At 50.6% G+C, this 130,916-nt stretch overlaps 5 protein-coding genes and 1 long non-coding RNA gene across 9 annotated transcripts; 4 read left to right on the plus strand and 2 right to left on the minus strand.

Moving 5' to 3' along the window:
- The first annotated feature begins 1,251 nt into the window (after positions 1 to 1,251).
- On the plus strand, positions 1,252 to 43,802 carry Galnt6 (polypeptide N-acetylgalactosaminyltransferase 6). Of its 2 annotated transcripts, XM_052160827.1 has the most exons (13): positions 1,252 to 1,744; positions 2,285 to 2,546; positions 11,719 to 11,946; positions 15,848 to 16,434; positions 18,124 to 18,296; positions 29,070 to 29,219; positions 30,555 to 30,789; positions 35,925 to 36,042; positions 37,216 to 37,416; positions 37,907 to 38,038; positions 38,506 to 38,607; positions 40,890 to 41,042; positions 42,277 to 43,802. In XM_052160827.1, exons 4-13 carry the CDS (start codon positions 15,944 to 15,946, stop codon positions 42,388 to 42,390), a joined length of 1,869 nt encoding a protein of 622 aa, XP_052016787.1. In that variant the 5' UTR covers positions 1,252 to 1,744; positions 2,285 to 2,546; positions 11,719 to 11,946; positions 15,848 to 15,943; the 3' UTR covers positions 42,391 to 43,802. The 2 variants fall into 2 exon arrangements, with proteins under 2 accessions (XP_052016787.1, XP_052016786.1); XM_052160826.1 differs by lacking the exon at positions 2,285 to 2,546.
- A 4,228-nt stretch (positions 43,803 to 48,030) lies between these two features.
- Positions 48,031 to 60,662, plus strand: Cela1 (chymotrypsin like elastase 1). Its single transcript, XM_052161363.1, has 8 exons — positions 48,031 to 48,138; positions 48,762 to 48,844; positions 50,794 to 50,894; positions 51,310 to 51,435; positions 52,917 to 53,053; positions 54,600 to 54,745; positions 59,403 to 59,552; positions 60,330 to 60,662. The coding sequence occupies exons 1-8, from the start codon at positions 48,099 to 48,101 to the stop codon at positions 60,345 to 60,347; spliced, it is 801 nt and encodes a 266-aa protein (XP_052017323.1). The 5' UTR covers positions 48,031 to 48,098; the 3' UTR covers positions 60,348 to 60,662.
- Positions 59,494 to 60,336, minus strand: LOC127667951 (uncharacterized). The gene is made up of 2 exons (XR_007973962.1): positions 60,036 to 60,336; positions 59,494 to 59,929 (listed from the first exon to the last, which is right to left on the minus strand). It is a non-coding gene; the product is annotated as an uncharacterized LOC127667951 (long non-coding RNA).
- Positions 60,663 to 66,163: 5,501 nt separating the features above from the next.
- On the plus strand, positions 66,164 to 94,308 carry Bin2 (bridging integrator 2). Its single transcript, XM_052161362.1, has 11 exons — positions 66,164 to 66,296; positions 72,737 to 72,817; positions 80,231 to 80,285; positions 80,488 to 80,582; positions 81,066 to 81,161; positions 84,097 to 84,204; positions 84,480 to 84,565; positions 86,272 to 86,347; positions 86,941 to 87,023; positions 88,788 to 89,475; positions 93,907 to 94,308. The coding sequence occupies exons 1-11, from the start codon at positions 66,216 to 66,218 to the stop codon at positions 93,934 to 93,936; spliced, it is 1,479 nt and encodes a 492-aa protein (XP_052017322.1). The 5' UTR covers positions 66,164 to 66,215; the 3' UTR covers positions 93,937 to 94,308.
- A 3,811-nt stretch (positions 94,309 to 98,119) lies between these two features.
- Smagp (small cell adhesion glycoprotein) lies at positions 98,120 to 110,207 on the plus strand. Of its 2 annotated transcripts, none has more exons than XM_052160738.1 (4): positions 98,120 to 98,681; positions 99,165 to 99,233; positions 108,865 to 108,945; positions 109,545 to 110,207. In XM_052160738.1, exons 1-4 carry the CDS (start codon positions 98,204 to 98,206, stop codon positions 109,721 to 109,723), a joined length of 807 nt encoding a protein of 268 aa, XP_052016698.1. In that variant the 5' UTR covers positions 98,120 to 98,203; the 3' UTR covers positions 109,724 to 110,207. The 2 variants fall into 2 exon arrangements, with proteins under 2 accessions (XP_052016698.1, XP_052016699.1); XM_052160739.1 differs by lacking the exon at positions 98,120 to 98,681 and adding an exon at positions 98,714 to 98,870.
- A 646-nt stretch (positions 110,208 to 110,853) lies between these two features.
- Positions 110,854 to 115,942, minus strand: Dazap2 (DAZ associated protein 2). Of its 2 annotated transcripts, none has more exons than XM_052160742.1 (4): positions 115,711 to 115,942; positions 114,435 to 114,553; positions 113,565 to 113,733; positions 110,854 to 112,248 (listed from the first exon to the last, which is right to left on the minus strand). In XM_052160742.1, exons 1-4 carry the CDS (start codon positions 115,721 to 115,723, stop codon positions 111,926 to 111,928), a joined length of 624 nt encoding a protein of 207 aa, XP_052016702.1. In that variant the 5' UTR covers positions 115,724 to 115,942; the 3' UTR covers positions 110,854 to 111,925. The 2 variants fall into 2 exon arrangements, with proteins under 2 accessions (XP_052016702.1, XP_052016700.1); XM_052160740.1 differs by having other exon boundaries at positions 112,038 to 112,248; positions 113,488 to 113,733; positions 115,711 to 115,934.
- Positions 115,943 to 130,916: the final 14,974 nt, after the last annotated feature.

A 130,916-nucleotide genomic window follows, 5' to 3' on the forward strand; every position in this document is an offset into this window, starting at 1 on the left:
TTCTACACCCTTCACCTAAGTGAAAGAGCTGGGAAAGCTCCCACTGTGGTCGCTGGCCTTCCCAGAATGCCTCTGGTCCCCTCTGAGCACTCAACTCAACCATGAGGTGTTGGGTCCTGTCCTCTGAGCCTTCGAGACTCAAAAATGCAAAGCCATTTTAACATCAACCAAAACAGAAAGATCATCAGCATTCCATGTTTTTCCATTGTTTGGAGGCAGATTATCAATATTCAGCCCAAGTTGCCTTTCACTGTGTTGTCTGCAACTCCAGGTCCTCCTGCATTAGCTTCCCAAATGCTGGGATCATAGGCACCAATGTCTACCAGAAGCAAAAAAATGTATCCGAAGTCGGGTATCATGATATATCACTTCTGTAATCTCAGAACTGCAGAGGCAAGGCCAGAGGATATATATATATATATAAATTCCATAACTTGCCCCAAGAAACCTGACGTCCCTAATCATCAGGAAGTAGCTTACACCCCCTCTCTCCTCTGGCTTTTTCTCTCCAACCTACTGTTGGGGTTTGTAATAAAAGTTGGGATGTAGAAGTATAAGAACCCAATAAAGTAATAAAAAAATGGAAAAAAAGGCCAAAACCCAACTATACTATTATAACATGTAGGGAGTTTCAAGACTACCTTTGTCCACTGAGACTCTTTCTCAGAAAACACACGAGGGCTGGAGAATTGGTTTGTCAGTGAGGAACACTTGCTGCTCACTGCTGTATGGACCGGGATTCAGATCCCATCACCCTGTAAAAGCTGGGCATCTGCCTCTAACTTCAGCTCTGAGAGATTATATGCCTTCTGACTGTGTGCTTAGAGGGTCACATACATATAAATGAATAAATACAATCTGTCTTTTAAAATCACCAAGTATTTGGAGACTCCTGTTTTACTAGAATAAGGACCCAGAAAATTACATCAGGGTGGTAGGCTCAGAACCCATGAGCAGTCACTGTCCTGGTGACAGGACCATTCAGAATCAGACATGGGTTTAAGTAATATTTATTTATTTATTTATTTAAGATGCGATCTCCTAGATAGCTCAGGTTGGCCTGGAACTAAAGATCTCCCTGCCTCAACCTTCTGGAGCGAGGATTTTAGGAGTGTGCCAAGCTACCTGTCTCGGAATCTGCATTTCTAACCACCTCGAAGGTGTTCTGCACTTCCGGACCTCATTTCTGAAACTGACTCTGCAGCGGTTGTCAGCCCCTCCCATCGACCATCCGGTAGCAGGAGTACCGGGACTGGGGTTGGGTTGGGTGAGGCCCGGCACTTGCCAGTTGGCAGCTGGATGTGTGGGGAAGTGATCTGTTCTCAACCTCAGACGCCTGGGACCAAGCCTCGGGACTCGCCGCCGCCCAGCAGGTCCCGCGCTGCTGGCCTCGGGCTCTGGGCTCCGCAGCCCCTCGGCCTCCGAGCCCGCACGTTGCACACCGTGGCTCGCTGCCCTCCCGCTGCGGTGCCGATAGCATGAGATGGAGATAGCCTAGGATAGCGGTGGCTTGGGTTGGCGGTTGCCTGGGGTGGAGCTGCCCGGCGATGCGGTCTGGCCTCCAACCCTGCACCCAATGTTAGCAGAGGCGCACGCAGAAGCGCGAGCTGAGTCCCAGCACTTGCCCGAGAGGGGCGGGGCGTCATCCTCGACAGGACCCGCCCCGGACCCGCCCTCCCGGCCGCCCCGTCGGGAAACCCACGAGCAGCTCGGCGGCAGCGGCGGCTCTGCCTCGGCGCGATAGGTAAGCAACAATTGGGCGCGACCCCGAGGTGCCCTCGGACCTGGCAGCCCCCTGCTCCTCGGGGACTCCCCGCCGTCCTCCTCCCCAGCCCCCCTACAGTGAGACGAAGGGGCAGAGCCAGACTCATCCCCCCCCCCCGCCTTCGCTCTAAGCCCCGCGTGGTGAAATCTAGCGTCTTCCACGGTGGGACCCCTTCACCTCTGCGGTTGAGAAGCTGAGGGGCGAACGGCGAGCTCCGGATTCCCTCTTTCCCTCGCGCTCGCCCTGGTACCTACCGTGCGCCTCCCCAGATTTGACCACCTCCTGTGATCGAGAGGTGGGACTCCTTCCAGCCATATCGCCCCCCCCCCAGCAGAGGGGGACAAATCAGGAGAAGCGTCATTGGTGGGGGCCCCTCAGAGTCCTCGCATGATTGATCTCCCCTTGGATGCTTGGTGCGTTGGAGGAGTGGGGAACGACGGAGTTCTGTGGTATTGTGTAGAGTGTATGACTGTGACAGTCACCACCAACTTCCTGATTCTCCCTCCCTCGTGATGACAGAAAGGAGAATCCTCCTGCCACTTGCCCAAAGGCCAGTCATCCAGAGACTCCAGACCACTGCAGAGAGGACTCACATTCTTGTGTGGACACTGCTGGCGATTGCTTGCCTCAAAACTCAAAAAGGAACCCAGTCCTGAGCAGTACTCACCACAGTGGTCCGAGGGAGAGCTGTAAGGCTGCACTCTGAGCTCACCCCTCCAATGGCTGAGGTTAACGACAGACACACCAAAGAGCCTCCAGGGCTACCTTCGCTTCACGGCAGGTGTGTGTGTGTGTGTGTGTGTGTGTGTGTGTGTGTGTTACATAGGTCGCACTTTCCAGACAGGACGGCTGGTTCCCTGCTCGTCAGAGAAAAGCTAAGAAGGATGAGATAGGCAAATCATCATACGATGACTACTAGATCGAGGTTTTGAAATACGCTTTATTCAGATTGTGTAAGGGCAGCCTGTGTCATCGCAGGCGTACCTCAGCTCCGTTTCCTCACTGATGTCCTGTGCTTTATGGAACCCAGAGGTGGGGAGAGCAGGACCCCACAGCAAGTGAAACTCTGCTGCTGAATAATTACTGCCCACAGCTGGCACATGCCCAGCGAAAGGGAGGCCCCGTGGGTGCCAGGTGCCCTCTGAGATCAGAATTATCTTTGTCCACGTTCAACTGGGAGAAACCCGGACATGAGATCTACCCATAGGCTGAGTCCTGTTTGCATTGCCTAGAACAGAAGTCCTCGGGTTTGGGAGGGGCCGGTCCTCAGCTGAGAGCGGTTCAAGGGAAAGCTGTGGTGTATAATGAAGGCTGCAGGTGGCTGACTCAGCTCCGCCACTAATGTAGCTGCAGAACCTTGGCCACATCACGTAAGCATTCCAGGGCGGGGAGCAACTGAGAAGGGTGCAGGGCTTCAGGGCCAACTGAACGTAAGATGTGTCATCGTGTCGTGTCGTGGCTTTGGACGGCGAGCCTGGGTATGAGGTCAGCCTTTGGTCTTGCCTAGCTGTGTGCACATGGTGGAGCCGGCCTCCCCAAACCTTGGTTTCTGGAGCTGCGTGTGTAACTCAGTTGGCAGAGTGTGCCTAGTGTACATAAGGCTCTGGGTCCAGTCTCCGGCATTGGCTAAACTGGGCACGGTGGCGCGTGCCTGTAATGCCAGCCCTTGGGAGGTAGAGGCAGGAGACCCCAAAGTTCAAAGTCGTCCTTGGCTGTATGGAGAGTTTGAGGCCAGCCTGGGCTATATGAGACTGTCTCAGTGCAGAAGTGAAGACCAAACAAAACAGAAAATATAACTTGGGTGAGGCTTTTGTTTGTTGGTTGGTTTTATTCCATCTTTGTGTTTTGAGACAAGGTCTCTCTTCATAACCCAGGCTGGCCTAGAACTCACTCTGCAGAGCAGGCTGGCCTGGAACTCACTGTGTAGACTAGGCTGAGTTCCTGCTCACAGAGATCAGCCTGCTTCTGCCCCCCAAGTGCTGAGACTCAAGAAGTATGTCACTGTTATAGCCCAGCTGTTCAGGAGGGTAAAGCAGGGTTGCTTGAGCACAGGTGTCTAAGGTGAGCCTGTGTGACAGTGCGGCGATCATAGTCTGAGTCCTCAGAGCCAATGCCTTTTTTTTCTTGAAAAACCAAATGAAAGACAGTATTGCTCTAAACATCTCCCCAGTCTGGTGGACATATCCCATCATCTCCAGCTCTGGAAGTGAGGCTGAGTGCCCCAGGAAGTGTTCAGTACCAGAGGAACCCTGTAATGGCTGGGCCAGAGCTTAGGTGAACTTGGTTCCTCTGATAGCCTCAGCCTCTCTTTTGGAAAGGCCCAAAATGTCCATCCCCAGTGGACGGGGTGTGTGAGAATTTGAATCAGCAAGAGGTCGAGTGCAGGGCAGTGCCTGTCTCTGTGTGTATCTCAATGCTGTAATTGTGCTGGGAAAAGGCTCTTGTGGTAAACAAGGATGGGTTCAACCCAGGGAGAAAAGGGCTTTGAGAAGGATTCTGTGGGCACCTGAGAGCTCTGTGGCGTCAGGTTATTCTGCAGTATCTGGCCCAGACTGGTCCTGAGTCCTAGGGAGAGATGTGTGAGAAGAAACTCCATCCTTACCCTAACTAAGTTCTGCATCTAATGGCAAACAAGGGAACAGATAGGGAAGGAAGTGAGTACACACACACACACACACATACACACATACCACATGTACACACACATAAATACATATAATACACACACACTACATACACATGCACACACATACATACACATAATACACACATACCACACATGCACACACACATATGTACACATACATATACACACACTCCACACACACTCTACACTCATACACACATGTTCACACACATGTGCATGTGCCACACAAATATTCATGTGCAGTACACACAGGCACACACAGACACACCACACATGCACACATACTGCCCACACTCACACACACACACATGTTCACATATATGCATGCACACATCACACAATACTGTCCTTCATCTGGTTTTTCAAGAAAAAGAAGGCATTGGCTCCGAGGACTACACTACACACACCACATACACACATGCACACCACACATACACATCATACATGTGCATATACCACACATACATGCATGCATACTACCATGTACACCATCACACACACCACAAACACACTGCACCACACATACATACTACCCTCCCCACACACACATATTACCCACATATACATACTATACACGCACACATACTACACACATACACATACCACCAACACACATACCACACATACTATCCATGCACATACCTACTACACACACACACTACCCCTCCACATACTATCCCCCCACATACTACCCCCCACACATACATACTACTCGGCACATACTACCCACACACATGCACACCTCACACCTCTGTGCAGAGGAATATATACCTTGTGGGTGGGAGGCTGGCCAAACAGTCAGAACAAGAATTCTGGATGCAGACGCTTGGGAAACAGGACTTAAGGGTGGAGAAAGAAAGCAGGATCTCTATGTCTGGGCTTGTTCTCCATGAACCTAGTGGGAAAGTCCCACATGGAGCAAGCAAGTGTGGGGAGCCATCAGCTTTTGGAAGAAAGCTGCACACCCACCCCCGGGGGCAGCAGCACACCTTAGTGCAGAAAACTGTCTTTTCTTTGGTTTTTAGAGACAGGGTTCCCTTGAGCTTAGAGTTGCTCAAATTCTCCATGTAACTGAAGGTGACCTTGAACTCTGTAATTGTCTTTTTCTTTTTTTTTAATTAAAGATTTATTTATTTATTTATTTATTATATGTAAATACACTGTAGCTGTCTTGAGACACACCAGAAGAGGGCATCAGATCCCATTACAGATGGTTGTGATCCACCATGTGGTTGCTGGGATTTGAACTCAGGACCTCTGGAAGAGCAGTCAATGCTCTTAACTGCTGAGCCATCTCTCCAGCCCCCTCTAATTTTCTTCTTTAGATCCATTTATTTTTCTCTTATGTATGTGGATGTTCTTGCCTGCGCTCATGTATGCGTACCCTGTGCATGCCTGGTGCCCACCGAGGTCAGGAGAGGGCATTGGATCCTTGGGACTGGGTCTACAGGAGCAGCAGATGCTCTTAAGCACTGAGCCACCTCTCCAGCCCCTGACCTTGAACTCCAAATCCTCCATGTATACATTCCAAGAGTTGAGGATACAGGTGTAGGCTACCATGTCCTGCTATGAAGACTTTATTTTTTTAATTGAATTTTAAGTGTGTGTGTGTGTGTGTGTGTGTGTGTGTGTGTGGTCAGATCCCCCTGCAGCTCAGTTCACACTCAGGTGAGCTATCAGATGCAGGAGCTGGGAACTGAAGTTGGTTCTCTGCGAGAGCAGTGAGCACCCCTAACAGCGGAGCCATCTATCTCTTCAGCCCCAGAAGACTTATTGCAAAAAAGGACAAGTAACAATTTAGATGACTGTCAGTTTTGTTTTGCTTTGTTGAGACTTTAAGAAGGGAAAGGCAGCTGTGCCGAGCATCTGGCTAGGCTGGAAGGTAAGTTCCGACAGGACGCTGACTACTGGCTGATTTGCCACCATTAAATAGCCTTAGTCTAAAGGAACATAACCAGACCTTTGCTGATCACGAAGTAGAGACGCCCAATGCAAAGAGGCAATACATCGCACCCTCCAGGGCTCAGTAAAGCAGGGGCCGTTGGATAGCAGTTTTGAGTGGAGAGGAAGGGCACACGGAACATGGGGACAAACACAGATACCACACACAGACACACACAGATACACACACAGATACATAGACACAGAGACACACAGACACACATACACAGATATATGAACACACAGACACACAGAGACAGACACACAGACATCACACAGAGATATATACACACAGAGACACAGATACACACAGATACATAGATATGCAGACACACAGAGACAGTCACACAGACACCACGCACACACACACACACACACACAGATACATACACAGATATACTCAGACACACACACACAGATACATAGACAGACACACAGACACACATACAGATATATGGACACACAGACACACACAGATACATAGACACACAAACACAGACAGACACACAGACACCACACACAGATATACGCACACAGACACAGACACACACAGACACAAACACACACACACATACATAGCCACACAGACACATACACAGATACACACACACAGAGATATGGACACACAGACACACGCAGATACATAGACACACAGACAGCACACACAGATATACACACCCACAGACACAGATACACACAGATACATAGACATGCAGACACACAGAGACAGTCACACAGATACCACACACAGACACAAACACACATAGATTCATAGACACACAGACACATACACAGATTCACATAGACACAAAGATACACACACACAGATATATGGGCACACAGATACATATAAATACATAGACACACAGACACACAGACACCACACACAGATCCATAGACACAGCACACACCAACACACACAGATACATAGATATACAGAGACACACAGACACACACAGATACATGCACACAGATATATACACACAGATACATAGATACGTAGACACACAGATCCATAGACACACATACACACACCACATGCACACGACACTACCAACCCAGGAGGCAAGGCATAATCAGCAGGGTGTGGGAATGGGAGGGATGGACCATAGCAGATGTTGAAACGGACCGGGAATTAGGGGCTCTTGGCGAATTCCAGCGCTGCTGGAAGCTGTGGGCAACTGCTCAGATTAGCAGGCTCGGCTGGCAGCGTGTAGGCCTGAGGGCTACGGAGGGGAAGTTTCTGGCCATACTGGATGTCGAAGCTCAGTTCCCATCCTCTGGAGATAGCCTCAGCCATTGGGACCATCTGTCTTATGACCCCCAGCTTGTCTCTTCCTGCCCACCAGCCAGTGGTGACCAAGCTCAGTTCAGATTCCCTTTGTCCCTTCCTTCAAGCCCTTCAAGGTTGCAGAGGCCTTCCCTGGAGTCCTGGGCATAAAAAAAGATACCCAGGGCACCTGACCCAGCAGAGTCCCTGCAGACAAAACTCCTCTCTAGCTGCCTGTCATCTTGTTTTTGTGTGTGTGTGTCTTTTGCTTGGGGGTAAAACAACAAAGGAGTAAGAAACACCTTTGCATGCCAAACACGGATCCAGTTACACGGCACGGCGGTAAGGAAATCCTGTTAGGTTTTCAGTAGAAAATGTTTGGATAACTGTAGTTCCGTAAACTTAAAATGAACCTGGGTGTGCTGGCGGTGAGGGCGTTTTCTGATGGACTGGTTACTGAAATAGCTTTAATCTCATTCTTCTGGAGAATAAGCCACATGACTGTAGAGACAGTCCATGAAGTGTAAGTCATTGGTCAGGGGGTGGGAGCCTCTACCACCCTGTGGTCACACAAGGATCCCAGGATCTCAGGAGCAGGGGTGCTTCGGAGATTATTCAGTGGTCTTTTGATGCTATGACTACAGGAGAGGTCAGGTTGCTGGGCCAGATGACGAGAAAGTGTCATTGAAGAAGGAGGAAGAGGAGGAGGAAAAGGAGGAGAAGGAGGAGGAAGAGGAGGAGAAGGAGGAAGAGAAGGGAGAAGAGGAAGAAGAGGGGAAGGAAGGGGAGGAAGAAGGGAGGAGGAAGAAGAAGAAGAAAAGGAGGAGAAGGAGGAGGGAGAAGGGGAAGAGGAAGAAGAGGAGGAGAAAGAGGAAAAAGAGGTGGGAGAAAGAAGAGGAGGGAGGAGGAGGAAGGGGGCCAGACATTTAGCCAGACTGCGGCACCCTTCCCTCCAGGACCTTGCAAGCAGCCTGCTCCCTGTCCACCAGGATGTCTACCTCCGTACACCTATGCATTGGCCACAGGCCTCCGCCCATAGCTATTGAAGAGATCTGTAACTGAAACTGAGCCAGTTATCTTGAGCAAATATCCTGTATGGATGCCGTGGTGGCAGCTCCCTTCCCGGAGGCCACCTCTACTCTCTTCCTGAGGTATGCAGTTCATTCAATAAACAGGAAGAAACTTACCAAGAGGCCACCTGGCCAGGGCGTGTTGGAGTGGCTGACCCTGGCTTTCACTGGAGCCTGGACCTCTCTCCAGTCTTCCCAGGTTCAGCATCTTTAAGCATTTGATCCCTGAGAGAGATCAGAGAGAAGGGGGTGGCAGGGAGGGGGTTAGGAGTGGGAGGGGGGCCAGAAGAACCTAGTCCCTCTGTATACCTCCACGGTGGGGGGGGGGGGGGGGGGGTAAGAGTCCCAGGGACATAACAATGATCTGAGAACTGAATACAGGACCTGCTCCTGGGAGCTACTAGCTGTGTGTCACCAGTGAGGTCATCAAACCAAAGCCACACCCACAAAACAGGCTGCTGGGCACCCTGATGGGAGTCGGGCAGCAAGCTAAGAGTAACAGCCACCTAACCCAAATCCTTTCGGGAAGTGCACCCTGCGTCACTACAAAACCAGTGTTGAATGTTTAACCCCTCTAACCTGTTCCACTGATAAGAGGCTCAGTCACAGACTGCATACAACCGGTACTTCAGACCTAGCCAGTGATAGAACGTGAGATACGGCCGGGCCTTTGGAGTCCAGGAGTCCAGGTCCCTGGCAGCGAAGAGAAACAGGCAGGCTGTGATGAGAAGAAAAAACAAGCAGAGACAGGAGGCCAGGCGAGACTTACAGGTTCCTGGTGAAAAGCCCTTGCCTAGCCCTGTACGAAGCCCTGGGTTTGCGCCTCAGAACTGAGAACAGAGCTCCAAAGAGAGGTAGATAGAGGGAATCCATTAACTTTATTTTTCTTCTTCTTCTTCTTTTTTTTTTTTTTTTTTGAATTTGGTTTTTTTTGAGACAGGGTTTCTCTGTATAGCCCTGGCTGTCCTGGAACTCACTCTGTAGACCAGGCTAGCCTGGAACTCAGAAATCTGCCTGCCTCTGCCTCCCAAGTGCTGGGATTACAGGCGTGCGCCACCACTGCCCAGGCACTAACTTTATTATATTTATGAATTTTGTATAATCAGTTTTTCATATTCCTCCGCCAAAGATGATGTGACATCAGAGACCACATCCCACAAGGCATGTCGCCAGATGCAGCTTATGTATGTGTGGACAACTTAAAAGCCCCACGGTAGTTTTACACTTATACTAACATCAGAAGTTTAAAGCACGTGAGGTAACAAGAAGTACTGGACATGTGATCACTTAAACTTCAGTTAGCCTTCATTTAGAAATATAAATTCTAAAGGTCCTCGTGTCGCCCAGGCTGGTCATGAACTCTGTATAGCCAATATACCTGAACTTCTGAGCCCCCTGTCGCCACCTCCTGAGTGCTGAGGTTATGAGGGTCGCTGTGTCCAATTTGTGCAGCGCTGGGAACAGAGCCAAGGTGTGTTCTCAGTAAGCCCTTGACCCACCGAGCTAGGTCCCTAGCCCGTGTTCTAATTTTATATCAAGTAATGTTCATCATCTTCAATAGGATGAAATAATATTAAAAATCTGATTATTCGAAATTTATGAACTAAAAAGCAAAAAATAAAGTTTGCCAAGCACTCTTGTTAGAGCTGCAGCATTTATACCTCTGAGATCATTGAAGCTGAGAGCTGCCCTGAGACTTCAGCACATGCTGTCCCCATAAGAAATAGCCAAGAGGAGAGTTTAATACAGTAATGCAGCGTAGCTTGGGGGTTTGTTGTTTGTCTTTATAGAGCTAAGGAAGGCCTGCACTGGGCAAGTGCTCTACCACTGCGCTATGTCCCCAACACACCTGTTTTTAGACAGGGCCTTGCTTGCTATCTAACCCAGGCTTAGAACTTACTGTGTAGACCAGGCTAGACTTGGTCTTAGAGATCCACCTGGCTTTGTCTCATGAATGCTGAGATTAAAGATAGGCACCACCAGAGCTGTCTTTTTGTATTCTGGCCATTTTTAGGCCTAACTTTTATGTGTATGACTTCTTTGCCTGCATATGTGTCTGTGTACCACATGCATGTCTGGTGTCCTTGAAGACTGGAAGAGGGTGTTAGATCCCCTGGAACTGGAGTTGCGAGCTGTCGTGAGCCACCATATGGGTGCTGGGAACACAGCCTATGTCTTCTTCTTTTTTTGGTTTTTTTTTTTTTTGAGACAGGGTTTCTCTGTATAGCCCTGGCCGTCCTGGAACTCACACTGTAGACCAGGCTGCCCTTGAACTCAGAAATCTGCCTGCCTCTGCCTCCCAAGTGCTGGGAGTACAGGCGTGCGCCACCACTGCCCAGCAGCCTGTGTCTTCTGCAAGAACAGCCCGTGCTTTTAGCCGCTGTACCATCTCTCCAGCCTTCCTACTCCCATATTCTGACCATTTAAAGCCTTCTCGTGACGGTTTCCACACCCGGGCTACTTTACAGTGGCGGGTTGGAATCAGAATCTGAGTAGGCCCTGGGCTCTGCTCGAGGAAGCAGTGAGAACGGCTGGGGCCGCCCGTTCTGCTTGTTCCGTCTGGGAAGGCTTCCTCAACTAGGTTTGGGGCATCTTGGCTCTGACAGGCTGATGAGCGACAGACCCAAGGGAGGAAAAAGATCCAGGAGTGGAAGCTCTCTCACAGCAGGTAGGGCTGTGAGCACACGGGTGGCCCTGAGGGCCAGGCTGCATGGCCAGGACAGTAGGGCCATGCGCATGCGTATGCGCAGGACTTGGAAGGTGGATCCCACCGAGCCCAGAACTTAAGCAAGTTCTACATTAGAGGTTCTTCCTTTTCCAGAGCTGGTGGGGCTCACCCTCCTGGTTCTTGCTAAGCCCGATTCTAGGCATTCCATCCCACACCGATGGCCCCCAAAGCCCTACTCCATCTGTGCAACTGTGTTTTTTGAGGGGTGTCGGCCTGTTGCCGGCTTGCTGAGCCAACACTGTAGAGAGCAAGTCCCTTCCTGCCAAGTCTAATCACAGGTGTCTCGTTTCATTTCAGGATGTGGTTAGAACCTTGAGGAACTGCAGGTTCCAGAGAGAACACTTTAGACAGCCAGATTGGATCCAGAGAGCAGATGCTCAAGAGGACTTCAGTTTAATCCTACGTCTCCCTCTCCCCGGGGAAAATAAAAAGGACAAAGGTGTCCACCTCTACAAAGGACCACAGGCAGTGCCTGGATGAGGGTTCTGGAGTGACGAGTGACTCCAGGAGGCCTTCCTGGAGGAGGTGAGTCCTAGCCTGCCTCTCATGGCAGTGTTACTGAGCCTGTGTCTCTAGTTGTGCCCATGTTTATGGGAAGTAGACAGAAAGGTGGATGACATACAGGCTGCAGGGTGGCTCAAGGGACCTGCCTTATCCTTGGGAGCTCTGTCTGCACAGGCTCTAGGCTGAGGTCCACAGCTCAAGCAAAGCCTCTAGAGCTGGCCCCTAGCATAGCTCAGCCCCTGGGACAGAGCCTCCGCACACAGTCCTGATTCCCTTGAAGCCTTCATGACACCTGTAGGGAATCCTGCCTTTCTTGACTGACTGTGCTGCCTGTTGTCTGCCCATTAACTTGAAGAGGAGTATGGGAAGGCTCAAAGGGCCAGACAGCCTTGGCTGCTCCCTCCTCCCTGGGTAGGAACTTCTGGACCGTTTAATTTTCTCTTCTTTTTTTAAGTTTATGTGTATGAATGTTTTGCCGGCATGTACGCCTGTGTACCCCTTGGGCGTCCGGTGCCTGTGAGGCTGGAACACAGCATCAGATCTCTTAAGCTGGAGTTAGAGTAGTAGAGACCTGTCACGTGGGTGCCGGGAATCAAACCGGGGTCCTCAGAGCAGCCATTGGTGTTAACTGCTGGGTTGTCTCCCCGGGACCTCCCATTTCTTCTTCTTCTCTCAGGAGTCTTACATCCCTCGGGGATAAGGGTTGAGTCACACACCCCAGGGTGTGCCTGTGTCCCACTTAAGATCCAAGCAAGGCTTGGGGTGCCACCTCTGCCTTCAACGTGGTGGCTCTCTGGGTCAGATCTCCATCTTACCCGATGGTCAGGGTGCTGAGCTGGTCCATGCTCACCTCAGCAGCTCCCAGCCGTGTGCTCTTCTTCCTGGGAAATCCTGTGCTGTTCCTCATTTCTCAGCAAGTGGCATGAAGGCAGTTCTGGGCTTCAGCCCCACCTGCAGGCGACCTCTGATTCTCTTGGACTTCCTGTCCCCTGGACAGCTTGGAGAGTGCTTGGCTTGTCCCGGCAAGCCCACCTGAACTCAGGCGCCTGGCCCAAGCTTTTCCCAGCGTGGCATTCTGGCCTTCCTCCTCCATTTGCCATTTCTACGACTCCTCCTTCCATCCAAAGACCCCCCCCTTACACTCTTGCTGCACAATCTGGAAGCTCACTTCCCCAACTAACTGTGCCCCCCCCCAAGGGGACCCCTGTCCCATCCCTGCCTTTCCCTAGTCCTAGAGTCTCAGGCACACAGCAGGCCTTCCACACATATCAGCAGATTCAATACGTGCCTCGCAGTTCATGCTACAAAACAGGAGGGTTTTTTAGAGTTATTTTGTGGGTGTGGGTGTTTTGGTTGCACGTTTGAATGTATGCCACATGTATGCATGCCCTTGGGGACCAGAAGAGGGTGCCGGATCCACAGTTACAGCCGGGTGCCAGCTGTCATGTTTGTTTTGGGAACTGAACCCAGAACCTCTGCAAGAACAGTTAGTGCTCCTAACCGCTGAGCATCTTTCCAAACTCAAAACAAGAATTCCTTTCATTTTGATAACACTATGAAAGAAACTATCTGTCTCCCCAGCTCTGAGTGAGACTGTTGGCCATTGAGTCTATACTGACCATGGGGTTGCCCTCCATGGGCAAGGGCCTCCCAACACCAGGCAGGCACTGTAGTGTTAAATAACAGCCCTTATTTTTTCTTCAGTGCAGACACAGGATCAGGGTGGGGCAGTGGTCACTATCTCAGTAACCAGGCTGGTTACTACTACAGCCCAGCCCAGAGTCATTTTTGGTTTTTGTTTTGTTTATAAGGACTCACATATTTATTATATGTGAGTATATTTATTATATGTGAGTACTGTTGTTGCCTTCAGACAACAGAAGAGGGCATCAGATCTCTTTACGGATGGTTGTGAGCCACCATGTGGGTGCTGGGATTTGAACTCATGATCTTTGGAAGAGCAGTCGGTGTTCTAACTTGCTGAGCCATCTCTCCAGCCTCCCAGAGTCACTTTTAAGAAAAACACCCAAGGTGTGATGACAAGGCTCTGGCTAAGGCACACGTTCCTGAGGGTAATTTCTGGGAAAGTGCACAGGGATTTATTGATTATAAGAGCAGAAATACCTGAGGGCTTAGACGATGTCAGGATTTCTGCTGTGGGTTTTGCATGCATCACCTGACTTAATCCCCAACACAGCCAACCTGTTGGTTGTTAGTGACCCAGTTTGAGGAAATCAAGGCTTAGAGGGATAAATCGCCCAAGGGTCACACAGGCTAATGATGAAATAACGATTTTGAAAACATAGCTGTGCATGGAGATAAGACTGTCCAACTTCTGAAAGATGTTTTCTGTTCTCTCTCAATCCTGTACCGACTCTAGCAGGAGGTGCTCCTCTGAATGGGGGGGAACAGCCTGTGGCTGCGTCTCTGGCCACCAGCATGCATCAGCTAGTGATCATCATACTAGCTAAGCTCTCCGGGTACTTACTTCTGAGCTCTTTGGCCTGGGGTGCTAGCTGATGGGCACCCCTCGGCCTAGTTCTACCTGGAAGGTGTTGTCATAGAACCTTAGATTTAAAACAATTTAAAAATTATCTGAGCTAGAATTAGTGGCTTATGATTTCGGCTTGTGGGAATGGAGACAGGAGAATCACTAGGCGCTACTAGGAGCTACATCGTGAGATCCTGTCAAGAAATAAATAATTGCTTCTGAAGGCAGAGGTAGGCAGGTCTCTCTGAGTTCAAGGCCAGCCTGGTCTACAGAGTGAGTTCTAGGACAGCCAGGACTACACAGAGAAACCCTTTCTTGAAAAAACAAACAACAGAACACACACACATATGTGTGTATATGTGTGTATATATATGTATGTATGTATATATGTGTGTATATGTGTATGTGTATATTTATATGTATATGTGTATATGCATATATGCATGTATTTGTATGTATATATGTCTGTATGTGCATATATGCATGTATGTGTGTATATATATGTATATATGTATATATGCATGTGTATTTATGTGAATGTATATGTGTATATGTGTATATATGCATATGTATGTGTGTATATATGTACATATACATGTATATTTATGTGTGTATATGTATGTATATATGTGTATGTATGTGTGTGTATGTATGTATGTACGTATGTATGGTAAGTGAGTAAACACAGGTGAGTCCATTGACCTGGCTAATTCATACATTTTTGTCTTCAGAAACTGGCTTCATTCTCTGCCTCTTCGCGGCTTCCCCACACACTATATTCACAAACATCATCTTTAACGTGGGCATATTTTTATAACTTTGGCAGTAGCAGCACACCGCATCTCTCTGTGGCTTGCCCGTTCACCCCACTGCTCTGGTAGCTGTTGTTTCATGGCGAGGCAGTCTGTTCCTTCTGCTGCTGCAGAAGCTTCCCAAGCCGCCCTTCCCATCAACACTGCTTTGGGCGTTCTTGCCTGGGCCTCCAGGGTCACACAAACCAGTTTATCTGACTCTCCCAGTGAGCCAGGCATGGTGGTATATGCCTCTCATCCCAGTACACAGGAGGTTGAAGGCCAGCCTGGGCTAATTTAGCAAAACCCTGTCTCAAAGTCCAAAACAACCTAGGGATGAAAGCATAGGTGTTCACAGAGTTCCTGCCTCGGTCGGACCCTCTGAGCCATGTTGACCAATGTGTTTCAGCTGAACTTTATTTTAATGCCAAGCTGTTTCCCAAAGCAGTTTCTTCCAGGTAAGAGAGACCCAGACCTGGTTTTCTCAGTTTACAGCAAAAGGAAATTTAGGCACCAGGATGCTGTGAGTGCGCAAAGGTGATACCACTGTTCTCCACTGAGCCACGCCCAGGCCCCGAGTCCCTAGCCCCCTGCCCATCTCTGCAATGGCTAATTTTTCTTGTATTCCCTCTTTTCTCAGGCTGAGCCCCAGGAGTGGCTACCCTGGGGAATCAAGCTACTTCCAAAGTGAGGTGTAAGACTTGGAGCCAACCGTGCCGAGGTCCTGGTTGGGAAGATGAGGATCCTCCGAAGGCGCCACATGCCCCTGCGCCTCGCCATGCTGGGCAGTGTCTTCATGCTTTTCCTCTTCGTCCGACAGAAGGATGTAAGCAACCGGGAGCAGGCCGTGGAGAAGCCGTGGCTGAAGTCCCTGGCAGGTCAGAAGGACCATGTCCTGGACCTCATGTTAGGTGCCGTCAACAACATTAGAGACGTCGTGCCCAAGCTGCAGATCAGGGCTCCAGAACCCCCACGAACCCTGGTCTCCACGAACCACTCCTGCCTTCCGGGGTTCTATACCCCTGCTGAGCTGAAACCCTTCTGGGACCGGCCACCTCAAGATCCCAACAGCCCTGGGGCAGATGGGAAAGCATTCCAGAAGAGAGAATGGACCGATCTAGAGACCCAGGAAAGGGAAGAAGGTTACAAGAAACACTGCTTTAATGCCTTTGCCAGCGACCGCATCTCCTTGCAGAGGTCCCTAGGGCCAGACACCCGGCCTCCTGAGTAAGTATTGCACTCGTAGAATTCTCCAAGACCAGAGCCTTCTCAGAAGTGTGGCCAGGAGGGCTGTGGTCATTGGCCAGTTGTCAGGAAGAAAGCTGAAGGGGGGTTGAAAATAGCCAGGGATTTCCCTTAAGACATCTTTTCTTTCGCTGGCAAATTGCTGTGATTCCAGGGGCTGGAGTTCAAGATTATTATGGTATGGCAGAGACCCATAGGGACCCATGAGACTGAAACACAGTCATGGAGGGACACGGAACACAGAAGAAGGGAGCTGGGGCTGCAGAACAGGATCTGGCACAGGGCACCGGGAGGTGCTGGGACTGAGCTGTGGTTTCTGCAGCCCTGCCCTCAGGATGTTGAGCCCACCATCAGGGCCTCTGGTGAGAGAGAGAGACATCTCCTGACCGCTGCTGTGTTGGTCTGGAAGGTCCCCACCCCTGGGTCCCCCACGACACAGGCCCACCAAGAGTCAGTCCAACTTAAAGCTCTTTACATTATTGGCTTTAGAAAGGGAGATGCACGTTTGGATCTTAGAGCTGTCCCCACCCTGATATGTCACCCTGCCCCCCCCCCACTACACTCTCACTGTGTCCCGATGAAAGATGTTTTTGTCTTCCACACTTAGCCACTGACCTTTTCAACTAAAGAGTTAGTTGGAAAAGAAACAAATCCAGGAACCTGGGGTTCCTCAGGCTTGAACGGTGTATTATATAAGACCCTACAAATTGCAGCTTGAGGTATTAGGAACTTGTCAGCAAAGGACATTGTCATAGGGGCAGCCAGGGCAGGCAGCTGAGGAAGCCCCATGGCTTCTGACTGTGGTACAATAGCTTTCTGACAAGGACTGAATCAGGGTGTCACAAGTCCATAATCCCAGTACTTCAGAGGCTGAGGCATGAGGACTGCAAATGTGAGAGCACTGGTTTTCAGTGGGAGACCCCACCACCCACCCCCACCGACCCCTACCCACCCCCATCCACCCCCACCTCTCCCACCCATCCCCGTACTCCCCCCCCCACCATTGTCTCCACAAAACAAATAGGGATTTCAGCTGTGTGGTCCTTGAAACTCAGGATCGGAGTCCTTACAGAGTCTAGATGGCAGGATAGCCAGGTGTAGCACAATGGTTGCTGGAGATGGTTGGGGAAGGTCCCGGAAGTTGCCAGTGTTGGTAGAGTCAGATCACAAGGATTCAGAGAGGGCTTAGAAGTGTGGATCAGAAGGACCTTTTCCTCACACTGAATGGTGATGGCAGATTGTCCTCAACTAAACATTTGCCATTAATGGCTCGGCCCTCTGGGATCTGTGGACCAGATCGCATCCTCTGCAGTGCCCAAGGTGCACGGTGAGTCAGTCACAGGAATACTGGGCCTGAGAGCAAAGTGCGAAACTTGGGGATGGGAAGTAGGGTACCTGAGCTAGTCCAGGGGGTGGTTTGGAGGGGGCTGGTTAGTTACTTGCAGAGTGTAGGAGGATGTAGCCACAGGAGATGAGCAGCTGTTCCCAAGCACATGGGGGGGGGGCTGGAGATTGGTGATTGGGCATGCGCGCGCATGCGCGCTTGTGCTCTGGGGTAAGGGGGTCGGGGGAAATGGTTGGAGAGCTTTAGACAGATCTTCATTTCCCCTTGTGGAACGCCACCCCACCCCCGGCACTTAGAGAGCTGTGTCCATCCTTCCATCTGTTCAGGTGTGTTGACCAGAAGTTCCGGCGCTGCCCGCCATTGCCCACCACCAGTGTAATCATTGTGTTCCACAATGAAGCCTGGTCGACTCTGCTGCGCACAGTATACAGCGTCCTGCACACCAGCCCTGCCATCTTGCTGAAGGAAATCATCCTGGTGGATGACGCCAGCACAGATGGTAAGACTAGTGGGTCTGAGGAGGAGTGGGGCTGGCTGGTCCGAAGAGGGGTGGGGCTGGCAGGTCTGAGGAGGGGTGGGGCTGGCTGGTCCGAGGAGGGGTGGGGCTGGCAGGTCTGAGGAGGGGTGGGGCTGGCTGGTCTGAGGAGCGGTGGGTCCTGAGGCTTATGAATTGCCCGTGTCGTAAAGACAGCAGAAGGTGGGATAGAGCATAGAGACCACGGTCCTAGAGCCTGGAACTCAGCCACACCACTCAAAGCAGCAGGGGCCTCCAAGCTCCCTGTTGGAAGTCACATGCATGCCTAACTCCATGTGAGAGGACAGCAGAGTGACTTACACAGCAACTGCACTTGCTGCTGAGCCTGGTGAACTGAATTTGAACCCGAGCCCCCCAGGCTACCAGCTCTCCCTGAGGGCTGTGAGTGTACAAACAGGCACATACTGCTAAATAGGGAAAGAAAGGGTGGGGAGGGAAGGGGCGGAATGGAGGAGGGGAGAGGGCAGCTGGCTGGGAGTTCGGGCCTTCCTGGTTTCCAAATCTCTCTGCTAGGCCTGAAGGCTTCCCCTGGGAAGCCCTTTCTGCCCTAATTGTTAACAGGGAAGATTTCTCAGCGAGTTTCACCTTCCCATCAATTCCATAGTATTCAGTACCCGGCTCTGACCTAGACATACATAAGAGGAAAAAAGAAAGGCCCCCTGAGGAGGCTAATGAAGGTTCAGAGCACTGGGGAGAAGGGCGGGAGCACTCCTTTAACCAATCTGAAATGACATGGACGTGAGAGTCCAACCGTGGGAAATCAACTCCATCTCTGACTCTGCTCCGGGCCTCCCTCAACTCCACTTTCTTTTCCTGCAAATGGGCACACTTGACTCCTTCCTATGGTAGGCGAGGGGCATAAAACCAGTGATAGGACGGGGAGCCGCAGGACCGGCATCTCCCGGGAGCTCTGTCTGTATGCGGTGCTTTACTCAGAGCATAGGAAGAGTGCATTGTGGGAGTGTGTGGCCAGGAGATGTCATGTCTGCCTGGCATGGCTGTGACTGCTTCGTAATGGGGGCTGGAGCTGGGCCTTAAGGCTGAGTGTCCAAGGAAGGAACTTCAGGTGGAGGGTGTTCCTGGAAGATTGTGAGCCGAGTCCTAGAGACAGGAGATGTTCGTTGGGGAGACTGGGAGTGGCTGGAGTTTAGGTTCATCAGAGGAAGTAAGATTGGAAAAATCCAGGCTGGAGAGATGGCTCAGCGGTTAAGAGCACTGACTGCTCTTCCACAGGTCCTGAGTTCAGTTCCCAGCAACCACATGGTGGCTCACAACCATCTGTAATGGGATCCAATGCCCTTTTCTGGTGTGTCTGAAAAGAGCAACAGTGTACTCACATACATAAAATAAATAAGTCCTTTAAAAGGATTCAAGGGGTAGGTGAAGGGGATGGGAAATAAGGGAGGGAGGTGGAGAGTAGGGGGTGGTTGAGATGCTGGAATCGAACCCAGGACTTTGCATAGTAAACAGGTTCTCTTCCTGTTGCTGTCATAAAGCACCCTGAGACTGGAAAGATGGTTCAGCTGTCAAGAGCACTGGCCTCACCTTCGGAGGTCCCAGGTTCAATTTTCAGCACCCACATGATAGCTCACAACTATCTGTAACTCCAGTTCTATGGGATCTGATGTGGGTGTGTACATGGGGCACAGGCATGCAAGCAGGCAAAACACCCAGGTACACAGGGGAAAAAAAGAAAACACTCAGGAAAAAAAAAAAGCAATTCAAGAGAGAAAGGGTTAATTTAACTTTGAGTTCAAGGTTATGGTTCACTGTGGCAGAGGACTGTGGTCCAAAGTCTGTCCTTCATCCTCCCAAAACCCCATTCCTGGTACCAGTATCTGTCATAGTTGGGATTTCTAGTGTTGTGATAAAACACCATGACAAAAAGCATGTTGTTTTTTTTTTTGTTTGTTTTGTTTTGTTTTTGCTTGTTTGTTTCAAGAAACCAAATAAACCCAAAAGAAAGGGTTCGTTTCAGATTCTAATTGTTGTCTGCCATGAAGGGAAGTCGGGGCAAGAACCGAAGGCTTTCAGACCCAGAGGAAGGAACTGCAGCGGAGGGTGTAGGGATACTACTTAAGGGTTTCCTTGCACAGCTTGCTCAGCCTGCTTTTATAACCCAGGACCACCTGACCAGCGGTGGCCCCACCCACAGTGATCTGGGCCCTCCCACATCCATCACTACGGAACTGTCCCACAGGCTTTGGTCTACAGGCCAGCCTCATGGAGGCTTTTTCTTATTTGTGGATCCTTCTCCAATATCTCTAGTTTGTGTCAAGTTGATAAAAGGGAGAGAAAGACCAACCAGGACAGTAGCTTTTCATAGCAGTCAAACACCCTTTGTTCTTAAATACAGTGTGTGTGTGTGTGTGTGTGTGTGTGTGTGTGTGTGTCTGTCTGTCTGTGTGTGTGTGTCTGTCTGTCTGTCTGTCTGCCTGCCTGCCTGTCTGTCTGGTTTTTAATTATGTGTATTATACATACATGTGTGACTGGGTGAGGGTATGGACATGTGAGTGAGGGTGTCCTAGGAAGCCAGAGGATCCCCTGGAGATGGAGTTACAGGTGGTTCTGAGCAGCATCTCATGTGGGTGTTCAGATCCACACTGAGGTCCCCTCTTCAAGAGCAGAACATGCTCTTACCATGAAGCCATCTCCAGATTCCAGACCTGTGTTCTCTCTGGTCACCTCCTGTGTTTGCCTGTGGCTCCTCCTCCTCCTCTTCCTCCTCCTCCTCCTCCTCCTCCTCCTCCTCCTCCTCTTCCTTCTCTTCCTTCTCCTCCTTCTCTTCCTTCTCCTCCTTCTCTTCCTTCTCCTCCTTCTCTTCCTTCTCCTCCTTCTTTTCCTCCTCTTCCTCCTCCTTCTCCTTTTCTTCCTCTTCCTCATCCCCTTCTTCCTCTTCTTCCTCCTTCTCTTCCTTTTCCTCTTCCTCTTCCCCCTCTTCCTCCCCTTCTTCCTTCTTCTCTTCTTCCTCCTCTTCCTCCTCCTCTTTCTCCTCCTCCTTTCTCTTCTTTTCCTCCTCTTCCTCCTCCTTCCTCTTCTCCTCTTCCTCATTTTCCTTCTGTGTATGTGTCTTGCCTGCATGTATGTCTATGAGCTGTGAGTGCACCTGGCACCCTTAGAGGTCAGAAGATTCCCTGGAGTTACAGATGATTGAGAGTCTCCTTGAGGATGCTGGGAATCAGACTTGCATCCTCTGTAAGAGCATCCAGAATTCCTAACCACGGTGCCATCTCTCCAGCCCCACCCCTTGCTCTTAAGGCCACTTCTATCCTCTCTAGATTCTCACCTGAGAACTCTAGCTGGTCCCTCTCATTTTCTGGGTCCCGCTTTGAGAATGTGTGCTATTTCCCTGACTGAATGTCCTTGCCCACAGTGACAGTCACTGCCACAATGTCTGCATGTGATCCTAGGGGCTGTTCACACTATCCGAAATGCCCTTCCCCAGGCCTGACTCTGGTGCTGTTCGCTGGGAACAGAAAACCAACCTTTGCACGTCTATCCACACAGGATAAAATTGCCCTCCCATTTGACTGTTTGATCAGATTAATTGGCTCTCGTTACACACACAAAAGAGCTGTGTCTCTGAGGGACAGTGTTCCTGCTTTCTGTCCTCCTACCCAGGTGCCCCACAGCAGCCCTGGAACCATGAATATGAATATTTGATACTTGGGGGAGGAGACCGTGTGCCAGGCTGAGGGTTTTTTATTCCTTGGCACAAGTTAGAACCAGAGCCCAGACTTCACTTTTTACTACCCTGTCTTCTTGGAGCTTAATTTTTTTTTAGTTGAAAAGACAGAAAATTATATTTTATATGTTTAAATTTTTCATGTGTGTGAGTGTCTTGCTTGCATGTATGTCAGTATACCACATACATACCTGGTACCCATGAAGGCCAGAAGAGGGCACTGTGTCCCCTGAGCTGGAGTTAAGGATGATTGGGCACCACCCTGTTGGGACTGGGAAACAAGCCCAGTCCTCTGCAAGAACAGGAAGTACTCTTAGTTGCAGGGCATCTAATAGCTTTTTTTATAGAATGTTTTTAAAATTTATTTATTTATTATATGTAAGTACACTGTAGCTGTCTTCAGAAACACCCGAAGAGGGCGTCTGATCTCATTACATATGGCTGTGAGCCACCATGCAGTTGCCGGAATTTGAACTCAGGACCTCTGAAAGAGCAGCCAGTGCTCTTAACTGCTGAACCATCTCTCCAGCCCAAGGATTTTTTTTTTTATGTATACGTGAATATGTCTACGTGTGGATAGGTGCATGAGTGTAGCCCCCACGGAGACAAGAAGATGGTTGGAGGTAGTCGTGAGCTGCCTGAAGTGGGTCTGGGAACCACATTTAAGTCCCTGCCAGAACAGTGAGGACTCTTACCCACTGCCCGGCCTCTCCAGCTGCCAGACACACATAACAAACACCTCTGCTCTCTAAGTCAACTCCCTGGCACCTGTAAGACATTGTTAGTAGAGGTACCTCATTGCAACAGGCTAAGGCAGGAGAACTCTGAGCCTGAGTCCAGCCTGGACCACGTGGTGACACCATGTCTTTAAAAAAGATAAAAGCCAAGCTCACAAAGAAATTATCTGATTGACAGTTTTAAGTGATAACTCTGAGGCCCAGGGGTGAGGAGTGAGGAGCTAGGGGAGAGGGGGAGAGGGGGAAACCAAGAATAAAATTCAGTCAGTACAGTGCTTGCTTAGCATGCATAAGACCCTGGTTCAACCCACAGTGTGGCATTAACCAAGCATGACAGCACATGACCGGGTGCCAGTGTGCCAGAGGTGGATCTGGGAAGGTCAGACATGTTGCAACAGATTCCCTCAGTAGTGTATGGGGGTCCCTGGGTTGAGGGTCCTCGAAGTCTATGTGGGTAAGGATTCAGCGGTGACAAACAAATACAGAGGCGGTTTGAATCTGAATGCATTTTGCAGCTCTCAAGCAGGGATTTTTTTTTCGATATATTTTTTATTTACATTTCGGGATTTTTTTTACATTAAAGAAAACAAATATTACAACTCCTAGAAAATGTATTCGGTGAAGCAATCATAAATACCATCATTATCATTTGGCACAGTAAAGCACAAAGATCAAGCAAACATTACAACTCTGAAAAGATGTACTCAGTGGATCACAAACAGAACAGGTAACATCATGATTAGTAGAAATCATCCAAGTGCCGGGCGGTGGTAGCGCACACCTGTAATCCCAGCACTCTGGGAGGCAGAGGCAGGCAGATTTCTGAGTTTGAGGCCAGCCTGGTCTATAGAGTGAGTTCCAGGACAGCCAGGGCTACTCAGAGAAACCCTGTCTCCAAAAAACCAAAAAACCAAAAACAAAAACAAAAAACAAAAAACAAAAAAAAACCAAAAAACAAAACAAAACAACAAAAAAAAAAAAACCCAAAAAATCATCCAAGTTTAACAACTCTGAAAGGATGCACTCAGGGGGGCGGTTGTCCAAGGCTAGTGGCATATTTCCAAGAGCAGGTTAATAAATCTTTATGGACAACTGTTGTTTAACATCTAATGCCTGATTTTTTTTATAAATCTTCAATGCATACATTTAAACTAGTTTAATTATTTCTATTTAAGGCTTTCTTTACCATATACCAAAAGCCCACCTCTGATAACACACGTGCAGCCATATGAAATTTTACTGTTGGGAAGGTTTTTAATCTATCAAAATACTATTATATAATTTTGTAAATGATTTATAAAGTGTTGGTTATCCCCACAGATAAGATCATGTTAGTGACCCCATCTCAAGGGATGGTTTCTTACCCATTATTCTTGCTTAAAATCTTGGCCTAGGCTACCAGGAACATGTAAATAAGAAAAGGAAGGAAAGAAAACAAAACATAAATTGCCATGAGAACTAGGGCTCAATATGTTTACTCCAGCCGAGAGCTCCACAGCCGGTTCCAGGAGACCTCCTTCTTTTGAAGTCTATTGCCTCGGTCTGTGGAACCTGTCACACAGATTCTACTGGGGTTGGTGTGGCAGTATGTGTAGGGTTTGAAACCAAGGGCAGGAGAGAGGCCAAGGGCTGAGAGAGAGATGACTCAACCCTCCTCTTTCCGAAGACCGAGGCTCCGTTCCCAGCAGCCACCTGGCTGGCCACAGCTGTCTGGAAGTCCCATTCTAGGGGATCCAGCGCCTTCTTTTGGCCTCCACGGATACAGAACATAGCATGATGCATGTACAACGTGATGCACAGATTTACATGCAAGCAAAAAGTCATACATGAATGAAGGGAAAATAAAGAGTTGGAGGCCATGCTGGACGAGAGACTCTGAAGAGAAAGTGGAGCGTTCTGGAGCTAGGACAATGCTCGGAGGGAGAGCACTCGCCTAGCATGCCTGGGGCTCTGAACTCTGGCTCCAGCACCATCAGACAGTCAAAAGAGATAGAGGAGTCAGTCTCAGGGGTGTTGGTTGGTTTGCATTGCTTTGGTTTGGTTTTGGTTTTTTCAAGACAGGGTTTCTCTGTATACCCCCTGGCTGTCTTGGAACTCACTCTGTAGACCAGGCTGGCCCCAAACTCAGAAATCTACCTGCCTCTGCCTCCCAGGCCATGAAACTGCAGTTTGAGGTTGCTTCCATATCTAGAACATTCTGGAAGACAATATGGAGTGGAGGCTGGAGGAGCAGTTCACTGGACAACCATAGGAACAGGTTAAGAACTAATCCAGTAGGGGAGGGGCAGGGAGAATTCAGTGTGGCTTCAGGGAAGATCCACTAAAGGGATGCTGGTGCTGGGGTCATGTGGGGAGACTGGGTAGGGACGTGGACTGAGGTGCAGAGTTTTGTTCAGGTTCAAGGTAGGTTAGCTTTCTGTCAGGCATCCAAGTGAGGACTGCAAAGCTAGGAGGGAAGTCCTGGGGCTGTCACTGACGGAGAGCAGTGTGAGTCGTGGGCTGTGCATGTGAGCCACGGGCTGTGCATGTGAGCCGTGGGCTGTGCAGTGTGAACCTAAGCTGCATAGTGTGAGCATTGAGCTGTGCATGTGAGCCATGGGCTGTGCATGTAAGTTGTGGGCTGTGCATGTTAGCCACGGGCTGTGCAGTGTGAGCCGTGGGCTGTGCATGTGAGTCATGGGCTGTATAGTATGAGCCATGGGCTGTGCAGTGTGAACCTAAGCTGCATAGTGTGAGCATTGAGCTGTGCATGTGAGCCATGGGCTGTGCATGTGAGCCATGGGCTGTGCATGTGAGCCATGGGCTGTGCAGTGTGAGCCGTGGGCTGTGCATGTGAGCCATGGGCTGTGCATGTGAGCCACGGGCTGTGCATGTGAGCCACGGGCTGTGCAGTGTGAGCCGTGGGCTGTGCATGTGAGTCATGGGCTGTATAGTGTGAGCCATGGGCTGTGCAGTGTGAACCTAAGCTGCATAGTATGAGCATTGAGCTGTGCATGTGAGCCATGGGCTATGCATGTGAGCCATGGGCTGTGCATGTGAGCCATGGGCTGTGCAGTGTGAGCCGTGGGCTGTGCATGTGAGTCATGGGCTGTATAGTGTGAGCTCTGGGCTGTGCAGTGTGAACCTAAGCTGCATAGTGTGAGCATTGAGCTGTGCATGTAAGTCATGGGCTGTGCATGTGAGCCATGGGCTGTGCATGTGAGCCACGGGCTGTGCAGTGTGAGCCATGGGCTGTGCATGTGAGTCATGGGCTGTATAGTGTGAGCTCTGGGCTGTGCAGTGTGAACCTAAGCTGCATAGTGTGAGCATTGAGCTGTACATGTGAGCCATGGGCTGTACATGTGAGCCGTGGGCTGTGCAGTGTGGGCCATGGGCGGTGTATGTGAGCTGTGGGCTGTGCATGTGAACTGTGAGCTGTGCAGGGTGAGCCACGGGCTGTGCATGTGAGCCACAGGCTGTGCATGTGAGCCGTGGGCTGTGCATGTGAGCCGTGGGCTGTGCATGTGAGCCACGGACTGAGCAGTGTGAGCTGTGGGCTGTGCATGTGAACCACGGGCTGTGCAGTGTGAGCCATGGGCTGTGCAGTGTTGAGTCATGGGCTGTGCAATGTGAGCCACGGGCTGTGCAATGTGAGCCTTGAGCTGTGCATGTGAGCCATGGGCTGTGCATGTGAGCCGTGGGCTGTGCATGTGAACTGTGGGCTGTATAGTGTGAGCTGTGGGCTGTGCAGTGTGAACCTAAGCTGCATAGTGTGAGCATTGAGCTGTGCATGTGAGCCATGGGCTGTGCATGTGAGCCGTGGGCTGTGCATGTGAACTGTGGGCTGTGCAGTGTGAGCCATGGGCTGTGCATGTAAGCCGTGGGCTGTGCATGTGAGCCGTGGGCATGGGCTGCTCAGTGTATAAGAGGGGACATTTACCTGTCTGTGGCATCTGAGGAGTGAGGTGAGGTGGCAGTGACAGACTATGGAACCTAAGTCCGAGGACTGTATGCTGGCCTGCCTATCTCTTTGCTCCGCTGTGCAATATTCTGGGTCTTTTTTACAGTAACTTTAGAGGTGGGACAAACAGCAGGTAGGACAGACAGACAGCAGACTGTTGCAGGGAGTTGTCTGGCTCTCCTGCAAGGACCTGAGGCCCAGAACCTGTAGCCACCAGCCTAGCCTCCTGAGACTAGAAGGAAGGCGTGGGAGAGCTGTAGAGCACAGGGCCCTGGAAGTCACAGCTCAGTGCTTCTCACTGTCTTACCACACAGCCCGCTTCCTGTGATGCTCGCCCGTGACTTATCTCTACCACAAGCTTCCGCTGGACGGAGCTAAGTGGGGTCTCCAGGAGGCTTCAGCCAAGATCCTCCCTTCCTGTCAGCAACACCAGGCTGTGGTCAGGTTGTGGCTCACAGATCCCACGATGGCAGGCCCTCTCTATGAAGCCCAGTGTCCAGCCTCTCCACAGTGCATTACAGACACGTGCTAAATCCCTGCAGTGTTGAAGCCACCATGTAAGGCTAAATTGGAGCAGCCAGGCCCTGGCACCGGACGTAAGAGGCTCCTTTTCTGGAGCAAGGCAAGTCCCCTTCTCAGGTGACTGCCTGAAGTGTTTCATTTGCCAGGGCAGTGGGTCAGGGACGCTTGCCTACCAGAGGGCTAGGGAGGACAAAGCAGAAGGAGCTCAAGTTTCAAATTATAGTTTCTTTCCCGGGGCTCTGCTCTCCTAGGCACTGACCACGGGAGCCTGACTGAGTAAGTCCCTTTCTCACCTCCTCCTTGGGCTCTCACACAAGGAGAGAAGCATTAAGACTGTGGATAACTTGGGAGGGGAGATACCCACAACCCAAGAAGCTCACACTTGTTAAGTCCCAGTGGGTTCCCTCTTGGCTCCTTCTCACAAAGGCTGGTTAGCATCCTGTTGCCACCGTGGTTACTAGGGTGGCCTAAGCTCCAAGTCTCGACGTTCTGTCTGTTACCCCTGAGATAGGTAGGTGCGCCCTATTCCAGTGTGAGCTTCACAGAGAGATGCAGAAATGAAGCCGGCATGAAAGCACCTGCTTTAGCGACTGGCACATAGTAGGTGTTCAAGTATGTGTGTGTGAGTGCAAGTGCGTGTGCGTGTGCGTGCGCGTGCGCGTGCGTGTGCGTGTGTGTGTGTGTGTGTGTGTGTGTGTGTGATATTCACGGACAACAATAGAGAGATACAGAAATGAAGCCAGCATGAAAGCACCTGCTTTAGCGACTGGCACATAGTAGGTGTTCAAGTATTTGTGTGTGCGTGTGCGTGTGCGTGTGCGTGTGTGTGTGTGTGTGTGATATTCATGGACAACAATACAGAGATACAGAAATGAAGCCGGCATGAAAGCACCTGCTTTAGCGACTGACACGTAGTAGGTGTTCAAGTATTTGTGTGTCTGTGTGTGTGTGTTTGATATTAGTGACAGCCCACTAAACTGTGTTTAGGACCTGTGATTTACAAAGCACTGTGTACAGAGGAAGGCCCAACTGTGAGCCCACGATCAGAAGGGGAAGGACACAGTTGTCAAAGCTGTTGACATGCGCCTGTTTTACACAGTTAAGAACAGGGAGGGCTAGAGGGACGGCCGGGGAGTTAAGAGCACACACTGGGTTTCCAGAGGACCCTAGACTGGCACACTGGGCACCAAACCTGCCTCTGACTCCAGCTCCAAGGGATCTGAGTTAAACTGCTGTTTGCTGGCCTGGGAGGCAGAGGCAGGTGGATCTCTGCATTTGAGGCCAGCCTGGTCTACAGAGTGAGTTCCAGGACAGCCAGGGCTACACAGAGAAACCCTGTCTTGGAAAAACCAAAAAGGTTTTTTTTTTATTTTTTTTAACTAAAAATAAAAATTGCTCAAGGTCAGCCTGGACTATTTTTGACCCTCTCTCTAAAACAGACATCTGTTCTCTCCCCACATGTTACAGCGCTGGAGAGGGATCCATGCTCGGCGGCGCCTACTGCTGAGCTTCACCCACAGCCGCTTTTAAATCTGCTTGACTTGTTCCTCTCTCCTTAAAGAGGCCCTTACACAGGGGTAAAGTCAAAGATTAGGCTTGTGCGGGCAGTGTGGCTTAGTGGTGGGGCACTTACCTGGCACTCACAAGGCCCTGGGTTTAATTCCCAGCACCTCAGGGAAGGGAAGATGGCCACAGACACAGGACAGTGCTGGCAGACCTGATCTCAAAGGGGCCTGGCCACAGGCAGTGTTTCCTGCCTGCCTGTCTTCCCATCTCTGCCCTCACCTTCTGTGGGCGTCATACCCACAGGGGATTAGTGAGGGCCTGGTAATGGTGGCCTGTGTCCCTTCCAGAGCACCTGAAGGAGAGGCTAGAGCGCTATGTTCAGCAGCTGCAGATCGTGCGCGTGGTCCGACAACAGGAGCGGAAGGGGCTCATCACAGCCCGGCTGCTGGGGGCCAGCGTGGCGCAGGCTGAGGTGCTCACTTTCCTGGATGCCCACTGTGAGTAGGACACACCCACCCGGTGCCAGGAGGCCTGGGTACCCGCGCTTCACCACCGCAGATGAGGAGGGGCTGGGACCACCCTGACCTTCTGTCTTGGGAGTAAAGAGGCTTGGGGCTCACCTACTTCTGCCCCTCCTCACGGGGGCTCCAGGCCTAGTTCCCCAGAGAGCACAACCGTGAGACTTGGTGGCTTAGACTAGCTGTCCCTGAACGGTGATCTCCATCACCCTGTGCGCCCTGAGGAGAAACCCCGTCCCACTGGAAACTTTTCAGTTAAAAGGGCCTCCCCCTCCCCTTGACTGAGACCAAGACACGCCCCTACAGGAAGTTTCCTGGGAGAACAATAGGAACCAGAACACACTAGTTCTCTTTTGACTTAGCCACTAATGGAGCCTCCGTCTCCTAACTCATTGATGAGACAGAGTAAAATTGGACTCAAAGGATGGGTCAGAGGTTAAAAACATTGGTCCTTGCAGAGAACCAGGGTTTGATTCCCAGCACCCACATAGTGGCTTGCAACCCTCCATAGCTCCAGTTCTAGGGGGTCCAGTGCCCTCCCCTGACCTCTGCAGGCACAAGGCACGCAGATCCACAAGCAGACAACAAGGTAGTAAACATAAAACAAAATAAATAGGGGCTGGAGAGATGGCTCAACAGTTAAGAGCACTGACTGCTCTTCCAAAAGTCCTGAGTTCAAATCCCGGCAACCCCATGGTGGCTCACAGCCATCTGTAATGAGACCTGATGCTCTCTTCTGGTGCACTTGAAGTCAGCTACAGTGTACTTAGATATAACAATAAATAAATCTTTTTTTAAAAAATGAAAAACCAAAATAAATAATCTGAAATAATAACGTCAGGTAGAACTTAAGTCCCGGAACAGTCAGGGCGTGTTGGCCTGTGCCTGCTGTCTCCACATTTGGCACAGTGTTCCACCAGCAGGAGGAACACTGCAAGTTTGAGGCCGCCCTGCTCCGAAAGAAAGACAAGAAAGGAAAAAGATCCCCAAAGGCTGAGTGTGAGGGGGAGAGGGTTGTTCTGCACTTCCAGCTGGGAGTTGTCATGCACAAGTCCTGGAGGAGGAAGAGCCACTCTGAAGCCTACACCCGGGAGGGGGCTGGAAACCCCGGAGGAAACCCCTCCAGGTCCGCGGCAAGTTGCACTGGTTTATGCTGACAAGTTGCTCTCCCAAAGTCTACCTACCCACCCTCCCAAAGCCACCTGCTCTGTGCCTCCTCCCTGTACCCCAGTTCCTCAGGCTCCTCTGAGGGTAGAGGGTTCCGCTGCGGCTAGCCGCCCCACCCCACCTTCACCTTCTTGCCGGGGTCTGCAGGTGAGTGCTTCCACGGCTGGCTGGAGCCCCTCCTGGCTCGAATTGCTGAGGACAAGACAGTGGTAGTGAGCCCAGACATCGTCACCATCGACCTTAATACCTTCCGGTTCTCCAAACCAGTACAGAGAGGCAAAGCCCACAGCCGCGGCAACTTCGACTGGAGCCTGACCTTCGGCTGGGAGATGCTCCCTGCCCACGAGAAGGAGAGGCGCAAGGACGAGACCTACCCCATCAAGTAAGGACTCACAGAATGCTGCTCATCCCCCACCCTGGCCTCCTCCCGCTCGGCTGCGGGGACAGGTACCATCCCACACCAGCATCTGCTAGGTACTTTGTCAAGCCACACTCCCTGTAAGGTGGGTCTGTTTCGGGAAATATTAAAAATGAATGCCCCGCCAACTGTCCCCAGCCACGCCGCTTCCACGATCTCCCAGCCTGACGATGGCGATCGGCAGACCTCACGCCCCAAAGGACCCTCGAACTCTCCTGTGAGCTCATCTCTCTTCCACACATCCCAATTACCAAATACCCGGTAGAAGCATGACTCTTAATGCTTAGTTAGCCAATTAGATTTATGTATATTATAATCACAATTTACAAGATGCCAATACAATAATTTAAGAGCCAATTAGTTCTGATTTTATACACACACACACACACACACACACACACACACACACACACGTTTTTCAAGATATGGTTTCTCTGTATAGCCTTGGCTGTCCTGGAGCTCTGTTGACCAGGCTGTCCTTGAACTAAAAAAATCCGCCTGCCCCTGCTTCCCAAGTGCTGGGATTAAAGGCGTGCACCACCAGCTCTCGGTCCAATATTTCTAACCTTATAAAAAAACAAAACTTAGCTATTTTGGCTAGTAGATGTCACACTGGTCCATAGCTATTTTGGCTAGTAGAAGCCATCTTGGTGCCTTTTTTTTTCTCCTGTGATTTCTGTCTGTCAACTCCTAGCTCCGCTTCCTCTTTCCTGTCTAATCACAGGCCTTCCACTGACCCAATGTGATTGGATAGGAAATACCCTGCATCTTGGGTCCTTTGGTTAGCCTGTTCTTACAAGCGAGACTAAGCAAGCCTGTGGCAGCAAGCAGGTTACGTCCGATCCTGCAGCTAGCACAGGGTAGGCAAGGACCCATCCCTGTGTGACCCAAAGCCTTAGAATGGGTGGAGCTCACACCTCACACATGACGGCTTGCTCCGGTTTGCCTGGCTGTCTGCCAGGCCTTCCAGGCATTACGTCTTCACATCTTTCCTTGACTTCTACACCTAGAAGACCCGGACCTCTGCTTACAGAGCAGGTGTGAGATGCTGGGGGAGGGCGGCGCTGAACAAGCATTGTAATTGGTGCGCGTGGGCTCCCGGAAAGTAGGCGCTGGGCCTGGTGGGGCATGCTTGTAATCTGTTTTAGGGTTTCTATGGCCATGATGAAACACCGTGGCCAAAAACAAGCTAGGGAGGAAAGGGTTTATTCAGCTTATACTTCCATATCGATGTTCATCCTTGAAGGAAGTCAGGACAGGAACTCACACAGGGCAAGAACCTGGAGGCAGGGGCTGATGCAGAACCCACAGAGGGCGCTGCTTGCTGGCTTGCTCCTCCCGGCCTGCTCAGCCTGCCTTCTTATAGAATCTCGGACCACCAGGCCAGGGATGGAGCCACTCCCACATTAATCACTAATTTAGAAAATGTCCTACAGGCTTTGTAGACAGCCTCATCATATGCCTTATCTTATGGAGGCATTTTCTTTTAAGATTTTATTTATTGTATATATGTGAGTATACTGTTGCTATCTTCAGACACACCAGAAGAGGGCACCAGATTCCATTACAGATGGTCGTGAGCCACCGTGTGGTTGCTAGGAATTGAACTCAGGACCTTTAGAAGAGCAGACAGTGCTTTTAACCACCGAGCCATCTCTGTAGTCCCTGGAGGCATTTTCTTCTTTTTTTAAACATTTATTTATTATATGTGAGTACACTGTAGCTGTCTTCAGACACACCAGAGGGGGGTGCCAGATCCCATTACGGATGGCTGTGAGCCACCGTGTGGTTGCTGGGAATTGAACTCAGGACCCTTGGAAGAGCAGTCAGTGCTTTAAACCGCTAAGCTCCAGCCCCTGGAGGCATTTTCTTGAGGCTCCCTCCTCTCAGATGACTTTAACTTGTGTCAAGTTAAAACTATCCAGCACGGGATCCCAGCTTTTGAGGAGGCTAAGACAAGAGGATCACACATTCAAGGACTGTCTGGGCTGCTGTGAGTTCAAGGCTCGCCTGGGAAGTTCAGTGAGACCATGTCTCAAAAGTAAAGTACTTAAGGTGCCTAGCAAGGGCAAAGCCCTAGGCTCAGTCTGGGGCAGGGGTGGGACAGGGAGGGGCAGGGACAGGGCAGGGTGAGGGAGAATGAACAAACACAGGTTGAAGCTTTTACAGTTGCCCTGAACTTTTCATTAAAGGGACACATCATAATAGTCCTTCCCAGCCACCTGCACATATAGTTTATTGGTGGGTTTTTCCTTTGGGGGGGGGGGGCTAGGTTTTGTGTTTTTAAATAATTGTTTCAAAATGTGAATACCAAACTGAGCCTGACAGTGCATGTCTGCAACCCCAACTTTGGGAGGGAAGATAATATCAGAAATTCAAGGTTATCCTTGGCCATCCAGCTCAAGGCCGCCTTGAGGGCCCCCACCCCCACCCATCCTCTGACTCCCGCCTCAAAAAACAAAAAACAAAAACAAAAAAAACATTCTTCACAGAGCAGTAGTACTGGCCTTCCCAATGCTGCAATCTTCAAGTGCAGTTCCTCATGTTGTAGGGACCCCAACCATAAAGTTATTTTGCTACTTCATAACTGTAATTTTGCCACTGTTGCGAATCGTAATGTAAATGTCTGACATGCAGGATGTCTGATGTGTGACACACACACACACACACACACACACACCGCAAAGAGTTGAGAACCTGTGCCATAGAGACTCTGAAAACAAGCAGCCAGGCTAGAGAGCAGAAAGCTAATGTGCTCCAGGCCCACGGAGGCTCCAGGCCCACGGAGGCTCCAGGCCCACGGAGGCTCCAGGCCCACGGAGGCTCCAGGCCCACGGAGGCTCCAGGCCCACGGAGGCTCCAGGCCCACGGAGGCTCGCCGCTCTTGTTCCCTGCCTGCCCAAACCCCACACATTGACTGATTGATTGGTTTTGGTTTTTTTGAGACAGGGTTTCTCTGTGTAGCCCTGGCTGTCCTGGAACTCACTCTGTAGACCAGGCTGGCCTCCATCTCACAATTCCGCCTGCCTCTGCCTCCCAAGTGCTGGGATTAAATGTGCCATCACTGCCCGACTTTTCTACTTTTCATGCGTGTGTCTGTCCGTCTGTCTGTCTGCACACGCACATATTTTTACTTGTATGTGGGCACATGTATAGGTGCTTCTGCCATGTGTGTCTCTACCCCAGGTCAATGTTGAGAGTCATTCTTGATTGGCCTCCTACCTTGTTCACTGAGGCAGCGACTCCCAGTTGAGCCCAGAACTCACAGCACAGCTGGGCTTGCTCTGGGGACCCTACCTCAGCCTCTGAGGCTTGAGTCCCAGGCAGGCTGCCACGCCCTCCTGGAGTTTATCTGAGGTTTCAGGATCGGAACTCAGGTCCTCACAGCCACACGTAGACCACGTTAGCTGCCGAGCCATCCCCCCAGCCCCCACAGTGCTATATTAAACCACCATCTCCAACTAAAGGGTTGGGGGTGACGTTATGGTTGCCCACCATTGTTCTGTCCTGATCATTACGGATTTTTAGGCCAGCCTGAGCCACCAATACAGAGTTCCAATACAGCCTGGACTATAGTTAGGCCCCCATCTTGAAAAACAAAAGGAAGACAGGAAAGAAGACGGAGAGGAGGAAGTCAGCGCTCCCTCCTGCTCTCTGCTCCTCTAGGAGCCCTTGTTTGGTTTGTATAGCAACAAACCCTGACCCCACCCAGTCTGGGGCCTAGCACACCTCAGTACGGTTAAGGGCGGGGCCCTGGCTCCCACCCATCACTAACGTGCTGGCCTCTGTGTGGACCGTCCAACTGGAAGACAAAGCTCCAGTGTTTGAGGATGAATGTGTCACTTGACCCAGGTGCCCCGGCAGCACATAATGCTTGCTAGAAACACTTGGTGAGGTGGTTCTTCAAGGGCACTGTTGGAGGACCCTCACGTGCTCGTTCTCAGAGCGGTGGACAGCTGAAGTGAGAGCTGAGAGACAGAGTCCCAGGGAGCAGCACAGGATAGGCAGGTGTTTCTCAGAGTCTACCCCACCTGTGGGGATGAGTCTACAGGGACCTTCCTGAGTGGCATTTATCCTCAGAGCTAATGTGTCAGTCTTGGGAAATCCTCTCAGACTCTCAAGAGCAGGCTAGCTCCAGGGTGTTCATCTGGAGTTCTAGGGTTCGCAGAGCCTTCCTGGTGCTGCTTGGGGCCCCTGGAGTGGTGACAGGAAAGCCAGCCCAAGCGTGAAGGTTTCCCAACTGAAATTCCTTCTAGAAAATGGCTATAGAAGCAACATCAGGAAGACAAGAGCAGGTTCATGAATCCCCATGGTGGGACCCCATGAGGTCACCTTCTTCACTGGCCCAGTCTTGACTTGGGTCTGTGCCTCCTTGCCTTTGTCTGAAAGCCAGAACCCTTAGGAGACTCCCCACAATCCCAACTGAATTCTCCCTCCCCTCCCCACAGTTACCAGGGGCGCCTTCACTCACCAGTGCCCCCTGTCCAAGACAACCAGCAGCTTCCCTTAGGAGTCTAACACACATTAGCAGGCTAGGCCCCAGCTGATCCTGTGGCCATGTAGTCCCTGAAGGGATGAGGGTCGGCCCAGCTGATAACACGCGTTCCTTCCTTCCTGTCTAAATCCTGCCCGTTTGTAGAATCTGTCTCAGGGGGCTTCCGAAGGTAGCAGACATGCTTTCTTTAGTCAAGCCAACACAGAAAATGAGAGACTGTACCCCCCCCAGGCTCTTCCCCCTCTCTAGGCTCCTCCTCTCTCTAGACTCCTGCCCCTCACTATAGACTGCTCCCCACCCAGACTGCTCCCCCAACTCCAAGTGCAACCATGCTCTCCAGGCTCAACCAGGTTCTGCTGGGTGGTGGTTCCTACATCCCCAGTTAAACAGATGAAGGAGTCCATTCAAGAGAGTTGCTGACTGCCTCTCTCCTGGGCCAGTTCTAGAAGGGGAGGCGGGCACAGTGGAAGTTAGCGGAGGGGCTGCATGACCCAGCAGGAGCAGGACATGACATGAAGTAGGAGGCCTCAGAGGGAAGCGGGCTACCAGTCCTCCCAGTCTGCCTCTATTGACGACACCCTGCTCTCTCACTCTGTCCCTCCAGGTCCCCCACGTTTGCCGGTGGCCTCTTCTCCATCTCCAAGGCCTACTTTGAGCACATCGGTACCTATGATAGCCAGATGGAGATCTGGGGAGGGGAGAATGTGGAAATGTCCTTCCGGGTAAGGATGAACAGGGAACCCCGCATCTCAGGGAAGCAGGCACTGTTGGGCAGTGATAGCTTCGGGGGACTTGCATCTGGGACTTTCTGACACGGCTCCGTTCTCCCTGCTGGGGCCAGCATGTCTCTGTCAACGAGACTGATGGCTCAAAATAAGCTCCAGGGCAGAGCCTCCAAGAGCACCTTGGGTAATGGAAGCCATAAGGGTCCAACTTAGTTTGCCAGGCTGTTTGTGCTACAATGGAACCAGGTCAAGAAGTTGGCGCCATCCTCCACATTGGAAAACTCAGGCCCCTCTTCCCAAGTCAGAGACGCCCTCACCAGGAGCCTTGGATTCCCCATGTGCTTCCAATGAGCTCTTCCTAACTGAGAGACAAGAGGTGGAACCCAATTCTGATGGAGGCAGAACTCGGAGGAATTCTGAGATCGAGGCAAATCAAGATAGGTCAGGAGGGGTTGCTTCTAAAAGCTACATGAATCCCCGGGCCGGTGGGCAAGTAATAGGAAAACGGACTCCTTAATGGAGTCATCGCTCGGGGTCTGGCATATATTAAGCACATGGTTGCCTTCTGATGTTACTGGAGATGACACTGTGGACTTCTGTTGCTGCCATGGCAACGTGAATAACAGGTACCTCACCCACGAGAGGCCAGCAGGACAGATGTCTTCAGCCAGCCCACTGGCATAGAGAGGGGCCATCTGCCAGTATCTGCTTCACACTGTGCAGTGACCCTCTGACCCCGACCTAGGATCTCTCCTCAAAAATTGGCTGCAGGACCAGTGAGCACAAGCCACTGACAGATGCTCTGATCTGGGGGAGGTCAGGCTTTCTGCGCCTCCCAGGTAAGCTGTGAGTCTCCAGTGACCAGAGCCAAGAGTGCATACGTAGCATAAAGCCAGCCAGCTGCCTGTCCTCTAAAGTGAACCCTGGTAACATCAGGACGCCATGCATCCACAGTCACCCAGAGTGAGCCAGCACAGGCAGAGAGTCTAGAAATGGGTGGCAGTTCCCTAGGGATACGCAGCAAGGTCCCTCTCTTCAGGGATGGAAAGGGTAACTAACATTGACTTACATCTAGGACCTGGGGCTGATGTCCTGGGAACTGCAGAGACCTGCTTGGGGAAGCTAGCCCATCGCCCTTCTGAAGGCCCCATCCTGTCTTCCCTGGGTCAGGTGTGGCAGTGTGGGGGCCAGCTGGAGATCATCCCCTGCTCCGTGGTCGGCCACGTGTTCCGTACCAAGAGTCCCCACACCTTCCCCAAGGGCACCAGTGTTATTGCACGCAATCAGGTGCGCCTGGCTGAGGTCTGGATGGACGACTACAAGAAGATTTTCTACAGGAGAAATCTGCAGGCTGCAAAGATGGTGGAGGAGGTAAGACACCAAGTGGTGCCCAGCTGACGAGAGGAGTGTGGGATTCCAGGTCCGCTCCCCAATGGCAGGGCAGTCCCATCTCTTCCTTCCTGCCTCCCCTCATCCCTCAGAGCTCTATAAGCTAGCCCTGTGAACACCACACTGGGCTCAGAGGAGGAGTCTCTGTTGCCCCTACCTAAGGCAGGGCGGGGCAGGCAGGGGGGAAGGGCGGTCTCAGGATTTCTTACAGGGAGAAAAGGAAGGAAAAGATAGGGAGGGGAACCCACCACCAGAGGAATGGCTGTGATGGGCTCAAATTGAGGGCTGACTGGGGAGTCATAGGGCATGAGGGAGTGTTGTGAGGTGGTGAGGTCCCCAGGCTGAGTCAGAGACTCCGTGGCAGCGAGGCTGAGCCAGTAGCCTGCACGCTGAGTAAGACTGAGCAGCGGAAGTTGCTGCCTCAGCCTGGACAGAAAGACACTGAGCCTTTGGGGGACTGACTCGTTGACAGAACAACTTCGGTGACATTTCGGAGAGACTGAGACTCAGGGAACAGCTGCACTGCCACAACTTTTCCTGGTACCTACACAATGTCTACCCAGAGATGTTTGTCCCCGACCTGAACCCTACCTTCTACGGAGCCGTAAGTTAACCTGCACATCGCCATGACATCCCAAAGAAGCCATGACCATGCAAGCCCAGGAACAGACAAGGCATGCCAGGAGGGTGGGGGAGGAAATTTAGAGGTTCCTCCAGTAGTTAAAGACCTGAAAAAGAGGGAAGTCTATGAGGAGTGGTTCTTGAGTGTGCAGCGCGTTAGAACCCCCATGGAGACATGTTAATATGCTTTATCGGGTAATACACTCACTCTTTCTCCACACCTCCGCCTCTGAACAAGTCTGGAGTGATGCTGATGGTCAGCTCCCAGCATCCTAAGGCGCTTTCACCACAGAAGGCACCCAGCCCCGCCCTGCCCATCCTCAGGGGCTCCTCAGCCTCACTTTGCTATCACTCCAGGCATCTGGGCTCAGGCACAGAACGGGGAAGCCATTCCAGTTGGGCCCGCCCCTGCTGAGCTGTATCCTGCTTCCCTGTGTTACCTTTGTGCAGATCAAGAACCTCGGCACCAATCAGTGTTTGGATGTGGGTGAGAACAACCGTGGAGGGAAGCCTCTCATCATGTACGTCTGCCACAACCTCGGCGGCAATCAGGTAGAGGAAATGTGCTCATTCCAGCAGGCCCAGAAGCGTATCTCTCAGCTGCCTCCTCTTCCTGTGAGCCTCCTCTCTTAAATAGCGCTTTCCTGAGACCCACAGTGAAGGAGATGGAGAAAGAGGTTCCACCCTGCTGTAGGAGCACACAGACGAGGTCCCCAGACTGAAGCAGGGACACAGAGCTGGCACAGTCGCCAGAGGAGACAGTCGCCAACAGGGAGGGCTGTGGGTGAAGCTAGCTGCTGGGCCTGTGGGGAATTCTTGAATGCTTTCTCTCTCACCCACACCTGCATATACTCAGCTTTTATCCTTAACCCCACCCACCCCACCTCTCGCCAGAACCTACCGTTCAGACGCTACCCCACCTCCAGTAGTGACCCCCTAAACAGCCACTGCTAACATCCTGGACACTTACCCATGCCCTACAGCGCGGGGCACTCCCTGAGGGGTGACTAATGCTCCCCTGTCTTAGTTATTAGCTTTCTACCGCTGTGATAAAACACTGTGACCACCAAGCAGTGGTGGTTCACGCCTGTAATCCTAGCACTTGGGAGGCAGAGGCAGGCGGATTTCTGAGTTCGAGGCCAGCCTGGTCTATAGAGTGAGTTCCAGGACAGCCAGGACAGAGAAACCCTGTCTCGAAACAAACAAGCAAACAAACAGAAACACTGTGACCAAAAGAGAAAAGGGTTTTAAACACAGGGTTTCTCTGTGTAGCCCTGGCTGTCCTGAAACTCACTCTGTAGACCAGGCTAGCCACAAACTCACAGAGACCAACCTGCCTCTACCTCCCGAATGCTGGGGTTAAAGGTGTGAGTCATCATACCTGGCAGGTCGATGTCACATTTCCATATCACAGTCTACCATGGAGGGGCGTCAGGGCAGGAGCCTGGAGCAGAGGCCTTAGAGATCCAGGGCTGCTGGCGCGCTCTCCAGGCGTGTATTCAGCTTGCTTCCTACCCTCCAGGAGCGCCACATCCAGCAGTGGGCTGGGCCCTCTCGAGTCAATCATTAATCTAGAAGTGCCCTACAAGGCTGGGCGATGGTGGTGCACGCCTTTAATCCCAACACTCTGGAGGCAGAGACAGGTGAATTTCTGAGTTTGAGGCCAGCCTGGTCTATAGAGTGAGTTCCAGAACAGCCAGGGCTACACAGAGAAAGAGAAAGGAAAAAAAAAGAAGTGCCCTACAGCCTGCCTACAGGCCAATCTAATGAGGGAGTTTTCTCAAGCCAATCTGATGGGGAGTTTTCTTTCTCCCCAATCTGATGGGGGAGCTTTCAATTAAGATTCTTCCTCCAGATGACCCTAGTTAGTATCAAGGTAATAAAAACTAACCAACACACTACCCATCTGCTGTCCCTTTTGATCTGATAAATAAGAGGGGTTTAAAAACCCGAACTGAAGCAAGATAAAGAGTAGCCTGGGGCACTGAATGGACCACCAAAGAGTAGCCTGGGGCACTGAATGGACCACCAAAGAGTAGCCTGGGGCACTGAATGGACCACCAAAGAGTAGCCTGGGGCACTGAATGGACCGCCAAATGGACCGCAGATGAAAACAGAGCCGGCCGAAAGCAGATTCGGGTACAACCAGCTTGTAAAATGGTTCTGGGCGATTCACTGACTGAAAATCTTCTATTTCGGTGGTAGTTTATTAGCAAACCAGAACCAGCTGGTGCTGTGATAGTCCAAGCCATGGGCGGATGGCACAAAGTTTTGGTAGTTGGAAGGCAGAGGCAGGAGGATCATGAGTTTGAGGCCAGCCTGGTGTACACGGCAGAAATCTAGATCAGCATGAACTACAAAAGAAGACTCCGTGTGAGGCGCCAAGACGCAGAGCTAGTGCTCCAGCGTGTGACTTCATTCCAGGGCTTGAGGAAAGGCTAAGGAGGGCTGGAGAGATGGCTTAGCGGTTAAGAGCACCGACTGCTCATCCAGAGGTCCTGAGTTCAAATCCCAGAAGCCACATGGTGGCTCCCAACCCTCCGTAATGGGATCTGATGCCCCCTTGTGGTGTGTCTGAAGAGCAACAGTAAATAAGATAAAGCTAAGGAAATCTTTAGTTCCCAGTTGAAGTTATATGCAGCATTGATCCAGTATAGCGTGATGTGGAAATAATCGGGACCATGATAAAAAGCACTAAGTCTCGGCACAGATTCCTCTCCTCCCCGTCCCTGCCCCCTGAAAGCCATCTTGTTGGCACCGTAGGGCAGTGGCTTCGGGAGGTAGTTGGCAAGATCCCCACCTGCTCCACAGAATGTCTTTGTCTTGACTTCCAGTACTTTGAGTACACATCGCAGAGGGACCTCCGCCACAACATTGGGAGGCAGCTGTGTCTACACGCCAGTGGAAGCACGCTGGGCCTTAGGAACTGTCAGTTCATTGGCAAAAATAGCAATGTGCCCAAGGACGAGGAATGGGAACTGACCCAGGTGAGTCTGAGGCCCAGAAAGCTCAGGACTGAGAGTCCAGAGCGCCACAGCTGACATCTGTCTCTCTCTGTGTGTCTCTCTCTCTTCCTCCTCCTCTTTTCCTCCTCTTCCTCTACCTACTCCTCCACTTCCTCCTCTCCCTCCTCATCTTGTTCCTCCTCTTCTTCCTTCTCGTCTCCCTTCTCTCCCTCCTCCTCTTCCTCCTCCTCTTCCTCTTCCTTCTTTCTCTTCTTCCTCTCCCTCTTCCTCTCCCTCCTCTTCCTTTTCTTCCTCTTCCACTACATCTTCTTCCTCTTCTACTACCTCATCTTCTTCCTCATCCTCCTCCTTTTCCTCCTCCCCTACCTCCTCTTCCTCTTCCCCCTCCTCTTCCTCTACCTCCTCCTCTTACTACTCTTCCTCCCCCTTCATTCTCTTCTTCAACATCGTCATCTTCTGCCTGAGCACCATGGGGTTAGCGCAGGGCAGACTGCGCAGTAGTTGTGCACTTGGTCAAGATGCGCCAATGCCTGGCTCTGGCTGATGAGAGGGCAGCAGTGACCCACGGCACGTCTGCCATGTGTGTTTAAGGCTGAGTCCAAATAGATGAAGGTGAAGAGTCACTGGGGACGCTCACGTGCCTCCATGTGCCAGGTGCAAAGCAACACACGGGCATGCTCTTGATCTCTAAGGGGCGTTGTCCCAGAGGACAGTATTCCCATTTCTACACAGCAGCCACATGACATCCAACAATCTTGTCTGGCTCAGGCCCCACCACTAGCAAATGGCAGGCTGGGATTCAGGCCTCCATACCTCTGACTGGAAGTGGGTGTTTTCCCCTGTGCCACACGGCTGTGAGGTAGGTGATGGTAATCGACATCACTAAGTCAGAGCTCTACCCTCTTTGGTCACCAGCTACAGAGAAGGACCTAACTGTAAGGCTACTAGAAAGGATACAGCCAAAGTTTAACCACAAGCAGAAAAGATGGGGCAGGCAGCTGTAGCCCCAAGTTTTTGAAGTTGAGCACCCAGAGAAAGGGAAGCCCTGAAAGGGTTTTTCTGTCAGCCATGGTCTTGCAGTTTTGGCCATCAGGCTAAAGCGGGTGTGTGTGTGCGTCTCCACGGTGTGCGCGTCTCCACGGTGTGTGCGTCTCAGGGGAAGCACCCTCTGTACCTTGCTCTACTTCCTTTGCCTTTTATGGGGAGCCCTTGTCTCCTCATCCTCAGTTTAACCCTTTCCTGTGTTGCCTTTTAGGATCAACTCATCAGAAACTCAGGATCTGGTACCTGCCTGACATCCCAGGACAAAAAGCCAGCCATGGCCCCCTGTAATCCCAGCGACCCCTACCAGCTCTGGCTGTTTGTCTAGGCATGGGGTCATCCCCAGGGCATACCCAATAAGCCCTCCAGGTAGTGGGGTCACCAGGTGTCTGGGAATCCTCTTCCCCAGACCCTCCGGAGGCTTGAGAGTTGGATTTTTAAACCCAGTGGCCACCAAGGCAGGACGCTCTTCTTGCAACAACACTGACTCCATTTCCTTTCCTCCAGGCCAGGGGAGAGACCAAGAGGTCACATGCTGCTTGACTTTCCTTCTCTTCTAGAGACAGGGGTCTCCAAAGTAGCTTGAAAGTGTGTCCTGCAGAGGGACTGGAAGGGCAGAGACCCTCTCCTGGTAGCTGACCCTGGCAGCAAACCGTCTCGACGTACAGAGTGCATTCATCCTATGTCATTTGCAGTTTTCGGTGGAGGAGACAGGAAGGAGCCGTCCATTGAGAAGGTTGAACACGGGCTGGAGTATAGTTCAGGGAAAGGCCCTGGGCTTGACCCCTTAGCACTACAGAAAGCAGAAAAGGACGGCAGGAGAGGAAGGCAGGCAGAGGGAGGCAGAGGGCTTTACACAGCTGGTAGCAGCCCAAGCTGCAGCTGCGTCTTGGTGCTGTACCAGGGTTCTTCCCAGCACACAAGAACACTAGACATGGCAGCCATGCCATTCATTCCTTGACCCTTCTCTGATCGTTCTGGCTGGCTGGCCTCCAGAAAGCCAGGTAGCGAGATGGGAGACCACACTGAGAATCCTGGGCTATTTGTTCGGAAAGAAGTTCGTGGGCTCGGACAGCTGGTGAGCCTCATGGTAAGCCCAAGGCCCCTTTGTTCTAAGCCATAGGTGAGGAGAGTAATAAGCAAAGCAGGATCTAGGCATGAAGGCACAGGTCTGTAGTCTCAGTACTCAGGGAAGTACTCAGTAAGGTCCTAAGTCCAAAGCCAGCCTGGACTTCAGAAATAGACCTTTTCTCAAAAGCAGCCCCTGAACTAAGGTAGCCCCCCTTTTTACATTTATTTCTCACCAGAAACTAGATAGGTGTTTTGTCCAAGGTCACCTGGCAATCTGTTTGGCAGCTCGGAGCTCAGACCTAAGATAAGGCTAATCTGAGTCCTGGCAGGTCTGAGGGGTCAGGGACAGTGTGCAGTTGGCTGGAGGGCCGATCCCTCTGCCCGCCTGAGTGCCCTGTGCAGACCAACCCGAGGATGCCGACCTTTCTACAATCAACTTGGACCCCACTATCACTCTGCCTGGAAGAAAATAGAAACGTCCAGGAAGGCTTTGGGGAACCACAGCATGGGACCACAGCTGCCTCCTGCTCCTCCATCGCCCCTGGGTGACAATCAGAGGCAGCCCAGCCAAAGGAAAGAGTCTGACTGAGTTGTGATCCAGGGTAGGAAAAGGGAAGAGAGGCTGATTGGGAACCTGGTGGAAATAAAGATTTTATGGTATCGGTAAAAGTGGTTGGATTTGAGTTCCTCTCTACCTGCTTTGGCCCATAACTGAAACAGATGGGACTGGCAAGGACCACATTGTTCCCCTGCAGCTACTGTCATGCCTGCAAACACCCTCCAGCCAATGTGTATCCGGTATGAATGTGTGCAAGTATGAGATGTAAGATGGGGCTCTTCCCCCGTGGAGCTCCTGCTTGAAAGACAGGCCCCAGAACACTGGAGGAAAGGAGTTAAAGGAGTCAGGAGAGGCCTGACCCTGTCAAAGGCCATGGTAGGAAGAACTCAAGCAGAGGTGTCCCACAAGCAGCTCTGCAGCATGAGCCAAACCACAGGCAAATATGGAAGCCTGGAAAATACAGTGCAACTAAGGGCTGATGGAGACCAAAGGGAGAAGCTGATGGTGGTGGGTCCTAAGGCAGAGGTGGACAAACATTGGTTTGAGGCCAGCCTGGTCTACATAGCAAGTTCCAGACCAGCCAGGGCTACAGAGCAAGATCCTGTCTCAAAAAGAGAAAGAAGGTGGGAGGGGAGGCTGGAGAGATGGCTCCGTAATTGGGAGCTCTTTTTGCTCTTCCAGAGGATCTGGGTTCAGTTTCTGGCAGCTACATGATGACTCACAATCATCTGCAACTTCAGTTCTGTTCTTCAGAAGATCATATCATCTTCTGGCCCCTAGGTACACCAGGCACATGAGTGGTACATAAACATATGTGCAGCAAAACACTTATACCTGTAAAATGTAAATAAATATTCTTAATTTGTTTGAAAAATGAAAAGCTGGGCAGAGTCAGTTGGTAGCATGGGCCTGACATGCACAAGGCTCGGGGGTTGATCCTTTAAGCCAAATACTCTAGGTTTGGTGGCCCAGGCTAGCCCAGACTAGTAATTCCAGCTGTTAGGAGGTAGAAGCAAGATGAGAAGTTCATATGAGCTAGACTAAGAGCGGGAGACCAACCTGGGCTACGATGATAATAAGTTCAGAACACATTGGCATGAAAATGACAGTATAGATTCTATTCATTTCTTCAGATCTTAAACTGAAACATTTTTTAGGCCCCTAAGTATATTATGGGCCCTAAGCACTGTTGCTACTGAATAGATCTACCCCTTAGGAGAATGGGTTGACTTCTAGGTGAGAAAGGCTCTGCGAACTGTGCTAATGAGTTAGTTATAGGGAGTCAAAATCTTGACCATTGGTTCCACTAAACATCTAAGTATCAGTTATAAACTATTTCCCATGTATTCCCAAATTTTGTATTACCTCCTCAGTCCAATTCTGTTATACCCAGCTAAGGTGTCCACTGTGGTGCTGATGGGCTTTTCCATGTATCCCAGAATTTTTATATTACTTCCTCAGTCTAATTCTATTATACCCAGCTAAGATGTCCACTGTGGTGCTGACAGGCTTCCTCAAACTCACCCCGGAACAGAGCTGCTCCTCTTTTCTTCCTCCCTTCTTCCTGGATAGGATCTTGAAGTGTAGCCCAAGCTGGCTTCCCTTGCTCCATGCTGGGGTCACAGCTTGCACTATTTCTCATTCTCATGAGTTGCTGTACCATTGCTTCAGGAATCTTTCTGGAATAAGTGCTTTGACACCATTGGGAGTGGAAGAGATGAGCTGTCACAGGTGGTCCGAAATCGGGACAGCTCCTGAAAGACCTCTGTCGTGAGTGCAGTTTGCATCCTCGTTTTTATATTCTAAAACCACAAGGTGGATCAGGCAGGCAAGCAAGGTTTTAACAAAGCCTCCCTGGCAGCCAACAGGTTGTTAGAGCAAAGACCCCATTCCATTCCATGTAGCAAGTGAGGCCCTGCTTGGCAAATAGACAATATAAGCAGTGTTTTAAATAAACCACTAAATAAAGCAACAAATCAATATCTAATAATTGTTCTTTTACTACCTTAATCTACTTCACCATTTGATCTAATGTATTCAAACTTCCTCTGTATCAGCTTCGGTTTTTCCAAACTTTGTGGGAAATTTTATGAGCAGAAATGAAGTTTTGTGGTAAATTGTACCAAAGCCTTGTGCCTTCCTTTGTGTGTTTGTTCAATTAAAAACGGTGTGTTCTAGGATTGGAATGGCTTACTTGAAGAAAAACCCCCAAAGCAATGTCTTGGCATTGAAGCCAACCAAGGCTTCAGTAGTCTATACCTAAACCTACAAATGATGAGAGAGAGTCTAAAGCAGCCGTGGTACAGTGGTGGGCACCTCCAGTCTCAGCAACTGGAGGCTGAGGCAGAAGAACCTGAGTTCAAGACCAGACCCTACATCAAGGAAAAGAGAAAGGTTGACCAAGGGGTTGAATGGACTCCTTGAGCTTGTTCCGTGGACGCCTCACTCCACCTTCTAAGCAGCGGAACTGCAGCTATGTACCGCCACCCCTGCCAGGAGTCTGGTTTTCTAGTGCATACAGACTGGGTTTCCCTGCACTAGAGCAGAGACAGCTATGAAGTTGGTCCTGTCCTTAAAGGAGTCTGTGATATCTAGTATACATGTCAAGAGGCTCTCAAGAGGCTCCTTTTTTAAAAATAAAGATGTATTTATTTTATGTATATGAGTACACTGTAGCTGTACTGATGGTTGTGGGATGTCATGTGGTTGCTGGAACTTTGAATTCAGGACCTCTGCTTGCTCCGGTCGGCCCCACTCGCTCTGGCCCTGCTTACTCCAACCCAAAGATTTATTTTTTTATTATATGTAAGTTCACTGTAGCTGTCTACAGTGGTAGACACACCAGAAGAGGGCGCCATATCTCCTTACGGATGATTGTGAGCTACTGTGTGGTTGCTGAGATTTGAACTCAGGACCTTCGGAAGAGCAGCCATTGCTCTTAACCACCGAGCCATCTCTCCAGCCCCTCAAGCTGCTCCTTGAACACTATATCCCGGACCAGCAACTGCCTGCCAGTCTCCAGAGAGGCAAGGAGGTGGGAGGAGGGGGACACTTGGTTTCCCCAGCCAGTTCATCCCTCTCCCTGAGATCACTTCTGTTTCTGGTTGGATGCTTGGAGGTGAGCTACAGAAGGAGCCCTTCCAGTTACCCGAGCATCAACTATCCTGAAGGCTTGGGACAGATTCCTCCTGCAAGCCCTTTGTCCAGCCTCTCCCAGCCCTGCAGCCCCAAAGCCTGGACTCAGGTTCGAAGGTAGTTAGGGCCCCGGGGAAGCCTGGCAGCTTCCGAGCTACTGCTCCCACAAGCCTCTGCTCTGAGGCCAGCGGTGACTGACGATCCTGTGCCCAGCTCATGGTCCTCTTTCCTCCCGGGGCACACCACCCCCTGACCTCCTTCCTCTATTGGTCCCTCCTGCTGTGCTCTCTGCCCGCCTGCCCACATGCTCTTGCCCTGGGAGCTCTGTAGCTTCCCTCTGGAGCCTTTCCAGACCCGTTTCCTCTCCATAGCATCACCCTCGCTCTGTTCCTGGGCTCCAGCCTACATCTATGTGCTGTGGACAAGCTCCATCTCCCCCTTTGAACATAGAGAAGGTGCTGTGCCTCACCTGCTCCCCAAACCCCAATCCCTACGTGCACAGGACAGGTCCCTGCACCTATAGTGCCACCATGGACAGTGGGACAGATGGGAGAGATTCAGACAACAAGGGGCACATAGTAAAAAAGTAATGCCCATTCTTCACTTTGAATTTTTTAAAAAAAAATATTTATTTTATGTATATGAGTACATTGTAGCTATCTTCAGACACACCAGAAGAGGGCATCCGATCCCATTACACATGGTTGTGAGCCACCATGTGGTTGCTGGGAATTTGAACTCAGGACCTCTAGAAGAGCAGTCAGTGCTCTTGACCTCTGAGCCATCTCTCCAGCCCCATCTTGAATTTTTTATTATTATGTTTACCTACCTATGCGTTCATGGTGTGTGTGTGTGTATGTGTGTGCGTGCGTGAGCACATGCGTGTGGCGATCAGGGGACAACTCACAGGACTCCATCTACTCTTTCTACCCTGTCAGCTCTAGGGATCGAATGAGGGTGGTCAGCTTTGCGGCAAACGGCTTCACCCCCCGCCATCACAAAGCGTTTGCTGGATGCATCTCAACTGAGGTCGACTCAATTGACTCGGGTTGACTGAGCGCCGACCTTGTTCTGTCTTTGAATAGCAGATAAATGAGTTGACTTGAAACTTTTTCATCTGTACTCTCATGTCGCCTCACCTGCGCTTTCCCCTGCCTTCTACCCACGGCCCTGCCCAGCTGGCAGGAGGAAGGTCGGCAGAGCTGCTGATAAGAGGCGTATAAAGAGGGTTCGGTTCCTGCAAGGGGGCAGTGGTCTGCTCTCTCCACAACATGCTGCGCTTCCTGGTGTTTGCTTCGCTGGTCCTGTATGGTAAGTGGATCACTTGGCCCACGTTCTGAGGGAGGGGGACTTGAGCAGGGGGGCTCAGAAAGTCTCTAACCCCGGGATAGCTCTCTATCTCAGAGGAAGGCAGAAAGCTGGGCCCGTCAGTCTAGCAAAAACCTTACTCTCCTCGAAGAAAAGGCAGGCATGAGGGGCACTGTCTGGGCATGCAGGCTCCGGCCAGGAGGGTGAGTCAAGAGGCAGAAAAGAAGACCCTTGGGGCTCCCCAGCGGCCCTCCTGGCTGCAAGATGCCCAGAAGCTGCTTGATTGGCTGTGCACTGCGAGCGTGGAGAATCCTACTGAAACCCCAGAGTTTCCTCAAGCTGAGCGGTGACCTTGAGCAGGGACAAATGCGACCCTAGCCTAGTGGTTGGGACTTTCACGGCAAGGCAGAGTGCTCAGACACCCCAGAGGAGAAGAAAGCGCTCTGAGGCGCTGTTTTCAAAAGAAGCAAAGGGAGCGGGTGCAGACAACTCAGAGCTGGGCCGCTCAGCGCGTTCTGGAGAGCGGTAAATCTGCAGACAAAGCTAACAGTCTTCCAGCCTAGCTGCCGCGCCCCACCCCGCCCTGCAGACCCAGGCTTAGTCATCGCTTTCTCTGCCCCACAAAGGACACAGCACCGAGGACTTTCCGGAAACTAATGCCCGCGTGGTCGGAGGGGCTGAAGCCCAGAGGAACTCTTGGCCGTCTCAGGTGGGTGTCGCTCCAGCCCAGGCTTTTACCCAAACAAGAGATGCTGTGCATCACCCCTGCCCTCAAAAATGTATTTTACATGTATATATGTTTTTACCAGCAGGCAGCTCACTTGCTGTCTAATTCTGGATTTTAACCATGTGTGGAAAATGACTGAGGTGGGACGGGGAAATGAATTTATACACCCATCTTCTGGTCATCTACTCAAATGTGTGTGTGTGAGTGAGAGAGAGAGAGACATGACAGAGAGAGACAGAGACAGAAAGAGACAGAGATAGAGACAGAGACAGTGAGACAGAGGCACAGAGACAGAAATAGAAAGAGACAGAAAGAGACTGAGATAGAGAGACAGAGAGACACAGACAGACAGACAAAGTGCCAGCCTGCCACAGCACAGAAGGCTGCTAACCTTCCACCATGTTTGTGGCGTGGCCTGCCATGTTTCTTCCACTGGGCAGCGTGCTGTATACTCTTAAGTTGGTGCCCAGCCCACACCCCCTCACTGAGCTCCCCAAGCTTCTGGGTCACCCTTCTGTCTGCACCTCCCACCTCACCAGAGAGTGCTGGGAACCGCAGATGCTCATCACCACATCCATGCTTTTGTTTGTTGTTTGCAACAGGGTCTCACTGCGCAGCCTTGGCTGGCCTGGAACTGGCTGTGTAGAGCAGGCTGCTGCTGCTGGACACACAGGCTCTGCTGCCCCTGCCTCCCAGGGGCTGAGAAGAGCACACCAGTTTTGTTTTGTTTTGTTTTGTTTTGTTTTGTTTTTACATGGGTCTTGAGAATTCAAACCCAGGAAGTCGGGTTTGCATAGCGAACGATTTCACCTGTGACTCAAACTTTGTCCTGTAGTCCAAGGACTTAAGCCCAGGATCCTGGTCCTGCCTGTAAAGTGCTTTTTCTCTGCGTGACATCCTCACCCCACAAACTGCTTTTGTTGTTTCTGTGATGGCTCCGTGCCAGGTGGATCCAAGAGGCCCACATACCCTAAAACATGCCTGTACCCGCTTGTCCATAGTGTGTGTCCCAGATGGCACAGACACACGTGGGCACCACATTTCCTTGGCATATGTTAGCACATCCTTATCGCGGCAGTTGGGCCCGGCTCTGCGCAGATATGTATGCATAAAGCAGGTACGCCAGCTGCTCAACAGCCACACTTCCAGAGGAATCTGTGCAATTACAGTTAAATTCAACTTACACCAGTTTGAGCCTCAATTTTCAGTAGTTCTATTGTATATAATATGAGAAAACACAAACTGATAAAAAATGAATTTTTCACAGTCATTTCCAAGTACTCCCTGAGGTATTTCTTGTGTGTTTTAAAGACAGGGTTTTTCTGTGTAGCCGTGGCTATTCTGGAACTCACTCTGTAGACCAGTCTGGCCTCGAATTTAGGGAGATCGCTCTGCCTCTGCCTCTGCCTCTTTGCCTCCGCCTCTCTGCCTCTCTGCCTCTCTGCCTCTGCCTCCTGAGTGCTGGGATTAAAGGTGTGTGCAGCCACTACCCAGCAAGGGTATTTCTTAAAGACTCTGAGGGGAGGACCCTGGAGCCCTAAGTTTGTAGGGCTTCAGTGATGGCGCAATGCCTTGGTTACCTTTGGAGGGGCGCTAATAAAAGATCATAAGTGAGTTCTACACGCAGGGCAACAACCCATTAGAAAGACGCCTAAGGTGCTGTGTGCGTCCTCACTTTCCCACAAGTGCAGCAAATATCCTCTAGCAGTGGAGACTCTTTCTAGCTGATCCCAGAAGCAGCTAGAAGCCTCCTCAGGGCAAACTGTGGACAGGGGGGCGGAGCAATCGGCAGAGGGGCGGAGCAATCGGCAAATGGGGGCCATTGATCCCTGGCGCAGAAAGTTAGAGAATGTTTTGAGTAGTGTCGGGAGGTTTAGACGGTGACGCCAACCCCTCCACCCCCCGCCCCCGTTTTCTTCCTTCTCGACTAGATTTCCCTCCAGTACCAGTCCGGAGGATTATGGTACCACACCTGTGGAGGGACTCTCATCCGACGCAACTGGGTGATGACCGCTGCTCACTGTGTGGACAGGTGAGGAAAACAGAGCCGGGTTCCTGAGCCCATGGGAGGAAGCGACTGAGTCTTCTGGAAGAATAAGTAGCTTGAGTTTCTCAGAGCAGTGGGTCACTGCTGAGCCTGTTTGTGTCTGGGTGACATTGACAGTATTAAAAAAGTACAAGTTGTGTGTATGCACGCGTGTGTAACCTTTAAGTTATCTCTGGTTAGCTTATTAATCTGAAAATGGACAACCGACTGTATATTTCCTGCTGCCTCAACTGGTAACTTCAGGGAATGAGGGCACCTGTCCTGCCCCCCCTTCAAACCCGTTTTGGTCTCTGTCTAAGCCCGGGAATCTCAGTGCCCACCGAAGGTTAAGCGGCTAGTCCATTCGTCCACTTTCCGCCAAGTGGGAAAGGCGGTTCCTCAGGCTTCCCTCTCTCTCCAGCCCGATGACTTTCCGAGTGGTCGTCGGAGATCACAACCTGAGCCAGAATGACGGCACCGAGCAGTATGTGAGTGTGCAGAAGATCGTGGTGCACCCCTACTGGAACTCGAACAACGTGGCTGCCGGGTAAGCTGGAGGCTAGGCTGGCTGAGGGCTGGGGCGGGGCTGCCTGGCCGCGGGGTCTCTGTCTCCTTCACTTGCTCTCCAGGGGATAGCGGGATTGCCTGAAACCTCATGTATAGCTTTTGTACCCTGGATTGTTGAGCCTGCAGAAGGATGTGTGCTGGATTCTCACCCAGGACCAGGAGCACACGACTGGGGAGGGCTTGAGAGCACTGGGAGAGCTCCGGGTTTGACTCACGTGGGTGTGTCTGCTCAACTGGATCCCATGAGGACTTTTCTCTGTTTTGATATCTCTTTTTCTGGGGATGGGAATTTTGGTTTAGTTTTGATTTTTTTGAGACAGGCTCTTGTGTAACTCAAGGTGGCCAAAAACTCACGGTATAGCGAAGGCCGCCAGCCAGCCTCCCAAGTTTTGGGATTCTAGGAATACACCATCACCTGACATCACTCAGAACATTCTGGAGCTTTCTGGGCTAGTGATAGCAAACAGTCATTAATCACTTTATGGAGTATACTTCATCTGGACAAAGGCATTTTGTTTGGCTTTGATTGTTGGAGAAGGAACCCTTGAACATACCAGGCAAGGGGTCTCCCTTGAGCCACACTCAACCCCCTGAGGAAATTCCTTAAAGTAGGTTGTAAAGTTTTAGAAAATCAATCATTAAAAGGTAATTATGGGGCTGTCCTTAATGTCTTGCAGGCCCAGCGCTTGAGAGGCTAAGGCAGGAAGATCAGGAGTTCAAAGTCATTATCAACTACATAGCTGGAATAAAAGATAGCCTGGGCTCAAAGAGACCCCATTTCAGAAATCCCTAACCCCCTGTCTGCCAAAAATGAATAAATAAGTAAGATAAAATAATAAGGCAAAAGCTAGGGACATAATTCAGTGGCAAAGTCCCCTGTGACAAGCTTACGGCTCTAGATCCCAAGCACTAGAAAAATGGCAGCCGGCGGAAGAGCTGGTGGCACAAGTTTGTAATCCCAATCCAACACTTGGCCAACATGTGTGAGACCCTAAGTTTGATGCTCCCACCACAAAAGAATAAAAAGGCAAAGGTGTCCTATTCTGTAGAGTGTGTATGGATGGATTCAATTAATTAGTATAATTCTGACAGATGTTTCAGAATCTTACCTGTTTGAGAACTCTAGCAGAGAGACCACCTGGTTTTTTATGGTTTTATGGTTCATCAAAAGCAGAGCCAGCCTGCAATTCCAGCATTCTACCAGAAGATGCTGCTGTTGCACATCTAATGTCCTGCAGCTCAACTGCTTCCAAGTTTGCCCCCTGTGTGTGTGTGTGTGTGTGTGTGTGTGTGTGTGTGTGCGCGTGTCTGTACATGTGTGTGTGTACACGTACACGCACAGGGCCAGAATAAATCATCATATTGCCTAGAGCTGGAGTCACGGGCACCTGATAGGGGCGCCTGGAACTGAAGTTGGGTCCAACTTTATCAGGTGAGTCAGCGCCATCTTTCCTCCTACAGCTATGACATTGCCCTGCTGCGACTGTCCCAGAGTGTGATACTCAATAACTACATCCAGCTGGCTGTTCTGCCCCAGGAGGGAACCATCCTGGCTAACAACTCTCCCTGCTACATCACAGGCTGGGGGAGAACCAGAAGTAAGTCATTCACGCTCCCACCACCCACCACAGAAGTTTGGTAAAACGGCTAGGTGTCTAGGGCATCTTTTTCTGTGGTTGTAGGCAGTATAGCCCGAGACCTACGACCTAGGGAACCACAGATCAAATCTCCGCTGCACTAAAGGAAGAAGACATGAGGCAGTTGAGTCAGAGGTCCCCGCCCTTGCTTTAGTGGTTGCTGCCCCTCCGCAGGCTGAATCAGAGTAAACACATCAGACAGTTGTAAATGCAGTTTCGGGCACAGGAGAGGTCTCTGTGGTCTTCACATGACCATGGGGTGGTTTCAGGCGGTGACATGCGAGGGTTGGGAACAGAGCAGGTCAGGAAGGTGGGAATGTAAGAATGACCGAGAAGTCCCAAGGCAGGGTTAGGGTTTCTAGAGCACAGTGTACGGCGAGAGCAGGCTCAGACAGACTTCCAATCCAGCTCTCGGCGCATGCAATGTCACTGTGGCTCTAGCAGGAACTGACTGTAACTAGATTCAGAAATGGCACCAGACACTGCTTTGGGGACTCCAAAAAGCCAGATAAAGTTTCCTTTATCCTGCACAAGCTCTTCATAAAAAATCGTTCATTTTTATCATTTTTAACTATGTGTACATGTGTTTGTCTTTGTGTGTGTGTGAAGTGCAAGGTCTGTGGGGTTTAGAAGGCAGTGTTTCCCCAGATGGGTGCTAGGAACCGAGTTCAGGTCCTCTCCAGGAGCAGTAAGCGCTCTTCATTGCTGAGCCCCTGAACTAAACTCTTGTGAAGCAGAATAAGCAGAATAAGATCACAGACCTCTGACCCCAGCACTCAGGGGATCAAAGCAGGCGGATCCCCGTGAGCTTAAGGCCAGTCTGTCCTATGTACTGAGTTCCAGGATAGCTACGGCTACATAGTGAGACCGTGTCTCAAGAAGAATAGGAGGAGAAGAGGGGAGGGGAGGAAGGGGAGGGGAGGGGAGGAAGGGGAGGGGAGGGGAGGGGAGGGGAGGGGAGGGGAGAGGAGAGGAGAGGAGAGGAGAGGAGAGGAGAGGAGAGGAGAGGAGAGGAGAGGAGAGGAGGAAGGAGAAGAGGGGAGGAAGAGGAAGAGAGGGAAATAAGATACTGCTGCTTGCGATGCTGGAATAGGGAGACTGGGAGTTTGAGGCCAGCCTGGGTATTATAATGAGGCCCCCCATCCAAAAAAAAAAAAAAAAAAAAAGGAAAGGAAGAGAGGGAGGAGGAAGGAGGGAGGAGGGAGGAGGGAGGGGGGAGAGAGGACTAGATGGCTGCAATGCCTCCTCAGCTCTGCAGTTTTGTGGGGCTTCTACTGTAAGCAGCACAGTAGGCAGAATTATTGTGGAGACAATGCTATGGGTGAAAACAAGCAAGACTGGAGGTTCCTGGAGTGCCTGGGAACCGGGAAGCTCTGGCTACCGCCTGCAGAGGAGAGAGGGGCACCCCGACCTGCAACAAGCTGAGAGAGCTGGTCCCATGCTTCGATCAGGAGATCTGGGGAAAGATTTTTCCCTGCACTGACTTCCGGTGTGATATCCGATTCAGCCAACGGACAGCTGTCCCAGACCCTGCAGCAGGCATACCTGCCCAGCGTGGACTATAGCATCTGCTCCAGCTCCTCCTACTGGGGCTCCACAGTGAAGACGACCATGGTGTGTGCTGGCGGAGATGGAGTCCGCTCCGGATGCCAGGTAGCTACACGCAGGGATGAGCCCCTCTGGCCTCCTCTGCACACCCCGCCTATTTTTTCTTAAAGATTTATTTATTTATTATATGTAAGTACACGGTAGCTGTCTTCAAACAAACACACCCGAAGAGGGCGTCATATCTCATTATGTATGGTCGTGAGCCACCGTGTGGTTGCTGGGATTTGAACTCAGGACCTTCGGAAGAGCAGTCAGTGCTCCTAACCGCTGCTGAGCCCCCACACCCTGCTTTTTTACACTCTCTCTGTTTCTCACCTGCTCTCGCACCGGTGGACAGACTCAGCTTCTTGCCCTATCACAGAACCTCAAAATGGGAGGGGATATGAGAATTCCTCGCTCAATATCGGTACTTCAAACACTGCTGTGTGGCCTAACAAGCCAGTGTTTACCTACGTGTGTATTCTTTAGAAGTTGCTTTTGTCTTAAATTCTTTTAATGGTAGCGTGGGGCTGGGCCTGTGGGGACGGTGGTAGTTAACTGTATGGCAGGTTGTCTTGGTCCCATCAGTCCCCTTTCTTACACTTTCCCTCCCGCTGTTGATCTTTACCCTGGTGTGCCCTGGCAGGAGTAGGTGCAGGTGGGAACTGCAAAGGAACCGCACTGAGCGATCTTACAATCTTTCTTACACAATGCACAGGCTTCTCTGTTTAGACAAGATCAAGCCAGCTAAACACTTTACAGGTTGCTCAGAGCAGTTTGGCCTATGCCCAGGGTGAGTCTCCCATGCCGGGAACTGTGGAGGGAGGGGTGCTGGGCTACAGAGCGAGCTTCGTTGTAACATTGTGGCTAAATGTTTTGATAAAGGCCGACTGGCATGGAGGCCCCACACCTCCCTCTGTGGGCAGCCAGGAAAGTTTACCTTCCCTGAGACAGGGGAACCTGCAGGGAGACCCAAAGTTTACAGAGAAATAAACCAGTGGAAAGGAGGGAAAGTCATTCAAAAGAAGGGAACAGGAGCGATGAAGGCACCAGCTGAGAACGCCGGCCCAGGGGCTGGTCTTTTGCTTCAGCTAGGACAGAGCTGAGATCAGAGGCTCACAAGCCATATCCAGCCTGCTGCCTGGTTCTGTATGGACTGTGAGCTACTGGCTAAGGTTATAACCTTCGGAAATGTTTTGTTTTTGTTTTCTTTTTTGGTTTTTTTGAGACAGGGTTTCTCTGTGTAGCCCTGATTGTTCTGGAACTTACCCTGTAGACCAGGCTGGCCTCAAAATCAGAAACCCACCTGCCTCTGCCCTCCAAGTGCTGGGATTAAAGGCCTGTGCTACCACTGCCCCCGAAAATGTTTTTTCTAAAAACTGAATCACAAGGAGTATTTTAGCCAGGAGGCGCTGTGGCATAGGCATAAAGCCCTGGGTTCTATCCATCGGTGTTCCACGGAATGGCGTTTCCCTGCGGGATGGAAGTGCATGCCTATAACTCCTGGGGAGACAGAGGATGGAGGGAGGCTCAGAACATCAAGGTTATCTTGGGCTACAAAGCCATTTCCAAGGCTAGCCTGGGATGCACAAGGTGCTATCTTGAAAACAGAAAAGGAAATAAAATCAAACAGAGTTTGGGAGAGAAAGCCAGGTGAGGTACCCTTGAGAACTAATATGATCCCTCACCAAGGAAAAGTTGCAGAATAATGAGAGAGGAGTGGGTTGTTGGGGAAGGCCCACAAGAACATAAATGCTTGGATTCTGCAGGGGTGGGGGGAAGATAGAAAACACACCCAGACCCAAGAAAGGGCGGTAACAGACAGTAAGGATCTGCAAAACCTGGGGATTCCACAGCCGGGTGTTTAAGTGGCTAATCTGGCAACGGTTTGTCATGGCGAGAATGTCTGTGGGGACAGACACACAACAGGTAGGTAAGGGTAAAAAGGCATTGGTCAGGGACCCTTGGATGGGGGAGAGGACAGGTACAATCTGGTGACATTAGAGACAGAAGTCACAGAAAGGTGGGTCTCTAATGGGGGAGAAAACAGAGTAATGATGGACAGAGAAGATTTCCTGGAGAGCAGAGTGAGGAGGGCAGACAATGGATGGACCATGATCCCAGTAAGGAAAGGACAGCTGGAAGCCAGAAGCCGGTAGACATGGCTTTAACTGGGGGTGTGTGGGGGGTGTTCCCCGATGGAGAACCGGTTGTGAGCTGGGGCAGCCGCAGGTTGGCCGGGTGTTCTATTTTATTGCTTCTGGTTACTCATGAACTAGGAAATCAACTTGACTGCAAAAAGTGAAAGTGCAAAGGTCGTGCAAGCCTAGGATAGCTGTGGTGAATGGGAAGGGGTCACCCTCTGAGAGGGCGAGCGCGGCATGCGCTTTGCTCCCATTTCCTAGGATAACCAGCGTGAACCGGATAGGGTTATCTTCTGAGACCTCGAGTTTGGCATACGCTTCACTCACTCACTCTTCCTAGGATAACTAACGAAACGTGAAGGGAAAGGGTTAAGTTATCCTTTCGAGACAGAGAACTTGGCATACACTTCTGCTCACTCTTCCTCCGCAGACCTGGTTAAAGGGGGTGGGTCAGTTCCAGGCTGGGTTTCTACTTCATTGGCCACAGCACAGGAATTCAGCTTAATTGCAAGGTCCCAGCTTTGTGGAAGAGGAAGAGAAGTTAACCGGAGGCTGGCACAGTGGTCACAGAAGAACAGGAGCAAAGGGGTTTTGTGAAACCAAAAAACTACAGGAAGTAAAGTAGCCACTGCTTTTGCAATTTTCCTTGTTAAAACTTAAGACTCTGTGATGCTGGGCGTGGTCATGCACGCCTTTAATCCCAGCACTTTGGAGGCAGAGGGAGGTGGACCTTAGGGTTCAAGGCCTGCCTGGTCTACTTAGTGAATTTCAGGCCAGCCAAGGGGCACAAGGCAAGACCCTGTCTCTAAATAACAATAATTAATAATAGTAATAATAATACCTTAAGAGAGAGACAGGCAGGCTAAGGCATAGTACAACCTTCTCTGGATGGTCAGCAGACAGCTACCCCCGTCACCCCTCAAGCCCAGCCTTCCTGACCATATTCACACATCTCTGCTTTAGAAAGGCCTTCTATTCTGATGAGAGACAGACAGACAGACAGAGATAGAGAGACAGAGAGAGATTTTATTTCTCCAAACTGATAAGTATTTGAAACAAATGTGTCTCCGAATCCTTTCATACCTTTATACTGGGATCCCCCCCCCCCCAAATAGTGGGCCTGAGGTCTTCAGAGTCCTAAGTGAGCCAGTTCTCCTCAGGCAGGATTCCACGGGTCTCAGTCTATACATCCACACTGGGGTCCAAGCGTCCCCTTCCGTCCTGACTCTTCGGCCACACCCTTCATCTCTCCCAGCTTCCCTCTCATGTCAGTTAGCGTAATGTGACCGTATCGTAGACGTAGACTCAGTTCTCTTCACTCCATTGGCTCTGAAATACTCTGAAAACCTTGGTGGTGGTGGAGGTGTGGGGGTGTGGGGATGTGGGGGTGTGGGGATGTGGGGGTGGGGGTGGGCTGTGGGGGTGTGGGGCTGTAGGGGTGTGGGGCTGTAGGGGTGTGGGGCTGTGGGGCTGTGGGGCTGTGGGGGTGCCGGGAGATGGCTTGTGTGGCAGCTCAACCTTCCCTAACTTTACTTCCAAAGGATCTGACACCCTCTTCTGACCTCTGTGGACACCAGCCACTCACAGAGTGCACAGATATACAAATAGGCAAAACATTCACGCACATAAAATAAATCTTAGTTTCCCCTCCCCCTTAGTTTGCTAGGATACGGGTAGGAGTGATTTAGGTTTCTGTGCTTGAAGACAATCATCTGAAGATGTTACCCTTTCCTAAGTAGTTGCGGTTATGATGAGCTCTTTAAATAATTAAGAATTCTCTGCAGTTGACCTTTTTGGTCACTTTCACTGGCTCTTGTTTTGTGTGTGTTTATAAGTGTCTGCAAGTGTGTGCGTCAGGTCTTACCATGTGGCCCTGGCTATCCTGGAACTCACTCTGTATAGCAGGCTAGCTTCCAACTCATAGATATCCGCATGCCTCTGCCTCCAGAGTTCTGGAACTAAGCATGTACGCCACCACGGACCAACTTCTAATGTCATTCTTCAGGTGTTGTCCACCTTTATTTTTGAGCCACGGTCTCTTACCATCCTGTAAGTCACAGACTAAGCTGGGTTCCAGGACCTGTCTGTCTCTGCCTCCCAGCACTGAGATTACAAGTGAACAATACTGTCCAGGGACTTTTACTTTAAAATCGGGATTCTGAGGGTCAATTCCAGGCTGCTGTGCTTGTTTTAACCTCACAAACTGTGCTGTCTCCCCAAACTCCTCTTCTTTTTAATTTTATTTAAGATTTATTTTATTTATACAAGACACACAGAAGAGGGCATCAGATCCCGTTACAGATGGTTGTGAGCCACCGTGTGGTCCCTGGGAATTGAACTCAGGACCTCTGGAAGAGCAGTCAGTGCTCCTAACCACTGAGCCATCTCTCTAGCTTCCCCCATCTCTCTCTCTCTCTCTCTCTCTCTCTCTCTCTCTCTCTCTCCTTCCTTCCTTCCTTCCTTCCTTCCTTCCTTCCTTCCTTCCTTCCTTCCTTCCTTTCTAGCGTGTCTGTGCCCAGGCGCACAAATGGGAAGGCAGTGAGCTTCATTTTTTGAATTCTGCTGTTCTTCCCCGGCAGGGAGATTCTGGGGGACCCCTCCACTGCTTGGTGAACGGCCAGTATTCCGTCCACGGAGTGACCAGCTTCGTGTCCAGTCTGGGCTGTAATGTCTCCCGGAAGCCCACAGTCTTCACCCGCGTCTCTGCTTATATTTCCTGGATGAATAACGTGAGTCCTTAAAAATGCTGGGCTGCCACTCTGGGAGGCAGAGGCAGGCAGATTTCTGAGTTGGAGGCCAGCCTGGTCTATAGAGTGAGCTCCAGGACAGCCAGGGCTACACAGAGAAACCCTGTCTCGGAAAAACAAAAAAACAAAATCAAAAAAAAAAAAAATGCTGGGCTGAAAGTCTCTGACTATCTAGGCACTGGTTGGGTTAAGCAGGAAGGTCCAGGCTGAGCATTCTTCCTGACTCCATTCTTCTCCTCCAGAGAGGCTCCTCTCTTACAGTACAGCCAGGCGGAAGTCCTGTCACAAGCGCCAAGCTCACACCTCACCGTGCAGCTTAGAGTTTACTCTGTCCAGAGCCGAGCACTCTCATTGCTCTCCTGAGACAAAACCAAGGCAGGCTTAGCTCCAGAAAGGCCTGCCCCATCGCCTGCCCACCTCTCCCTTAAGCTCTTGCCCATTTTTACTTGTGAAAAAATGTCTTACCGCCTTTTTTCCCCATGCGGCTGCCTGGCTGTTCTAGCAGTTGAGCCACAGGAGATGTCATAGCTGTCATAGCGCCTTCCAGCCAGCCATCAGACACATCCCGGGTGTCCTTGGTCCCTGAACCTTGGCTCACAGCTCTTCTAAGACCTGTCCTTGTTTGTCTTGGCGCACACCGAGGTGTCTTGTCGTATGAAACCTACTCTCTGCCACTGTCCCATAAACCCAGCGCGCTGCCACACCGAAGCAGAAGTCAGGGGACAAAGTTACTGACTTAACACACTGTCTTTTCTTCAGGTCATTGCCTCCAACTGAACGTTTCCTGAGTCCAGTGACCTCCCCGAGATGGTTTTTAGCTCTGCAATAAGACCTGAAGTAAGCGAGGAACTAGGGCTGGGGTTAGCGCTCAGAGGCAGAGCACTTGTGGAATTTGTGCAAAACCCTGGGCTCCATCCCTAATACCGCAACAGGGGTCGGGGAGTGCTGCTGGTGTCTGTCCAAGGCAGAGGGTTTCTCTAGCTTGAAGAAGCCCTGGGTTGGATCTCCAGTACCTGGGGCAAAGGTGGGAAAAACAATTCTGAGACTATTGACCCAGATACAGAAAGGCAAATAAAACTTAATGCGTTATTATACTGTGTGTTTGCATTTTATAATTAAGCCCCCTACAGGAAATACAGTTATGGAACTAAGAAGGGGTTCACCACATCCATGGTCTGGCTCTTCCTTTTTGCTCCGTATTTAGAACAAGGAGAACAAGTGCTACCTCCAAGATCCTGGATGACAGGATGCCCTAGAGATATCGGATTAGGTCAGACAAAGGCAGCAGCAACAATATAGGAAGGCCAGGGAGGAGAAAAGATACTAAGTAAAGAGAGGAAATGGTTGAGAGGAAGAAGGAGACCAGAAAGGAAGAGGCCACCGTTTGGGGCTAGAGTTAAGCATGAATCAGCATTTTATGGCTGGGACTGAAATAGGCAGCCGGATCCGGCTCAGTAAACCAAAAGTGACTGGGAAGCAGATAAGGCTGCTGTGCCCTGGCCAGGGCTCCCAGTGTCAAGAATGGCCCCTGAGAAACAAACGGGAACCGAAAGGAGAAGTTCTGGTGGATGAGAAGCAGCTTTTCCCAGCAATCACCAAAGGCCAGACTTGAGGGACTGGAGTAATAGACAACACAGGCTGGGTGATGTGGGGGGTGGAGGCTGGGAGGGGAGTGGCTGGAGGTGGCACGGGGGTGGGGGGGGTGGGGGGATGGCTGAGACAGATCCTTCTGCCAGCAGAGGGGAGATACACCATGTGTGGGCATGGTGTCTCAAGACAACCCCGCTTAGGTGTCCTCATAATGGCCAACTGCATATTTATATCATATATAATTATTATATATAATGATCGTATGACCTTTTAAAGATGTAACTTACAATAACGTTTATAAAGATTAAAGCTGGACTGGAGGGACCCTCAGCGTTAAGAGCACTCGCTGTTCTTCCAGAGTTCAGTTCCCAGCACCCACAGGCGGCTCACAACAACCTGCAGCTCAGCAACTCGGGATCCAGCAGCCTCTTCTGGTGCCACGCTCAAACAAACATCCATACAAAAAGAAAAAATAAAACAACTTAAAAACAAACACAATTTAAAAGTTAAAACATATGTGTGACTGATTCACTTATTTTTCTTATGTGAAAGGATTTCCTTTTTTAAGTTAAACTGTAAGGTGGTTTTATGAGGTTGAGGGATGAGAAACCCAACCAGTTAAACTCAGGGCCACAAAATGGTCCGAAATAAGCATCTGTTGTTAGTTAGCTACTTGTTCTCTCTCTCTCTCTCTCTCTCTCTCTCTCTCTCTCTCTCTCTCTCTCTCTCTCCCTCTCCCTCTCCCTCTCCCTCTCCCTCTCCCTCTCCCTCTCCCTCTCCCTTTCTCTGAGGTAAGGTTTCACTATGTAGCCCTGTCTAGCCTGCTAGACTCAAACTCACAGAAATTCACCTGCCTCTGCCTCCTGAGTGCTGGAATTACTACCTGCCTTACAGTTTGTTGTTTTTAACACCCCACTCTGGATTCATTTGTCTTTAAATCTGTGAATATTGGGGGTGGCTTATGCACATGACCACAGGTACTCTTAGGAGTCACATGACCACAGGTACTCTTAGGAGTCACATGACCACAGGTACTCTTAGGAGTCACATGACCACAGGTACTCTTAGGAGTCACATGACCACAGGTACTCTTGGGGGTCACATGACCACAGGTACTCTTGGGGGTCAGAGGCATCATAGCACTCTGGACCTGAGGTTCAGTGGTTCTGAGGCAACGGGGTGTTGGGAACTGGATTTAGGTCCTCTGCAAGAACAGTATGCTCTGAACCACTGAGCCATCGCTCCAGCCCTGATGATTTGATTTTGTAAGGTATGTTGATGTTTCTGACTTCCAGTCAGATCCTCAAGAGAGGGGCTTCCTTCCCTCCTCGTGACCCCTTCATTTTCTTTCTTTTCTGCTTCAATACTGTGTCGGTGAAGTTATACATCATGGCGTAGACTATATAGTATAACCTTGGCATCACAGTGTATACTATAACCTAGCATGGCAGTGTATACTATAACCTCTATCTCACTGTGTATACTATAACCTAATATCACAGTGTATACCATAATCTCTGTATCACAGTGTATACTATAACCTCAGCATCACAGTGTAAACTGTAACCTAGCATGACAGTGTATACTATAACCTAACATGACTGTGTATTCTATAACCTAACATCACAGTGTAGACTATAACTTCTGCATCACAGTGTATACTATAACTTCTGTATCACAGTGTATACTACAACCTCCGTATCACTGTGTATACTATAACCTAACATCACTATGTATACTATAACTTAATATCACACTGTATACTATAACCTCTGCCTCACTGTGTATACTATAATCTAACATCACTGTGTATATTATGACTTCTACATCACTATATATACTTTAATGTCCACATCACTGTGTATACTTTAAGAGGCTAGACCAGAGCTAAGATGTCTGAGTTCCTGCTCTAATTCCACAACTGAAGAGTAGGGGTAATCTAGGAATATTGTCAGTCTTTCCTGTTATGAGAAACAGCTTTTGTTGTGGTTTGGTTTGTTGTTTCTATCAAAGACAGCTTTAAAGCCCCCCCCCCCATGCCATCTTGTGACAGCCTTTTTGCTCAAGCCTTTTACATTCCCAGACTTGATCTTACTCTTCTCCTCAGCACCAATCACCACACTGTGAAGTCGAGCTTCTACCGATGGGGAGGGACACACAACACTAGGATAAAAGACCAGCCATCGCAGCCACGGACTGACTCATGGTGTAGCTTACTTTTAAGTGAGTCCAGTTGTGTGACACTCAAATTATTCTCTTCAAACACTGTGGCTTGGTCTCTCCACTTAGTGTATGTCAAGGGCTGTCCCTGCTCTGGCACTGCCTGACGGGGCATCAGTTTCCAGGGCACTTAAGAGTTTCTGAGTCAGGTATAGTAGTGCACACCTGTAATCTCAGTTCTTGGGAGGTGAGGTAGGATTGCCTGAGTTCCAGGCCAGCATGGGCTGCAGGTGAGGCCTCTCTCAAGCACACAGTAAGAAAGACAAGAGTGTCTTAGAAGGTTACAGTCAGGGCACTCTGCTGCAGTTCTGCTAAGTCCTGAGAGTGACAGGGGTTTCGGCCTTTGCCAAGGACACCAATGACACACTGGCTGCCTTATCTGTCTTCTTAGTGTCTCAGCAAGACCAATATTCTCTGGATTTCTCCACTGTCTTCTTTTTTTTTTAAGATTTATTTATTTATTTTATGTAAATACACTGTAGCTGTCTTCAGACACACCATAAGAAGGCATTGGATCTCATTACAGATGGTTGTGAGCCACCATGTGGGTGCTGGGATTTGAACTCAGGACCTTTGGAAGAGCAGTCAGTGCTTTTAACCGCTGAGCCATCTCTCTGGCCTGCTCCACTCTCTCCTATTCTATATGAAGTCCTTTCATTTTCTTAATCTGCCTCTCTCAGACCACCATCAAAGCCAACATCCATTTCCTAACCACCTACTGTTTGAAAAGCTTGTATCCATCTCTTTTTTTTCAAAGATTTTATTTATGTATATGAGTACACTATTGCTATCTTCAGACACACCAGAAGAGGGTATCAGATCCCATTACAGATGGTTGTGAGCCACCATGTGATTGCTGGGATTTGAACTCAGGAGCTCTGGGAGAGAAGTCAGGTTTTTATTTATTTATTTATTTAATATATGTGAGTACACTGTCACTGTCTTCAGACACACCAGATCTCATTACAGATGGTTGTGAGCCACCATGTGGTTGCTGGGATTTGAACTCAGGACCTCTAGAAGAGCAGTCAGTGCTCTTAACTGCTAAGTCCCAGTCTTTCCAACCCCTATCTCTATAAATTAATTACCTACATTACAGATCATGTGATTGCCAATCTACCTCCAAAGTAAGCACCTGGAGAGCAGAGTCCTGTTTCCTGCCTGGCTCCCTGGCGTATGCCTGGTACTGTGGTGCAGCGTGTTTCAAAGACAGAAACAGAAAACAATAGCTGGCAGTTTTGTGGTTGGTTTGTTTCTCCTACAGGAAGCCTATTATGACCTCTTTCTTTCCTTGAGGGAATTTTACCAGCTCTCTAAGATTCTGGAATAAATGTTTCCCCAAGCCTAGTATCCATACTTTCCGGCTATTCCTTCTCAGTGGTCAGGTATAACTTCATTGGAAGACGGATTTCCTAGAGAAACCAGAGTTGTAATCTCTATAGCCCCACCCCAGTTTGCATAACGTGATTAAATTCACACTGTGTCCATATAATGCACCATGCTTTGCCTAGAAAGGCTTGTTCTCCGCTGTCCAGTTCAGGCCTCTCCCCTCCTCTCCTCCTTAGCACATTATGAATGGCACCCCCTTTCCTGAGGACCCCATCTCTCCAGTCTTTCTCCCGCTCAAATCCAGATCTGGATTCTGCCACCTTCTGCTCTCTGTCCCGGCAATTCCCAGGCTTAGAGCCTGCTAAACTGCAGTCCAGGTTGAGACATGGCTACCCATCATCAATACCCTGCGGCTGGCAGGTGCTCTCTGCGCCATTAAAGCCCTCACTGGGTGGAACTCGGCCTTTTGTGTCTCCTCATTTTCTAGTGCCATTCATATTTTGGAACCAATGAGTCGCAGCCCACATTCAAACACCCTGTTTAAGGGGGCCTTTCTTTCTCTACTGTAGGGCAGCATTTCCAAGCTGGACTTGAGTGTGTGTCCACCAAAGTCCACTCTGAGCAACCGTCAACTCCGGAATGGCCTAGCTGCCCTCCGAGCCTCAGATACCTCTGTGGACCCCAGCCTTGTCTTCCCAGGGATATGGACAGTGGTGGATCCCAGTGGTCTTCCTGGGGAGATGGACAGTGGGGGGGGTCTCAGTGGTTCTTCTGGGGAGCTGGTCAGCAATGGGGCCCCAGTAGTCCTCCCAGGGATATGGACAGTGATGGGGCCCCAGTGCCCGCCCCCGGGGAGATGGTCAGAGGTAAACTGCAGTGGTCCCCTCAGGAAGCTGGGTAGTGATGAGGTTCCAGTGGTCCTCTCAGGGACATGGACAGTGATGGGGTTCCAGTGGTCTCCCCAGGGAGGTGGTCAGTGGTGGGATCTTAGTGGTCCTCTCAGGAAGCTGGGTAGTGATGGGGTCCCAGTGGTCTCCCCAGGGAGGTGGTCAGTGGTGGGATCTTAGTGGTCCTCTCGGGAAGCTGGATAGTGATGGGGTTCCAGTGGTCCTCTTGGGGACATGGACAGTGATGAGGTTCCAGTGGTCTCCCCAGGGAGGTGGTCAGTGGTGGGCGCAGTGGTCCCCTCGGGAAGCTGGGTAGTGATGGGGTCCCAGTGGTCTCCCCAGGGAGGTGGTCAGTGGTGGGATCTTAGTGGTCCTCTCGGGAAGCTGGATAGTGATGGGGTTCCAGTGGACCTCTCGGGGACATGGACAGTGATGGGGGTTCCAGTGGTCCTCGAGAGGTGGCACTGGGTGGTCCAGGGCCGACCACGCCCGGCAGGCAGCAGGCAGGGTGTGAAGGCCCCGCCCTCTGAGCCTCACGCAAAGCATGCTGGGAGGACGCACTTCCTCTCAGGGGCCTCTAGAAACCACAGGACCAGGCTGCGCCCCCGCAGCCGGCAGGATGGCAGAGGGCAAGGCGGGCGGAGCGGCTGGCCTCTTCGCCAAGCAGATGCAGAAGAAGTTCAGCAGGGCCCAGGAGAAGGTAGGCAGCCTGGCCTCACCAGGGGCCCGGGCCTGGGCCGAGGAGAAAGGGTCCTGCTGCGGGGACCCAGATCGGGCGGGGAGTGGGTGTCCGTGAACCCTGGCCGACGTGGGAGAGAAGGCAGCCGCTGAGGAGACAGCTGTTTCGCAGGAGCCTTCTGCAACCCTCAGCCTGACCCAGAAAAGGCGACCGGAAGGAACGAACGGTGGTGGTCACCTATGTCGCAGATTTTGTCCTAGCGATAAGGCCAGGGTGGCGGCTGAGTTGGTGATGGATGAGTTGGAGGATACTTGTCCCCAAAGTAAGAGACAGCGGCTGCGGTGGCAGTGAGTCGCCCCACTTGATTTGGGAATTCACTGAGGACCAGGACAATCTGCACAGTTCTCCACACTGAGTGTTGTTTAAACTGGATTAAACGAAGGCAGATGGATAGAAAACCTAAGGCATCCTAGGCTGTATACTGACTTTAAGACCAGCCTGAGCTACAAGATACTCTTATCTTGGGGCAAACCGGGAGCTCATGTGTCCAGTACCAGCCCCTGTTTCTTAGGTCTTTCCTTCTGCCTTGATGGTGATCCAAAGCCTGTGTGTTCTTCCTTGACTGCCACCTATTAAGCTGAGGCCTAATTTCCCAGTCTATTCAGATTATGGGCACACACCTTTAATCCCAGCACTCAGGAGGCAGAGGCAGGCGGATCTCTGTGAGCTCAAGATCTGCCTGGTTTACAAAGGACAGCCTAGACTACATAGGGAGACCCCCATCTCAAAAACTTAGAAAAAAAATCAATTATGGGGACACTCTTCACACAGTTTATTTTATTTGCCTGGTTGTTTTTTGGGGGGCAGGGACTTACCGTGTTGCCTGGGCTGGTCTTGAATTCAAGGTGATCCTCCAGCTGGGTTCATAGGTATGAACCCCCATTCTTATCACTTTTCACATGTTTTTGAGACAGTTTCTCGTATCCCCAAACTCATTATGACCTCGAACTTCAACGTCTGGTCTCCCTGCCTCCCTCTAGCTTCTGGGCTGCAAGCGTGTGCTGTCACATCTCTTAGATGCTGAAGGCTGAACCTACAGCATCTTGTGAGCAAGCCAAGCACACTGCCTACTGAGCACCGTCCCAGCCCTTTCCCTACACAGTTAAAAGGCATTTTAATGGTACCTATCCAGAGTATTATTTTGCCTAGCCACCATCTACACTCTGGTAGAACAGGCGGCATGGGAAGAGGCATGGACGGAAAGGAGAGGTTCATGATCTTTGAAGCAGTTAAATACATAGTGCATTTAACAATGGAAAGATTTGTATTCCCTTATAAAGGTGGTGCTGTAGCTGTTGGAGAAGATTAAGGGCGCCCAGCTCTCCCACAGGGGGCTGACGTTACTGATGGGGTACAGATATAGTCCTTGGTGTAAAAGGACCACAGCCGAAGGGAGGGGCCCCGTATACTTTCTGTCTTTTAAGGTCATGTGAAAGACAAGAGGAAAATAAAAGTCGTGTGGCCAGCCTTTGTTACCTCACATCTGAACTTTGTCTCTCTGGAGGCTAACTAGACATCTGATGGCTCTGAACGCAGTGCTTATGGGAAGGTCTGGCTATAAATAGGGGGACAGGGAACTCACCTAGAGAAAGCTAGACTGTGGCTGAAGAACACAAAAGACAAAAAATAGCAACCCGAAAATATTTGATGTATCAAGGGCTGGCAGGTGTGGCTCAGTGTTGGAGCGCGTACCTAGCACAGGCGACCCCGGGTACCGCAGAAGAGAGGCATTTTAAATGAAAGGCGAGGTGTATCAGTTGCTGTTTGCCTGTCTCCCTCGGGCCTGTTGTCAACACAAGGCCTTTGGAGTCAGAGTCATCTAACCTCTTTATCTCCTCTAAGCCCAGACTCTGAAACTTGTCATAAATAGTGTTCTGTTCTTGGCTTCCGGTCTCCCGTCTACAAAATGAGAGAATGCTGAACTTCAGAGCCAGGCATCTCCAGAGTAGAAACAGTCACACAGGTGGCAGCAAAATGCTCTTCCCATCCTGGACCCTCGCTCCGTCCTGGGAGAGAAGCGTGAACTCAAGTCTGCCCGAGAATCTGGGAGGTTAAAGCAGAAAGCATATAGGCTGCGCCTGAGACTGGGGGCCTGGGAGTTTGGGGCTGGCCCCGGGCACACACCCACTTACAGGGAAAATGGCCTGGGTTGAAGAGCTGGAGTCCTTGAGTCTTGGGAATTTACTGAGAGCAAGACAGAGTGTTCGAGTGAAGAAGAGTTTCTGGGCTGGTGAGCGGCACTTGCCCAAATTCCTGTTCTCCCCAGGCCACACTCCTGATGCTCCCACCCTCTGTGCGGGCCCGGTCCCCGCAGACCCTCTGTGCAGGAAGAGATTGAAGCGGAATCACTTCATACTTCATACCCGCCCATCCTCCTCCGAAGCTAAGCGGAGGTCTGCTGCACGGAAAGCAGAGGAATGACTCTCTGGTTCCGTCTTCCAGCGCCCACCAAGGGAGTGCGGCCTGAGCTGGATTTTACTATCCTCAGTCCATCTCAGGCTTGATCCCAGGCTTTCCGATCTGTGATTTCTCTCTTTCAAACTGCTCAGTTCTCCCCCAGCAAGGGCATGGTGGTTTGTTTGTTTGGTTTTTTTTTTTTTTAAATCACTCCTATGTTGTTCTCTCTGTGTTAACATTCCTTCAACTTACATCCCCGAGAGTTTAAATTTGTCAAATATTTGCAATAGATTCTTTTGTTCAGGGTGCTGAGCTAGTCCTAGAGGGAACTAGTGAATGAATAAGCTCTTGTCTGCCGGAAACCCAGAACCCACTGTTTGCCTAAGATACGCACATCTGTGGGAACGCTGGACAGAAAGATTGGGTGGAAGGTTTTCTAGCTCTGGCTGACTTTGAAATGGGAACTGTGTGTGGTCGGTATTCCCCACCCCCACCCCCCAAGCTCGATTGAGAGTGCCTTCCAGCTGAGGAAGGTTAGGGCAGGCATGGCCTGAGCCTGCGGTCACTTGACAAATGCAGCTGGAGCAAGAGGGTGAGAGAGGAGCCTGGAAGAGGTCTGGACACCTGTCAGGGAGAGCCTCCGTTTGCCATCGGTAGACTTCCTTCATAGCCACTTTAGGGTCATTACACAAAGACTTTAGACAGAGGTGCGCTAAACTAACTGCACACTATCTTTTAGTGTCTGGTTCCTGCTTAGGGTACCTCAGTTGACATCGGCCACTAAACGCAGCAGGGGGTAGGGAGCTTGTGGGGAGGGGCTGCACCCATCAAGTAAATAGGCTGTGAAGTGTTTTGGAGGTTTATCCCTCCCACTGGTGAGCTAGCTAACCTTGGAACCTCTTTCTGCAGTGTCACATTCATTTGCTGGCCCTTGATTTGACTCTCCAAGTGTCTGAATTCTAACTAGTCAGCTGCCAGGCCCGGCTGATTACGGCAGAATTCTCAGGCAGGATTGTGGGGACTGCGTCGTGAGCTTCCCCTGAGAATTGATCAAAAAGGAGAATTTAGCCAGGTGTAGTGTAATCACGGCTCTCGACAAGCTGAAACCAGAGGGTCACTGCAAGTTTGAAGCTAGCCTGGGTTACAAAGTGAAGCCTGTCTCAGACATATAAATGTATTCCTTCAGCAGACATCTGTTGGCATCTACACACATCTTGTTCCTTCCAGGGTCTAAGAACAAACACCTCCAGTGTGAAACATGACCTAACCCAGTCACCCGTTGCTATGACAAGTGATTTGGGGCCCAGAGAGAAGATAGATATTTCCAAGTTAGCTTTTTCCACCTTTCAGCCTAGGAAGAGTGGATGGTGGGCCTGTTGCTACGCCATCCTGACCTCGCCTGATCTTGTCTGATCCTGTAAGCTAATCAGGGTCGGTCCTGGAAGTACTTAGATAGGAGACGGCCTGGGAATACCAGGTGCTGTAGGCTTTATAAAGAAAAGGTTGATGGTGGGGAGAGTCTCAGCACAGCCTACCGACCCCAGGACACCCTGGAGCCCAGAGCCGTTAGACTCTAGGTGCCCTTAGAATTGACTCTAAATTGAGTTTCTCTCTTCCCAGCCCCCCACCTCAGAAAGTGGGCAAAGGAAGGGAGGAGTCGAGAAAAGGAAGTAAGGGCTGCCTACTGCAAACAAGGTGGTTTTGCAACTTTCTGGGGAAGAACCCTGTTTGTGGGGGGGGTGGGGGCGGGGAGGATGGGGCGAGGGTGAGGAGTGAGGTGAAGTTAGAGACCCACAAAGGCAGAGGGGAGAAGCCACACGTGTGATTTATAGATGAGGAAGCAAAGGCAAACCCAACCAAACAGCCACGTAGTGAGAGCCTGTCTCAAGACAGTCAGAAACGAGTTAGCTGCACGGTTGCAGCTAGAGAAAGAAGCTAACATACAGACAGAGTCTGATTCCTCAGCTTTAAGACAAGAATCTTTCAGTATGTATGTATGTAGTCCTGGGCAGAAAGGCCAAGGTTTGCGTTGATATGTGGTTACAGAAGCCTTGATCTTAATCTCAGAGAGAACTTGAGATGTGGCAGGCATCGCCCGGCTCCTCTCCCATGAGGCGGCAGACACTCCTGTCCACACAGAGTGGTCCCCTGCACAGGCCTCTGCACAGTCACACCATTCCGATTCCTTCATAATGAGATTCCCACAACACGCCCTGGAGCCACATCACACCCTGCCAGAAGGCTGCCCTGAGGCTACACACCCTGCCTCGCTCCCTGGGTGGTTGGCCAGGCCCAGCCCATGACCCCCTCCTTCCTGTTAACTAAGTGGCCTTTGCTGGAGTCTGAGCTTTAATGATGTATCCAAGGAGGAGACAGAGACTGATGAACACGAGAGGGAGACAATAGTGGGCAGTTGGGGGTGAGTGAACTCACATTCACAACGGTCACGATGAAGTAGCCGGAGTTTGAACTGGCGTGTGTTTGTTTACCTTCCTCTTACACTTGCACAGCAGACAAAGTAGAGAAGTCACTAGGATGTTTCAGAGAGGGAATGGAGTCTGTAGCAACTAAGCATGAGCCATAGAGGAGGAATGTAAGTCCTGTAGATTAAGGAAGAGTCGAAGCAGCAGGCCTGCGTCCTTGCTAGAGTGTCCAATGGGAATTCAGCGCGTACCCGATGGAGACTTATCTAGTGGGCACGTTGTGGGGTCTGTCTACTAAAGGGGACAGCAGATAAATAAAGAATTGTTAGAGACATTGAAGCAGTGTGGTCAAGACCTAAGGCAGCGAGGGAAGAAACAGCCAGGCCTGGGGCTGTGGCAATGAATTCAGAGAGAATGGGGTGGATCCCAGAGGGGACATGGTGGATTGGGCGAAGAAGGAGACTAAGAAATTGAAAGCAGCACTGATGATCCTGCCTTGGGCCTAGGGAATTGACAGTGCCTCCTTCCAAGTTGCATACACACTTGCCACATTACACATGTGCAGGATGCGTGCGTGAGCACGTGGAGGTCAGGGGTCAACTGGGAATCAGTTTTCCCCTTCCACCATGTGAGTTCCAAGCATCCACCTTCAGACTTGATGGCAAGGCCTTCACACACACACACACACACACACACACACACACACACGCACACACATACACACACACACACACACACACACACACACACACAGACTGGGACGCTAGTGAGCTCTCTGGTTTCTTAGCTTATGGAAACCAGACACAGGTGCCATTCATTTCCAGCTGGGCTGGAGAACGTTGGTTTTCCACAAGGGCTTCCATGACTAACAGAGGGGCTTGTCGAGTGAGCAGAGCGTCCTGGATCATGCTTTACCTGTAACCATGTCTCCATGCAATGCCCTCTTCTAGTCCCCTGGCCAGGACAGGAAGCAGAGGCAGGTGGATCTTTGTGAGTTTGAGGCCAGTCTGATCTATAGAGTGAGTTCCAGGATAGCCAAGACTACACACACACACACACACACACACACAAAACCCTACCTTAAACAAACAGCTGGGCAGTGGTGGCGCACATCTTTAATCCTAGCACTTGGGAGGCAGAGGTAGGCAAGATTTCTGAGTTCAAGGCCAGCCTGGTCTACAGAGTGAGTTCCAGGACAGACAGGGCTATACAGAGAAACCCTGTATGGAAAAACCAGCCAACCATCCAAACAAACAAAAGTCGCCTTACGACTGGAGGTGCAGCTGAGTGTTAGGTTGTGCAGGGCTCTGAGTTCAACCCTGCCCAAACCAAACACACAGCACATTCTTCAAGTAATGAGATTCAGAGTGAGGAGGAGTGAGGGGGGGAAGGGGAGGGACACTGAACGAGAAAGAAAAGATAATCCCCAGCTGTCCCAGTTTGAAAAGAATCTTGTTTTTGTTAGCAGCCTGCTACCTTCCTGACTGGGGAGCTGGTGGGAGCCCACCCAAGACCACCAGACCCCACCCAAGACCACCAGACACCAAGTCTTTGAATATAACATAATTTCTTTTTTCACAGGTTCTGCAGAAATTGGGGAAAACCGTAGAAACCAAAGATGAGCGATTTGAACAAAGTGCCAGCAACTTCTATCAACAGCAGGTGACCTGGAGAGTAGGGGAAGAGTATGGAGGGGACTGAATAGCAGAAGGTTCTAGAGAAGGCAGGCATTTTATCAGCTTGCCCTTTTCTCTGAGAAGCAGAGGACTTCCTAACCCTTCTTGTGACTGGGCCCTGTTCAGTCCACCATGTACTGTGACCGTGGTGGCTCAGTCAGTGTTACCTCAGCACGGGGACTGTGAGGGTCTTTATAATACAGTCTGTTAGCCGGGTGGTGGTGGTGGTGGTGGTGGTGGTGGTGGTGGCGGCGGCGGCAGCAGCAGCGCACGCCTGTAATCCCAGCACTCTGGGAGGCAGAGGCAGGCGGATTTCTGAGTTTGAGGCCAGCCTGGTCTACAGAGTGAGTTCCAGGACAGCCAGGGCTACACAGAGAAACCCTGTTTCTAAAAAACCAAATCCAAAAAACAAAACAAAATACAGTCTGTTTGTTCAGAGGAGTGTCTCATTGCAGTGCAGTTCCGGCATCACTGAGTCTCAGGCCAGGAACAAGAGATGCCCAGGCCCACCCCAGGCATGGCAGCCATCTTGCAGTTCCTGCCCCTTTATTTATTTCCCTGTAAAACAATTCCTCATGACTGCAGACCAGAAAGTATATCCAGAAAAAAATAAAAACAGGCATGGTCATTCATGCTTATAGTTTCAGCACTGGGGGCTGGAGCACGAAGGTCACAAGTTCAACAGCTGCCTGAGATACGAAACAAAAATAAGGCTGAATGGATGGGCAACAGGTAAAAGCACTTGCTGTCCAGCCTGGATGCAAACCCAGAGCCCAGGGCGTGCAGAGGCCGGAGGGGCAGAGGCAGAGGCAGAGGCAGAGAGAGAGAGGCAGGGAGGGGCAGAGGCAACAGATGACTGCTTCCTGTAGGTTATCCTTTGATCTCCGAGTGTTTTCCTTGGCTCTGACCTGCCCACATCTACATGTACACACACACACATATACACACAAACACATACACACATACATACACAAACACACACATATATACACAAACACATACATACATATACAAACACATACACATACAAACACATAAAATAAAAAGAAAAAAAGAAACAATTTTCATATATATCTGTAGGCTCTATACATCCTTGTTTCACACACACCCAACAATTGTGATAACTATGTGTTTGACACCTAAATATACCCATTGTAGCTGTGAAGCTTCTACAAAGATTATTTTAGGATTGTTTCTTCTTGTGGGGTTGGATTATGACAAAATCTTGGTTATTTGACCCCAGCGGCCTGGGGCTCTACTACACGCCCCAGGCTGGGTTCCACTGCTCCTAGTGCTGAACTGTCTTTCCAGCACCTCACTGGACCTTGTTTGCTGAGGACGTAGCTTGTCCACAGTCACCTATAGTTTACTCTTTGCTGGCCGTGTTGTTGTTGTTGCTGTTGTTGTTGTTTTGGGTTTTCGTTGTAGTTGTTTTTGTTTCATTTTGTTTTTTGAGACAAAGCCTCTCTCGATAGCCCTGGCTGTCCTGGAACTCACTCTGTAGACCAGGCTGGCCTCGAACTCCAGCGATCCTCCTACCTCAGCCTCCCTCATCTGTGTCCTTTGTAGATTTATCCAGGTGGAGAAGTTTGATGAGACTGAGGTTTTCGTTTTTGTTTGGTAGCTGTCTTAGTCAGGGTTTCTATTCCTGCATAAACATCATGACCAAGAAGCAAGTTGGGGAGGAAAGGGTTTATTCAGCTTACACGTCCACGTTGCAGTTCATCACCAAAGGAAGTCAGGACTGGAACTCAAGCAGGTCAGGAAGCAGGAGCTGATGCAGAGGCCATGGAGGGATGTTACCTACTGGCTTGCTTCCCCTGGCTTGCTCAGCCTGCTCTTCTATAGAACCCAAGAACACCAGCCCAGGGATGGCACCACCCACAAGAGGCCCTCCCCCCTTGATCACTAATTGAGAAAATGCCCCAGAGCCGGATCTCATGGAGGCACTTCCCCAACTGAAGCTCCTTTCTCTGTGATAACTCCAGCCTGTGTCAAGTTGACACACAAAGCTAGCCAGTACAGTAGCAATAATAATCATAGGTGTCACATCATGTCTGCTTGTCCCCTTTCACATGTGATGTGAATAGCCCTGAGCCATCACTGACAGAGAGAATCAGCTGTTTATTTCTCAACATTTAAAAATGTTGTTTGACAAATTGCCACATGTATGTAATGTGTCTGAATAATTGACAACTTTCCACATGTATGTAATGTGTTTGGATCTTTGCCAACTTCCCACACATATGTAGTGTGTGTGTATCTTCTTCACCCCGCTTCCCAGTCAGCTCCCCAGGAGCTGTCACTCCAGCCACCCAGCTGTTTAAGGCCTTGCCGCTTGTGTGGGCCCCTGAGTGGTCTCCATAGCTCTGCTGCAGAGACAGTATCTCCTGCCCAGGCTGCCCTGCGCTCCCTTTAGCTGAGGATAGCCTTGAAGGTCTGATCCTCTCGCTTCCACCTCCCAGATCCTGGAGTACAGGTGTGCGCAGCCACAGCCAGTTATCGAGGCTCTGGGCTCAAAGCCTGGGCTCAAAGCCTGGGCTCATGCACCGAGGCTGGCGCCGTGTGCCAGGCCCTCTCTAGGAATCATCCCGTGGGCTGTGAAGCGCTGCTTCCCCTGTCTGCCTCTCTTCATGACATAGGAGGTATTTTTCCTCACAGAGCACTTCATCCTTTCCCCCTGTAGCACTGACAGCACTTCCTCAGGGTTCCTTGTTCGCCTCCCACTGTTCTGCCCAGTCTCCTCGTACCCCAGTCTGTCGGACCGAGTTCTGCAGAGCTGACTGCTGTGGTCAAGCCTCACAGAGAATGGTTCACTGACGCCCGGTGGCAGCTGTATGCATAAGGGGCGGGAAGAACCAGCTCAGCTCTTTATGACAATGCCAAGGAATTGGCAGAGTTTCGGAGGGCAGGCGTGATGAGATCAGCAGATCCAGAGATAGAAGTGGCTCTGCACTGCAGACGAGGAACTGAAGCTGGAGGAGTGGACTAACCTGCTAGCTGAGAACAGAGCCAAGTGCCTGGCAACCAGACAGACAGACAGACCGACGCGAGAGCCTGGCCTTGGGAGTCTTGTCTGCCAGGGAAGGTGGTCTGGAATGACCTAGCCTAGGCACTTCAGGGAGGATGGACAGGTGTGAGAAATGAAAAGGTGCCCAGTACTATCCCCCGTCCTGAAGCCCACCCCACCCTCGCCACCTCCCTGTCCTCTTCAAAAGACAGAGCAGGGTATAAAGGAAGAAGGGCACATGAGGCTGCAGAGATGACTCAGTGGTTTAGAGTGTGTAAAACTCGGACTTGAGAGGTGGCTCAGTGGGGGCTGGAGAGATGCTCAGGGGTTAAGAGCACTGGCTGCTCTTCCAGAGGTCCTGAGTTCAATTCCCGGCAACCACATGTTGGCTCACAGCCCTCTGTAATGAGATCTGATGCCCTCTTCTGGTGTGTCTAAAGGCAGTGACAGTGTACTCACACACATTAAATAAATAAATCTTTTTAAAAAGGGGGAAAAAGCAGCTGGGCAGTGGTGGCACACGCCTGTAATCCCAGCACTCTGAGAGGCAGAGGCAGGTGGATTTCTGAGTTCGAGGCCAGCCTGGTCTACAGAGTGAGTTCCAGGACAGCCAGGGCTATACAGAGAAACCATCTCGAAAAAAACCAAAATCCAAAAAAAGGGGGTGGGGGGAGCATGTAAAACTCTTGCAGAACACCCAGGTTCTGTCGCCAGCACTCCCGCTGGGTGGCTCACTACAGGCTACAGCTAGACCTGCCACCTGTACATGAGTCCTGGGGAGGACAGACAGCTGTCGGATACTCTGGAGCTGGACGTACAGGAGGTTGTGAGCTGCTGCCCTGGGCTCTGTGACCTGAACTCCAGTCTTCTAAAGGTCGCATGCTCTTAACCCTGAGCCACGTCATCCTCTGCCCAGTCTCACAGCTCTCATCAGTCACAGCTCTGTTGAAACCAAGTCTTCATGATGAAGTGAGAAGTGAAGTCCATACTGTTGTCTTTCAAGAAAGAATGTTAAATCTTTATTTATTTTTTTAAAAGATTTGTTTTTATCTCTGTGTGTGTGTGTGTGTGTGTGTGTGTGTGTGTGTGTGTGTGTGTGTGAAGACACACAGGCACATGCAGGTACCCAGGGGAAGATGTTGGATTTCTGAAGCTGGAGTTAATGGTGGATGTGCTAGTTCTCTGCAAGAGGGGCAACTGGGCTTAAATGTTGAGCCATATCTCCAGCCCTTTTACTAATTTTTATACCTTCAAAAACTCTTTTAGCAAGGCAGTGGTGGCGCACGCCTTTAATCCTAGCACTTGGGAGGCAGAAGCAGGCAGATTTCTGAGTTCGAGGCCAGACTGGTCTACAGAGTGAGTTCCAGGAGAGCCAGGGCTACACAAAGAAACCCTGTCTCGGAACCCCCCCTCCCCCCCCCCAAAAAACCTCTTTCAATGCTCTTAGGATCTTGATTATGGGCTGGCAGGGTGCCTCTGTCGCTAAAATCCTGGCTGCTAAGCTCAGTGATGTAAATTCAAGCCCTAGAATCCACGTGGCCCCACGTGGCCGTGGCAGGGAGAGCCCAGGTCTACAGTTGTCCTCCGACCTCCCGTGTACACAGTTAGCAGATAGAATTCCTTCACCCTTTTATCTTTTAATTTAAAAGCTACTAGGCTTTCTAGTAATGGACGAGTCCACAGCAGGAATTTCCTGGTATACTGTGTAACAGCTTCTAGGTTTCAAATACTCTGTTCCTGAACTGGTCTGTCAACCCATGAGCTGACTGGCAGCATACCTTAGTCCCTCCCACACTCCTGAAGTCAGGCTCCAAAATGTCAACATCTGGCCTTTCACTTCCTCTCCACCATGATCCTAGAAACTGGAATTTACATAGAGGAGAAGGTTAGGGGTTAGGGGGACAGGTTATAACTAGTATACTGAGGAAGACAGCTTTGGTGACAGGAGTGGACGGTTTGCCCTGGAGTTGGTGTGGAAGAAAAGTTAGAGTCCTGGGCCAGCAAAGATGGTGACTGGGTGCTGACCAAGCAGGATTGACTCCCTGAGGTCAATGCTAGAACCCAGGTTTCAAAAAGCAATCTGGATGCAGTTCAATCCCAATGTCTCTCTCTCTGTGTCTGTCTTTCTTTGCTCCGCACGCGCGCGCACACACATGCAGACACACACACACACAGTCTATGATCCCAGCACTGCTAGGGTGAAGCGGAAGTGGGCTCAGGAGAGGCTGCTGGAAGCGGCCTGAGCATGCAGTGAGGCAGGACCAGCAGGATCGACCTCACCTCAGTGATTCTCTCAGGAAGGAGAGAGCCAGCTCCCTAAAGTTATTCTCTGACCTCCACATGGGCAGTATGTGCCATGCTGCCCACACTCACAGACACATCACACACCAATTCACACACATGATAGTATCAAGAACAGCAACACCTCCTGGGGCTGGAGAGGTGCTCGGCAGTGAAGAGCACTGGCTGCCCTTGCGGTGGACTGGGTTTGGTTCCCAGCACCCACATGGGCGGGCTCTCACACCATCTGTAACACCAGCACCAGCAGATCCAACACCAGCTTCAGGCCTCTTTTGGACATAAGCAGTACACATATATACAGACAGGCAAGCAAAACACTCATGCACATAAAAAGTATTTTTAAGATTTCCTATATAGTACTGGAGAGATGACTCAGCAGTTAAGAGCACTGGATGTTCTTCCAGAGGTCCTGAGTTCAATTCCCAGCAACCACATGGTGGCTTACAGCCATCTGTAATGGGATCTTATGCCCTCTTCTGGTGTGTCTGATGACAGCGACAGTGTACTCATATATATAAAGCAAATCCTTTTTAAGAAAAAAAGATGTCCCATACAGATACTGAAGGGCAGCCTTCTGACAGAGCTATTTGACGTAAAGAAACGCTGTCTGGGGCAGGGGATTAAATAACAGGATAGGGCTGGAGAGATGGCTCAATAGTTAAAGAGTGTACCACTCTTCCAAAGGACCCGCCTTCGATTCCAGCATTTAACTCTGACGGCTCACAACCTCCGGCAGCTCTAGCTGTAGGTCAGCCCAACTCCTCTGGTCTCTCTGGGTACCTGCACTCAAGCTTGTACACACAGATAGAGACAGACTATTAAAAAACAAAAATCTAAACTCTAAAAATCTTGGAACGAGGAAGAAGAGAATAGCTACAGGAGGCTGAGGCAGGAGCATTGCTGCAAGTTCAAGGCAGCCTGGACTAAGAGGAAAGACTTCATCATCAGACAATAGCAAAGTAGAGGCTAGAAACAGATGTCAGGATGGCAGCCCATTCCTCAGGCTGGGCTCTGGGTCAGTGTGAGCACAGAATTCCATGCCATGCAGAGAGGGCGGCCACCATCCCAACACACACCGTGCAGTGAGGGTGTCCACATCCCAACACACTGTGCAGAGAGGGCAACCACCATCCCAACACACACTGTGCAGAGAGGGCAACCACCATCCCAACACACACCATGCAGTGAGGGCATCCAACATCCCGACACACACCGTGCAGTGAGGGCGACCACCATCCCGACACACACCTGCAGAGAGGGCGACCACCATCCCAACACACACCATGCGGTGAGGGTGTCCACCATCCCAACACACACCTGCAGAGAGGGCAACCACCATCCCAACACACACCATGCGGTGAGGGCATCCACCATCCCAACACACACCTGCAGAGAGGGCGTCCACCATCCCAACACACACCATGCGGTGAGGGCGTCCACCATCCCAACACACACCTGCAGAGAGGGCGACCACCATCCCAACACACCATGCGGTGAGGGCGTCCACATCCCACCCATACAGAGGCTTTTTCTGGCTCCCTTTCTTTTTAAGAAAGACAGATATGGGCGGGATGGACAAGACACGAGCAGGGGTGGGCAGGGAGAAGGCAGATGGGCTGAGTGAACAGAGGAGGGAGATAGCTACAGAGCCTTGGAGAAGAAGGTGACAGGAGGGGGCAGAGCAGGGCAGGTGAGGGAAGGCCGCAAGGGAGGCATTGCATGTCTGTGTGGAGGTTTGGAGAAGAAAGGAGCCTGGTGTGCAGGTGGCAGGAAGGACCGACCGCACAGGGAGCTCATTCCAGGACTTGGGTACAGGCTCCTGTGCACAGGAAGCGACTGAGCAGAGGCAGAAGATCCGTCCGTGCAGCGGGGGCTTCCATGCCCTTGCACTGGAGCCTCTACTGTTGCAGCTTGAGCCCAAAGAGACAACCTGCAGCTTGTCTGAGAAAGGGCAGTTCTGGTCACTGGGAACACCTGAAGAAATTCTGGGCATGAGCTCTGCTTTTGGACTTCTTTCCAAAGCCAGCTCTGGAGCACGCACCTTCCAAAAAGATGTTGTTAGTTACCAAAGCTGCCTTTCCCTTCCAGGCAGAAGGCCACAAGCTGTACAAAGATCTGAAGAACTTCCTTAGCGCAGTCAGAGGTGGGTACTCGGCCTGGAAGGGCACACGGACACTCTTATACAGGGATTGGGCAGACTGAGGTACACAGAACAACCAGGCCCAGGGTTCTCACCCCCATGGGCCTCAGAGGGACTACCTTCCAGCCTGTCGCTCGGGTGCTCGGGTGAGCACAGCTGCAGCTTCCGAGGCCCTTGATGGTAGGACTGCGCTCTCTCTTTCCAGTGATGCATGAGAGCTCCAAGAGACTCTCCGAGACCCTGCAGGAGGTCTACAGCAGCGACTGGGACGGGCACGAGGACCTGAAGGCCATCGTGGGGGTAAGGGCAGGTTAGGCAAGACACAGCTGTGGGATGCACTCCCCTCTCCCCTCAGCTGAACTCTGTCCTGGAAACTGGGAACTGGGGAACCAGACCAAGGTCACTGCCTGTTTTCAGAGCCTCAGTCTCTAATCAATAGAAAGAAATTACAACTGCTCCTCCCTCCCTCCCTCTCTCCCTCCCTCCCTCCCTCCTTCCCTCCCTGTAAGATCACAGAAACATCTTGACGATGGGCTGGTTTTAAAAACTAGCCTCATGTAGTTAGCTGTTCCCTGGTTCTCGTGTATGCTACGCTCTGGGGCCAAGGGCCCTGTGCACCCCGAATGCAGGTCCTTGGAGTGGCGCCCATCTCTTTCCTTGAGACCAACATGATATTCTAAGTACAGTGCTTCAGAGGAGTTCTCTGCAGAGAGAGTTGGGGGTTCTCTGGTGCAGCCCTGTGGAGAAGTAGGACACTCACCACCCTCTGCCTGGATCCCACAGAACAATGATCTCCTTTGGGAAGACTATGAAGAAAAACTGGCTGACCAGGCTTTGAGGACCATGGAGAATTATGTGTCCCAGTTCAGCGAGGTTAAGGTAACTCATTCTGCAGAGTGGAGTAAGGTGCAGACAGTCCACACTAGCTAGGAAACTCAGTGGACAGTCCACACTAGCTAGGAAGCACAGCGGACAGTCCACACTAGCTAGGAAACTCAGTGGACAGTCCACACTAGTTAGGAAGCACAGTGGACAGTCCACACTAGCTAGGAAGCACAGTGGACAGTCCACACTAGCTAGGAAACTTGGTGGACAGTCCACACTAGCTAGGAAGCACAGTGGACAGTCCACACTAGCTAGGAAACTCGGTGGACAGTCCACACTAGCTAGGAAGCATAATGGACAGTCCACACTAGCTAGGAAGCACGGTGGACAGTCCACACTAGCTAGGAAGCACGGTGGACAGTCCACACTAGCTAGGAAGCACAGCAGGGCTAACATTGTAAGAAGACCTGAGCCCATGGGTGGCAGTGAAGCTGGAGAGGGTTTGACAAGAATCAGGGCAGGAGGTGGAATGAGGTTATGTTTGCACTTAGGTTTCAGTGAATTACACTTTGACCTCAATTGATGAGTGAAGCAGATACAACCAGGTCAAGCATCCCTCTCTTACTTTAAGGTTTATCTTTATTATATTTAACTGTGTGTGTATGCATAGGAGTTGGACGTGTCCACGTGGGTACAGTGCCCCTGGATATCAAAGATACTGGGTGCTTTGGAGTGGGAGTCGAAGGCGGTTCTGAGCCACCATACACGTGCTGGGAGCTGAACTGGGTCCTCTGAAAGAGCAGATGCCTTCCTTCGTAGCTGTGGCGCCGTCTCTCCAGCCCGGAAGCACCCATGTCTTTTCTTTAGAATCCTGTTTTGTGTGTTTGTTTTTAGACAGGATCTTGCTATGTCCTCCAGGCTGGCCTGAGACTTGCCACCCTCCTGCCTCAGCCTTCCAGGTGCTGAGATTACAGGTGTCACCATGCCTGGCTAAGGTATCCCTGTTAGATGTGAGAAACAGCAGGCAGATCTATGATGTCCATTGCATAGAAGAAACTTAGAGGCTTAGAAACTTAATATTATCTTCAAACATTTGAAATTCTGTCAGGAGAAAAGGACTCAGCCCATCCCAAACTGTTTAGAAAGTAGAATTAGAATTAAAGATTATAATTGCTTAAAATTATTTTTGCTTTTTATGTGTGTGTGTGTGTGTGTGTACATTACATAACAATAGTGTGATAAGAAGACAGTTTTGGGGAGTCAGCTCTCTTAGTCTACCACATCATCTGAGAGATGTGACCACTGACCCTGACTCTGACCCCAACCCTGACCCTGAGCACCTTTAGAACTGACACATCTCTGGCCTCAGAATACTTTTTTTTACTTATTCAACTAAATTTATTAATCATCTACTGTTGTGCTGACTTTAGATTGAGAGGAAGCTAACATATGGTTCCAAAGTTATGTTAATTATTGAGCTGAACTTTTTTTTTAAAGATTTATTTATTTTGTTTGAGTGTACTGCAGCTGTCTTCAGACACACCAGGAGAAGGCATCAGACCCCATTACAGATGGTTGTGAGCTGCCATGTGGTTGCTGGGAATTGAACCCAAGACCTCTGGAAGAGCAGTCAGTGCTCTTAACCACTGAGCTATCTCTAGCCCTAAGCTTAACTTTTGAGCTTAAGTTTTCCAAAAATAAGATAAAATACACTCTGAGATAGTTTTCTATTCTGTGTCCAAGTAGAAGTTGAATTATATTACTGTTTGTTTGGGTTTTTGTTTGTTTGTTTGGAGACAGTCTTACTATGTAGCTGTCTTAGTTAGGGTTCCTGTTGCTATGATGAAACGCCATGGCCAAAAGCAACCCGGGAGGAAAGGGTTTATTTGGCTTACACTTCTACACCACAGTTCATCATCAAAGGAAATCAGGGCAGGAATTCACACAGGGCTGAAACCTGGAGCAGGAGCTGGCACAGAGGCCTCTGTTTCTTGGCTTGCTCCCCATGGCTTTCTCAGCCTGCTTTCTTATAGAATCCAGGACCACCAGCCCAGGGACTGCACCACTTGCAATGAGCTGGGCCTCCCCCTCCGGAGCTGTCAATCACTAAATAATAAACTGCCCTACAGCCTGATCTTATGGGGGCATTCTCTCAATTGGGGTTCCGCCATTCAGATGAATCTAGTTTGTATCAATTGGCCTAAAGTAGCCCAGGCTAGCCTGCTGGCTTCTGCCTCCCAAGTGCTGGAATTATAAGTCCTGTGCTACCACACTAATCTTCCTCCTCCTCTTTAAAAGTTGCATTATTGTGTGTGTATGTGCGCACGAGCACCATGTGAAAACAAGTAACTGCACCCTAGAAAAAGGTATCAGATCTCCTAGAACTGGAGTCAGAGGTGGTCGTGAGCCCCCTGATGTGGGTACTGGGAACTGAACCCAGGTCCTGGGTTAGGCGCACCATGCAGTCCCATGCTGAGCAAGTGTGAGGACACTATAAAGAGGACCGCAAAGGTCTCTTCAGGTTCTGACAGAGGATATGGGCAGCGGGAGAGTTTGTTCTTCGAGTATAGCTTGTGGTTCTGAGGAAAGGAACCGGCATAAACTTTCCCTGCTTACAACAGTTTAAACTTTCCCTGCTGACAACAGTTTATGGTCTCTGTGTGCTTAGAGCTTTTAGGGCGCGTTTATGCTCAGCATCTGTCAGTGAAAGAATCCTGACTTGCAGTTTAGTGGAATCCTCACGGTTGTTACTGAAGCTGAACCAGTTTATTATAATAGGCTGGTAGGAAACTTTCACTCTCGGTACAGGTTTCTCTAGCTGAGAACCCCCATTTTCCTGAGATCGTGAGGGACCCTGGGGCTCAACAGCTTATTAGAAGGTCAAATTCGGTGGTAAGGTCCAAGGATCTGGTTTCTTTGCTTGGTCCTCTGTCACACGTCCTGGCCAGCGGAAAGCCGCATCTGCACCCTTTCTCACCACCCTGGCTAGGAGAGGATTGCCAAGCGGGGCCGGAAGCTGGTAGACTACGATAGTGCCCGCCACCACCTGGAGGCCGTGCAGAATGCTAAGAAGAAGGATGAGGCCAAGATGGCCAAGGTAAGAACAGCCAGACGACCTCTCCCCTGCCAGGAGTGGACCGGCAGCTGGGCTAAGACAAGTAGAGGAAGGACAGGCTCCTTGGTTGTTTTCCCTGTTACTGTAAGGGCAGCGAGCCCTGCGGCTGAGAAGGAGGAGGAGGACATGGTTCTGGGCAAGAAGAGACAGGGAGAGGGTGAAGGAGGATCTGGGCAGGGAGGGGAGAGGTGGAGAGAGTGAGGGGATCTGGGTGAGGAGAGGGAGGGAGCAGCTGCCAGCCCCTTGTTCCATCCTAGGCAGAGGAAGACTTCAGCAAGGCCCAGGTTGTGTTTGAAGATCTGAACCAGGAACTCCTGGAGGAGCTGCCTGTTCTTTATAACAGGTAATGACTGACGCTCAAGTCGGGGCCAGCTGCTTAGGCCAACAGGTTACAAAACCACCTGATGGTCCAGATATGGGACCTCCCCAGCTGGTAGGATGCTGCTCCCACCCCACAGTGGCGTGTGTGATTAACAAGCATCCTTATCTCTCTGGACTTGTGACACAGATCACTGTCTCTGCCCCACCGGCTTTTCGGGTTTGAGGACAAGGTGTAGGCTGGGTAGGAGAGATCTTGTCAGGAAAGTGCATTGTCGCCCACACGGCAGGGATATGCCTTCATGACAGGCAAAAGTGTTCTAGATTTATTTTGCACAGTGGAAGAGAAACTTCACCTGCATCTTATTTCTATCGCACCGAGTGTGCTTTAATACAATTGCAGCAGAATACCGCATTGCGTGCAGTGTGTCTTCCTATCTATGTAGGTTATAGCTATGTAGCCCAGGCTGGGCTTAGACATTCGATCCTCCCATCTAGACCTCCCAAGTGCCAGGATTACAGGCATGACCACCATGCCAACCTGTTATGATATAGTTTTTTAATTGACTACATTTATGTGTCTCTAAATTTAAACAGAATGGTGAAAAACTTAATTTCTTTCCATGTGTTGTGGGTAGCCCACCAAAGATGCCTATACAGACACAAATTCCAATTGAAAGCCTTTATTTCAGCCACTGCGACCCAGGGGTGGCCATGAGCGTCCAGAATATGGGGTTTTAAAGGCAAAAACCATGTTCTGGCATCTTGATCAGCAGGTCCCAGAGCAGAGGCAACGGGTGTACAGAAGCCCAGCTATTCGGTTAGCTGCAGGGATTTCAACAAACAGGCCAGGATGTGTTAGCTAGGACATCCTGACCTCTGGTCCTAGGATTCTCCATCAGGATCAGACTCTCGTTAGACCTGAAATGCTTTCAGCAAGAATATAAGGTGCAGGAACCTCTGCACTGTCTTGCCCTGTTATAGATACAAACTTTCTGATTTGTTTATAGGAGAATTCTGTTGCAATATACATACATAGAAGTTGTGATTTGAGCCAGGTGGTAGTGGTGCACTCCTTTAATCCCAGCACTTGGGAGGCAGAGGCAGGTGGATTTCTGAGTTCAAGGCCAGCCTGGTCTATAGAGTGAGCTCCAGGAAAGCCAGGGCTACACAGAGAAACCCTGTCTCGAAAAACAAAACAAAACAAAACAAAAGTTGTGATTTGATGAAAGAGAAAGAATGGTTATTTATTATAATAATTATTATCGTGTGGCCTTCTATTTTTATAGCTCTTTTAAAAATTCTGCAAGCAGCTTCTACATTAATATCTCAAAATTGATAACTAGAAAGAAAAGAAAGAGAGAAAGAGAGAAAGAAAGAAAGAAAGAAAGAAAGAAAGAAAGAAAGAAAGAAAGAAAGAAAGAAAGAAAGAAAACAGAGTCTTACTATGTAGGCATGATTGGCTTTGAACTTATAGCGATCCACTTGCCTCTGCCTCCCAAGTGCTGGCATGTGCTGCCACACCCAGCCGGATAACTTTGAAACTAGAGTTAGTCAACTTCAGTGTGAGCCTGGGCTAATTTGTCTCCCCTAACCTCTGCACTCCTGGCACAGCTGTCCTGATTCCAGAGGATCCTTGTCAGGATGGCAGCCTGCTGTCCTCTGGAGAGCGGGCGGCTTGCTGGGCTCCCTCCCATCCACCCTCACATGTGCTTGTGTCTTTTCTCGTAGTCGCATTGGCTGCTATGTGACCGTCTTCCAGAACATTTCCAACCTAAGAGATGTTTTCTACAGGGAGATGAGCAAGGTGAGAAACACTGGCCATTGAGGCTCTCAGTGGGCCTCTCTAGAGTCCAGTAGGCCTCACATTGATGCTCACACTGGGAACAGAGTCTAGCTTTTATTCCCAATGAGATGAGAGCCCTTGCCTGACTGTGTTGAGTGCTGTTGAACGTGCATCTGTGCACACTCTCCGAGGGCCCTGTCCATCTCCCTTTGCTGGCCCAGCAGAAGCATCTAAACCCAAGCCCTAGCATGAATGAGGAAGGAGGTGGGGCCTACAGAAGGGTAGCCTCTGGCTGTTGCTGGGGTCAGGAGGGTAGGGCTCAACTGAGAGAGACCCTGCCCTGTGAGAAACTCTGCTCCTCTGCCCTGAGAGAGAGAGAGAGAGAGAGAGAGAGAGAGAGACTGACTGAGAGAGAGACTGAGAAAGACCCTGCCCTGAGGGAGCTGCCCAGAGAGAGATGCCTTGAGGGAAGGTGGGGAAGGGCAGGGAACAATGGACCAAGGCCAGGGAGCAGGGTGGGCCAGAGGAGGTTTTGTTTGGGAAAGCTGACTGGGAAGGGAATGGCCAAGGCTCCCTTAGGCTAACCTGTCTGTCCTCTTTCTTCCTGCCTCTAGCTGAACCACAATCTCTATGAAGTGATGAGCAAACTGGAGAAGCAGCATTCCAACAAAGTCTTCGTGGTGAAGGGCCTGTCAAGGTGAGTGAGCCACCTCTCGGGTGCCCTGTGTGGACACAGTGTCTCCATTCCTGCCCACGAGCCAGCCCTTGCCTTGCGCTCTTGCTCATGGCTGTCTGGTCTCTCGTCAGATAGTGCAGGCGTGAGTAGAAGTAGAGACTGCGGACAGACGACCAGGAGCTGCGGCAGGCAGGCGCAGGGCACGGCATTTCACATGGGGGCCTAAGCCAAACAGTCGTGAACCTGAGACCGGCCAGGCTGCAGCGCAGAGTTTCAGGCTAGCCTGTGCTACTGCGTGAGAGCTGTGGTGGAGGAAGGAGAGGAGCTGCTGTAAACACAGCTGAAGCGCCCAGTGCCCCGCCCCACCCACTCTGTCCCCACCTCCGCTGAAGATGTCCCCCTTCTTAACTCCAGGACTTGATACTTCTCTGTGTGTCTTACTTCTGTCTCATAGATATACTTGCCCACATAAGATCCTGTTCTATATTTTTAAAATTTTTTGCTGCATTTGTTCTGTGGGGGAGGGGCTTGTGGGGGGAGAGAGAACCAGAGAGTGTCATGAGGAGGTCAAAGGACAACTTGGGGAAGCTGGTTCTCTCTAACCTCTGAGACCTGGGATCAAACTCAGTCATCTGTCCTGACAGCAAGAGCCTTTAGCCCCAGAGTCATCCGCCAGCCCCTTGTGTCCGAGCTTCATGGAAAGTGGGCTTATACTGCCTGTATTACTAGCTGCTCAGGGTGGTCTTGAACTCTGGGACCCCTCTAGTCCTCCTTGCTGGGTCTCTCGGGTCCTGAACAGCAGCACAGCTTCCTTTGTGCCCTCGGCGTCCTTTGAGACGTGTATCCAGTTATCCATGTCACTGGTGTGGCTCTCCTGGCCACGTCTGGCACCACTGTGCACGCTCATGATTTACCACCTGTCCCGTTAACAGCCACTGGACCACTTTCCAGTTTTTTGCTATTGCAGATGCTCTTGCAATAAACACGTGTTTCTCCCTACAAATATTACTTAGGGTTTCTTTAGCATCCGCGTGGAATGGATTGCTAAAACACAGGGCCAGCCGGTGGGCTTCACCAGCCTCATTAGATGTTGCCAAGTTGCTCTTCAAAGCGATTGTTCGCTCGCACTTGGAGAAAGCCTGCCTCTGCAGACAGTGCTGACCGAGGGAGCAAAGATAAGTGACAGCCGGCTGGCACAGGGCTCCGGGTGGCACTGACACTGGCCCCGGGAACAGAAGAATGGGGATCACACTTAGGAAGGACTGTAGACTTCAGCAGACACGTCCTCTTTCTTTACAAAAGCGCCACTCTTCTTTCTCCATCACTGAAAGGCAGGGCTCTCTGTCCTTTCTCCAGCTCCGTCGTCCGCTCCAATGGTGTCCCAGGGTGCTGAAGGCACCGCCTGCTCTTCCTTTAAGCCTTCTAAACTTACTGCTAGAAAAAGCCTTATGTCAACAAAGGATCCCATCAGGGTGAGAACCTAGTGTGTCTCTTCCTCCTCCTGCCTCCACCTCTGGCCTCACGCTCAGGACAAGCAGGGCTGGAGCAGGTCAGAGTCTCTATTTCTAAGGTTTCTCCACTCAGTCTTCTTTTTTTCCACATACTCAGATAAAACTGAGATAGTGGTGTGGATGAAATTTGGTGGTACTTTTTATTTTTAACGAGCTCACCTGACAGTTGTGCCCACTCTCCAGTGCCACTGTAAGCTGTCCTCTGCCTGGACAGTGGTTACTGTGGTCTGCAGGCGGCGGCAGGTGTGTGACCCTGGTGCCCTTCCCTCCACAGCAGCAGCAGGCGCTCCTTGGTCATCTCTCCCCCGGTGCAAAGCTGCACAGCCTCCAGCCCTGTCAGCCCCGTGACCTCGCCCACCAGCCCCTGTGCCCTCTCTGTGACCAGTGAGAGTGAGTCTGTCTCAGCCACAGGAGAGGAGCTGACCTCTGGGGTAGGGGGAGAGGACAGCTGTGAGAGTGAAGAGTCCTTAAAGGACGAGGAAGTGGATGAAGACCAGTCAGAAACAAGCTCTTCAGGGGACGAGGAGGAGGAGGACGACGAAGAGCCTCTGCCAGCCTGCAATGGCCCCACCCCGGCCGCGGCCTCTCCTGCAGCTGAGGTCAAGCCCCAGGAGGACGCTGCCCTGTGCTCCCCAGCCCCGTCTCTGGGCAGAGGTCAGACCGGGAAGGAGCACCCTCCCTCCGGGGAAGTGGTCCTCCGTGCCCGTGCCTCCAGCGAGGGCGCAGAGCAGAGCAAAAGAGCAGCATCTGTCCAGAGGACATCGGCTCCACCCAGCAGGCCTCCACCACCCAAAGCCTCGGGCAGCGGGCCCTGTAGCCCCCAAGGCTCTGCAGAGGGGTCGCAGCCATGCCCCAGGACCTCCTCAGACGCCTCTTCCAATCCAGAACTGCCAGAGACCAGAGAAAAGGAAAACGCTGGCAGCTCGGGACCATGTGCCGCCTCCACCAAGAGCGCCACCCAGGCAAGTGGGGCCTGCGGGCCTTGGGCGGCTTTGCCTGTGTGTGTTTGTTTCTTTGGTCGGCGGGCCTTGGGTGGTTCTGTCTGCTTTGCCTGTTTGTTTGTTTGTGTGCATCTTTGGAGACAGGATGTCTTTCCATGTAGTTTTGGAGTCCTGGAGCTTGCTACATAGACCAGGCTGTCCTGGAACTCACAGAGATCTGGCTGCCCCTCCCGAGTGCTGGGATTAAACACCCGCGCTGTGGAGCCCGGCTTTTATAAAAATACTCTAATATTGGCTTAAGCATAAGGTTTAAGGGAAAGGAACAGACAGACAGACAGACAGACACTTAAGAATACAGTGCAGGTGTCTTTGAAAGAGTTGTCTTTCGTTTGTTTACATTTTGTTTTTTAAGACACTCACTCATCCCATAGCCCTGGCTGGCCTAGAACTCTGGAACTCACTCTCTAGACCAGGAAAGCTTCAAAGGCCCAGTGTCCTCCTGCCTCTGCCTTCCAAGTGCTGCTGCACAGGTGTGCGCCCCGTGCCTGTCCTCTGGGACTCTAGTCCTTTCAAATATCTTCACTGTGGTCAGTTGCCCCATGCCAACCCCCACCCCCAAATCAGTATCTTAGGGTCTCCACGTTTTCCTCAATGGACTGGAAATTCAGGTGTGTGTGTGTGTGTGTGCGGTGTCTGAGTGCTTGTGCACATGTCTGTGTGTGCAGTATCTGAGTGCATGTGCACAAGACTGGGTGTGTGCAGTGTCTGAGTGCTTGTGCACATGTCTGTGTGTGCAGTATCTGAGTGCATGTGCACAAGACTGGGTGTGTGCAGTGTCTGAGTGCTTGTGCACAAGACTGGGTGTGTGCAGTGTCTGAGTGCTTGTGCACAAGACTGGGTGTGTGCAGTGTCTGAGTGCTTGTGCACAAGACTGGGTGTGTGCAGTGTCTGAGTGCTTGTGCACATGTCTGTGTGTGCAGTGTCTGAGTGCTTGTGCACAAGGCTGTGTGTGCGGTGTCTGAGTGCTTGTGCAGTGTCTGAGTGCTTGTGCACAAGGCTGTGTGTGCAGTGTCTGAGTGCTTGTGCAGTGTCTGAGTGCTTGTGCACAAGGCTGTGTGTGCGGTGTCTGAGTGCTTGTGCAGTGTCTGAGTGCTTGTGCACAAGGCTGTGTGTGCAGTGTCTGAGTGCTTGTACACAAGGCTGGGTGTGTGCAGTGTCTGAGTGCTTGTACACAAGGCTGGGTGTGTGCAGTGTCTGAGTGCTTGTGCACAAGGCTGGGTGTGTGCAGTGTCTGAGTGCTTGTACACAAGGCTGTGTGTGCAGTGTCTGAGTGCTTGTGCACAAGGCTGTGTGTGTGCAGTGTCTGAGTGCTTGTGCACAAGGCTGTGTGTGCAGTGTCTGAGTGCTTGTGCACAAGGCTGTGTGTGCAGTGTCTGAGTGCTTGTGCACAAGGCTCTGGATGCCAAACCCAGGACAGAAAAAAGGACAAATCCATTGAGCACTTCTTTTTTTTTTTCCAAATCTAGGAGTATTTAGAATATTTTTATTTATTTTATGTATGTAAGTGTTTTCCCTACATTTGTGTCTGTGCACTGCTTGTGTGTGTGTGTGTGTGTGTGTGTGCCTAGTGCCAGAGGGCATTGGATCCCCTGGAACTGGAGTTAACAGAGGGCTGCGAGACATGTAGGTGCTAGGAGTCAAACCTAGGTCCTTTGGGCACTGGGCCAGTGCTCGTAACCACTGAGCCATCTCTCCAGGCCCACATTCACGTCCTGTGGGAAGCAAACACATGAAGAAAGAACTGTGCTGACCAGACAGGCCCGCAGATAATGTGCTCACCTCAGAAGACTGAGTTTAATTCCTGGGACCTACTGTGGAGAAGAGCTGACCCTCAATCACCCCTGACACGGCACAGGTGTGCTCTTCACACACTCACACACATGCATGTGTGACTCCAGTTCCAGGGGATCCAGTGCCCTCTGGCACCAGGCACACAGCAGATAAGCAAATACATAAAATGCTGAGAAGTGGGCTGGCGCTGCCTGTGCTGGCGCTGCCTCTGCTGGCGCTGCCTGTGCTGGCGCTGCCTGTGCTGGCGCTGCCTGTGCTGGCGCACACCTGGATTCCAGACACAGTACCTGAAGGAGAAGCGGGACCGGAGTTCAAGGCCTGGCAGTTACATAAAAAGATCCTGCCTCAGAAAGTGCAGGCAGGCCATGAGGATGAGGAAAAGCGTACAGAACGGTGTCTGGGAAAGCAGGGTGCACAGCGGGCTGACAGGCAAGCACAGCAGAATGCACTTCCTTCAGAAATGATTGTCCGCCCTTGATGTGGAACTAAGGCAGATGATCTGTGGTCCTGTGTGTCGTAGAGAGTCATGGTGAGATGGCTGACCAGACAGCGTTAGGAATCACTCACAAACCGCAGTCCCTGAGCTAGCCCATACTATATTCCTGGCTCTTCTCTAGAAAATGGCCTAAGACAATAAACAATGCTTTGGGATATTGCTAAATAAGTTAGGTCCTGCCCGGAGGTGGTGGCGCACACCTGTAATCCCAGCACTCTGGGAGGCAGAGACAGGTAGATTTCTGAGTTCAAGGCCAGCCTGGTCTACAGAGTGAGTTCCAGGACAGTCAAAGCTACACAGAAAAAAAAGTTAGGTCCTTGCCTGGCATATATATGCCCTGGGTTTGATACCTAGCACTCCGTTAGGTATGGTGACACAGGCCTACAATACCAGCGCCTCAGAGGTAAAGGTAAAGGCAGTGGGATCAGAAGTTCTAGGTCATCCTCAGGTCTGTGGTGACTTTGAAGCCACCCTGGAGACTATATGAGACCTGTCTAAACAGATCAGGATCTGGAGATATATCTCAGCATTAAAAGTACTTGCTGAGGGGCTGGAGAGATGGCTCAGCCGTTAAGAACACTGACTGCTCTTCCAAAGGTCCTGAGTTCAAATCCCAGCAACCACATGGTGGCTCACAACCATCTGTAATGAGATCTGATGCCCTCTTCTGGTGTGTCTGAAGACATCTACAGTGTATTTACATATAATAAATAAATCTTAAAAAAGAAAGTACTTGCTAGATAATTGTGAGGACTGAGATACAAATTACCTCATTCACATAGCAAGCTGGGAATCAGACGGAGCCTGAAGCCCAGCTCCAGGGGAGAAGGGATAATGGGATGAGCGCGAGGGCTTCCAGCCAAACCTAAAACCTGTGCGACTCGGACTTAGGGAGAGACTCTTTCTCAAAGACTCGCTGTGAGTTGACAGAGGCAGACATTTGAAACCCTCTTCTAGGTCTGCACACACACACACACCCCACATACAGCGTGTGTACGCGTGCACACATGCATGTGTGTATACACACAGACACACCAAAGAAACCATCATGCCTCTAGCTCACAGACCACTTGTGTAGGGTCACTTAGGAGTGAGAGCTGCAGTGTATTCGTGACCAGTAGTAGTTGGAACACGCCCATAGGTACGTAGACAGGAGCCAGCCACACAGACCACAACTGCAAGGAACAATATCTACAAACCAAAGACCTGACTTTCTGGCCTGCAAGCCATGATTCCTTCAAAATCTTTTTTCCTTTTTAAAAACTAATCTGTAAAACAGTACAGAGGAGAGCTCAGAGAAGTGGTATCAGGTATTTGCCCTTTGTATTGTTTATGACCTTGGGAAAGTCTAAGGCCCGTAAGACCTTCAGTGGAAACCCAGGAAGCTAAGCTTCTCTCGCTGGTGGGACTATGGTCTTAGGATCACAGCCCTGAGAGTCACCTCTACAGATCCTGGAGAAAACACCTGCATAGCACCCCAGCCTCAGGAAGAAGCGAGGAGGCCTGGGGATGCCGCTCGGTCAGTGAGTGCTCGCAGGAACACATGAAGCTCTGTGTTCCTCAGTAGCACGGTGGCTCAGTACGGTGACGCGCCTGTAATGTCAGTCCCCGGGAGCGGGCAGGAAGGTCAGCAGGTGAAGGCCGCCCCTGGCCAGTCACATAGCTAGTTTGAATGCTGGGATGACAAGCACCCCACGTTACCTGCCCAGCGTTCACATGGGTTCTGCTCAGCCTGCATATACTTGATTTAAAAAGTGATGTTATACAGAACATATAAAACATACTGACACATGTTCTCACATATAGTGCAGCACAGTAAACTCAGAAGGCGACCCAGAACAGTCATATAAAACAGAGCCATGGATTACTTAACTCTGGAGAAACACCTAAGCAGTTGTAGTGAAAGGTGCCAACTCCCTAGAACAGACAGGTCCTCTGAACATCCTGTCAGGCTGGGAGGCCTGCACAGAGCCAGCAGCTCCTCCTGGGGCGACCCCAACAGTCAGTGCCATAGGCGCTGCCTGACTTAGAATTGAAGAGAAGGAAGTCCTGGTTGAACCCCTCCTGAGTAGGTCAGCATCTAAGGAGCCATGTTTCCCTCCCAGGTATTTGCAAGTGAAAACACAGAACTCTGAACCGCCAAGGACCTCACCTCGCCAAGGACCTCTTCTCTCCAAGGACCTCACCTCAGCTGTCCAGAGAAGTTTCTCAAGCAAAGGGCCAAGGGAACAAGCCACAACCCAGCCACACTCCGGCAGTGTGGACGTGTGCCCTCAGAGACCCGCCACTGCTAGAGTCTGCACCAGCCTGAAGGAAGAGGGCACCACACGCAGGACATTTCACCAGAGGCTTGAGCAGTACTACTAGAAGCAGGGCTGTAAAAATGCCAAAGGAACGCTTCCTTCCGTCCACACATTCGAAGGACATGCGTCCAGCTAGGCACTCACTTGGCCGGGAGCTAACGCTGAAACATTCTTCACTAGTAAATAAAGTATGGTCTTGACTAACCGTGGAGTCTGGCCCTGAGCAGCCATTTTCCACCCAGAAGGGTTAACGATTGCTTCCAGGTTCAGGAGGCTTTAGTCATACACCTGACCCCAGGTCCCCAGCGTCCTGGCTAGAGTGCTTTTGAGTGCCTCCCCATCCCGGTGGGGGAGGGGCGGTCCTCCCAAGCCGTGTATCTCTACAGTCTGGTGGCCTGTGAATGAAGGCCTGAACCAGAAGGATGCAGCTATGAAAGACTGGGGGGGGGGGGCGGGGGGGCGCACAGACAGGAATGCAAGGCCAGGATGGCATTAAGTGCAGGGTCAAAAGTCCCTGGCAAAGCAATGCCATTGGCTGTCAGAGCAAACTTTTGTGGAAACACAGTGGGCCTGGAGCCCCATCACCCACTCTGCCTTTGTTCTTGCCCATCCGCTCCCTGTCCCGTCCCCGCACCCCCCCTCAACCTTTAGTCTCAACAGGGTCTCGTGTAGCCCAGGTTGGCTCGTATCCTTCTGCCCTTGCTTCCACATGTTAAGATGACAGTTGTGTGCTGCCGCCTGCACCCAGCCTACCTTTGTCCTTCCTTGGTCCTCAGTACAGTTGAAAGGTCTCTCCAGCCATTCCTAAGCGTGCAGTGAGAACCTCCTGTGTGCTAAATACAGAGAGCCACAGCAGCAGCCATGAGGAGGCCAGGCAGAGCTGCCGGGGCTGACATGCTTGAGAGGAGGATGAACACTGGTAAGGAATTACTCAAGGTTAAACTTGAGAGACAGGAGTCTGGCCCTGTCATTCTCTGGAACTGACTACAAAGGTTATCTGGACCCCCTGGTGGGAACCTCGGTTATCCGGACCCCGTGGTTGCAGGCAAGGAAAGGACAAAATGAAATAGAGGATTACCCTTGCAAGTAGGTGGTTCATAGAGCTGCTACCCAGCCTCAGCTATGGCTACCTGCCTGGCCACCATGTCCTCTGCAGATTTATGTACACTGGAGAAAAACTGGCTAATTCCTTTTGCACAGTATGCCCATCCTACAGAAGGGACATGGGAATGGTGCCTACTAGGGCAGGGGACAAAATGACATGGTGTCTATGTTGACCAGAAGGTAGTGGGCTGGGGGCGAGGAGGGCCTTTGATAGTAATTACAAACCACCATAATGTTTACTATTATGAGGGTCATTCTATGGGTGTGTACGTGGGTGGAGGCTCACCCAGCTACACAGCACTGTTACGGACTGTTTATTGTACATCAATTACGTCCCGAGCCATAAACACTAATTCTAGAGGGCCCACAGTCCTCTAACGCAGGGCACAAAGAATTTGAGGCACACATAGGATTTTCCGGTAAGTGCGTCCACACAGGAGCTAGGTTCTGTGTTTATTATATCTCGGAGTGAGTTTTCCATTCTACTTTTGTGAATACTTTAGTATACTGTCCAGCACGGAGAGGGGCTGATAACTGAGTTATTTTTTCATCCATCAAGGAAATGCTTCCTTAATCAATACTTCTCAAACCCTCTGATAAGACAGGAAGCACTGAGTGCAGATAAGCCAGCCTCTACCCAGCAGACGCCTCTGCTGGGCGAGTGGACAGCCCTTCCTGGCCCTGTGATGACTGTGTAAGTACACACAGTGGCCACCAGGATAAGCAAACAAGCACATACCACGATGGAGGGCTCACGTCAGAGCACAGCTTCCTGGACCCAAACCCTTAGGAATCACTTTCTCATGAAGTCAAGCCTTCCTATTCTTGTTTCAAAAGAATGTCCTTCCCAGGCTCTCTAGATGCTGTCGTCTTGAAAGGGTGCTTCCCGAGAGACCTTCAGATAACCCTCGGCCTGCTCGGACTAGCTCTCCCACAGGGATCCCCTCCTGTGGCCTTCGGTGGGGATCACTACTCCAGGCTAACTAGGGGGCTGTGGAAGGGTAAGAACAGGGTGGTAGGTGCCTCCGCTGCACGTTCACCATCTGACAAACCCTCGAGCTGCACGGCCACTTCAGTTGGTAGCTTGCTTGTCCAGCATGAGCACCACATAAACCAGACAGGCCAGCACACACCTGCAAGATCAGTCCTCAGAGGTGTGGGCGGGAGGATCAGGACTGCAAGGTCATCTTTGCTATGAGATACAGAGGAAGTTCTGATGCCACTGTGGGATACGTGAGGTGCTGTCCTAAAAAAAAAATCTGGAGAAACCCAGTTCAAACCTTTGCTTAAGGAATTTGCTTTGCCTTTGTCTTCTTGTTTCTCTTCCCCCAGTAAAATGGGAACTCTTGGGGGAGTGGGGCTATGGCCAAGTCACAGGACTCCCCGCCAGATGGGACGGAGACGACAGTACCTGCTACAACAGAGGCACAGCTGAAGTGGAAAATGTCCTCGGCTGTGAGTGTCCAAGGGGCAGGAAAGAGTCCACATGCTTGGGTAGTGCGGGCAGTCTCAGCTGGGAACTGAACTGTTCGCCCAGACATCCAGGAAAACGGCAGTCAGAAAAGGACTCAGAAGATTGCCACCCCAGTAGACACACAAGAGAGCCAATAAAGTCAGGGGAAGATGAATGTCACCTGTCTCCTGTCTGTCTGCCCCAGGTCCCTAGAGGTCTGTTGACAAAAGGTTGGCTGCTCCAGTTTCCAAGGCTTACTTACGCTTCACCCTTGGAGAACACTGGCCAGCCTCGTGAGGCTGTCTGTCTTCAGTTCACTTGACTCCTTACAGAGGTCTGACGCAGATGCATCCTCCAGTCCCTGCCCCCAGACTCTGAAGGACGGTGTTGGCAGGTTGTGTAAGAGCACAGATGGGGTGTGATGTGCCAACATGCCATCCGTCCACGAAATACCAAAGCTGAGGCGGTGGGACTGAACCTGAGGCCAACCTGCGCTGCAGAGAACTCTACAAACATCTGTTTTGATGAATAGGGTACACTAGAGAGCGCAGTACACTACTTACCAAATTCCCTACTATGTGCCAAATTTGGTGCTCGGCCTGTGCCTCATGGAGCCTTTATTCTCTCTCCCCTGCAGCCTTACGCTTTTTAGAATATTTAAATGCCTATCATGTGTCAGCAAACCTTTGAGAAGTATTTATTATTAATTACACAGAGAAATTCTGCCCCCCAAACAAGAACAAAAAAAAAAAAAAAGAAAATATGTATGTGTGCTCTTATGGGGGGGAGGTGTTTGTGCACGCATGAAGGGACATGCATGTCATAACATGCACGTGGGAATCAGAGGACACCTTGTGAGCTCTGCCATCCCACCTTTATGCAGTTTCTACAATGGAACTCAGCTGTCAGGTTAACAAGGCAAGTGTCTTCACTGGCTGAGCCACCTCATCAGCCCCAACAAATTGAGCAAATTGTTTTAAGTGTGCCTGCCAGTGCCGGTGGAGGCCAGAAGAGGGCATCAAGATCCCCTAAGACTGAGTCACAGGAGGCGGTGAGCCTTTCTCCAGCTACCCCCACCCCAAGCAAACGTTTAAAGGTGATATTTTAAAGAAAACAAAAGGCACTTATGAAAGCCAAGGTCCGACTCTTACTGAGTAGCCAAGATAAGCCGGCCAGTGTTTATTAAGCACATAGCATGTGCCAGGTGAGGTTCTAGGCAACTCTCTGCAGTAACATTCTGAGTTCACACAGCTTTGCCCAGAGAATCAAAAGTAACCTGTATTAAGCTTACATAGCAGGGTTAACTCCAGAGCCTGTTATATAGAATTACATCCTCTTAGTCACCGAGTTCCTCTAGTTAATTTGGGAGCATTTCCTGTCACTGTCCTGAGTCAAACTGAAGCTAAAGTACGGCACAGATGAATATTTAAATCAAGGCGCCTGCCTCGGGCTAGGACCAGGGTGGTAAAACGGCTTTACAGGAATTGCCACTTTCAGTCCCCATTTTACGGATGGGGAAGCCGACTACTGAGGTGTTCAGGAATGTGCCCACAGCCACCCTGCTGGCAAGCAGTTGCGCTCCGGCTTTTAATCCCAAACAGCCCACGGCCACACCTCCTACCCTCTCCACGCTCCGCCGCCTTCTGGGAAGGTCGCACGAGGAAGGTCCAGGTGGCCCTGGGAGGTGCTCGGCTAAGTCGCCCCGCAGCCGCGGACCCCGGCGGGCCCGCGTGTGACTGCGCTCCCACGGGACACGACACTCGCTCGCCCCAAGACGAGCGCCGCCGACCCCCGCCGAGCCCGGCACGGGGGCGGAGCGGCTCCGGACAGTGGCCTTTCCTCCCAGGGGAACCTGCTGAGGACGGCCCCGCGCTCCTTCCTGTCCCTCCCTCCGCGGCCCGGGCTCGGCCGCTCGGCGCGGGGTCCCGGGCGCGGCACCGGAGACTCTCGGCCGCTCCCACCTCGGCGAGTTCAAAAGGACGCGCGGCGCCCGGCCCTGCCCGCCCGTCGGACTGGAAAGGTGAGCGCGCTGCGCGGGAGCCTGGAGCCCGCACTCGGCCACCGCGCGCCTGCGACCGGACCTGGGCGGGTACCGCGTAGCTGCGGGGACCCTCGACGGCCGGGGCGCGGGGCCGGGGCGCCGTGGTTCCCGGGGAGCGGGGCGGACCCAGCGGACGGCTCTGCGGGGCTCCTGGCCCTGGAAGCCCAGGTAATGCAGGTGGCCGAGGGACCTGGATCACGCGTGGGCGCAACCGGGCCGACCCTTGCTTAACTTTCCCAGGCCCGGGGAAAGGGTCACCAACGCCGCCGGTCCCCGGCGGCCCGGGTCGGCTCTTGGGAGGGATTTGTTTATGGAAGCTGATTAGAACCGAAAGGAAGAGAGGGGACATACCCATGAGAAGGGACTCGGGAAAACCTGGCGCCCGAGGCTCTCCTGGGATCCCCAGGCCCTACAACCTTAGGAGTCCGTCCTCCTCATTCTTGTTTGTCCTTCTTCCCATAGATCTGACCCTACGAGATAGTCAGCCCTCAGCAACGATGAACAACCTACCGGCCACACCTTCTCCTGAAGGTAGGTGATGGAAGTCATGGAGTCGGAGAACTGTTCAACAGTTCCCACCCCATCCCACCCCTGAACAGGCCTTGGAATTCCGAGAGGCCTCATTCCTTGTAGACTGGAAGACTCACCCATCCCCACGCCACCCCCCACCCCTACCTACCCCAAAGGCTCCAAGGAAACAGAATTCAGCCACTGTGTGCCCTTTAGCGCTGTTTTATTCTCAGGCCTGGACTCTGCCAGTTCCAGGCACTGTGAGTCACCTGGGCTTAGGAAGTTCTTTTATACCCAAAGGAGCCATTTTTACATGTCCCCCAGTAGTTCAGTGAAGGAGAAAGGGAATCTGCTAAAGATAACCGGGAGGGCTCGGAATGTGGCTTGGATGTGGAGTTCTTGCCAAGGATGGGTTCCGTCGGCAGTACGGACTGAGTCCTGCAGGATGAAACCCATTTTGATGGCCCGTGCCTACAATCCCTTCTCCCTGCAGCTTGGGAGGTAGAGGCAGGAGTACCAGAAGGTCAAGGTTATCCTCAGCTAAATAGTGAATTCAAGTCTAGCCTGGGCTACAGAAGACCCTGCCAGAAAGAGGGATGGGGGTGCCTTTAAAAATCCTAGGAGCCAGGTGGTGGCGGCGGCAGGGATGGTAGGTAGTGAGTTGACTCTTACCTACCTTTCCTAATCAGGCTGGGTGCGGTGACAGATATTTACATATTAATTGGTTTCACCTTGTGCCGGGGTGTGGGAGGAACAAACCTGTGATCTATAGTCCTGTGTTTTCTTATGTATAGACTTTTTTTTTTTTTAATCCCCGGAGAACAAACGCTCACTTTGATGCCACTGTTTTGCTGATTTGAAGTCCTGGGAGGGCAAACCCTAGGGAAAGCTAATCTGTGGCAGTTTCTCCTGGAGCTAAAGGCGCATGTGGTTCAGACTTCTTGGTGAGAAGTGGTGAGCAAAGAGAGATAGAGGACCGGCCTTCAGGCGGTGGGCGCAGGCTCATGTGAGGCAGGAGGTGAGCTTTGCAACAAAGTCTCTAGAAGAGTTAGGCTCAGTATTTACCATTTTGAGTCTGGTTATTTTATCTCTCTTCAAGAGTCACCCAATCTGCAGCGTGTCAGAATTTCCTTCATTTTAAGTCTAAGTAATATTCCATACATTTCTAGTTGCCAATTTGCTTTTTCTTTCAATCCTGTTGGATATATCCAGGATATATCACCTTGTGGATATATCCAGATGTGGAACTGTTGTTAATATATGGCAATTGATATATTTTTAAAGAACCGTGATAGAGTTTTTCATAGTCGCTGTGTTATTTATATCCCAACCAGCCACACACAAAGGTTCCAGTTTCTCCACATCCTCTCTAACAGGTGTTATTTGGGGCCAGTGTGATACTTGGTGGGTGGGAGATGGTGCCTCCTTGTGACTTTGTTTCCCTACAGACTAGTGATGTCCAAGCACATTATTGTGTGCTTGTTGGTCACCTGGGCACCTGGAGAAAAGTGTCTTGTTCAAGACTATGTCCATTTCTTAAACACTTATTCATGTTGTACACATGCATCTATATCTGTGTGCACGTGTATGTTGTTCCCCTCCTAGGCTCACACATGCCGTGACACATGTGGAGGTCAGAGGACAACTTTCTGGAGTCAGTTCTCTCCTTCCGCCACATGGGTTCCGGGATCTAATTGGGGGTCAGGCCTGGCAGCAGGTGCCTTCGCCTGCTGGCCAACTCACTGGCTCCTTGCATGTTTTTACATCATGTTGTTGTGGTGTTGTTGAGTTGTGTGCTCTTGGTTCAGCACGCGGCCTGAGTGGGGTGGAATTCTAGGACGTAGCATACAGTGTCCTGCCCACCAGGCCTGAGCAAACACACCAGCAAGCACGGGAGAGCCGGCTCCGACTGACTTTGACTGGCCAGCCTCCCCCCCCCTCCCCCCCCCCCCCCCCGCCCCCCAGGATTCCCTAGTTTCAGGAGCTCTGGCTACCCTACCAGGTAAAACCCATCCCAAGGCACACAGAGCTCGCCCACCCAGCACTCAGAGCCGCCTCCTCCCAGGCAGCCCTACTGCCTCTTACTACACATTCAGCACTTTCCCCTGAAGGATTTTCTCACCTCACTGAGAAGGCTTTATTCTCATTTTATCGTGGTTTTATTCTCATTTTATTGAGACAAAATCTGAGTTTGAGGAAGAAATTTTTAGTGATAAAAAAAAAAAAACTTCTCATTTTGAAAGAAAAAAAAAATTCTCATTGTGCCACTGATCGGAGCAGAAGAGGCAGGGCCTGTGCCCAGCCTGAGCGATTCCCAAGGTGTGTTCGCCACGGCCTGCTGCTCTGAGGTCTCTTTCAGCCAGTACCCAGCCGCTGGTCACAGCAGATGTGCAGGAGAGAGGGGCAGGGTTCCAGCATGCCCTCCTAAGGACTGTGGGAGTGACCCTGTCAGGCAGGTCTAGAGCAAATAAGCAGGTTGGCAGCTTCAGGTGGCAATGGGTCTGATGCCTCCTCTTGATAAGAGAACTGGCGCTCTGGAGACAGGCGGCACAAAGGAATCAGCTAGTGTCTGGGTCAGCACAAAGAAAGCTGTGTGAGAGATCGGAAGGCCTGGTGGTTAGGATCTGGGCGGAGCCTTTAAGCTGTGGCCCTCTGCCCTGGCCACCTCCCTACTCTGAAGCATGGCCTTTCTTGGAAGCTCAGAAGGGGAGAGGGAGTATTTCTTAAAACTGTCAGGAACTGGGGATCAAAGTTAGGGCCTTCCACAAGCGACCCCCCACAAGCACTGGTGCACCTACAGCCCAGATTCCTCCTTTTGGTGCCAGGGTTCCTGGATTCAGATTGTGTTGCTGCTGCTGCTGTTGTTTCTTCTTGAAAGCCATAAGTAGTGATTGGTGGGGCATGTGTGTAACACTAGCACTCAAGAAGCTATGGACCTGGTGTGGTTTGCAGTAGAGATTCAAAAGCAGCTGAGGTCAACCATGCACCAGAGGTCAGAGGTCAAACCACCAGCCTTTTAATCTCCTTAAGCCTCCTGCCCATCCTTATTCTCAAGGACGGTCTTGAGCTTATCAGAGTTCCCAGAAAAGTGCTGCTGAACCTCCACCATCTTCCCCATTTCCTGCTGAAGGCTCCACCTCCACCATCTACCTGTTTCCTGCCAGCGGTGCCCACTACAGACACCCACATCCCAGGTCTCTGATTGCTGGGATGTGGGATCGGCTGTCTGCAGCCAAGCCCTCTGTTGCTGGAGTAGATCCCATCCCTTCAGGGACATGGTGTCGGCCACCCTCTGTGTTAGTCATTCTGGAGTCTGGACCCAAACTCACTGGCATTTCTCCACCCTCCCCAGGCTCCAGCTGCAGCTCTGTCCCTTACCCGCCCCTGAGCTAGGTGTGGTGCTGCACGCCTTTAAATCCAGCCCTTGGGAGACAGAGGCAGGCAGATCTCCAGGAGTTTGAGGCTAGCCAGGGCTACATAGTAAAATGTCTCAAACACACACACACTCAGACTCACACATACACACACACATGCATACACACATACACACACATGTACACACACTGATACACCCACTCACACACACAGTTTACTTATATTCTGCCTCCAGTTCCTTCTTCCATTTTTTCTGGAACCTACCCTAAACCGCAGCTTTGTATTCCACTCTGAACCACAAAGAACCCGTCTTGCGAAGGTCGTTCTGGGTCCCATTTTGGTAAATGCAACAGAAGTCCAGGTGCTTGATGGACCAGCCTGGGGGTTAGGGTGATCCTCCCCAGCCTCCTGTCTTGAGTGTGCAGGTGACTTTTCACATTTTACGTCTGCCATTCTTACACTGCTGGGGATCAGATCCAGGCACATGAGAGACAGGCTCACCCTCTACCCCTGAACCACAACCCTACCCAGCTGTTCTCATCTCTTAATACTTGGTCCAAAGTTATTCCAGACTTCCTGTATGTCTGATAGGTGGCCACACCCTGTCCCCACTCAGTTCCTCCTAAGGGCTTCCCCAGCCCAGGTAGGAGCAAAATTCTTCTCCCTGAGTTACTCAGGCCACACGCATGTGACAGGCACATACACCTGTGGAGGTCAAAGGACAACTTTGTGGAATCAGTTCTCTCCTGCCTTTTTATGCACGCTCCAGAGATCAAACTTTGGTTGTGAGAGTTAGATCACTGAGCAGCAAGCTCCTTCACCCACCAAGCCATCTCACTGGCCCCTCAGTGCATTTACAGGACTTTACAGGCTAGGTAAATTTACCTGTTTTATTCATTGGTCTGTAACCAGAACCTAGCACAAACTATACACTCAAATCACTTCCTGAATTGACTTTTAAATCTGAGACAGGGGCTCTTGGTGTAGCTCTGTCACCTCCTAGATGCTGGGTTTGAAGACAGGCACCACTACTCCTGGCTGTTAACATTCTTAGGCATTGAGACAGAGCCTCCCTGTGGAGTCTGCTGGCCTTGAGCTCCTGGCAACCCTCCTCCTCAGCCTGGATTGTAAGCTTGCCTCACCACTCCAGACTTAACATTTTATCTAAGCTTGGAGTCTGGATCTAGGAAGTGTGTAGTAGCTCTTCACCGGCCCCCTTCCTGGTTCACGGTGTTTACGGTGGAAGGTTCCGGAAGTAGGTGTCCATGACTTGACCCTTCCACCCGCACAAGCCTCCTGGACCCGGGAAGGCTCGGTTGCTGGTTCTGTCAGTGCCTCTGGCTGTCACTCATAGGGCTCCTTTTGTATCTGTACTTCCGGGCATTTCCCTTCCCTTCCTGATTTGGACACAAGGTCTCATTTTGTAGCCCACACTGTCCTCTGTTGTGCTCCTCCCAATGGCTGGAATGGCTGGCCTGCGGGCCACCACACCCAGCTCAGCTTCTCCTCTCCAGAGCCCACTTCCTCGTGGCCTGGTGATTCCGGCTGCTCCCTGCTGGGGGAAGAAATGTCTATTTGGAGACAGAGGCAGCCTCCTCTCAGGGATCCTGCTTCCCCTCTAACCTGACACCTTCAAGTCTGCACCTCAAGCCCTTCGTGCCTTCCTTTACCCTTTTCCAAATATAATATTTTGTAAGTTGTCCTGGTAATTTGTCTGCTGCCCAGAGCTTCTAACCTGGGCATTTCTGCTAGAAAGCTTGGTGTGCTTTTTTTTTTTTTTTTTAAATGACTCATGTTTTGAAATCACACTGAAAACGAGAGGACTTACAGGAAAAGCAGGAATGGGCAGACCAGGAACACTTCTGGACCTTTATAATCAGACTCCACACAAACACAGTAACAACCTCCATAAAAATGTTGACTAGCACTGAACCTTTAGTCCCGGTCAGGTGGGCGGGTCTGTAGGTGAGCGAGTCCTTGGGTGGGTTCTCTTGTGGGTGGGTCCTCTGGTGGGTGAGTACTTGATTCACTGTTCTCATTTCTTTGTTTTTGTTTTTGTTTTGTTATTTATTTGAGACTTGGTAGCTCTATTTAGTTTTGACTCTGTAGGTTAGGCTTTGAACTCAAGGGATCCTCCTGCCTCTGCCTCTCTTAAAGACATGCGCGATAGAAACCATTTTCATCAAAAAACAAAGTCTTTCAGTCATGATGGTTCACCTCTTTAATCCTAGCACTTCAGGAGGGATTCTGAGTTTGAGACCCACCACAACTACATAGTGAGACCCTGCCTCTAAATAAATCTTTAGCCAAAAATAAATTTAAGCTGGGTGTGGTGACACATAGTTTTATTCTCTGTACACGGTGGCAGAGGAAGGCAGATCTCTGAGTTCAAGGCCAGCCTGGTCTACAGAGAGAGTTCCAGGAAGCCAGGGCTACGCAGAGAAACCATGTTTTGGAAAACAAAAATAATTAAAAACCTATGGCTGGGCATGGACTCCTTTTTTCATGGTGTGCACTGTTATCTGTAGAGACTAGAGGGGCGGGGCTGGATCCCCAGGAACGAGTTAGAGGAAGCTGTGAGCCATCCAGTGTGGTGCTAGGAACCAAACCCAGTCCTCTGCAAGAGCAGCATTTCTCCACACACATACACATGTACATATTCACACATTCACATACATCTCCCCATACTCACATACACTCTCTCACACATATCTCACACTCTTTTTTTGTGCGTGTGGTTTTTCAAGACAGGGTTTCTCTGTGTAGCCCTGGCTGTCCTGGAACTCACTCTGTAGACCAGGCTGGCCTCAAACTCAGAAATCTGCCTGCCTCTGCCTCCTAAGTTCTGGGATTAAAGGCGTGTGCCACACAACAGTTTCATAGTCACATTCTTATACAAACACCACACACACACTTTCTCATCTCATTCACACATACATTCAACACATGCACACCTACAAATGAGCGACATCCTAGCTCCTTGGGTGGCGCCCACGTGATTTACACACTAGTCCTGCAGTGTTGGCTTAGTAATTCTCGTGACAAGCGGGTGGGAACGGCCGTCAGGGTGACTGACACTGCTGCCTACTGAGCTGAGCCCGGCCTCCTGGAGCCCCGTTTGTGGCGCAGAGAGCCCGCTCCCTCAATCACTATCATAAATCACTGACCTCAATATTGACCTCATAAGTCAGTCCCGGCGCTAGGGAGGCAGAGGCAGGTGGTTCTCTGTGACTTCAATCAAGGCCAGCCTGGTCCACAGAGTGAGTTCCAGGCCAGCCAGGACCTTGCAGTGAGGCCCCTCTCACCCCATACCACCCCCCCCCAATAAAAAAGGGTTGGGCTAGCCTTGACACTGGAATGCATTCCTGACAGCCCATCTCTGCTTTTTCTGTTATGGGAACAAGAGGTTCTTGTTGTTCTCTGTGAAAAAGACCCTTCACTTGTGACCCGCTTTTGCCCCAGTTCACAGAAACTGATGTCACTTCACCCATGCACAGCAGAACCACATCAGTGTTCCTGTGTTCTTTTGCCCGCTCTGCTGAGAACAGCCCTTTCCAGTCTGGGTCCTAGTACCACTCAAATACGGCTTCCCGGAAGCCACCCCTGGCAGAAATACCAACCAGTCCCATCTGCTGCTTTTCTGATCCTGGGATGTTCAGACAATGTGACCTATGGGGCGTGGTAGGGTGTGAGCCCTGTGAAGCTGGTCCTGCTCTGCTCTGTCCCCAGCGTGACTAGCACAGCTCCTGGCAAAGCAAGCGGGCCACAGTGCTGAGTTTCTCTTGTGCCTTCCTGGTCTCCCCTCCCTCGGCTCCTCCTCTCTCCCACCCCCTCCCTCTTCTGCCCCCACCCTGTATGGTTTTATTTTGCTTTCTCTGAGGTGGGATCTCTCTCCACCCTGGTTAGAACTCACTGTAAACCCACCCTCCAGCTCTGGACCACTGTGATTATAGGGTCAAGCAAGCCATTAGGTAAATAAATGGTGGCTCCGAGACGACCAGCCTGCTGTCCCCTGAAAGCCTGGGTCCTGCAGTATAACCTTCACCAAGTTACAGCTTCCAACAGTTACAGTAAAGTGCTAATGAAGGAAAGACTGTGGTCCCTTTAATTTCAGCTCTGGGGAAACAGAAGCAAGCAGATCTTTGTGAGTTCAAGGTCAACCTGGACTATGGAGCATTTCCATAGGGTTAGGGTTAGGGGCTACATAGTGAGACCTTAAAAAAAAGTCTTGTCCACAAGCTTCTAGACCACAGTTTGGTAATGTCCTGACTCAAAGTAATGACTTTAGCTGGGGCGTTGGGACTTTGGGAGTTTGGAGCTTAAAGGATAGGCAGATAGATACAGCCTAGAATGCAGAAAGGTTCTGGGTCCTAGAAGCCCTGTGCTGAGCCTGGTAAAGTGAAGAACCTGTCCTGGAAGTAACAAGTTTGGGGCAGGGTAGGAATATTATTTTGTTACTTAAAAATAATGTTTATAAAATGTAGGGCTGGGGGTCTCCGGGAGGTGGGGGAACCGGGAAAGGGGATAACATTTGAAATGTAAATAAAGAAAATATCCAATAGAAAGAGAGAGAGGGAGGGAGGGAGGGAGGGAGGGAGGGAAGGAGGGAAGGAAGGAAGGAAGGAAGGAAGGAAGGAAGGAAGGAAGGAAGGAAAGAAAGAAAGAAGGAAAGAAATGTGTGTAGGGCTGTGGAGATGGCTCCGTGGGTGGGCAAGGCACCTTCTGTATAAGCATGACGACCTGATTTAAATCCCGAGAGAAATCCCAGGTAAAGCCAGGGTGGCATCATGTGCTTGTTTTGCTTTAGAAACGTTCCCACTAGTATTGGCTGGCCTGGAACTCGCAGAGATCCACCTGTGTCCGGCTCCTAAGCACTGGGGTTAAAGGTGAATGGCACTTGGTGGCAGCATGCCAGCCTCTGCTGTAGTGAGGTGGCACAAAGAGACAGGAGACTCCTCGCAGGCCAACATAGGTGGCGGAGGACAGAAAGAGATCCTTTATCAAACAGAGGACAGTGAGGATGGAGCCCAGAACTCGTCCCGTGACTCCCACAAGTACACCATGGTATACATGTGCCAGAATTCACACAGAATGCACACATACAGACACGTACACCCCACGCACAGGAGTGTGTTAGAGTATGTAGAATGCTGCAAAATGTACTGGATATATCGTGACACGTGCATGTGTCTGTGTGTGTATACATACCTCTCTCTCTCTGCACTCAATGTGACCCTTACAGTGCTATAATCCTCCTGTCACAGTCAGAACCCTACAAATAGGTATTGTCACCTCCCATCAGCATCTGAAGTGACCAATGCAGATGGTTTGGTGATCCTTTCTTTTCCAAGGGTGCACAGCTGGTAAAGGACAGAGATCATATTTGAAAGTCAATCAGTTCAGGCGCAAGCCTGTTTGTTTCTTTGAATGAGACAGGATCTCCCTATACAGCTCAGGCTAGCCTAGAACTCTATATAGTACAGGAGGACCTTGAGCAATCTTTCTCAGCCTGAGTGCTGGGATTATAGACATGCCAGCACACCTAGCAAAACCTAACCTCCTTGCCTGCTTTTTATAAAATCCAGTCTCATTCTATAGCCCTGGGTAGCCTGGAACTCTCTATATAGACCAGGTTGGCCTGGAACACTGAAATCTGCCTGTCTCTGCCTTCTGAGTGCTAGGATTAAAGGCATGCACCGCCACCAACCCCAAGCCAAAAGCTCCTATTTAATAGTTGGTTTTTGAAATAAAGTGTCACTATGTGGCTCTGGCTGTCCTGGAACTCATTCTGTAGACCAGGCTGGCCTTGAACTCAGATTTGCCTGCCTCTGCCTCCCAAGTGCTGGGATTAAAGGCATGCATCACTATGCCTAGCTCAAGTCCCTATTTTTAATCATTGTGTCGGGCAGAGAGAAATTCATAAAAATGTTGTTTTTTGGAAATAGTTTGCTTTCATCTGTTTTCCAAGGTTTTCTGCTTGGAGTTCCTGTAGATACTAGTTGATGAACTTTATCTGTATTTTAAGAATGAGTTTTTTCCCTGCATGTGTGTTTGTGTACATATGTGCCTGGTGGCCACAGAGGCTAGGACATCAGATCTTCTCCAAGTGGTGCTACATAACAGCCACCATGTGTGTGCTGGAGATAAAAAAAATCTGGGTCCTCAGGAAGACTAGCCTGTGCTCTAACCACTGAGCAACTCTCTAGGATGGTGTCGTGACAGCATGCCAAAGACAAAGGGTTTACCCTTTCTTTTTCCCCCTTCCTCAACTTCCTAGAATTGATGACCACGCCGGTTTTTCAGGCTCCTGGGACCCTGTCCCCACAAGCTGAAGAGGCCAGCACAGCGCTCATTGCAGGTACCAATGAAAAACTAAAGCCAGTGTACCAATTCAAGGGGCCTCAAAGCTGAGACCTCTTGCTCTAGAGACAGCCTGGAATCCAGTGTGACAGCTAAGATGTTCCCCATACAGGAAGAACATCGGGGTAACTGGATTCATTCTGGCACGTAGGGCTGACACATGCAGAGCTGTACTAGACACAGAGGCATGGCCATGAGTGACAGGCTGGGAGTGTCCATGCGCAGGCACTGGTGCGTGTGACTGCTTGGCTGGAGTGTGTGGGTTGGGAGGAGGGTATATGTGGCTTGCTGAGTGGGTGAGGAAGAGCGGGGAGAACCAGAGATGCTCTCATAGGAAGCCGGGTATTTAAAACACCCTTCCTGTTGGCATGAGCTATTTATTTCCCTCCTGGTTTCTAGCATGATCATCAGAAACTGGTTTGGGAGGAAGCTGAATTTTGTCAGAAATCAAAACAGCATGTCTATAGCTAAGTACCAAGAGCCTCTGGATGCTGTGCCCGGGACAAGCTGTGTTTGAGGGGCACCCCACTAGGAAGTAATGGCCTAATTCAAAGGGCCTCGTGAAGTACTGAAATGTCTGTCTCTTTCCCTTCCAAGTTGTAATCACCGTGGTGTTCCTTACCCTGCTCTCGGTGGTGACCTTGATCTTCTTTTACCTGTACAAGAACAAAGGCAGCTATGTAACCTACGAGCCTGCAGAAGGGGAGCCCAGCGCCATCCTCCAGATGGAGACCGACTCAGCCAAGGGCAGAGAGAAGGAAGAGTACTTCATCTAAGGATCCCCAGGCTGGAGGGGCTGATTCCTGGCTCCAACACTAAGACACTGCCTCTGTAGTTAGGGAATGTTTGCTCTGAAGCCAGTGAGTGGCGTTGAGTGTACAGACACATCCACTCACCTCCCGAGACACAGCTTCCAAGACCAGCATCACTGACTCCAGGGTCCAGAGATACGGAGAAAGCTGCTCACGACGCTGGGCCTTGGTAAGGACAGTGCTCGCAACCAGCCAACAAAGTGGGGCCATGCCCGAGTTGGAAGTGAAATCACAGGCTGGTCCACTTTGTCCCCCCTCCATAGTTGCCTAGCAATAGCCCCAGTGTAGCTATCCAGTCTTGCTGGAGGCTGGATACCTCAGAAGAGGTCAAGCCAGGGGCGACAGGAGTCTGAGAATGTTACTGCCTTTGTTTGATCTGAGCCCCACTGTTCCCTCATCATCCTCAAACTTACAGTTTTTATCCAAATTAAACTTATTATGAAAGTCAGACTTTTATTTACAAGAACTAAATTTTCCTTGTTTTCCTTAAACTTTTTACAGCATTTTCTCTTGCTTATTTAACTCATCTGCATGTGTTGTCTCAGTAAGAGCTTGTAATAGAAGTTTTACAGTTCTCAGAACTATTCAGGAGCTGGAAATGAGGACAACCCAGGAGGTTGTCCAGACAAGCTTCACAAGAAACAAGTGGATTTGCTTTTAGTCCTGTCAAGGGCCACCTTCTCCAGATCCCTGTGTAGGAACAGACAGAGCCAAGAAAGACCCAGCATTCCATCCCATCTGTAAAGCTCTTTTCTTTCTTTTCTCTTGAGACAGAGTTTCTGTGTAGCCCTGGCTGTCCTAGAACCTAGCTCTGTAGATCAGGCTTGCCTCTAACTTACAGATCTGCCTGCCTCTGCTTCCTGAGTGCTGGATTACAGTTGTATGTGGGCCACCACCAGCAGCATCATGAGTCCAGAATCATCTCTAGTAGAACTCATGAGAGCAGTCAAGCCTAGCCTGACATAACCTGCATCTACTTCAAAGACATATTAAAGAGACAGCAACGGGAGCACTAGCTGATTTCTGGGTGGTATGTAAAAGACCTGACTATGAAGGAAGCCATCTGAGCACAAGCTAAGGAAAGAATGCTGGAGTGAGGTGTAATGCAACTTCATCACTTTATTCAAATCTTCAAAATAGTCTTTATTCTACATTTTTAGTATAAAAAATCCACAAGTTAAGTGCACCACAGTGTAGAGAGACATACAACGCTGAACTTCCATAACAGTCGATGGTACAGTCAAACATCACATGTACAGAACACAAGATTTAGATGAACTGAAATATCAGATAAAATAAAATAAAATCCAATCTCAGAAAACAAATTAAAATATTAAGGATCCCTGAAATATTAATCCTAATGAGATCTCACTGGACTTAAGTCATGTCATAGTGAGGCATTCACGTGACCCTACTAACCCACCTCAGGAAACGCCTGAGTGGCTGCAGGAGACACTCAGGAAGTGATAGCTAGCTTTTGATCTAAAACTCCCTTAATCAGGCTTTAAAGCCAAGCTTTTGATATGCATCTTCTTCCCTGCCTGTCATTTTAAAATTTTCCTAGGACAGTTTGCACTGAAAACTGTAGTTTAAGTTCAGGTTTCTGGCACCACAGCTAGTCTGGGCTCATGGTGATGCAGAGATGGTTTATGGCGGGTCCAAGAGGTACCCTTCACCTTGTCTGGAGATATACAAAACCCGAAGAAATGGAGCCTGTGCTCGGAACACACGGGGCTTCAGAGGATCCTTATGAAAGATGAGTTTAAAAATGTCAAGTGGGACAGGCGCAGGGAGACAAGGGGCTGAGTCTGACTGGCTTTCCATCCTGCACCACTGATTCCAAGGACATCGATGGGAGGGGGGGAGGAGGAGGGACAGGCAGACAGGCTGGGCAGAGGATGGGAAGGAAAAGGAGGACAGCTAATGAGTTTCATTTAACAAGTAAGATAAATCAAAGACTTAAGGAGATTAAAGACCAATCAGAATAATTTGGCAACTTTAATTCTTAGGAAGATCAAAGTTCCCTCCAGACCTAATTTGATGTTTTATTACTAGAAGCAAAGACCAGCATGGCACAGCATCACTCCAGAGGAATTAAGGAAGGGCCTTGGGGCTGCTTCACTCGCATTCATTTGAAGAATGGCTACCTCCCTACCTCAGAATGCTTTAGGAAGGGACTGCTACCCTTACATGGTTCCTTATTAAATTTGAAAAGTGCCTCAAAGTTTGGACACCAGAAAGACACCCCAAAAACATGTGTCTAAACTGCAACTTCAGGTTAATATGACTAAAGCAGTTACATTGTGAGAAGTGCTGAAGGTATGTGATGTCTTCCCCGGCACAGGAGTGGCCATGGTTTCTCACCAAATGGTGTAGCCACCATCTGAGCCACCCATGAAGAAGTTTCCCTTGCGCTGAGTTACAAGGACGTTGGCTCCTTGCATGACTGCAAGCTGAGCAGCGTTGGGAGGACATCCAGGAGGTGGAGGCTAGAAGGAAAGGACAAGGTACAGTGGGCACATGGGAAGAACACGGGAAGCAGAGACTGTGTAAGAAGGAGGCAATGTGCCAACTTTTTTTTTGGGGGGGGGGGGGGGCAGGTAGTTGGGTAGGTCAACCCAGGGTCTCACTGAGTAACTCTCACTTGACTGGTTCATGCTATGTAGCCCAGGCTGCCATTAAACTCAAGGAAGTCTTCTGCCTCAGCCTCCCCACTGTTGAGATTATAGCATTATACTACCATACCAAGCAACCAGCATTTTAAGGAGCTAAGTCTGCAACAGCTTATGTTCTAGAGCAAGCCTACCCTCTCTGAATCCAGGACACAAACAGAAAAGGAAATCTGTTGTTCGCCCAAAGTGTTCTAACTCTAAGATGCAGCCTGTAAATACCAGATCCTATCCTTCTTGGGAGAGTCACTCCTACCCCACAGGATCTCTTGAGGATGTGGGGTTTTATTTACCAGGGAGGGGGAGAGCCCTTTGTACATGCTAAGCAAATATTCTACCACTGGGCTACATCTCCAGCAACTCCAGATTTTTAACATACAACACCATTAAAAGCCAATAATACCTCACTCTAAATGTGACTCCTGAGAAGATGGCCTTTGCTAGAACCTTGTGGGCTACAAACCCCGTACACAGTATCACTGAGCAGGAGGACCTGAAAATTAAAATCTACTTACTAGAGACTGCATTCTACTTTCTTAATCACCTGGGTTCCTAGCACATTCCCCCCCTAGCACATTCCCCCCTCACAGCAAATAATTAATGCTTATGAACTCGGCAAGCAGCACTCCTGGACCTAACAACTGAAAAAGGAGCTAGCAGCTAGCAGTCTTTTTAAACTTATAGACAGGGTTTCTCTATGTAGCCCTGGCTGTCCTGAAACTAACTCTGTAGACCAGACTGGCCTCAAACTCAGAAATCCCCTTGGGTCTTCCTGAGGACCCAAGTCTCTGCCCCTAAGTGCTAGATGAAAGGCAGATGCCACTATCACCTCGGTAGCTACTAGTATTTTAATAAAACAAGAAAACAAATCAATCTGATTAGCTCTAAAACCAAAGGCTGTGTCCAATGCCCTGATTGGTGGCCATATTTCTGCTCTGAGAGGGCAGCAGCTGTGCCAGCCCTGATCACTACTACCCTGGGATGGTTGGAGAATGACTATCGCATCATTTCAGACTGTTCAAGTATATAAGGGCTGAGCTCCCGGTTAAGCATACTTACAGGAATGTTGCCAGCGGTGGCACCAGCTCCAAATCTGGCACCTGCATCATACCCTCCTTCCACCAGCACTGCTGAACCAGGTGGATAGATGGGACCAACTGGATAATAAGCCATGGGGATTGTGGAGCCTAAAGGCCCAACAGCCACAGACTGGGCCATAGGCAGATACAATGAGGCGCCAGGAAATGCAGCTGACATGGTGGGGACTGTGGCAGCCCCTGGGTGAACAAAGCTTGGACGATAGAGCTAAAAGAAGCAGAAGAGAAGAAGGCAAAATATTATTCCTGTAACATTCCTATTTAAAATCTCTTTAAATATTGTTGAGACCATCTCCTGTAGCTCAGGCTAGTCTTCAAGTATGTAGGAGTGGATGACCTTGAACTCCTGACTCTCCAGCCTTCACCTTTAGACTATGGAATTAAAAGCCTGCGCCACCAAAGCCAGTTCACATTGTGCTAGGGACCAAATCTAGGGCTCGTGCATGCTAAGCAAGCACTCTACCAAGTCAGCTACATCCCCAGCCCCTTGTTTGGTTTTGGAAACCGGGTTTGGTTATCTAGCCCAAGACAGCCTTGAACTCAGGTTCCTCCTGCCTTAGCCTTCCACTGCTGAGACGACTAGCCTGTACCACCATACATGGCTTGTGAGTCCATTCTTAGTTCTTGTGTGTGCAGATTACACACTGGTCACAGTCACTGGCACACAGTATTCTGGGTCATTTGTGTCCCCAGCTACTAGTGGGCTCAAGGACCCAAACTCAGCTTAACTCAGCATAAGTCAAAGAACATAATCAGATAATGCATTCAATCCCAATGGTAATTTTCAACTTATGTTTCAGATGATTCACAGCGCATCCTTCTGCTTGTGACGTCAGATTTGGAGACCTAACAAGGGGGTCCAAGAGTGTGCTCAATGAGTGAAAAGTCTAGAGGTATAGTCTGCAGTACCTCTGAGTATGCGGGTGGAGCATCGGTATAGGGTGGAGCCTGAGGAAGATGTAAGGTCTGAGGATATACTGGATTCCCAGGAGGTTGCACAGGGTAGGTAGGCTGTGTTGGATATTGACCTGGAATACAAAAGGGGAGGAGAGATGCTGTCTATCAAACTAGGGGGTGGCAAACAGCAAAGATGCTCAGAGGGTAAGACAAAGCGCTGCCCTTCCTGAGGACCCAAGCTCTATTCCCAGCACCCACACATGACACAACCTCCTCTCAACTCTAGCTCCTGCCTTTATGGGCACCTACACTCAGTCACAGACAGAGGCAGGCACACTTAAGAAAAACAACTTTGTAAAACAGAGCTACCCAATGGAGCAGGGTGCACGGGGAGTTAGCTCGGTGGGAGCAAGCAGAAGAGCTGCAAGGAGATCGCCATACAGGGCCGATTTCTCAGAGCCAGGGCATCGGGGTGGTCTCTGCACCCTCACAGCGGCAGGCGCTGTCCGCACGAGCGTACTGAGGGGGAGTCGGGTCTAAGCTGGCCGTGTCCCCTCCCAAACAGAGGACAGGTCTGAGGGCCGTTCCCGAGGTTCGGCACTGCTGGTGACTTAGGGGACGTCTACTCTGCGCTGCCCCCCTCAGGCTGCGCTGTGACCAGTCCAGACTCTGTGGAACCCACGGCTCTGTTTACCTCACAGGTTCCTACTCAAGGTCGACTTCCAAAGAGTGAATGGAAGTTAACCCCGGGAAGGGCGGTGGGGCGGGGGATAAAGGCGACCACGTTCTGACAAACATTAGCACACGCACGGGGACCGCTACAAGTCCCGGCCCTGAGGCGGAAGCGCGAAAAGTCGAAGGCAGGCGGGAAAGCGCCCTTGAGGGCCGAGGCGGTGCGGCGGAGCCGGCACCTCACTAGTTAAGTTCGGCCCAGGCCTGTTGTTCCGAGGCGCGGCGCCCCGCCTCTGCCAGCCCTCCATTGGCCTAGCCAAATCCCTGCTCTAGCTCCCCATTCGCTCCAGCCGCTGTCCGTCACAGAAAAGCCCCCCCACCCCACACACTGGAGCCCGCGGCTCCAAACTGCGCCACAGAGTTTATGGGGCCGGGGCCGGGAGGGCTGAGCAGCTGCGGCGTGTGGGGGAGGGGGCGGCCACGTCCGTCAGGTGCGGCCGCGCTCCGCGGCCTGCTAAGGAGAGAGGCACTGACCGCTCCGAGCCCGTCGCCCCCGGGCCCACTCGACCCGAACCCGCCCGCTTCCCCGACGGCCCCCGCCGCTTCCCGGCCTTACCTTTGCTGTTCATGGTGGCTCTGAATCCGCTTCCACTCGGCGTCGCGGACGGTTATTTTTCTCGTCCTCTTCCTGTTCGGAGTCACTTCCGTGTCACGTGACGTTCGTCCACTCTGCGTCAGTCGATGCCCGAGTGCACTGCCGCCGGAAACCCCGCCCCCTCGCAGGCCCGCCAGTCGCTGCAAGGAGGGCGCTCGCGGCCCGGCCCTGCCCGTGCGCTCTACCCTCACCGCGGTCTCCTCCTTTCTGCGCGGCCCCGCCCTCGCCGAGCGCTTAGCCTCAGCACTTGCCCCGCCCTCCCTGCGTGGCCCCGCCCTCCTCGCCCTCAGAGCGTTCCCCGCCCTCACCGCGCGCCCCGCCCTCACCGCGTGCTCCTCCTCCCTGCGCGCTCTGCCTTCTCCCGCGCTCCTCCTTCCTGCGCGGCCCCGCCCTCCCTGCTTGACTTCGCCCTCACCGCCCGCTTTTCCCTCACCGTATGCCCCGCCCTCGCAACGGCCCCGCCCTTGCAGCGTGCCTCTCCTCCCCGCTAGGCCACGCCCTCACAGCGCGCTTTGCCCTCACCACATGCCCCGCCCTCACCACATGTCCCGCCCCCACAGCGGCCCCGCCCTAAGGAAAGCAGAGTTCTTATAGGGCTGGTCTCCAGGCGTTGGCCTCTGAGGCGCCTTTGCTCACCACCTTCGGGTGGGGACGCAGGTTGTCTCTACTCCACAGTGCCTGCGAGACGCGGCCCCTGGTCCTTCCAGGCCTCTGGTTGACGGTCCAGCGCCCGGCCCCGTCCTGAGCCCCACTGTGTCCCCTGCCCCGCCCCCTGTCCTGAGATCGACGGTGACCCCGCGCACGGCTCCGAGCCCTGAGATAGACCGTGCCCCTGCACAAGCTGAGGGGACGCAGCCAGCGCCTGCACCCTGGCCTGGCACCAACTAAGGGGCCCCGTGATGTCCCTGCAGATGCTGTCAGTGCTTGAGCCCACACTCGGTCGTCCTGAAGAGGAGAGATGACGTCTCTTAGGGCGCCTGGATACAGACGGCGGAAGCGACGCCGCAGCCTGAGAGGCAAGCTGGGCTCCTCTGGGCGTCCCTGCTTCTCCAACAGAACAGGCATGGGGAGCGGGCGAGCCGGCTCAGTGGTCGGGAGCACTGCTGCTCCTCCAGAGGCGGATCTGGCCCAGCCTGGGGACCTGCGCATGCGTGTCATAGCTTAGCGCAGACACACAAACGTTGAGAAGCAAAACCGATCTAAAGAACAGGTTACAGACTCAAGCTTTGTGTCCTGCCTCCCAGGTTCCGGGTCAGTATTTCCATTTCGATTTCCTGACAACACACATCCCCTAACTAGGCTGTTTGGGAACTCTCTTAGGTATTTTTTTAAATTCCCTTTAAGTATTTGTATTAGCTTGATTTGATTTAAATCAGTATCATAAAGCCTGCGGTATTTACATTTCCTTGACTATCTAAAGCAAAGCACTTATATGAAATAAAAACAATAATAGCAACAACATAAATTTAAAGATTTATTTATTATTATATGTAAGTACACTGTAGCTGTCCTCAGACACTCCAGAAGACTGCGTCAGACCTCCTTATGGTGGCTGTGAGCCACCGTGTGGTTGCTGGGAATTGAACTCAGGACCTTTGGAAGAGCAGTCAGTGCTCTTACCTGCTGAGCCATTGCTCCAGCCCCAACATAAATTTAAAAAAAAAAAAAAATCAGCTGCTGCTATGGGGTAACCCTTCCCAGGACCACCATCTTATGAAGAAAGGTTGACTCCTGCACATGAGTGCTGCCCTCCTATGGTTGGTCGATCCCTCGGTACCCGGTTTGTTTTGTTTGTTTGTTTGTTTGTTTTTTGAGACAGGGTTTCTCTGTGTAGCCCTGGCTGTCCTGGAACTCACTCTGTAGACCAGGCTGGCCTCAAATGCAGAGATCCACCTGCCTCTGCCTCCCAAGCGCTGGGATTAAAGGCGTGCGCCACCACCGCCCAGCCTTGGTATTTTCTTAATATCCCGAGCCCGGGGCCTGGGGATGCGGGAGGGCGGCCGGGGAAATGAGGAGCTGCAGCTCGCTGCCGTGTCCACCAGGTGGCGATAAGGAGCAGCTGGCGTCGGTCCGGGACCGCAGGGCGCATCCCGGTCTGTTCGCTTGGCAAACATGCTTTCTTACTTAATTGTAGCAAATCCCTATCGAAGGTCCACTGTGTCAGCCCCATCCTAGGCACTAGAGAAACAACTGCAATGAGACAGGCAGAGTCCCCCACCATTTTGAAACTAACAGCCTAGAAAAGCCACTGTAATCATAGTGCAGTGGTTAGAGCCAACGTGTACACCTTCTGCTAGGAAGCACACAGGTGAGGGCCTACCATCTTCTCCTCGGTCAGGCACGGTTCCCTGGGGAAATGATGTCTGAGATGAAATTTGAAGAGTGCGTAGCCACTAAACAAGTGAAAAAGATCCCGGGAAAAGGAAGACCTTATATATCGCTTATACCATAGCGCTCAGAGGGAGCTGCATGAAAATGTGGCAGTGTGGCCAGATCACGGAAGGCAGGACTGGTGAGAGACGAAGCCGAAGAGGAAGCGGGAGCCAGGCCATGCTGAGGCCAGGGCAGAGCCTGTGTGGAAACAATGCCTTCTGTCCCAAGGGCCCTGATTTGCCGCTGAAGAGTTTCAAGTAGGACAGTAACATGGCCATGTGGGTCTTTTTTTTTTTTTTTACATAAAACATAATTACATTTTGAGCATTCGTGTTTGTGTCTGCACCTGTGTTTGTGGGTGCTGCTGTACCTCAGCAGGTAAAGTACAGACCATGAAAGCCAGATAACCTGAGCACAGTCCCCAGAACCCACAGTGGAAGGAGAAACCAACTTCTGAAAGTCGCCCTCTGTCTTCCACAAGTGCTTTACACGCACACACATAAGTTAGCAATAATAAATTTAAATTTAAAAATACGTTTTAAGGAAGAGCTTGGGGGAGATGGCTCACTGGTAAAACATTGGCTGTACACCCAATAAAGACCTGAGTCGGGACACCCAGTACCCAGCACTCATGCAAACAGCTGAGTGCAGCAGCTAGGGAGGGGGAGACTGGCGGCCCTTAGAGGCAGGCAGTCCCAGGTTCGATTGCAGACTCCGGATACATAGAAGAGTGCAGCTGTAGCAACCTGGAAGGCCGAAGCAAGAGGATCTTGGTCCCAGGAGGTCAAGACCAGTGTAAACAACGTAGCAAGCCTCTAATTCAGAAGAATAATACACACTGCAGAAAGGATTCCAGTTTCATAAAATCATAGAAATTAAAATCTAATGGAGAGTGACCTAAGTGTGAATTAATGGCTGGCTGAGAGGGCAGAAGAGAAAGAAAAGGAGTTTAGAAGTAGACTGAGAAAACTTGCATCTGTCTGGAAGCTGACTGTGTGTAAATACAGCTGACTGTATAAAAAGAACTTACCCAGGACAGGAAAAGACAAAGAATTTATTGAAATACACTACAACACAGGCAGTGGGATCCCTAGAGCGGGATCATGTGACTAAGAAGAAGCCACCTTCTCCTGTACCAGCCCACAGGGAGTGGCTGAGTCTCATGGGCCATTTGTCAGGGTTCAAAAACATCCATCTCTCTCTGTTTTCTTCAGTGGTACCTCTGCTGAGTGAGCTGTTTTTCTAAAGACTGGCCACTTTAGTAGGCACTGTATTCCAGCACTTACTTTTCTTAGGGCTGGAGAGGTAGCTCAGTGATTAAGAGCACCAGATGCTCTTTCAGAGGACCCAGGTTTAATTCCCAGCTCCCCCGTGGCACCTCACAACCATCTGTAACTCCAGTTCCAGAGGATCCAATGACCTCTCTGGGCTTGTGGTCACTACACGTAAATAGTGCCCAGACATTTTTATTGTATGTGATTATCCTAATTATTTGTTGAGCTGATGAGCTACAATGTAACATTTCACATTTGGTTTTGTAATGGTTGGTTTTAATTGTCAGCTTGACAACCCAGAATGCCCTGGGAGTGAGTCTCAATAAGGATTTTTCTAGATTTAGGTTGGGCTGGGATATGTCTTTGGGGGATTGTCTTAATGAAGGTGAGTTTGAGGCCAGCCTGGTCTACATAGGGCAAGTTCCAGGACAAACTATGTAGAGAGATCCTGTCTCAAACAAACTAACAACCTGGGCATGCTGGTGTACACCTGCAAACCCAGCACCGAAGAAGCTATCTCATGAGAATTGGGAGTTCAAGACCACCCTGGGTTACATAGTAAGACCCTCTCCAAAGAGTGAAAAAGGTCAAATTGTTTATTATAAACATATACAGCTCATTATATATCATATTTCAATTAAAGTAGTATTACTAATTATTGGGTGCATGTGTGTGTGATGTGTACATGTAGGCACTTGTGTCATGCATGTATAAAGGCCAGAGGATAACTTTGTGGAGACAGTTTGCTCCTAGATATACATGAAAATCTCAGGTCTCAGGGCTTGCAAGGCATGCAAGCGTCTATGCCTGCTGAGCCATCTTGCTAGCCCAACTAAAACGTTTTTTAAAAGCAATTTAGATGAGGGTTAGAAAGATGGCTCATGGTTAAGAGCGCTTGCCAAGCTCACAAAGGGCTGAGCTTGGATCCCAGCATCCACATGGCAACTTACAACAGCCCGGAGCTGCAGGGATCTGACACCCTCTTCTGGGCTATAGGGCACACATAGGGTATGCACATGGTGCACATATATACATGCAGACAAATATGCGGACAATTAAAAAAAACAAGAAAATAATGAAAAAAAAAAGAGCACATGAAATTGGAAGAGAATTGTGGGGGTGGGTGAGGGAAGGGTCAGAGTGGAAGAAATCAATGGTGTATAATGGGCACATCCCGAATCCCAGCACTTGGAAGGTGGACCCTGTGGAAGAAAAGAGAAAATCAGTATGTCTTTTCTTCTTCTCTATCTTCCAACTCCTGCCCCAACTCTGTCTGACTGCCTGTCTGTCTGCCTGCCTGCCTGCCTCCTTCCTTGTCTGCTGTTTTCTGACTTGTTTCATGTTTCTTTTTAAGATTTATTTATTATTATATGTAAGTACACTGTAGCTGTCTTAGACACACCAGGAGAGGGCATCAGATCTCCTTACTGATAGTTCTTAGCCCCCTTGTGGTTGCTGGGATTTGAACTCAGGACCTCTGGAAGAGCTGCCAGTGAGCCGTCTCTCCAGCCCCATCATGTTTCTGATCTGCTTAACCAACTTCAGGTGCTCCAGGGCCGAGGCCCTTTGTCTGAGCTGTTCTGGATGTGGCTGAGGTGTTCTGGGTGTGTCTGAACTGTTGCTGGGTGTTTCTGTAGAACCGAGGAAGGAAAGAAGACAGAGGCAAGAGGATGTCTGACTTTGGGGCCAGACTCATAGAGTCTTACACAGAGATTTCCAGAACACATAATGTGACCCCGTCTGGGAGGTGGGTGGGGGAGCAATGCTTGAGGCGGACAGGGAAGAAGCCAAAGATGATGCTGATGAAATCTCTTAATGCACCCTGGAGCTGATCGATTCTGGATGGAAAGTCACAGCATAATTCGGTAAATGCTGCTCTAGAGATGAGTAAGCTATGATGTAAGGGTGCTGAAAAGGATTCTTTGTCCTCAAAAGGTTCCTGTGCTGGAAGCTTGGCCCCCAGTGTCAGTCAGGGCCTGTGGGCAGTGGCTGGGGACAACCAGGAAAGGGTTCCAGAAAGGTAATCTTGTGAGAGCCAGCTGAGTCTTCTGGGACAGGATCAGCTTTTGCAGGAGTGAGTTGTTGTGAGGCCGTGGCATGCTCTTCCCCTTCTGAATTAGCCTGCCCCCTTTCTGGTTGTGAGGCAGCCAGTGGACCCTGAATGAGAACATAGACACCATGGCGTTTGTATCCTTACAAACAAAGTCTGAGCCAAACAAAGTATCTACTCTCCACTACACAGTAACTCTTCCCACTGGCCCTCTAGTCTCTGTTAGTTTGATCTGAGCTCGTTTTGTGAACATGCACGGTTATTGCACACCCACAACATGCCGTGTTCATTCTTGTGTGACAGAGAATAAAGCAATCTCCTAGTTCTCAGACCAAAGAGGAGGCTGGGGCTGTGTGAAGCATCCAGCAGGCTCTTTGAAGGAATCTTTTCAAAGCTGTGGCTGGCCTCTGTGTAACTAAGGGAACAGCTATTACCAGATAAGATAGTTGGTGGGAACTGGAGCCTTCCCTCCTAGTCTCAGCACGACATTTTAGGAAAAGCACAGACTCTGCTAGGCACAATAACTTTAAAGCACTGACTGGACTGCCACCGGGCAGCCTCCTGAGTCCTGGCTGGAGCAGGAGGACTTCCTCTGCATTGGCTTCAGTATATTCTGTCTGTGAAACCTCAGCTCTTGCATTAGAATAACTTAAGACTTGTTTAAAATGCAATTAAATTGAGTGATCTAGATTTTTCTTTTCCTGGTTTGGGGGTTTGCAATTTGACCATTCTTTGAGAGGTGTGTGTGTGTGGTATGTGTGACTGTGTGTGTATGTGAGTGTGTGAGTATGTGTGTACCTGTATGCGTATATGTTTATGTGTGTGTGTATGGGCGCATATATGCATGTGTGTCTGTGTGTGTGTATGTGTGTGTGTGAGAGAGAGAACATGTATACATGTGTACTGTGTCTGTGAGTGTGTGCATACATGTGAGGCGTGTGTGTGTGTGTGTGTGTGTGTGTGTGTGTGTGTTTTCCAGAGTTACCTGAGAAGAACTTGCTACTTTCTCTGCTCCTCAGTCTGCCCAGGAGACTGTAAGGAGTTGAGACTTTTGGTATAACCCTACCCTAGACAATTTCATGTTCTCACAAGGCTACTAGCACCTCTTCCCTGCCACACATCACAGTGTGTGTGTGTGTGTGTGTGTGTGTGTGTGAGAGAGAGAGAGAGAGAGAGAGAGAGAGAGAGAGAACAGGGACTGGGGCCAGGTGTGCTGGCACACACCTTTAGTCCAAGAACTCAGGAGATCTCTGAGTTCGAGGCCAGTCTGGTCTACAGAGTGAGTTCCAGGACAGCCAGGGCTACACAGAAAAATCCTGATTTGAGAGACAAAACAAACAGAACAGGTGGAGGAATGGCTGAGCAGGTAAGAGAATTTGTTGCTGATGTGTTTATTAAAAGATAAAGAAGTATAAGATCTGTTCTATGGGGGTGTGGTGAGATGTGGGGGAATGGGATGTCTTGGGGCGGCCCATGTCAAGGCATCCCTTCCCCCTGAGGGACCAGCCAGTATAGAACAGAGTTTATTTAGGGCATGTGGAGGGGGTAAGAGGGTAGTAGAGGCAGAGAAAGGTAGAGAGAGAATAGAGTATAGGCTGGCCATGGCCACGAGCAGGAGAGAGGGGTGGGGGAGGGGAGAGGAAGAGCAAGAGCAGGAGAGAAGCAAGAGGGAAGCAAGAGTAAGAGAGAGAGGAGGGGCGAGCACCCCCTCATAGTGCGCCACGCCTACTTGTTGTTGCCAGGTAACTGTGGGTGGAGTTTAGGCAGAATGCTAACAGTGGTTCTTCCAGAGGACCTAAGGTCTGTCCCCAGCATCCACTTCTGGTAGCCACCTGTAGCGCCAACTCGAGGGGATCTGATGTCTGATACTCCCTTGTGGCCTACTCAGGCAAGCACACACACACACACACACACACACACACAATTTGTTTTATTTTCTTTTGTTTGTGACAAGGGTCTTGCCTGAACACACTATGTAGAACGGACTGGTCTCATATATTTACAGTGATCTACCCTGCTACCTCTTGACTGTCAATAGTAAAGAAATGTTCCAGGCACACCCAGCAAAGTAAAAAAAGAAAAAAAGAAAGAAAAAGGGAAGGAAGGAAGAGAAAGGGAGGGAGGGAAGGAAAGAGAGAGAAAAAGAAAGAGATAGAAAGAGAGAGAGAAGAAAAGAAAAAGAAAAAGAAAGACCTTTTTGTAATTACTAGGGGAAGAATCTACACAATCTGTGGAATCCACCAGGAGCTCCAGGCTGCGACCAGCTATGCCTGGGACAGAAGAAGACAGTCAACAGAGAACTTGGGGGACAGAGGTGAGAAAAAAATTTTTTTCCTTCCACTTCAGCTTTTCCAATATATTAGAGGGGTGACCTTCAAGATGGAGGGAGTGCTGTAGTCCCAGCACCCCAGAGAGAGGCTGAGGTAGGAAGACCATAACAGGGAGCCCAGCCTGAGCTAACAGTGAGAGCCTATCTCAAAACAAGATGAAACAAAACAAAAACAGAAACAAACAAAAACCACTAAACCAAACCAAACCAAAATATAACAAGGAATTGCTGCTGAGCCCCGGATTTCATATACATTTTCTCATTCCAATTTACAAAAGCTCCAAGGTTAAATGTGAACCACATTGTTCAGACAGGGACAGTGTGATCTAAGGAAAACTGAGTGCTTGGAGGATGGGTGACCACGCCCCACACCCTGGCTCAATCCCAAGCACTAAGAAAACAAAAGATAACTTTTTTCTAACTGTCCAGTCTTCCACATTAGCAAGTGACTATAACCAGGTTAAAACCCAGACCTTTGAATGTGTCATCATTACAGGGTCTCTCACAAAGCTAGTAGTCAAGACTGCCCTCTCAGGAATAAGGCACACTCAAGGACGCCCTGGCATGGTAGCACCTTGCTGTAATCCCAACATCGAGGAGAGGCAGGAAGAGCTTTAGAAGCCAGTGTCAGGGCTGGAGAAATGGCTCAGTGGTTAAGAGCACTTCAAGAGGTCCTGAGTTCAATTCCTAGCAACCACATGGTGGCTCACAACCACCAGTAACAGGATCTGATGCCCTTTTTTGATGTGTCTGAGGACAGTGACAGTGTACTCATATACATTAAATAAATAAATCTTTACAAAAAAGAAGAAGAAGCCAGCCTCATGACTGGAATGATGGCTCAGTGGTCAGAGCACTGGCAGTACTACCAGAGGACCTGGGTTCAATTCCCAGCACACACACAACAACTTATAACAGCCCATGACTCCAGTTTCTGGGGCCAGCACCCTCTTATGGTTTCCAAGACAGCCAGGCAAATGTGTGGTACATGAACATGCAGGCAGAGGCCAGAAGGGGGCATGGTTGTCCTGGAACTGAAGTTCCAGGTGGTTCTGGCCTCCATGTGGGTGCTGGGAATTAAACCTGGATTCTCTGAAAGAGCAGCCTGTGTTCTGAGCCATCTCTCCAGCCCCAGAAAACAAATCTGGAAGAGCAGTAGCAGCTGCTGCTGCCACTGGATGAACAGAGGAGCAAAAGAAAACATGCAAAATAAATAAAACTGACTCATGGAAGACATGACCTCACGAGATGATTCTGCTGTGGAAATGGTGGCTTATGAAGACCGGAATTGAAGCACATGGGGTAAGAAAGGAAACACCTTCTTTCTCTCACTAACTCCATTTTCCCTTCATTTCAGGTTTTTAATACTGAATATTATATCTACTTTAGGGACTTTCTACGAGGATCAGATAAAAGTATAATAATATTGACGTGCCTTGCTTGCTTAATGTCTTTACATACAAAGCCATTTTTAATTAATTTTAAAGCTATGTTCCTATGTAACTCAAGCTAGCCCTCTGTGTTAGCTTCCTGAGTGCTCAGATCACGAACACGTGACACTAACAAGCTGGTGGCTCAGAGGCAGGCGGGTCTTGGTGAGTTTGAGGCCAGCCTGGTGTGCACAGTAAGTTCCAGTACAGAGTCTTGAAGTTTTGGTCTGGGATCATAAATCAGCACCAGAAGACTCCAATCAGGCCTGGATTTAGTAAACTCTTCTTATATTTTTATATTTTGTGCCTTCATCTTAATTTTTAATTTTCGTTTTGTTTGGATATGTGTGTGCCTTTATGTGTAACACATGCATGTAGTACCCCCAGAGGCCAGAAGAGGGCGGCAGATCCCTTGGGACTGGAGTTGGGCAATTGTAGGCTGCCTGATCTGAAGGCTGGGAATTGAATTCCTGTTCTCTACAAGAGGCACAAGTGCGATTCACCACTGAATGATTGCTCTAGCTCTTTGCTTTTTAGATTTTTATCTAAAACTATGTATGTGTGTGCACACGTGTAAGCATGCACATAGTGGCTGTAAGTGTTGGATTCCCCCTGGAGCTGAAGTTACGGGTGGTTGTAAACATAACGTGTATGCACTGGGAACCATCCCAGGTCCTCTACAAGAGCTAAGCACGATCTTATAATGAAGGCATCTCCCAATCCCTCGTTTTTTCTTTTTCTTTTTCTCTTTTGTTTGTTTGGTTTGTGTTTGTTTTTGTTTTTTCTTTTTTGAAAAGATTTATTTATGTAAGTACACTGTAGCTGTCTTCAGACACTCCAGAAAAGTGCATCATATCTCATTACAGATGGTTGTGAGCCACCATGTGATTGCTGGGATTTGAACTCAGGACCTTCAGAAAAGCAGTCGGTACTCTTAACCACTGAGCCATCTTCTCCAACCCAGTTTTTCTTTTAACAAATACTTTTTGCACGTTTGTTTTGAAACAAAGTCTCACTTTGGCTGGCCTGGAACTTGCTTTGTGTACCAGCCTGGAATCCATAGAGACCTGCCTTCCTTGCCCTGCTAGGATTAAAGGCATGTGCCCACCCAATTTCTTTCCTGTATATATCCCTGGCTAGCCTATGTAGACCAGGCTGGTCCCAGTCCCGAACAGATATTTCTTCAGCAAAAGTGTCTGATATCAGCCACAGCCCTACAAGATTTTTGTTTGTTTGTTTGTTTGTTTTGTTTTTTGAGACAGGGTTTCTCTGTGTAGCCCTGGCTGTCCTGGAACTTACTCTGTAGACCAGGCTGGCCTCAAACTCAGAAATCTGCCTGCCTCTGCCTCCCAAGTGCTGGGATTAAAGGCGTGCGCCACCACTGCCCGACTGAAACAACTCTTTTGTTGCATGAAAGTTGTCCCAAGTTAGGCAAGCCGCTGTTTCCCTCCTTACCCCAGCAGAAGAGGAAGCACTCCAGCTCTGGGTCACACATCCTATGCCATGAGGCACCGTAGGTCAGTGATGGATTGGGGGCGGGGGTTGGGGGGTTCCGCCAATTCACATCTGCGTGTCATTGATATTTTTCCTTTAATGTTAATATTTGTGTGTGTGTGTGTGTGTGTGTGTAGAGACTTGTTGAAGAGAGATGAAGGACAAAAGCTGGCATTTCTTCCACACTCCAGCCAACAACCTCGTTCTCTTCCAGCTGTTGAAGGGAATGTCTCATGAATAATGCATGACAGAATGATGAATATGCACGCGGACCATTATGCCTGTGAGGGCTGGTAAATAATTTATGAGCTAAAATGTTCCTCACCTTGTTACTGTGCAAAAACTTTTTTAAAATCCACAACATATTTACCCTTTGAACTGTAGGGAGCAAGCTCTGTCAGAGTCAGTGACGGTGGCCCAGCCACGCAGCCTTAAATCTCTGCTAAAATCAAGTAGAAGAAAACAGTGTAATGTTTTTTTGGAGAGCGTTTAAAAGTGGAGTGTGCTTGGGCTATAGCCTTGCTGGATGAGTGTTTTCTAAAATTCTGGCTCCTCACCCTAAGGGTGCCTTGAACTGTCAGCAGCACCAGCTCCTACGTGGCCTCCACAGGACTTTAGGGGCCAGTGAGTTGTATCAAAAGCAGCCTTGGGCTGGAGAGATGGCTCAGCGATTAAGAGCACTGACTGTCCTTCCGAAGGTTCTGAGTTCAATTCCACAGCAACCCTCCTCTGTAATGAGATCTGACGCCCTCTTCTGGTGTGTCTGAGGACAGCAACTGTGTACTCATACATTAACAAGAGAGAAAAGCAGCCTAGAGGGCCTTGGCAATGCTTTGCTGCTCCGCTCTTCACAGCTGAGAGGTTGAGAGGTTGTCCCCTGGAGACCGTGTGGCAGCCCTCACCTCCACCTGCCTTCCCAGCCTCCCAGAAGCTCCGATGGAGGTCTTTAACCGGCTGGAGAAAGGGAAGACAAAGTTGCCTGTGCAACCTGGGGCGGGGTTTGGAGGACATTCATGGACCCTGGTTTTTGATGACACACAGGATGGCAACCCGAGGTTTACTCGCCAAGATTGCTGGAGCTTTCTGTCTCAGGGAGGAAGGTCACATTGTCCACTGAGTCTTTCACAGGTCACATGCCTGGAGGGGATGAGTGGAAGAAGGAAGGAAGGCCTTGTTATTTATCTTTTGGATAAACCACATGAATATTCAAGAAACAGAGGTGCTGTGGAGAGGGCTGATCCCATAAAGGTGCTTGCTCCCCACTCGAGACTGATTCCTGGATCAGTGGTTGAAGCGAGAATCAACTTGTCCTCTGACCTGCAAGGGCGCATCGGACACCCACCCTCCCTCTCTTTCTCCCTCTACCTCCTTCTCGCTCTCTCCCTCTCTTCCTCCCCACCACCTCAGAGTAAATGCAATAAACAAAAAGAAACAAATAAGTGACTTACAAACTATAAATTATATTACAAAGTTATTGGGACAGTGATGTAATTAAAGCAAAATCCTTTTATAACAATGTCTTATTCAGACTTAAGAGGGATTCTTGGAAGGAATAAATGTTCTGAAGCTTTGCAAGACAAAGAAATAAGATCCTGTTAACTAAAAGCCTCCAGGCTGTGAAGACCAGCTCTCCTGGCACGGGCTCCCCTGCCTCCTCGTGGGCGATCCCCTTCACTTCCTGCACTGGCTTGTTGTCTGTCACAGGTGCTCATTTCTCTAGCCCCATTCAGATGTTGAAATCCGAACCCACATGTGATGGTATGTGGAGACAAGACCGTTGGGAGGGGAGTAGATCGTGGGCGCACCCCAGAAAGTTACCCAATGACCTGGCACCACGCAGCCACTGCCTGTGAGTAGTGCGGGGGCTACAGTGCCCTTGCTCTCCCTTACACCCCCTGCCCGCCCGCCCACCTCAGAAAGTTGATGCTGACTCTGTAGGAATTAAGCTTTTTCAAGACAGCGTTTCTCTGTGTAGCCCTGGCTGTCCTGGAACTCACTCTGTAGACCAGGCTGGCCTTGAACTCAGAAATCTGCCTGTCTCTGCCTCCCAAGTGCAGGGAGTAAAAGCATCCGCCATCACTGCTGTAATTCAGCTTTTGAAGATTTATTTTTATTCATGTATTTGTATACCAAGCATGTGATAGTGCCCACTAGAAAAAGGTGTCAGGTCCCCTGGAGTCGAGGTTACAGGTTGTGTAACAGGTGGTTGTGAGCCACCCTCTGTGGCGCTGGGATCCAAACCCTGAAGGACCAGCAGCACTGTTAACCACTATGCCATCTCTTCAGCCTTCCCTCCCCAACTCTATTTGATTAAAGAGAATCTACTCCATAGCCCAGGTTGGCCTGAGAACCCACTGTGCGACCAGCATGCCTCAAACTCCAGGGTGTGGGGCTATGGGCAAGCGTCCTCAGCTTAATGTGTAGCTGGGGCTTGACCTCAGGGCTCCATTTGTGTAGCTGGGGCTTGACCTCAGGCTCTGTTCACACTACATAAGCATTGTTCCAGCGGAGCTACGTGACAGCCTTTCTCCTCTTTTTCTGAGGGTTGTGTGTCTGTATGTATGGTGTATATGTACACGGTGTGTGTGTGCATGAGTGTGTATATGGGGGTGTGGTGTATGTGATATGTTTATAAAAAGATAAAGAGAGGAGGAGCTATGTTTTGTGGAGGTGCAGTCAGGTGTGGGGGAAGGGACACCTCTGTGGCCCCCTGCTGAGGCATCCCTTCCCCCTGAGGGACCAACTCTATAATATAGAATTATAGAGTAGAGTTTATTCAGGGCATGGGGAGGGGAGTTGAGGGGGCAGTAGAGACAGAGAAGGAGAGAGAGAGAGAGAAAGAGAGAGAGAGAGGAGGGGAGGGGAGGGGAGGGGAGGGGAGGGGAGAGGAGAGGAGAGGAGAAGAGAAGAGAAGACAGAGAAGAGAAGAGAAGAGAAGAGATGAGGAGGCCGACCATGAGCATGGAGAGAGGGGGGTGGGGTGGGGGTGGGGGAGAGGGAGCAAGGGGGCAAGAACAAGAGCAAGAGAGGGAGGAGGGGCAGGCAGCCCCTTTTAGAGGGGGTCAGGCCTACCTGGCTGTTGCCAGATAACTGGGGCAGAGCTTAGACAGAATGCTAGCAGTATGTGTTGTGTGTGTGTGTGCATATTATATGTAAATGTGTGTGTGCTCGAGGACAAGCGGGTGTGCATGTGTGTGCATGCATGTGGGGGAATGTATGGGGTATGTGGGGAGTGTGTATGTGTGCACAAGTATATGAGCACACGTGGGGCTGTGTAGGGTGTGTCTGGGGACTGTCTGTGTGTGGTGTGCGTGTGTGTGTGTGTGTGTGTGTGTGCCTGTGTGCCTGTGTGACTTTGTTACACTTTGTTAGGCTGCTTCCCAATTCACACTCTCACTTGCTTTGCAGCTTCTGTGGCAGCAGGTCCTACAGGTGGGATGGTGCTGGGCTCTACCTCCTTTTGTAAAGCTAAGCTGCATTATCTGCCTAGACTGCTAGTGGGGAGCTGGGATAAAACCCCAAACTTTCTGGTTCTTGACCCATTAGTTAGTCTCACCTGCAGTGCCTCCTCGCTGGCCCCAGAAAAACAGCGGTCAGCCCAGCTCTGCCGCATCAGTAGCAGCAAGATGCAGGCAGCCAGGAGCGTACCTGCTGGTCGGAACCTCTCCTCCTCCTCCTCCTCCTCCTCCTCCTCCTCCTCCTCCTCCTCCTCCTCCTCCCCCCCTCCTCCTCTTCAGTGTATGCTTCCACTGGAGAGGCTTAAGGGACTGTCTGGCAAGGGCTCTACTTTCATTGTCTTTCTCCTAATGCTGCTTCTGCACAGTCTACCGAGGTCATCCTAGACCACGGAAACATGGGTGTGGGGTGAGGGCGAAGAGGGAAGCAGACCAGGTTGGCTGTTGGGAATCCACTGGGCCGGATTGATACCGCTCTTTTGCCTTCTCTTCTCATTCTTTCTTGCTCTCCTGGTCTTCCTTCTTGTCGTCCATTACCTCCCAAACCTTTGTTCCCCTGACCCCTAATCGGCCTCTAAGCCTTCCTCTACAGTCAAGTCAGTAGATAAAACAAACCCTCCCCACCATTACTGTCCCCAAAACAGTGGCTTATTTTTCTCCATTACTTCAAACTTTGCCTTTCTTTTCACACCTTCTGGTGCTTGACTAGACCGCAGGCTGCGGGTAGGACCCCGCCCCTCCCGAAGGCGGGAAAGGGAGCAG

This window comes from Apodemus sylvaticus, chromosome 17, assembly GCF_947179515.1.
Source record: "Apodemus sylvaticus chromosome 17, mApoSyl1.1, whole genome shotgun sequence".
NCBI classification, from domain to species: domain Eukaryota; kingdom Metazoa; phylum Chordata; class Mammalia; order Rodentia; family Muridae; genus Apodemus; species Apodemus sylvaticus.

Coding starts and splice junctions, on each gene's coding strand:
- Bin2 (XM_052161362.1), top strand. CDS start 66,216: ATGGCAGAGGGCAAGGCGGGCGGAGCGGCTGGCCTCTTCGCCAAGCAG. Junction 80,286..80,487: donor CTTCCTTAGCGCAGTCAGAG/GTGGGTACTCGG, acceptor CTCTCTTTCCAG/TGATGCATGAGAGCTCCAAG. Junction 80,583..81,065: donor ACCTGAAGGCCATCGTGGGG/GTAAGGGCAGGT, acceptor TGGATCCCACAG/AACAATGATCTCCTTTGGGA.
- Galnt6 (XM_052160827.1), top strand. CDS start 15,944: ATGAGGATCCTCCGAAGGCGCCACATGCCCCTGCGCCTCGCCATGCTG. Junction 37,417..37,906: donor CTGCAAAGATGGTGGAGGAG/GTAAGACACCAA, acceptor ACTCGTTGACAG/AACAACTTCGGTGACATTTC. Junction 41,043..42,276: donor AGGAATGGGAACTGACCCAG/GTGAGTCTGAGG, acceptor GTTGCCTTTTAG/GATCAACTCATCAGAAACTC.
- Cela1 (XM_052161363.1), top strand. CDS start 48,099: ATGCTGCGCTTCCTGGTGTTTGCTTCGCTGGTCCTGTATG. Junction 48,139..48,761: donor TGCTTCGCTGGTCCTGTATG/GTAAGTGGATCA, acceptor TGCCCCACAAAG/GACACAGCACCGAGGACTTT. Junction 51,436..52,916: donor TCGAACAACGTGGCTGCCGG/GTAAGCTGGAGG, acceptor TTCCTCCTACAG/CTATGACATTGCCCTGCTGC.
- Dazap2 (XM_052160742.1), bottom strand. Junction 113,734..114,434: donor CTCCACCCGCATACTCAGAG/GTACTGCAGACT, acceptor TGCTTCTTTTAG/CTCTATCGTCCAAGCTTTGT. Junction 112,249..113,564: donor TGGTCCCATCTATCCACCTG/GTTCAGCAGTGC, acceptor CTTTCCTTCTAG/CCTCCACCTCCTGGATGTCC.
- Smagp (XM_052160738.1), top strand. CDS start 98,204: ATGTGCCCACAGCCACCCTGCTGGCAAGCAGTTGCGCTCCGGCTTTTA. Junction 98,682..99,164: donor CCGCCCGTCGGACTGGAAAG/GTGAGCGCGCTG, acceptor TTCTTCCCATAG/ATCTGACCCTACGAGATAGT. Junction 108,946..109,544: donor CAGCACAGCGCTCATTGCAG/GTACCAATGAAA, acceptor TTCCCTTCCAAG/TTGTAATCACCGTGGTGTTC.